The sequence below is a fragment of the Punica granatum genome, chromosome 1, assembly GCF_007655135.1.
Source record: "Punica granatum isolate Tunisia-2019 chromosome 1, ASM765513v2, whole genome shotgun sequence".
In the NCBI taxonomy this organism is placed as follows: Eukaryota; Viridiplantae; Streptophyta; class Magnoliopsida; order Myrtales; family Lythraceae; genus Punica; species Punica granatum.
In genome coordinates this window covers 4,289,697-4,412,311 of record NC_045127.1, presented here as the reverse complement: position 1 = coordinate 4,412,311, position 122,615 = coordinate 4,289,697, and the positions used below count along the sequence as shown (strand labels likewise).

At 39.5% G+C, this 122,615-nt stretch overlaps 22 protein-coding genes and 1 non-coding gene across 41 annotated transcripts; 12 read left to right on the top strand and 11 right to left on the bottom strand.

The window, feature by feature from the left end:
• Nucleotides 1–5,665: 5,665 nt before the first annotated feature.
• On the top strand, nucleotides 5,666–8,966 carry LOC116192501 (putative receptor-like protein kinase At4g00960). The gene is made up of 7 exons (XM_031521057.1): nucleotides 5,666–6,477; nucleotides 7,260–7,385; nucleotides 7,478–7,608; nucleotides 7,715–7,925; nucleotides 8,018–8,255; nucleotides 8,341–8,491; nucleotides 8,582–8,966. The coding sequence occupies exons 1-7, from the start codon at nucleotides 5,724–5,726 to the stop codon at nucleotides 8,927–8,929; spliced, it is 1,959 nt and encodes a 652-aa protein (XP_031376917.1). The 5' UTR covers nucleotides 5,666–5,723; the 3' UTR covers nucleotides 8,930–8,966.
• Nucleotides 8,967–9,047: 81 nt separating this feature from the next.
• On the bottom strand, nucleotides 9,048–12,368 carry LOC116192502 (probable UDP-3-O-acylglucosamine N-acyltransferase 2, mitochondrial). 2 transcript variants are annotated; one of them, XM_031521058.1, is made up of 10 exons: nucleotides 11,999–12,368; nucleotides 11,512–11,719; nucleotides 11,329–11,405; nucleotides 10,867–10,916; nucleotides 10,694–10,773; nucleotides 10,540–10,591; nucleotides 10,391–10,461; nucleotides 10,175–10,241; nucleotides 9,698–9,769; nucleotides 9,048–9,471 (listed from the first exon to the last, which is right to left on the bottom strand). In XM_031521058.1, exons 1-10 carry the CDS (start codon nucleotides 12,171–12,173, stop codon nucleotides 9,421–9,423), a joined length of 903 nt encoding a protein of 300 aa, XP_031376918.1. In that variant the 5' UTR covers nucleotides 12,174–12,368; the 3' UTR covers nucleotides 9,048–9,420. The 2 variants fall into 2 exon arrangements, with proteins under 2 accessions (XP_031376918.1, XP_031376919.1); XM_031521059.1 differs by having other exon boundaries at nucleotides 10,694–10,758.
• A 1,512-nt stretch (nucleotides 12,369–13,880) lies between these two features.
• On the top strand, nucleotides 13,881–15,875 carry LOC116211912. The gene is made up of 2 exons (XM_031546454.1): nucleotides 13,881–14,389; nucleotides 14,837–15,875. The coding sequence occupies exons 1-2, from the start codon at nucleotides 14,099–14,101 to the stop codon at nucleotides 15,725–15,727; spliced, it is 1,182 nt and encodes a 393-aa protein (XP_031402314.1). The 5' UTR covers nucleotides 13,881–14,098; the 3' UTR covers nucleotides 15,728–15,875.
• On the bottom strand, nucleotides 15,845–21,066 carry LOC116211894 (AUGMIN subunit 4). Of its 2 annotated transcripts, XM_031546437.1 has the most exons (14): nucleotides 20,797–21,066; nucleotides 20,595–20,642; nucleotides 20,342–20,467; nucleotides 20,058–20,103; nucleotides 19,623–19,933; nucleotides 18,320–18,416; nucleotides 17,928–17,973; nucleotides 17,563–17,656; nucleotides 17,381–17,452; nucleotides 17,238–17,296; nucleotides 16,898–16,966; nucleotides 16,767–16,818; nucleotides 16,223–16,300; nucleotides 15,845–16,135 (listed from the first exon to the last, which is right to left on the bottom strand). In XM_031546437.1, exons 1-14 carry the CDS (start codon nucleotides 20,932–20,934, stop codon nucleotides 16,058–16,060), a joined length of 1,314 nt encoding a protein of 437 aa, XP_031402297.1. In that variant the 5' UTR covers nucleotides 20,935–21,066; the 3' UTR covers nucleotides 15,845–16,057. The 2 variants fall into 2 exon arrangements, with proteins under 2 accessions (XP_031402297.1, XP_031402304.1); XM_031546444.1 differs by lacking the exon at nucleotides 20,058–20,103 and having other exon boundaries at nucleotides 19,623–19,976.
• Nucleotides 21,067–21,440: 374 nt separating this feature from the next.
• On the bottom strand, nucleotides 21,441–25,035 carry LOC116211920 (NADH dehydrogenase [ubiquinone] 1 alpha subcomplex assembly factor 2). Of its 2 annotated transcripts, none has more exons than XM_031546461.1 (9): nucleotides 24,775–25,035; nucleotides 23,767–23,823; nucleotides 23,582–23,634; nucleotides 23,432–23,483; nucleotides 22,657–22,719; nucleotides 22,510–22,569; nucleotides 22,285–22,327; nucleotides 21,988–22,035; nucleotides 21,441–21,818 (listed from the first exon to the last, which is right to left on the bottom strand). In XM_031546461.1, exons 1-9 carry the CDS (start codon nucleotides 24,884–24,886, stop codon nucleotides 21,755–21,757), a joined length of 552 nt encoding a protein of 183 aa, XP_031402321.1. In that variant the 5' UTR covers nucleotides 24,887–25,035; the 3' UTR covers nucleotides 21,441–21,754. The 2 variants fall into 2 exon arrangements, with proteins under 2 accessions (XP_031402321.1, XP_031402329.1); XM_031546469.1 differs by having other exon boundaries at nucleotides 24,771–25,034.
• A 2,798-nt stretch (nucleotides 25,036–27,833) lies between these two features.
• LOC116192636 (probable beta-1,3-galactosyltransferase 2) lies at nucleotides 27,834–32,161 on the top strand. The gene is made up of 11 exons (XM_031521230.1): nucleotides 27,834–28,609; nucleotides 29,092–29,191; nucleotides 29,325–29,389; nucleotides 29,701–29,912; nucleotides 30,019–30,082; nucleotides 30,212–30,284; nucleotides 30,403–30,523; nucleotides 30,626–30,713; nucleotides 30,821–30,946; nucleotides 31,237–31,346; nucleotides 31,646–32,161. Exons 1-11 carry the CDS (start codon nucleotides 28,512–28,514, stop codon nucleotides 31,792–31,794), a joined length of 1,206 nt encoding a protein of 401 aa, XP_031377090.1. The 5' UTR covers nucleotides 27,834–28,511; the 3' UTR covers nucleotides 31,795–32,161.
• Nucleotides 32,162–33,208: 1,047 nt separating this feature from the next.
• Nucleotides 33,209–36,521, bottom strand: LOC116195793 (transcription factor MYB101-like). Its single transcript, XM_031525146.1, has 3 exons — nucleotides 35,023–36,521; nucleotides 33,939–34,887; nucleotides 33,209–33,651 (listed from the first exon to the last, which is right to left on the bottom strand). Exons 1-3 carry the CDS (start codon nucleotides 35,392–35,394, stop codon nucleotides 33,368–33,370), a joined length of 1,605 nt encoding a protein of 534 aa, XP_031381006.1. The 5' UTR covers nucleotides 35,395–36,521; the 3' UTR covers nucleotides 33,209–33,367.
• Nucleotides 36,522–38,785: 2,264 nt separating this feature from the next.
• LOC116192731 (transcription factor MYB120-like) lies at nucleotides 38,786–42,160 on the bottom strand. Of its 2 annotated transcripts, XM_031521367.1 has the most exons (4): nucleotides 40,690–42,160; nucleotides 39,599–40,598; nucleotides 39,384–39,493; nucleotides 39,171–39,309 (listed from the first exon to the last, which is right to left on the bottom strand). In XM_031521367.1, exons 1-3 carry the CDS (start codon nucleotides 41,035–41,037, stop codon nucleotides 39,432–39,434), a joined length of 1,410 nt encoding a protein of 469 aa, XP_031377227.1. In that variant the 5' UTR covers nucleotides 41,038–42,160; the 3' UTR covers nucleotides 39,171–39,309; nucleotides 39,384–39,431. The 2 variants fall into 2 exon arrangements, with proteins under 2 accessions (XP_031377218.1, XP_031377227.1); XM_031521358.1 differs by lacking the exon at nucleotides 39,384–39,493 and having other exon boundaries at nucleotides 38,786–39,309; nucleotides 40,690–42,158.
• A 2,364-nt stretch (nucleotides 42,161–44,524) lies between these two features.
• On the top strand, nucleotides 44,525–49,461 carry LOC116191391 (probable tetraacyldisaccharide 4'-kinase, mitochondrial). 7 transcript variants are annotated; one of them, XR_004153509.1, is made up of 9 exons: nucleotides 44,525–45,932; nucleotides 46,105–46,228; nucleotides 46,569–46,802; nucleotides 47,061–47,210; nucleotides 47,380–47,589; nucleotides 47,671–47,730; nucleotides 47,937–48,008; nucleotides 48,511–48,805; nucleotides 48,981–49,461. XR_004153509.1 is itself a non-coding variant. In XM_031520254.1 (8 exons), exons 1-8 carry the CDS (start codon nucleotides 45,760–45,762, stop codon nucleotides 48,682–48,684), a joined length of 1,206 nt encoding a protein of 401 aa, XP_031376114.1. In that variant the 5' UTR covers nucleotides 44,526–45,759; the 3' UTR covers nucleotides 48,685–49,461. The 7 variants fall into 7 exon arrangements, 1 of the variants encoding a protein (XP_031376114.1); XR_004153493.1 differs by having other exon boundaries at nucleotides 44,526–45,932; nucleotides 47,928–48,008; XR_004153514.1 differs by having other exon boundaries at nucleotides 45,790–46,013; nucleotides 47,928–48,008.
• Nucleotides 49,462–49,658: 197 nt separating this feature from the next.
• Nucleotides 49,659–49,731, bottom strand: TRNAF-GAA. The gene has a single exon. It is a non-coding gene; the product is annotated as a tRNA-Phe (tRNA).
• Nucleotides 49,732–49,815: 84 nt separating this feature from the next.
• LOC116193138 (rab3 GTPase-activating protein catalytic subunit-like) lies at nucleotides 49,816–54,672 on the top strand. Of its 5 annotated transcripts, none has more exons than XM_031521911.1 (13): nucleotides 49,816–50,088; nucleotides 50,309–50,536; nucleotides 50,853–50,956; nucleotides 51,316–51,524; nucleotides 51,633–51,811; nucleotides 52,035–52,367; nucleotides 52,457–52,521; nucleotides 52,749–52,797; nucleotides 52,886–53,039; nucleotides 53,453–53,537; nucleotides 53,638–53,707; nucleotides 53,843–53,980; nucleotides 54,105–54,672. In XM_031521911.1, exons 2-13 carry the CDS (start codon nucleotides 50,474–50,476, stop codon nucleotides 54,438–54,440), a joined length of 1,785 nt encoding a protein of 594 aa, XP_031377771.1. In that variant the 5' UTR covers nucleotides 49,816–50,088; nucleotides 50,309–50,473; the 3' UTR covers nucleotides 54,441–54,672. The 5 variants fall into 5 exon arrangements, with proteins under 5 accessions (XP_031377771.1, XP_031377772.1, XP_031377770.1 ...); XM_031521912.1 differs by having other exon boundaries at nucleotides 50,303–50,536; XM_031521910.1 differs by having other exon boundaries at nucleotides 49,816–50,197.
• Nucleotides 54,673–55,311: 639 nt separating this feature from the next.
• Nucleotides 55,312–56,099, bottom strand: LOC116192044. Its single transcript, XM_031520445.1, has 2 exons — nucleotides 55,777–56,099; nucleotides 55,312–55,690 (listed from the first exon to the last, which is right to left on the bottom strand). The coding sequence occupies exons 1-2, from the start codon at nucleotides 56,037–56,039 to the stop codon at nucleotides 55,504–55,506; spliced, it is 450 nt and encodes a 149-aa protein (XP_031376305.1). The 5' UTR covers nucleotides 56,040–56,099; the 3' UTR covers nucleotides 55,312–55,503.
• Nucleotides 56,100–57,951: 1,852 nt separating this feature from the next.
• Nucleotides 57,952–58,506, top strand: LOC116189348 (glycine-rich protein 5). The gene has a single exon (XM_031519015.1). It carries the CDS (start codon nucleotides 57,952–57,954, stop codon nucleotides 58,504–58,506), a length of 555 nt encoding a protein of 184 aa, XP_031374875.1.
• Nucleotides 58,507–62,809: 4,303 nt separating this feature from the next.
• On the top strand, nucleotides 62,810–68,261 carry LOC116192028 (dihydrolipoyllysine-residue succinyltransferase component of 2-oxoglutarate dehydrogenase complex 2, mitochondrial-like). The gene is made up of 14 exons (XM_031520422.1): nucleotides 62,810–63,044; nucleotides 63,406–63,470; nucleotides 63,599–63,725; nucleotides 63,849–63,876; nucleotides 64,397–64,467; nucleotides 64,795–64,869; nucleotides 64,983–65,038; nucleotides 65,163–65,207; nucleotides 65,296–65,562; nucleotides 65,693–65,787; nucleotides 66,403–66,493; nucleotides 66,594–66,704; nucleotides 67,077–67,271; nucleotides 67,707–68,261. Exons 2-14 carry the CDS (start codon nucleotides 63,420–63,422, stop codon nucleotides 67,896–67,898), a joined length of 1,404 nt encoding a protein of 467 aa, XP_031376282.1. The 5' UTR covers nucleotides 62,810–63,044; nucleotides 63,406–63,419; the 3' UTR covers nucleotides 67,899–68,261.
• Nucleotides 68,262–68,397: 136 nt separating this feature from the next.
• Nucleotides 68,398–69,533, top strand: LOC116192029. Its single transcript, XM_031520423.1, has 2 exons — nucleotides 68,398–68,933; nucleotides 69,109–69,533. The coding sequence occupies exons 1-2, from the start codon at nucleotides 68,642–68,644 to the stop codon at nucleotides 69,201–69,203; spliced, it is 387 nt and encodes a 128-aa protein (XP_031376283.1). The 5' UTR covers nucleotides 68,398–68,641; the 3' UTR covers nucleotides 69,204–69,533.
• Nucleotides 69,534–71,902: 2,369 nt separating this feature from the next.
• On the bottom strand, nucleotides 71,903–73,377 carry LOC116196381 (mitogen-activated protein kinase kinase kinase 18-like). The gene has a single exon (XM_031526072.1). The coding sequence runs from the start codon at nucleotides 73,303–73,305 to the stop codon at nucleotides 71,911–71,913; it is 1,395 nt and encodes a 464-aa protein (XP_031381932.1). The 5' UTR covers nucleotides 73,306–73,377; the 3' UTR covers nucleotides 71,903–71,910.
• A 1,345-nt stretch (nucleotides 73,378–74,722) lies between these two features.
• LOC116214765 (VPS35 endosomal protein sorting factor-like) lies at nucleotides 74,723–84,422 on the bottom strand. Of its 2 annotated transcripts, XM_031550224.1 has the most exons (25): nucleotides 84,267–84,393; nucleotides 83,915–84,038; nucleotides 82,998–83,219; nucleotides 82,198–82,228; nucleotides 81,804–81,988; nucleotides 81,377–81,536; nucleotides 81,177–81,273; nucleotides 80,561–80,730; nucleotides 79,907–80,073; nucleotides 79,385–79,567; nucleotides 79,203–79,289; nucleotides 78,857–78,937; nucleotides 78,314–78,457; nucleotides 78,075–78,157; nucleotides 77,832–77,973; nucleotides 77,664–77,747; nucleotides 77,217–77,378; nucleotides 77,046–77,133; nucleotides 76,615–76,692; nucleotides 76,294–76,360; nucleotides 76,119–76,218; nucleotides 75,781–75,897; nucleotides 75,643–75,699; nucleotides 75,366–75,544; nucleotides 74,723–75,224 (listed from the first exon to the last, which is right to left on the bottom strand). In XM_031550224.1, the coding sequence occupies exons 2-24, from the start codon at nucleotides 84,035–84,037 to the stop codon at nucleotides 75,407–75,409; spliced, it is 2,766 nt and encodes a 921-aa protein (XP_031406084.1). In that variant the 5' UTR covers nucleotide 84,038; nucleotides 84,267–84,393; the 3' UTR covers nucleotides 74,723–75,224; nucleotides 75,366–75,406. The 2 variants fall into 2 exon arrangements, with proteins under 2 accessions (XP_031406084.1, XP_031406092.1); XM_031550232.1 differs by lacking the exon at nucleotides 83,915–84,038 and having other exon boundaries at nucleotides 84,267–84,422.
• An 872-nt stretch (nucleotides 84,423–85,294) lies between these two features.
• LOC116195348 (cytochrome b561 and DOMON domain-containing protein At3g25290-like) lies at nucleotides 85,295–87,283 on the top strand. Its single transcript, XM_031524471.1, has 4 exons — nucleotides 85,295–85,724; nucleotides 85,814–86,151; nucleotides 86,253–86,510; nucleotides 86,611–87,283. The coding sequence occupies exons 1-4, from the start codon at nucleotides 85,373–85,375 to the stop codon at nucleotides 86,869–86,871; spliced, it is 1,209 nt and encodes a 402-aa protein (XP_031380331.1). The 5' UTR covers nucleotides 85,295–85,372; the 3' UTR covers nucleotides 86,872–87,283.
• A 5,441-nt stretch (nucleotides 87,284–92,724) lies between these two features.
• Nucleotides 92,725–94,793, top strand: LOC116196461 (cytochrome b561 and DOMON domain-containing protein At3g25290-like). Of its 2 annotated transcripts, XM_031526202.1 has the most exons (5): nucleotides 92,725–93,114; nucleotides 93,446–93,786; nucleotides 93,881–93,911; nucleotides 94,026–94,126; nucleotides 94,220–94,793. In XM_031526202.1, the coding sequence occupies exons 1-5, from the start codon at nucleotides 92,727–92,729 to the stop codon at nucleotides 94,487–94,489; spliced, it is 1,131 nt and encodes a 376-aa protein (XP_031382062.1). In that variant the 5' UTR covers nucleotides 92,725–92,726; the 3' UTR covers nucleotides 94,490–94,793. The 2 variants fall into 2 exon arrangements, with proteins under 2 accessions (XP_031382062.1, XP_031382056.1); XM_031526196.1 differs by having other exon boundaries at nucleotides 92,726–93,114; nucleotides 93,881–94,126.
• Nucleotides 94,794–95,244: 451 nt separating this feature from the next.
• LOC116192345 (1,4-alpha-glucan-branching enzyme 3, chloroplastic/amyloplastic) lies at nucleotides 95,245–102,685 on the top strand. Of its 2 annotated transcripts, XM_031520880.1 has the most exons (22): nucleotides 95,245–95,649; nucleotides 95,862–95,933; nucleotides 96,046–96,110; nucleotides 96,618–97,295; nucleotides 97,702–97,737; nucleotides 97,825–97,997; nucleotides 98,092–98,181; nucleotides 98,321–98,396; nucleotides 98,520–98,627; nucleotides 98,870–98,960; nucleotides 99,286–99,387; nucleotides 99,741–99,843; nucleotides 100,183–100,320; nucleotides 100,563–100,634; nucleotides 100,728–100,832; nucleotides 100,908–100,985; nucleotides 101,064–101,174; nucleotides 101,371–101,451; nucleotides 101,663–101,767; nucleotides 101,886–101,971; nucleotides 102,079–102,133; nucleotides 102,216–102,685. In XM_031520880.1, exons 1-22 carry the CDS (start codon nucleotides 95,345–95,347, stop codon nucleotides 102,246–102,248), a joined length of 2,763 nt encoding a protein of 920 aa, XP_031376740.1. In that variant the 5' UTR covers nucleotides 95,245–95,344; the 3' UTR covers nucleotides 102,249–102,685. The 2 variants fall into 2 exon arrangements, with proteins under 2 accessions (XP_031376740.1, XP_031376742.1); XM_031520882.1 differs by lacking the exon at nucleotides 97,702–97,737.
• Nucleotides 102,686–104,049: 1,364 nt separating this feature from the next.
• LOC116192846 (CCR4-NOT transcription complex subunit 9-like) lies at nucleotides 104,050–108,597 on the top strand. Its single transcript, XM_031521522.1, has 9 exons — nucleotides 104,050–104,398; nucleotides 105,215–105,286; nucleotides 105,929–106,018; nucleotides 106,413–106,455; nucleotides 106,908–107,014; nucleotides 107,143–107,238; nucleotides 107,581–107,771; nucleotides 107,866–107,935; nucleotides 108,199–108,597. The coding sequence occupies exons 1-9, from the start codon at nucleotides 104,204–104,206 to the stop codon at nucleotides 108,307–108,309; spliced, it is 975 nt and encodes a 324-aa protein (XP_031377382.1). The 5' UTR covers nucleotides 104,050–104,203; the 3' UTR covers nucleotides 108,310–108,597.
• Nucleotides 108,598–109,460: 863 nt separating this feature from the next.
• Nucleotides 109,461–111,420, bottom strand: LOC116192354 (alpha-1,3-arabinosyltransferase XAT2-like). The gene is made up of 2 exons (XM_031520891.1): nucleotides 110,974–111,420; nucleotides 109,461–110,858 (listed from the first exon to the last, which is right to left on the bottom strand). Exon 2 carries the CDS (start codon nucleotides 110,258–110,260, stop codon nucleotides 109,700–109,702), a length of 561 nt encoding a protein of 186 aa, XP_031376751.1. The 5' UTR covers nucleotides 110,261–110,858; nucleotides 110,974–111,420; the 3' UTR covers nucleotides 109,461–109,699.
• A 6,578-nt stretch (nucleotides 111,421–117,998) lies between these two features.
• LOC116192957 (uncharacterized membrane protein YuiD-like) lies at nucleotides 117,999–121,041 on the bottom strand. 2 transcript variants are annotated; one of them, XM_031521671.1, is made up of 6 exons: nucleotides 120,881–121,041; nucleotides 120,516–120,789; nucleotides 119,739–119,903; nucleotides 118,704–118,754; nucleotides 118,518–118,610; nucleotides 117,999–118,335 (listed from the first exon to the last, which is right to left on the bottom strand). In XM_031521671.1, exons 1-6 carry the CDS (start codon nucleotides 121,024–121,026, stop codon nucleotides 118,282–118,284), a joined length of 783 nt encoding a protein of 260 aa, XP_031377531.1. In that variant the 5' UTR covers nucleotides 121,027–121,041; the 3' UTR covers nucleotides 117,999–118,281. The 2 variants fall into 2 exon arrangements, with proteins under 2 accessions (XP_031377531.1, XP_031377532.1); XM_031521672.1 differs by lacking the exon at nucleotides 120,881–121,041 and having other exon boundaries at nucleotides 119,739–119,895; nucleotides 120,516–120,788.
• Nucleotides 121,042–122,615: the final 1,574 nt, after the last annotated feature.

The window sequence follows — 122,615 nt, the reverse complement described above, 5'->3', positions numbered from 1 at the left end:
TTCACACAAAAATATCTAATTATTACATAAAACAACTGTTAAAATAAAAAAATCCTTCTACCTCCTCCAATTACCGTTACCCCGATACCCTGTTACCTCAAATTACCGTTACCAAACTATAGCCAACATTTGAATTGGTAGAATCTCATGGCCAAAACAATTGGTTTAATTTTAATACCAAAAATACACATGATAAAAAAAATACAAACTTAATTAAACGAAAAAATTAATTTAATTGAATCAATATATAATATATAATGGCAAGAATATTTCGTCAAGTTCCGTCATGTGGCACTCAAGTCTTCTCTTATGCTTGACAGGTGGCATTCAAGGCTATCATGTAATTGTATATTAAAAAATCCCCTAAACACACCGAAAATATTTTTTTTCAATAGTTCACATTGAAAATATTTAATTATTACATAAAAAAATATTTTTTTAATAATTCACAAAAAAAATATTTAATTATTAATAAAACAACTGCTAAAATAAAAAAAAATCATTCCACCTTCTCCAATTACTGTAACCCCGATACAACCAAACCATAGCTAATCCCTAAATCAATATATAATATATGCAGTAGGAACACTTCGCCAGGTTTCGCCATGTGACACTCAAGTCTTATCCTATGCTTGATAAGTGGCATTCGAGGTTATCATGCAATTATATATTAAAAAATCCACAAAACACACCAAAAATATTTTTTTCGATAGCTCACACTTATAACATTTAATTATTACATAAAAAAAATATTTTTTTCAATAGTCCACACCGAAGATATTAATTATTACATAAAACAATTGCTAAAATAAAAAAAAAACCTTCCATCTCCTCCAATTACTGTTACCCCGATACAACCAAACCATAGCTAACCCCTGAATTGGTAGAACTATAGGGCCAAAACAATTGTTTTAATTTTAATACGAAAAATACACATGGTAAAAAAATATAAGCTTAATTAAACGAAAAAATTTATTTATTTGAATTAATATATAATATATAATGGCAGGAATACTTTGTCAGGTTCCATCGTGTGGCACTCAAGTCTTCTTCTATACTTGACACATGGCATTCGAGTCTATCATGTAATTATATATTAAAAAAAATCCCCAAAACACACCAAAAATATTTTTTTCGATAATTCACACTGAAAATATTTAATTATTACATAAAAAACTACTAAAATAAATAAATCCTTCCACCTCCTCCAATTACCGTTACCCCGAAACAACCAAACCATGGCCAACCCTTGAATTGGTAGAATTATAGGGCTAAAACAATTGCTTTAATTTTGATATGACAAAAACACATGGCAAAAAAATTAATTTAATCTAATTGGTAGAATTGCATTGTACATTGAAATTCATATTAGATTAAACGAAAAAAATTATTTCAACAAAAAATAATTTCAATCAAGTTTAACTTTCAAATTGGTATAAGTGAAGTACAAAAATAATTGTTTTAATTTTAATACGAATATATATGTATAACTTTAATGAATTGAAAAAAATTTCTTTTAATCGAATTTAACATTCGAATCAATATATAATATATAATGGCACGAACACTTCGCTAGGTTCCACCATGTGGCATTTAAACCTTCTCGTATGCTTGACATGTAGCACTCGAGGCTATCTCATAATTATATATTAAAAAATCCCCAAAGCACGCCAAAAATATTTAATTATTACATAATTTTTTTGATAGTCCACATCGTATTATCTAATTATTACATAAAACAACTGCTAAACTGACGACAAATGGAGCGGGTGAATGCTTTGTTGGAGTTGTAACTCCAAAACTACGTGAGCGCCATACAAAAGGAGTAGGCGAAGTTGCTTGATGTAGTCAATTTCTCATACAACTTGCAGCGGTCGAGTCTACCGATTGGAGGCCGATTGAGATCGTGATAGGGCAGCAGCCACTAACACCTAGCACGGTGGTTACAGGCCATCGAGGGAGTAGCCCAACGGCTTACAAGTTCGCCAAGAGCTCGCAAAAGGAGGTGGACTTGACACGGTCATGCTTTGACAAGGCTGTGAAGCTGATGAAGAAGTGGGTTGACACGAAAGTAAAAATACTTTTTTTTCGGTGGTATATATTTTTTTATAAAAATAATTTTAAGTTAAAATTTGAAAAAAAAGAGAGATAAAATTTGAAGATAGAAAGAAATTCCCTACATTGATAAAGAAGGAAAGAAATGAGAATCTATATAAAATACTAAAAGTCGGGATGACGCATTGAGAAGTGCCATATAGAACAAAGGAGAGTTTTTCTCGCGGGGCCTTTCGTGGGACCATCAATAGTAACATGACAAGTGATGCAATAATGCAATACTACCTCACCTTTTGAAATGACCTGCACTGGAAGATGAACAGATGAATTTACGATCGATCTATTAAATTGCAACATTAAGTTTTCCAAGATGTAGAATGGTTCTTCACATTTTTCTCGAGACTCTTCTTACGAGGTGATCACTTGCTTTTGATATCGTTTTACTTGAAAAGCTGGTCATTCACTTCTCATGAATTTGGATCATAGTTTTTTAATTTTTTTTATATTGACAGTGGAATTTTTCCTAATCAGGATTACACTATATTTTTAATTTGAGAGTGGGAGAAATTCTTCACGATTATGGGAAGAATTCCATCCTTTGTCCTCTCAATTATAGAGCTATGAGTAATGTTCGTTCATTAAATCAATTACTTTGCAAGATTGGACAGTTAGAAAGAAGGTTTCTATTGTTTTTACAAAGAGCTAGTCATAAATCTTAGTCACAAACGAAATTGTCTCACATATATATCCATCCCAATAGTAGTCATTATTTTTTTTATACGCCCGACCATCTAGCTCGTGCGTTTGCACAACCCTTGCATTTAGTATGTTTAAAAGATGACTATTATTTTTTGAAAGTTTTTTCATTTTTTTATTTGTTTCATGTTAGACTCATCTTTTCTTCCCTCTTCATATTTTTTGTTATCAATACCTTCTCTCTTCTTTTATTTTCATTTTCACATATGCCCTCCTCACAAATAAAACTACCAACTTGAATATTATCATTAGATAATTTACTGAGTTTTAGACAACTTTCATACTAGGGATATACAGAGTTGTATGAAAGTATGTAAATGTCTATTCTCTTATAAAATGTGACATATTTTATATTCTTTTCTTTTTAATATAGTTTTTTATTTAAATATTAATATCACTTTTTTTTTCTATATATGGAGTACTTGAATTTTTTTGTATCTAAATCTAAAATTGACTCTATACACAATTTTCTTCATTATTTTTGGTAAAGTTCCTATGATATAGCATAATTGATCTCAAATTATTTTACGAGAGAATTACGTGATATTATAAGGACTTTTTTTATTTTCTTATTCCAAAGAATTTGAGAAAATATTATCATAATTGTTCTCCTACGTTGAACAATTTTATCCTTTTAATAATTGATTATTTATTCGATTTACACCATTTTAATCATCACCAGCTTATTATTCATACTTTTACTCTAATCTTTTCTTCTAAAAATTGCTTCAACAGCTTTTTCTAAAAAAGAATACTATTATACTTATTTTATTCCAATTTGTATTAGAATATGTTTAAAAGATTACTATTATAATTGAAGTGTTCACTTTTTGATAAATTCGTAACCTTACAGCTTTAATATAAAGATCATATGCATAAGGTCATATATTTAAGTAATTATGGAAAACATAATTAGAGTAAAATTACTTTTAGTTATTTCACCAAGTAATTTGTCCAATGATTACACAATATTTTTAATAAAAGTCAAACAAGTTTGTTCTGCATAACTATCTAGTCTTCATGGATATTACTTTATTTTAATTCTTTTAACTAAGATTCGTAATAAATATGTATATATATATATAAAATAAAATTTTCTAAAATGAAAGTCTTCCGATCGATGATTACATACAATAATATTTATAGACACATAGAAATTTAGTGATACGTACAGAATATTATAATAAAATTACAATCAATATTCAAATAATCTCTCATATGTATATTTACGATTCAAAAATTATATAAGCTGTAAATATTCTATAACAATAAATACAATATAAAATAATACATACAAGTTTGCTCATTATTACATTATAAATGGAAAAACTGCATATATATATATATATATATATATATATCTGTGAATTGCTACAATATTAATAAGAGCGAAAAACATACATGCAACATCTTTCTAATATAATCTATATATAACTAAAATTTACTTGGGTGTATAATAACTGCTTTGAAGAAAATTTAAAAATATGGAAAAAGAAAATTATAAAATGAATATAATGTATCTAAATCTCCTATTCACTATATATAATAATTAAAAGAAAATTAAAAGAATATGGAAAAAATATTTAAAACAAAGAATAATAATTAAAAATATTTAATAAATGCAATTAAATGTACCTAAATCTCTTACTAAATGCAATTAAGAGAAAAATTTTGTTGTAAGTTCTTAATTTGATAAATGTATATAAACAATTAATATAAGGTGACATTGTAAAAATTGAGCCTAGTTTATTGAAATTGATATAAAAATTTCGATATTCTTACAGAAAATTAATTAAGCATATATATATTTTATTGTAAAAACTAAACATATATATCTACAAGCATATTGATAAGTAATATTTAACATGTTAAAAATAAGAATAAGGAAACATAGAAATGATTACCTTTTAATAAATTCTAAAATAATAAGAAATATATAAAAAGAATATATAAAAAATCAAGTTGATATACATATAAAAAAATATATAATATCTCATTATATAGAACAATAACAATCCTTGCCCACGAAGGAAGATTATATAAATTGAAAAAATGATATTATATAGAATAATTACAATCCAGAAGGAAGATTCCATAAATTCGAAAATAATATAATTATATCTAATATAAACTAAAATTGTGAAAGAAATTAAATAAGTTTACAAGACATAATAAGAATGTTGATTATAAAATTTAAATTGAACTACGCAAAAGCATTCATGCAACTCTAATAAAAATTATTTTTGAAAATTAATTGTTGAGAACTTTTATTTTCAATAATAATAATAATATACTAATAAGTAAATTAATATCTTAATCTGTGATAATAATTATTCATACAAAATATAAATATATGAACACAGAGTCGTGCAACGTGCGGGATTGAACACTAGTTTAGCGAGTAATTTAAGGGTTTTAGCCATATTAATTAGAGTAATTAATATGCTATTAGGGACATTTTGGTAAGAGGAACAATAAATGGGGTGGATTAGTCAAAGAGGGGGTGGAAATAGCCTTTGGAATATACCAACCAATTTATGACATATTTGCACACACATGACGGTAGATATAAGAGTCCTCATTGTTATTTGCATTACGAGAGAACATATACCGACTGTTAATTATTCAATTAAGAATGTATAACCTACATAAGATTTTTCAAACCTTCATTTATAGAGACCCGTCATCTATTTAATTAAGGATCACAAATTGCTGCTCTACCGACCGAAGGAAAGAGTACTATGAGGACCAAGTCAATTTGCATGAGGCCGATGAATGAGAAGTACGGACTATGCATAATACGTCCTTTTCCTTGCATTAACATCCCTTCAACTTGGAAGATATTTCCAACTCTCATTTATACTTTCTAATCAAATGACCATGTCCAAATTTGGTGCGATGCCCTTCCGAGTATGATGAGCTCGTTCTTCTTCTCCTTCTTGTTCTTCACTGTCCTCGTCCTTCCACTACAATACGGTGATGCCTCTGAGGGAAACGATCAGTATCTCGAGTGCAGCCGGCGGTTTGTGTGTGGAGATAACATAAATGTTACATACCCTTTCTGGGGAGAAGATAGGCCGTGGCATTGTGGCCTTGAGGGATTCCAACTACTATGTGAAGGTGAATCCACTTCCATGGTTTTTGAGGAGCAGAGATATAGAGTATTCAACATCAATCAAACGGATCGAACGATGAATCTATCAAGGGATGATCTCGTGAAGGATCCGTGCCTTTACGACCATTACCCAAACACCACCATAGATAATCACACACTCCTCCATTACAGTGAGACAGTGCAAAACATAAGCATATTTTATGGTTGCTCTGATCCTGATTCCGATCCAAGCACAAAGATGATTGGCGAGTTCTCATGCCCATATCCAGGTGACCCAGCAGCCGTAGCCATCTTTAAAGAAAATCCCTTGTCGGAGAGACCACATCCAGAATTGAATAGTTGTAGAACACATATCAAGGTTCCCGTGCTTCGGAGTTCAGAAATGCTTCGTTTTTTCCTAAGTGGGTTTGTGATGGAGTACAGCGTAGATGAAGCATGCTCGGGGTGTGAATTATCTAATGGGATCTGCGGAAGAACTAACGGGTCTTCATACGGGTTTTCTTGCTATTGCAATGATAAACCTTATCCCATTTCCTGTCCTCATCGAGATGGTATGTTATATATTCCTCTCAAGCTTAATTCCATCTTCTGCATTTCTAGCTTTCAGATTTATTCCATTTATGCTCGAGCCTTTTGATGGATCGTAGTTGCTCTACCTTAAATTAGCTATAGATTGCAGCTCCGTTATGTAACCTTCTGCTAATTTAAGAGCAAATTAGATTAGGCTTATCTATTGACTGACTTAAAAATTTGCCACATGGACAAATATTTCCAGAGGAGAAGGTTATATTCCATTGACCGAAAACTGTATATTTCCAGTGCCGCCCACGAGCGAGCATCTGGGAAAGTCACACTTCCAAAAGATGGCGGAGCTGTCAGCGGAGAGAGAACAATACAGCCCACATAAATCTTCATCAGGTGTCTCTTGAGCAAACATTTGATGAGTATTACTCATTCACTTGGATGTGTAAGTCGGAAATTGGTCTCATAACAAACCCACATATTTCTACTTACAGGCATTTTAATAGGTTGTAGTGCGAGTAACATTCCCAGAATATTCGATAACTACTAGCTATCAATCAGACTTTCCCATCTCTGAGATGAGGCCTCATCCGTCCAAGTCTTTCCAAGTCCATGAACTTCTTCAGATGGCTGTCTAGTTGTAATAAATATTTATACTTTGTGCTGAGACTTATTAAATTTATGCAAAAAATTAAAGTGCTTAGAGTGGGACACAACCTGTTTTGTTGTACGATGATATTCCCGGGCTCAGCTCTTTGATCCAAAGCAATGCTGATCTATATATACACATTTATATATGTATATTTTGTAGGAAATAGCAATAACACGGTCCGCACAGTTATCGTTGTGGTTGCCCCGATTGCTGCTGCATGCTTATTGGCTAGCATTCTCTACGTCTACTTTCGGAGAGTGAGAAAACCGTTCGAATGTGTGGAGAGTAAGTTCAAACTTTACAATCAGGCATACTTGCTTTGCCAAGACACAGAATCTATTCAATGTCACTTAGTTAGCAAGTCGATCTGTCTCCAGGAAATGCAGCTATGGATGAGATCACAACTGCAGAATCCCTGCAGTACGACTTTGAGACGGTCAGGGCTGCAACTAACAACTTCTCCGAAGAGAACAAGCTCGGACAAGGAGGGTTCGGCGCCGTTTACAGGGTAATCTTCTTTCCCTAGTTCTCATTATATGATAGTTTCAACTGCTCTGCAGTAGGTCCAGGCACTCTCAGTCTCTTTTAAACTTACGTCCCTGGGCTTCTTCCAGGGCAAGCTTGCCAACGGACAAGAAATAGCGGTGAAGAGGCTGTCGCGAGGTCTCGGGCAAGGAGATCAAGAGTTCAAGACTGAGGTGCTTCTAGTGGCGAGGCTTCAGCACCGGAACCTGGTTCGGCTTCTAGGCTTCTGCGTGAGTGGGGATGAGAGGCTTCTCATCTATGAGTTCCTGCCCAACTCAAGCCTCGACCGATTTATATTTGGTAAGAAATAACATCTCCGTACGTCTTGTTTAGTGGTATTTCTGATCAAGGCGAAGGAAGGATACACAATCAATCGTCTGTTGGAAATGCAGACCCAGTTAAGCGTCCACAGTTGGACTGGCAATGGCGCCAAATGATTATAGGAGGCGTAGCTCGTGGACTTGTTTACCTCCATGAGGATTCTCGTCTTCGTATCATTCACAGAGATCTCAAAGCAAGCAATGTTCTCTTAGATGCAAATATGACCCCGAAAATCTCGGACTTCGGACTGGCCCGGTTGTTCAGGGTGGATGCAACTCATATGGCCACTAGTAGGATCGTGGGGACATAGTGAGTCTTATTTGATTGAAACAAAACTACAAAATCTACATCTTGTTTGATTTGCTGATGCTGAGATTGTGTAATTCTAATGCAGTGGTTATATGGCTCCAGAGTATGCACTGTATGGTCAGTTCTCTCTAAAATCAGATGTTTTCAGCTTCGGCGTGTTGGTTCTCGAGATTGTTAGCGGTCAAAGATGGAACTGTTTCCGAAATGGAGAGACGATAGAGGATCTTCTAGCCATTGTAAGCCATAGATCCCTAAATCAGCCATAAACTGATGAAATGTTGCCCGCAATCCATTGACTAACTTTTTGAGTTGCCGTGAAACAACAGGTATGGAGAAACTGGAGGGAAGGAACAGTTTCGAATATCATGGATCCTTCTCTTAGAGATGGGCCGAGGACCGAGATGCAAAGATGCATTCACATCGGGCTGTTATGTGTCCAAGAACATGCAGCAAACAGACCAAATATGGTTTCAGTCCTCCTTATGCTCAATAGTTTCTCAATCTCTCTACCGGTGCCCTCTCAGCCTGCACTTTACATGCAGAGCAACATGGACTCGAGTGTCCCATTTTCAGCAATGAACAATTCAAGAGAGACGCGACCTGATGGGTCGGAAAGTAAATCTCTCGGAGGTTCTATCAACGAGGCTTCTATAACTGATGTATATCCTCGATAGTTCGAGGCATAACTTCTTCTAGGATTACTCTCTCTAGCCAATACCATGATTTATTTCATATTAAATCTGTAGTGTGACGGTTAATACTTGCATGCCTTTTACCTGTTACAGACAATACTTGAGTGCTATGACATTTTGTATTGGATTAAACTTGAGATGAACAACATAACTTTGATATCGAGGAGTCAATACCCCAAGGACTGCATACGGTGCTTCGGCCTCATGAATAGACGGTCATTTAACAGGTTGGGCTTGCTCCTTCCTATAACACTTTCCTCTCACCAACAGTTCCTTTCAAGGGATGCAGAAGCAGATTCTTTTTTCAGAAGGAAATCCGTAATTAACTAGATATAGAACGAACCGCGTTCTTGTCAGGCCAATTACTCGAGGATCCAACAGACCAGTAGACAACAGAGAGAACATCTAAAGGCTATCAGCAACATGGATTCCACATCCTGCATATCCACAAGAGTTTGGTTTGGTACCCCATTTTATGACCGGAATCGAGCAGTAATTTGTCTTCTCCACTGGCCTATCGGCACCTGTAGCACCCACAATAATTAGGGTCTAACGTGTCAGAAAACAAAAGTTCTTCATATATTAGCAGTTAGCAAGCACACGTGTTCCCCATTACCTTACTCCGACACGGAACTCCTAAACAAAGAATAATGTTTCCCGTCCAATTCCATCCAAAGATATCATTGGTTTTATGAAATAAATAATAAAAGAATCTCTACAAAACAAAGTTCAGTATAAGAAAATTCTTACAGCAGGAAAGCCACCATAATCCCCAGGCACTTTGATGTCCTTTATGACACAGCTATTAGCAGCTAGTCGGACCTGCATCGAAGCATATAATTACTATGTTACAAGAACTTCTTGTCGCAAAATTGGCATTATGAAAAAACAACAAAAACAAGTAATTCTTCACCTTTTAGTTCGGAGAGCATTATGAAACCAGTTATGCTCACTTCATTTCTAGACAAGACCCGGTTCTTAGGGAACCAGATATGAAACTGAACCCATTGAGCTCATTGGCTTGTGCAAACAATTAGCCACTTCATGTTGATTTCATTTACTAGTGCCCTATCCCTTACGTTGAAGAGATTTATATGTACAAACTCCCTCTTTCAATAATCAGAACCCAGTTCAACCCAGTGATCCACAAGTTGAACCAGAAAACCCAAAAGTATGCCAATTCAATTTTAACCCCAGTTTTGAAAACTATATGCTCAATCCGGATACCTTCGAGACAATGGTGATATGATCTCGAACTGCTGCCCTTCCCCCTAGTGTTACGAAATCTCCTATCCTGAAAACAGTAAAAGAAGTATAGCAATTAAGGAAGCTTCATGCACCATAAATTTCAATAGAGAAACAATGGAAAGATGGTGTTATCGAGAATTTTGCAGTATTAGAAATATCTTTTTATACAAATAGAGCGTCCAGAAAATAACTTACGTTGCTGACCCAGCAATCCCGACTTGTCCACAAAGCATGCAGCTCTTCCCAATGACTACATTATGACCAATCTGAAAAGCTGACTGAGATATCAATTGAAAAGCTCCGCAGTGGTTGGCCAAAAAGGTACAAAGAAAGTAAATACCAACCTGTACTAAGTTATCTATCTTTGTTGAATCACCTATCACTGTGTCTCTCCAACTGCACAACTAATGCGGGCCCACGATCATTATCAACTTGAATAATGCATTATACCATTTTATGTAACAGCCAATCAAGAAGTTTGGCTGGTACTAATCTTACCTTCCCCTATCAATGCATGTATTTGCTCCAATCTCCACACGATTTCCTATTGTTGCATTCAGCATCTGCTTACAAGACACCCAAAAAAAAAAAAGGCCTGAGAAGAACTTTACTGTCGATAATCAAGCTAACAGAAATGCTCATCTAGACAGGCAAGTAAATCATCCCCCTACCTGTGGCTTCTTTATCATGTTGCCATGGTCATCCACGTAAAAGCCAAATCCTGTCAGCAAAAGGAACAGCATATTGCAGAAGATTGTTAAACTAATATAAGAACTCGTTTCAGTAGCCATAAATCCTTCAGATAGCTTATACCATCGTCCGAGCCAAAAAACCAGCGATAACGATCATCAGACAGATTAGAAAGTATAGTTAAGTACGGAACATCCTCTAGTGCTGTTTCTAAAGAAATTCACATTTTTCATATTAACATGAGAAAGTTGTATTCATCGAGAGAGAGAGAGAGAGAGAGAGAGAGAGAGTTGTAGTTCTTTCAGGGTCCATCAGAGTATAATGAATTATGCAGAATACATTAAAGTTATGCATAGAAATCATAAAACCAACAAATCTAAAATTGATATTCAGGGCGAATGAAAAGAAAATGGAGAAAACAAAGGTTGCTAGTCAAGTCTTACCATCTTGACCGATGCATGCTCCATTGTGGATTATGCATGACTCACCGATTCTGCAATTACTTAGCGAAACATTGTAACTGAAAATATATATCATTATCTCGTCAGAATAGAATGGCGTGAAGCCTTAAAATATATAACATGATCACAGAGTCAAGTATTATCCCTGCAAATGAAGATTAATACCCAATTTTTGTAGAATGACCAATAGTAACAGAAGGTCCAACAACAGCTCCTGACCCCACATGAACATTCTCCCCCACCACAGCATTTGAATGAACAACAGCACCAATCTCAATCAGTGCTTTCGAATCAATCTGTGCCAATGGATGGACACTACCCCCACCATTGTGCCATTTCCAGAATTCTTGGTAATTCGTTTCAGCATCACCCCCTAACCTTTCAATTTGAAACAGCTAATTAGAGACAAGGAACATACTTAAACAACCCTGCAATCTAGAAATCAAGCTCTTTGCCTCCCATAAAAAAAAAAAATTGGAACTTTCTTGATCGTCTCCAAATTTCTAGACAATTTCACCCGCAAACATGAATTAGTCATTCAGTAAGACGGTGAAGTTGCTGAATTTGGACCAACTAAGCTGGCAGGAAACTTATGTAGGACATATGAGATTTCTGAACGGCATTTTCACAAACACCTGAGCTGCTTACTGACCAAGGCAGCTCACTGAGCCATCTGAATCAGTCTGGTCAAGAGAGCACACCGAGAAACTACGCACAGTGCTGCTTTCCAACAGAGACGGGAAACATAATCCTCGCGGGCAAGTGCTCTCGAACAGGCGGCTGGTTGAGGAGCCTAGCAATTGCAGCTTCTTGAGATGAATTGCCATCCCGAAATCCCACCGAACAATCGGCAATGCTAAAGGTGATATGGTGAAAAATGAGAAATCTTGGTGATGGGTTTGTGCGGGGAAAGTGAAGGGGGAAAGCTATGGCAGGAAGACGAGGAAGACAGAGAAAAGGAAGCTACGTCTGTCTTGTTCCGGTCCTCTGCTGTCCGACCAAGAACAAACAGTTGACCGAAGAAGAGGCATTTTACAGTTATAAACTTTTAAACCGTCAGGCCCTCCACTTTATGTTTGAGGATTCTAGTCCCTAAAATTTCTGGTTATTTTCCATTTTGCTCCTTTTTCCCAACTAACTCCGTAATGCGTTAGATGGCAGTTGGATTAAGCAACCGAGTACCAGGATGTAAAATTTCCACTAAGCGATTGACCCCATTTCAAGTCCAACTCGAATTGATAGATTATAATATTCAATATCTTATAAACTTATGAACTTTTAATTTATTTCCCGATGTAAGACAACAAATTCTCAATACCCGCCATCACGTGGTAACACGTGGTTTTAATACTTCACCGAATACGTGACACGTGGACTTGAACATTCACATTCAAGAACTAACTGTGAATTGGGCCCATTTCTATGCTCGAGATATAACCACGAGAAGTCTTTTCTTCTTTCACACTGAGGATGAGGGAAGCTTTTGACTACGAGGTACGCTTTCTCTCTCTGCACTTGGGACTCACCGGATACTGACGGCCATGAGATGGTCTTTTCCTCTTTTGCACTTGGCCGTAAACTAACCACGAGTTTTATGCTCGTACGGGGATAAGATGAAGCACACTTTGTTTGCCTTGGAACTGGAGAGTTAGTGTGTGTAAACCGACACGAGCGCATGGATGCATACCCGTTCTAATACCATATAAATTTTTCACTAGATCTATAAGTGATTGGGCCCAGCTCAAATCCAAATATTCTAGCTGATAGATTGCTCAAAATTTCTTAAAATTCATGGATTTTCAAATTATTTTTCAATGTAGAATAACAAATTCTCAACAGGGTAAACTAGTATGTTTCAGATTTCAAGTTCAAAGAAAGATTCAGGGAGTGCGAGGATGTTGCGTGAACCTGATTACTTTATTTGAGCTATGAGGAGATCGCGCGATGCGCGAATGATGCCGATTCAAGAACCAATTTGAGCTATGAAGAGAACATATTAGAAGGGGGGGAAAATAAGAAGAAGAAAAGAGCGGAAAATAACCATTACGGGCACAGTTGATGATGGACCTGCGATTCATGAAGAGTTCCCATCGAGCATATTACGTATATTTTTTTTTTCCCACGGTTACACCATCGAGCACATTACTTAGCTATGAGATTTCCTAATAATCATTATCAAGGAAATGCATTTGAGAAATCCAACTTATACGTTAAATACACATCTTCTCAGAATAAGGAAGATAATTTCGTCCTTGTTATATCACATACATTAAATATAAAAAGGACAAGCATTCAATGAGAAACCCTAAAATATAAATGACATTGTTTGTCACGAGATAAAAATGAATTTGAATCATGTTCATTTGATGGACGTATCAAAGCTAGTGGCCTTGCCTAGCTACATATATATGTACCCTGTCTTATGTTACATACACTCCGAAACGATTCGACGATATATATGTTTCTTCGAACTATATTACATTGTTCAGGTGTTAATGATAATTACACTGCTAATTAAAATATGGTCGGCTGGAAAGGGAAGGAAATTTCATATTTTCTCCTTAATCGGAAAAGAAAATCATCTGCTTTTACTAAAAAATGTAAAACGAAATCTCCCTCCCTCTCTCTCTCTCTCTCTCTCTGTGCATGCTTTTAATGCTTATTAGCATTTACCCGCGCTTTCTCCTTTCTCTCTACCGTCTTCCTCCTCTTCTGGGGAAATTATATGGGAGCCGGACTCTTGCCATAGGCAATGAACCCTGTCGGAAGAGTCCCGACCCATGCGAAGGCCTTACGGAGAGCGCCACCAGGAGGTAAGTCCCAAGTGATGGAGAGGCGGCCGGTAGCTCCAGGTTGGAGAAGGAGAACCTGGCGCGAGGTACAAGAGATCAGCAGTGCTGCGTCTGTTTACGGGGACGCCTCTGTATCGGCCAGGAAGCTGGCCGCACAGCTCTGGAGGAGGCCGGAGCACCTCCTGGCTGCCGCCTCCGGCGGAACTAAAGGCGGTCTGCAGGGGAGCGGGGATGATGAGCTGGGCTTTCAGGTACTGTTGAACGCGTTTTCACTTTACACCAATTTAATTATAATATATATAAGATCTAGTTAAAAAATTATAATATACAAAAATTAAAGAGCAATGTCGTAAAACCACCACATATTCGAAAATGTTGAACTCTGATCTCCTCATTTAAATAACTTTTCACTTCTGTTACATAAATTATACCTTTTCCTTATGTTCAATTTAATGTACACAAAACCAATATCAATGGAATCGATTATCGAAATGTGAAACGAAAACGATCGATATGCTGGGAAGTGCATGATGCTTAAAAACATGAGAATATGTTCTAACGGAAATTCGCTAACTGATCGGCTTGTCAGTAGTTCGATATATTTTGCTCTTCTGCACCAATTGGATACAGAAAGCTTCGATTGCTCGAGTTAATAAGTACAAAGTTGATACTATATAAACTGGATTTCTCTATCTCAGGATGTGCCTGCATCCTACTTTGAGTCCGAGATCGAGGGCGTTACTAAGTGGAGTCCTGCATGGGTGGAAACCAACGGAATGTTTACTTCGTCAGCGGTATCAGCACTCAAATGTGAGCTCGAGCAGGCCCGGGCTCGCATCAGGGAGCTAGAGGCGACACCATGTTGCTGTGAGAAAGAGAAACTCGAACACTTAAGGCGGGAAACACTCGGCGACGACATTAGAGCCGAGATGGGCAATGGGAGGACCTGTAAGATAGTGGAGAGAGCTGATTCAAGGTTGGTCGATGAGCTCGTGGAGGCGAAGTTATCGGTGAAGTGGCTCGTACATTGCCACATGGCCGAGCGAAAGGAAAGAGAACTAACCGAGCAGTTGTGTAGGGAACAAGCCATGAAAATAAAGGAGGCTGAGGAAATGAAGAGGGAATTCAAGAGGTTTCTTAAGGAAGAAGAAGAGGATAGAGAGATGCTTCGGGTGGCTGCAGCGTGGCGGGAGGAGCGGCTTCAGCTGCAGCTGCTCGACGCAAGGCTGGCCCTTGAGGAGAAATACTCTCAGCTGAACGCTTTAGTGGCGGATCTCGAGAGATTTTTGGGGTCGAGGGGCATCGGGGAAGGGACCGGAAGAGAAGGTGAAGAGCTCAGAGAGGCAGTCGAGTCATTAAATATCAAAGACGTCAAGGAGTTATCTTATGAACCAGACAGCCCAAATAATGTCTCCCCAGCCCGCGACGAGGATGCCAATTATGGGGAAAACGATGCATCCGAGATTGAACCGGTTTTCTTTTCCAGTCCCGCCAGTGTTCTCAATAATCTAAATGCAATCATCTCTCACAAGTGTGATGTGGAGGATCGTCGAAACGGCATGGTCTCTGGGACCGAGCTTCGCCCGTAGAGAGACCGATGAGATCGCACCAAAGTTCACACTCACGAGGGAAAAGGAAGAGCAATTGTCGTGACGTGTAGTTGAGTGACAAGTTGTTATGAGAAGCTCTTGAACAGAATACGTAGATTTGAAAATTCCTAGTAAGTTTCCATTGCCATATGTGAAGTATGATATATACACAAATGTTTTGTGCAGCACGTGCTGCTAATCGAAATCAACCACACAGCTAACCACAACCATCACGCAACAGGAAGCTAACGCCGATTTAGTTGATGGCATAGGCTATCTAGAAAATGAAGGAATAACTGTACTGTTAGAAAAGAGGGAACTGATAGAAGTTCATGAACTTGAGCGGTCTGGGAGCCGCTTCAGATCCATCTCCACTTGATGGATCGTCCATTGCAAGTTTTCCAATTTCTGCAAAGAACAGTAATAAGATTTAGGATGTTAAGTTTATGAAGAAACTTTGAACAGGCATGTTAGGCAGGAGACTTGGGCCATTGCCTTCACTATCTCATGGTACTGCGTCGCGATTGTGTCGAAGTGAGGATCAACTCCTTGATATTCCCGAAGGCGTGTCACCTGTTAATAAAAGATGTTTTAGTATCATCAAAGAGTACATATCACCTTTTGAATCAAGAAAGTTTTAGGATCCAATATGATCCTTGCCATAGCAAGTGAAACACATTCTGATATAATAAGACGGACGGTAGACACACTTTTGAATTTGACACCAAAATGTATGGGGAGAGAGAAAATTTAGAATAGACTGGCAAGGCTCGGAAAAGATTCAATGCTGAGAGAGTGAAAAGGTTTACTATATATATATGGCTGAAACTACTCAGTCATGTTTGGCAGAAACAAATAACAATGGAGCAGAATGAAATCACCATTTGAAATGCTCTTGTTTTATGTTGCATTTCTAATCTAAGACACCACCAATGCTAATAAGATAGTTTTTCTTGTCCACTCGATGCCGATGAATGCATAATTTTCAGTGCACATACTAGGTGAAATTCACAAAGAAAAGGGAGAAAATAGGACATACCGCTTTATTGTATGCAATTGAGGCCTCTTCAGTGGCCTCAACGAGATACTTCCTGCAGATAAGAGTAAAGCTCCTTTTAAATATCATGACTGAATGCAAATCAGATGATAACACTGAGACTCATATTCTACCTTATCTTGTGGAGAGCCGGAATTGATTCTTGTGTATAGGTTTCGTAGAGGAGAATATGCTTCAGAACTCTGCACACAACAAAGTACTCAACATTGTAAGGTTGTTGAATGTTGAGACTGATGAGCAGAAATTTTAGTAGGCCCTACTTGAAGAGGGAAAAATTATTGGATTTTAATCAGCATATACAATTGAAGGATATGAGCATTATTGCATTTTTTTAATTAAATACAGAAACTATCTAAATGGTGACAAATGCAAACCTATCTAAATGGTGACAAATGCAAGCCTATCAGAAAACTTAAACAGATGTAATAAAAAACAGCACAGAATGTTACCAACCTTAATTTAGCGCTCATTGTCTCGCACCTTTTGCATAGCCAAGTTTTTTGTAGTTCATCCTTCGGAGCAAAATGACAATATATTAAAGTCAAAACAATCTGAAAAAGATAAATTGACATGTAAAATTTGAACAAGTAACTTACATATTTATGTTGATGTTCCAACTTCAAATCCTTGACCAGCTTGATGAGCACCCCAAGTATCTGCTCCAAGACCTGGAAGTCCAAAGGTCAAGTATCACTATCAAGAGAACGGAAACACAGTAGTATGGATATGTATGCTAAAGCTAAAAGAAGAGACGAATCTAACTTATCGAGTCACATACATTGTAGTATTCCGTAAATTTCCTATCTGCAGAATATAGGTCTTCCCGCAGAGCTACTTCTTCCCTTTCAATATCCTCCATGATAGACTTCACTCTGAGTACAAGTAAAACAGATGCGTGATGACTTATTCTAAGGATCAAGTACCTTAATCGAAATCTGCACCTAAAGATACTTAGAATATAAGTTATCATTGAATCCTATAACAGTCGAGCCCAGATGAAAAAACTTCTGGTGAATACAACTTTTAGGTCATATAAAATTTCTACTTAGACTGCGGTTCTGCAGGACAAGCGATATGTGATAAACAATTTGGTCTCTCCACAAGAGGTGAACAAAGTAAATCCAAAGAATTAAGAAAAATAACCTTTCTGGTAGACGGGCATTTAAATTTTGATTTCCAGATGATGAATCTGCAACAACAGAAAGCAGACAAGAGCCTTATTTATGCACATAAATTTCATAAAGCATTGGTTATGACCTCTCCAAAGAAACAAAGGCTGTCAATAAGGCTCCATCACTGTTGAGATGCCTAAACCCCAAAGAATTTATATTCCAGTTAATGCAACTATGGCATCAGATATGCAGAGGACTGTGGGCTACTTTCTGCTTTATCAGTGAAAACTTACAAGTCCAAATACAAGTCTGTGAATCAAACTTGTGTCGCATGTCATAATCACAAAAGGAATTCGGTTGCTACAATGAGCAAGAAATTTGGAGACTGCGGAATGAAAAGACTAAAAGAAACACAAGTTTTACCAATGTCATCAGCAAAGGCATCAGCCAACTTATCACATTTCACCTTCAAACGATCCTCAATCTCATGAGAGAGAGACATTTGGTACTCTGTAATATCCTGCATAGAAAAACACCAAAGAAATGGATGAGGAATTCCAATTTCATCAATTCCAGAGCTTATAATAGCAGAGGAATATACAATGTAGATTGTATCAGGGGCACGAATAATCTATACATTAAGCTAAAGGAGAGTGTCAAAGGGCTCTCCTAAGCTTGCCGCATGTCAAATATTGATAGAAGAGAAGGTCGAGAGGGGATAGAGAGGTGAAAGAGAATAAAATTGATTGATTATTGGCGGATTTTTTTAAGAAAATCTAATGAAATATTCTCCACATCTCTTTCCATTATAAATAAGAAACTTCCTTTATTATAAAAAATAAACGATTTTTTTTTTTACTAGAGTTCACCGCCCTATGCTACTTGCAGCGTGGCACATATTTTTCAAAATTTTTCAATACTTTGCATTATTTAAATAAAGATATAACTAATAGCACAAATAATAAATTAACTAAAAAAGGTCATAATTCAATAAGAAATCTATATCAAAAATATTATTTTTATAGTTTTGGTATCTATGCTCTGTCGGTATTATATATCTGTTAATATTCTTTCAACATTATATAATCTCTAAAATTATTAGATATTTTTTTAAAAAATACTAATTCTATCTAATATGCGTATAAAGAATTTGACATTGGGAAAAGAAAAAAAACAAAACAATAACGTTCATCAAATAAAGAGAACAACGAAAAAGAATTAAAATATGATGGTTTTCAGCAATGGTGGCCATCAAAAAAAGGAGTTAGTATTATGTTATTTATTACTTAATTATCATTATATCATCAAACCCACTGGTCCATATAAATGAAGTTAATGTATGCATTTTAGAAAAGTGAAAGTGAGACCAAATGAATGAGGGGTTTGGCTTTATAAAATATAATAACACAGATTATTTGGTGAATTTTTCTATCAGAATTGTTCTACTTTACATTTTGCACTGTCCAAATAAAATGCTTACTTATATATAATCTATTTTTTCAATTGGAATCCTTTTCATATATAGTATTGATGAAACAAAGAAAATTTAATTTGAACATAGAAAATGTACTTTTATAATTTGATCAAAATTATCATAAATTATATCTCTAAATTCTAATAATTGGTCCGTGCATCGCACGGGTTTTTACTTTAGTTATTATCAAAATGACAATAACAACACTCTCAGAGCTGTTGTATTTTTCTATTGGGGGTCTGGGTCCCATACCATGCATAATGGAGCCCTCTGGAGTTGAGTTTGCCACAAATATGCTGGAGTAATTCCTAAAAAGCGATTCGGAACACCACCAACTCCAGATTCTCCCACATCAGTATTACCTATAGACAGAGAACTATTTGCAACAGCGAGTGCGCTAGTTGCAGAACTGTGTGTATAATTCACTGAATTTGAGCTTGAGCTGATAGTGACACTGGTGCTCGTACTATCTATGGAGCTGCGAGACATTATACTCCACTTCTCAATTTCTTCTTCATGTATCTCGCCATCTTTTGATATTAGAGGAAGCCGTAACCTTTGGGCTGCTTCAGCAACAACAAGCCGATGCTCGAGAATCTCATACACCTAAAATTTGATTGAGCAACGAAGAAAAATAAAGGAAAAGGGCATTATACTACACAGCCTGAAGGTAAAAATAGAAGATACCTAATGTAATTGTAATGAGCTTCATCTCCGTTGCCAAGGCATCCCCCTCCAATTGAAGAAACTCTTTATGTCAAATTATTGAACTCTCATCTCGAGGATTAAAATATCACCATGTGCTTATCCAACAGGGCTTTATTAAGGTCGGCAATTGACAAAATTTAGTTTCAGCGTCCTTAGCATGTGCTCATTTTCATCCAGTATTGTCAGATGCAAGATAGCTAATCTCTTCATCCATAAACTGAAGCATATTTTTAAGCTCTTCGGAGCATACGAATGGTAAAAACCTGAGGAGGACTTTTTAATCCAAGTTGCGAGTATAAACCCTGAGGATCGCGAATTCCTCCAAGATTTGCCACCGAAAGAGCCTGCTGATACTCTTCCACCATGGCAACGGCTTCGCAGTATATTGCCTACATGCAGTTCAAGCACAAAGGACGCAAATTTCAAAAGTTGTACTTCATTACACATCTCAAATTTGTCGAATAAGTTCACGATCTAGTGAACAATTAAAAGACTATACCATCAAAGCAGACTTACCATGGCCTCCAAGTAGCGCAGCCTCTCCCTGGCCATTTCCTCTCTCGCCTGAAAACCAACAGTTGGATCAGCAATACGAACAACCGTGACATCTCAATTTGACACAATCCCAAGCTACATTTCAAAATCTCAGCACAAAATAAGCTAAAGCTCGCCCAGTGTCAGCTCGAGAGAAAGTGAGAGAGAGAGGGACGGAGAGTACGAGCTGTAGATCGTAGTAAGCGGATTTGGAGACGAGAGATCCATCTGGAGCTAAGCAATGCCGCTCCAACTGATCGATCAACTGAACGACGTCGGCCGGGAGGTTCTGGCCGCCGCCACCTTGAAGCCCTTTCACCATTGACGCCGGAGTCCGCCGATCTGTACGGCAGCGGTTTCGCTTTTTCAATTCGCTGCCGTCGAGATTTGCAGGCGGGTTTGGACGGCCTTCAAATCGAGCAGCTCAAGCTGAAAATGAAACTGGTGATGGGCTGAGAAGGCCAGTCGTCATATTACGAAAATACCCCCAACTTTTTGAAATTTTCGTTTTTCTCCCCTTCTTTTTTTTGGTGAATAAATTATCGAACATTACTCTCAAAATTTCGGGGATAGAAGCTTCAATTTCTTTGCGTCTTTCCAACTCTTTCTGAAGAGAATCGAGTTTTCATGCTGTCAAAGACTTCTGAGCACTACGATCCAATATCAAGCGTGACTTAGCCCATTCTATACTCGAGTAAGTCGACGTTGAAAGAATACAGACAGTGCTCAACCCTTCTCGGTCCTCTGCAATCATATTGAACCGAATCCTCTTACTAGATAACCGTAGGAAATTCCCTTCATAAGCAAAAATGCCCTTATTTGCGCGTCTAAGGAAAATGGACTTCGACCTGTAAAAGAACCCCGACTAAATGTGATGTTATGAATACAAATACAGTTCAATATCGTGTGCTGTGGGATCACAACAGCCTCTACTTTCTGTAGTTTTTTTTCTAGCTATTTCTTGCAGATGAAACTAGTACAGGAAAAAGGCAAAAATCTCATCCATTAGAGGACGTCAATACAGAGAGTCCAATAATCACGGGATGCCGAGAAGGAAGCACGGTTCCTTCTTTGAGGATCAGATAAAACAATGTTTACTCTTATCAGCGAGAAAGAAACAAATCGAGGAGCGAGTCGGCGGGTCAGGTCGGCGGTTGCCATGTCCCGGGCCTGAAAGTCGGGCCCGAACCAGTAGGCTCTGAAGACCTGAAAATACGGGAGGAATTAGGAAAAGTCAAAAAAGAAAAGCCAAGAGAAGAAAGAAATAGGAGATCTTATGGTCACTTCTAATATTGCCCTTCATTTGGATGAAATGGTTTTTCAAGGTCAATCACCGGAAACGCGAAATCGTCAGACCAGTGACCAGCAAACTTACTCGGAAATTTCTTCTTCTTCTTCTTGTCTTCTGGTTTCTTCAGGTGTCCTGTCGAGTCAATAAATACTTATAGGTGATGATCCTTTATAGCATGGGACTAATCGAACTTATTCTGTTTCTCTTAACAGATTAAAAAAAAAAAGGAGAAAATTGCTCGCTGAATTTGATGTTCTAAGATCCTTTTGACTCACACGAGTGACAAAATTAGGTTGCCCTGAAAGTTCCAACCCGGTAATGAAATATAAAACCACCGAAAATATTTCAATTTAACACAAATAAAACACCGGTAAGACCCACCTCTTCTCCTCCTCTTCTGATGCTTCCTTGGCTTTGCCACCCTCTGTAAGTAGACATTTCCAAAAAAAGAGGAAAAAGAGGAAAGGAGGCCATCAGCAGGGCTAGGTGGAAAGAATACATCATCATAACCCGACTGACTAAGATCTTAAAATACTTTCAAGACTTGAAAAAGCCTGAACAAGTTTTGTTTGGATAAGAATCTTTTACATTCGCAAACAACAATACCTTCTGAAGAACCTGGAAACTGCCGAATGAAACTTTGCAAGTCCGGACCACCAACTTTACCTACAAAGCCAATGCCATTGAATCCACAGGTTAATGAATATTTCCTTAGAATTGCAAGAAACTCTTCACCCTGAATAAGCAGCTTACCAGTGGTAATTCCTTTGCGGACTCCACCTTCTTTCAATCTCCTTTGCTCTTCCTCCTTCAAGCCTTAGTTTTATAAAAAACAATGTCAATATTAGGTAAGACTGCGTCTGCAAAATTTAATCGGTAGACAGCAAAGGTGATCATACAGAACAAGGAAAAGCAAATAGCGGGAAGGTATGCGATATCATCATCATATATACGAGCAGAGAGTTTGTTCCAATTTTTTATTTATTTTCATGCAATTTTCAGAAGAGCATCAACTTTATATATATGATAGCCTCTGCATTAGTTGATTTGTTTTCTCTGCGTATGTTGAGTAACTGCAGAAAATGACATGAAGTGCACCAACAAATATTATTTTCATCGAATGTTAAAGGTTATAGAGATCCAACCATGGATGGCAAATTGAGCAACTCAGTGCTAACAGATTAGTCGGGGCCTTTGGCCTTTCGGATACCGGGGTACACACCAAAAATAAAATAAAATAATAATAATAATAATAATAATAATCTGATGCTCAAATTCTGGAGTCAGTTGCATCTACAGAGCTATAGGGGTTGGTAAAATATCGAGATTTTTCAAAACATATCATGAAAATAATGTGAACAAGGACTCTGCAAGTAAGACGGTTTCGAGAATCAAGAATAAGCTTTCATCATTTAGTTGAAAGGAAGGTAGATAAAATACTCATGATGGGTGAGATAATAGATGCATGTCACATGAAAGAAAGACGCTAGAAATATTACTAGATAGAGTTCAGTTCAGACAGACGTACGTGCAATATTTTGTTTAACTAATTCTCGCCTTGCTTCAAGCTCTGCCATTTCCTGGAGAAGGGACAAATGTGTGAACCTCCCAATCGCAGATAACTATTTAACATTTTAACAATCTGATACCCACAAATAAGAGGAGGAAAGCAATTTACCTCCAGTGTTGGAGCTCTTTTCCGCTGACCATTTAGCCAACAAATCCATTCAACTGAAAAATGCATGGACACAGTATCATGGATCAAATGTTACCCCAGAGTGTGAGATTAATAAAAAGTTAACCGGTGAGTAATATCACAGAAAAGAAAAATAGATTGAAACTTATTTGACAGAAACTGCTTACCCGGAATAGAGGTAGGATCTTGTTCCCCTTTGAAAATCACCCATCTCTTCTCCTTCACTAATACATGAACCATCATATTAAGCAGAAAATCTCACTGTGTGGAAACAGCCCTAAACTTACACTATGTTTGGGAGTTGGATTTGGAGGGAGAGGATTTGGAGGGAGAGTGATTCCCTTGTTTGGGAGATTTATTTGAGGGAAAGCGGAGGGAGAAGGAGGGATTTGGAGGGAAACACTCTCCCTCCATTTTTCTCCATTGTTAAGAATTTTCTAACCCTCCAAATTCCTATTTGGAGGAACTCAGATATTTTCTACTCCCTCTTCTATACAACTCTCTTTGCAATATATATATTTTTTTAACTTGTATAATTTTTATTTTTTTTTCTTCTTCACACCTCTCCTCTCATCTTCCCTCGGTAATTACTCGCAAACAAAGGGAGCTCATTTTCTTCCATTTCCTCTCCTCTACTCTCCTTCCCTCTCCCCTCCTCTCCTCTCCTCTCCTTCCCTCCCCCTCCCTAAAAAACTCCCAAACATAGTGTTAAACATGGAACAACTCGAATTTGCACATAACATGAATCTACTGTTGAAAAGTTAAGTTTTTCCTGCCACATTACACCCAATCTCAACCAAAGACTCCATTTTCAGATGAACTAGATCATTCACATGCAGGAAACTTAAAGCTAGCCAGCAACTGAAGTTTTACTGACGAGTCTCGGGTATCGAATTATGCGAAGTAGGAGTCTTTCAGCGTTTATTAAACAAAAATTCGTTAAGCATAATCCGAATTAAGCACAGAGACAGATTAGCCATTATAGCTTGAAGTGAGCTGAATCCAGTTCGCAAAAAAGGGTGAGTCCAATTCAACAGGACAAAATCAAGAAACTGAAGCAAACGGTGCATCGCTCTGCAGCTCGAAGCAACAGGAGACATCAAACTAGGATAAATGCTGAGGAACTAAGCAACATGGGATGATTAATGACCAAGAGGGAATGAAACCCAACTCACTGATTCCGTCAATCTCTTCCTTTCTGGTGAAGTAGCGATTCCCCGCTTTGTCTATGCCCACCTGGGTCCGGTTACCGAAGAACCCAACAATTCTCGAGAATATCTTGGACATCTCGCGAAATTCAACGAAGCTGCATAATCTTCAGGGGACGAAAGACGATCGCTTGTTGCCGCCTAGCTATGATTCATGTGCCTGCTTCTCGTCCTTGAAGTGAAGTGATTTCGTTGGAAGAACTCGCCCGTCGATGAGTACAGAAACCAGGGGAGCTGAGAAGGGGCTATATTGGAAACTTTATCAAAGAACGAGGACCGTTCTAGATTTAGTCCAATTGTGCTGGTGAAAAGTATAAAATGGGGTTACTTCCTCCATTTGGGGCCCAGGTATTGAATCTTAGAAAGGCCCAATTCTGACTGCCCAAGAAGGCCCAAATCAGATACTGATTTTTTGAGCCCATTACAGTAATACTTAGTTGGGTCATCCTCCAAGTAAACATGGCTGGATTGGATATCTCCTAGTAGTTATTTTGAGGCTTTTTGTAGTTTGGACTGGGGGTGTTTGGGTCCAGATAACCCCATTTTTTTCACGTTATCCATATCCCACCATGCCAGGGACATGTTTCAAGATTTTGGAACCAAACCTTACCTTATTGAATTCTGAAACTATAATCTACTCGAAACTTGTATTATACCACAAGTATCGGGTACTCTGTTGGAATTTGTAAAAAAAATTTCGCTAAATAAAATCAAAAATATTTCATCAATAATTAGTGATCATGCAAGCAAAACAAAATGTCGACATAGGTTTAGATTAATCCACAATACTTCGTGAATGGAGAAGATAGCGGACAGCGGCTAGGTTTGGAGAGCTCAAATTAGAAATCGAGAAGAAGAATGAGAAAGGGGGAAATCGAGCTCATATTAGGTTTGGAGAGTTCAGACAAAGAGAAGAGAACGATAGGGCAATACTGGTTTGCTTAGATTAGTAGGCTATTTTTCTTTTTCTTTTTAATTAATGAATTGGGGTCGGAGTATCGGTTCAGATTCTGGTTTTAGGTATCCTATATGCAATACTCAGAATCGAAACTGGTTTTCACATGTTTCTTATTTTAATACCCGGACCCTACCCCATTTTCAATATGAGTTATTCGAATCCTACCTTAATGGGTAGGTTCCGACCAATTCCAGATATACTCGGTGTACACCCCTAGTCTGGACAGTCATTGAGGGGAGGATTATGAATGGTTATTATACAAAAAATTAAACTGCAAGTTGAAAGGTTTGAAACATGGACAATAGGATGGACAACATATAGTAGCTTCTGCAATTCAGGCATGCCTCAGCTCCTAGCAGCCGTTCCTGCGATGGGCCACAATTAATTATGATCGACGCATCCATCGTGAGCGATAGTAAAAGTACTGCAAAATTGGTAAAATAACAGCTGCAATGTTGTGCAAAAGATATATAAATAAGTTCTATTTTTATGAATCTTAATTATGGGATACTATTTTTTTCCAACGAACATATATATGGTTCGAGAAACTTGCTTATCGATATCTTCCCGAAATTAACGGCACACCTAATCTTAGCTAGCAACGGTATGTCAATGGAAAAACGCATATTAGGTGCACGAGGCTATATGAGGGGACAAAAGGCTACTTGAGTGTCCATTCCCTTTTGCACTTGCATGCAATTTGTGGGCTATGGAATTATTACTCCCTTTTCTTTTAATCATTTTTTGTGTTTTTTTGCAATGTTGAAACTTATTTCACGATTTCAATTGGTGCAAAAGAACTAGGGCCACCAAGTGCCAACTATTAGGGGAGTCCCATCCCATGAGGTTAGAGAAAAAAAAATATTTTGAAAAGAAAAGGAAAAAACAATGATATTTTATATTTTTTGAGAATTTCTGTTTTCAAGTTTAGTTTACTCTTTTTTTTGGAAATTTTCTATTTTAGTAGGTAAGGTATTTGACATCTTTCTATATTGACGAGTTACATAATACCACCAGCACGGCGGTTTAGTGGTTAAATATCAAGCGCTCCACTTGAACATCACGAGTTCGAACCTCACTGAGGACGTAGAGCTAGCCACTATGCGGGTGTTTTATGAGATGGCGGTGGCCGGCCCATAATGCTTGATCCAGTGAGCCATGGACTTAATTCACTAGTGTGTTGGTGGGACTGCGGTGATCAAGTTGGGCTAAAAGTCTCAGCGAGCTATGGTGAAAGGAACATTCCGTGACGGTTAAGTTCCTTTAGTTGGGGCAGTTACAGCGGGCTAATAACTTGACCTAGCCTTTTTCATTTAGCCAAAAAAAAGTGGCATAATAATTTTTTAAAAAAATTGCGTAAATTCAAAACGAGCTTTATGTATTTTGACCTCTAAATTATAAAATTAGAAAAGAGGCTTGCAATTATAGGCATGTTTTGAGACTAGTCCAATAATTGGAAGTCATGTTACAGTGCACGTGATCCACGTGCTGATAAGTCCACATTTGATCTTCTCCTCTTGGCACTTGAGACATTCATAAGGGCAGAGTGGAATGGCTGTAATTCGTTGGATCTTCCCTACAGTATTATGGAACCCCATGATTAACTAAATCTTCTACAAGCTAAAAAGTATGCTCTTTTTTTGGTATAAAAGATTTTCCCTTTACGCATTCGATTCAAAACTTAAATTGTAAATTTTGACATGACATGCTTTAACATGTATTATGACATAAATATAACGCATATTGGTACTTTAAGTTGTTAGATCCTAGCGGAATTTTCTCTCGACTATGATCTATGAGGGACAGATATTTGTCTTGGTTTTGTATGTGGAAAGTGTTCCAATACAGCACGAATCCAAGCAGCAGCTTCGGGGTTAAAGAAATCCAGGAAACATGCAAGCTTCACGACATAGATGACGCGAACTCGAGGGTGAAAATGAGAGACGTGTAAACTCGAGGGTGCAAAGTGGATCTGATTTGAAACCATGGGTTAAGAACACAATCAGCCCAGAAAATAACAGAATAAAAGGATCATAGCACCGACAACTTTTGACAGCAAGAGAAGCCACTTATTCGAGAACGTGGCAAAGGCGTAACCCTTTCAAGATAAGTTAAACTCCCCAAGAATCATTCGGGAACCCTTCTAAAGCCACATAAAAATCCCAACTTTTGGAAGTGTGGGAGTTCATTGATTGCATCGATTGCCCCAACGTTGGTTTCTGTCCGTCTCTGTTTCTTTACCCTGCCGGTAATAATTTTTACGCAATTAATTAATGGGGTCGCTCAGAGTGACCTAATAATGGAAAGGAAGCAGCAGCTAGAGTAGAAGGGGCTGCAGGGCAGTTATCGTTGCCTTGGGGGAAGAAGGAGGAGAAACCGGTAAAACTGGTAGCTCGGCAGTCTCTATATCTATATATATATATATATATATATATAAATGTATGTATGGTTTGAGGAATAGTGATGAAGGTGTTGGAAGTCAAGCAAGCACTGGAAATTGAAAGAGACCCGCAAACCTCAGAGACTCCGTCAAACGTCTTATTCTATGCAACCTCCGGTTGATTGGTGGTGCAGGAGAAGTGGGGACGAATCGGATGAGCTCTGAGATCTGAATCTGAGTCAACACGGCGAGTTGACTCGGGGCTCTAGAGTTGAGATGAGCTGCTGAGATTTCTGGTGGGGGTGAGGGAATCGGTTGTGGGTTGCAGCTTTTGAGGGGGTGCTGCAGGAAGGAAGCAGGAGGAAGATGACAGGGAAGAGCAGAGGAGCAGAGTCTGTGTCGAGGAAATGGGCTTTCTTGCTTTGCATCGGCTGCTTTTGTGCCGGCATGCTTTTCTCCAACAGGTTGATTTCTTCCCCTTTTATGGGCTCATGATTAATGAATCTTCAATCATTGCTTCGATTTCTCTTTTCTAATTGAGGTCATCAATTTCTTGTTTCGGTTCATTTCTTGATTTGTGTCTTCATTTTGACTGTTATTAATCAATGAGGTGCCACAATTTTCGGAAGCTTTAGTGGATTAAGGCCTGCTGCAATTTATGTTCTGTCATCATTCAGTTCTATGAGTGCTAATTACGGCAATATTGTGTTAGTTTTATTGTCAGAATCTGCAGTCTGTACTGGTCGTGGCGCGATTAATTTGATTGTCGCATTAATTTTATGGTGACTAATCCCGCAGAACAGATATCTACGGGGAACTCATTCGTTTCGCTGAAGTTCTGATATGCAAATCTTATGCAATCAAAGTCTGCATTGGAAGTTCTCTCGCGAATTGTATCACCATCTTCCCGGCGTTAACTTTTACTACTCTTGTTCTTGGATCGCAGAATGTGGACAGTACCGGAAGTCAAGGAAGAAATACCCAGAGGTACAACAACTGCCGAGGAGAAGCTAAAGATAGTTTCTGAGGGTTGTGTTCCAAAATCTGTGAGTCTCTAGCTTTTTCATTAGTGTGACATTTGTGATGATATCGTGTTCGTGCTTAAAAGTTCTCTGCTTGCTAGGTTGTAATTTTGATCACTTTCTGTCCGCTAATTGTTTCCTTTTGTCCTTCATTCAGAAGGATGTAAAGCATGATACCGAAGACATTCTTGGGGAAGTCTCGAAGACTCACAATGCTATCCAGTAAGCTACATTTTATACGATCTACTCATATCTGAATTTATTCACGGGGTCGTAAAATTGTTTTTTTTTTTTTTCAAATTCCTCTTTCCATTGGAAGACTTCATTCGTTATGTTACCGTTTCATTTTCTTTTTCTTTCTTATTGAGATTTTGGCAGAATCCATTATTTTCTTTTTTCTTTTCAATTTTTAACATAACTGTTGTCATTCATCGAAAAGCAAGAATAAGGAAAGTGCTGCCCACTGTTATCAAATGGGCAAGGATTTGAGGGACTTACCTCGTTTGACTATCATCTTCGTGCACTGAATGCAGAACTTTGGATAAAACAATCTCAAGCTTAGAAATGGAGCTAGCTGCTGCTCGGGCTGCACAGGAATCCATTCTCAGCGGTTCTCCTCTATCAGATGATCTGAAGGTCAGCGAAACAACTGGGAAGAGAAAATACTTAATGGTAGTAGGAATCAACACTGCTTTTAGCAGCCGTAAAAGGAGAGATTCAGTCCGTGCTACATGGATGCCCCAAGGTTCACGATCAGATCCCTGCAGTTTCACAAATACATACAAAGAAAAAAAAAAGTTGAATCTGAAGTCATGATGATCACTCATATCTTGTGATTGTGATATAATTAGGCGAGAAGAGAAGAAAGCTCGAAGAAGAAAAGGGCATCATAATCCGCTTTGTGATAGGCCACAGGTAAGAATACAAAAAATTGATATTATGCTAAGCGTCAGCTATTTACTGTTATCATCCGAGGCCAAAGAATTCTCATCTATTAGAAATTTCAGTCAGTTATCTTGGCTGATCTATTGCTTTCCTCCTCAGTGCCACATCGGGCGGTATCCTTGATAGAGCCATTGAAGCCGAAGATAAGAGGCATGGTGACTTTTTGAGGCTGGTACTGCTCTTTTATTTTCAGTTCCTTTCTCTGTTAATTTATTGTTGGTTATGCCCTATTAGATCTTCTTAATCTGATTATCATCTTAGTCATCTTCTGCATGTTATATCCAAAACAGGAGCATGTAGAGGGTTATCTCGAATTATCAGCCAAAACAAAGACGTACTTTGCAACTGCTGTTTCCCTGTGGGATGCAGATTTCTATGTCAAAGTGGATGATGATGTGCACGTAAATATAGGTAATAATTTGCACCTGCAGACTATCTAATTACTTTGTGATTGAAAGTTTAGAATTTTCAACTTAGACTATTGGAAAACTTCAAAACATTGTAATTCTGCAGCTACACTTGGATCAACTTTAGCTCGGCATCGCTCGAACCCTCGAGTCTATATTGGGTGCATGAAATCTGGTCCTGTGCTTGCCCAAAAGTGAGCTGTTTCCTCCCAACTTTCATCATACAAATCAGTCCCATATTCTAGAAAAATGTAATCTAATACTAACATTCATTTACCTAATTGCCCTGTTCTCTTAATAGGGGCGTGAGATACCACGAACCTGAGTACTGGAAATTCGGTGAAGAGGGAAATAAGTATTTCCGCCATGCTACAGGACAGCTCTATGCAATTTCGAAAGATTTAGCATCCTACGTATCAATTAACCAGTAAGTTCTTTTGCGCATAAAGAAGTTTATATTGGCCATAAAAAGGTTAAGGAAAAATTCATTAATTTCCTTTCTGTAAAACTTTGAAACAAGAAAAATATTTCGGGTTATTGTCTGTGGAAATATTTTCAGGGAGAACCTGGAATGCTGTTTTTATTTCTTCAAAAATACATAGAAATGAGTAAGAGCATGAACTTGTTTTGAATATGAATAAAGGAAGCTGCGATTGTTTTCCATATCCAACCTCTGTGCTGGTTGTCACCTGTTTCCGTTCCAATTGTAATCATTAGGCATGTGCTACACAAATACGCAAATGAAGATGTTTCGCTCGGTTCTTGGTTTATTGGGTTGGATGTGGAGCACGTCGATGATCGAAGACTGTGCTGCGGGACTCCACCGGGTAAGTTCAATCTTCATTTTGTTTCTCCAGTTATCTATGTTTGAATTCCAATAATTCTTTCCTATGTATGTTCCTCGACCCGAGAACGATCTTTGTATTCTGCTTTATACATGATGCAACAATAACATCAGCAAATAGAATAAGCTCAGGATATTTGGACAGGACAGTCAACTTATTAGAAAGAGCCAATAACATTGTTGTTATTGGCTTAGGTGATACAGGATCATCTTTTGTTCTCATTAAATGCCCAATCATACGGTGATTCAAAAAAGAAATTAAAATTTGACATGTTACTGTAGATTGCGAGTGGAAAGCACAAGCGGGAAATGTGTGCGTGGCTTCATTTGACTGGACCTGCAGCGGAATATGCAAGTCCGTCGAAAGGATGAAGGAAGTTCACCGCAGGTGTGGGGAAGGCGAGAATGCTTTGTGGAGTTCTGCCTTCTGACATGAAACACAAAATTCAGACGAGGATAATCTGTCTCAAGATGAAGGTATATATGTACACAAACGTGTTGTAATCGTGTTTGTAAGGTCGAAACGATGGTAGGATGTCATAGAGAAAGCAGAATTAATTTTTCTCTCTCTCTTCTCGGTATATCTGTCTTGCCGTGTTACCGGTCCAATGGTCCTGTGGCAAGCTGTTATAGTAGTAGATAGCTGTAGCTTAAGCATTCTTTCCACGCTTGAGGTGTAGGAGAGCCATTTTGTAACTCTTTTTTACTTTCCTTGAATTTATTTATCTAATTTTCCACGACAAGGAAAATTAGAAATTGAAGAATAATGCAAGTATTATGGGCTGGTTTTTCTACCAATTTTTCAGTAATTAATGTTAAAACTTTTCCATATTATTCATTCTGTTCACAATTACACATATAAACAATAATGTTCCTGGGCTAGACAGGATTGGATGTCGAGAATGACATCGGGGAACTTCTCCATGATTGAATGCGATTATCTTGTTCGTCTTCCCTCTCGATCATGAGGCGGAAAGGGAGGAAGAGAAGAGCAGACTTATTTGAGCAACTTAGCACAAGAAGTGAGTGAGGAATGTGTGGCATAAAACAAGGTAAAACTCATCCTGCATTGACTCTGTACAGTCATGCAGATTCCGTGTCTTGAGCGACACTGGACCTTAATCGTAGCTCCCTCGGCTTCATGCCCTGCTGGGTACTAGTAATTTCTTGGACATACGACACACGACTCCTATTGGCAGATCCCATGCCGTAAATCGAAAGTATTAAGTGCTCTTCTTTATTGTAGACAAGGGTTGAGGAGACCTGAGAGAAGACTGATCATTGAATGAGTCACTTCTCAAGATTCTCAGGCAATTCCTGAATTGGCAATTCACATGGAAAAATTGGCTTAAGAGGATTGAGATGTCCTAATTGTGCTGATTTCCTGCTTCTTCTGACGAGCAAAATGTGGCAAATCTAAGCTCTTGAATATGACTTTCAGCTCCATACCATAATCATCTCCCAAAACACGAAATCTTACCTCCCTGAGTCGACAAGCAAACTTATAACGTGGAAGTAAAGTTCTCCACATCCTGGGCTTGGGATGCGTCTTAATGTTAATGTTTGGAACTCATGGAATGATGATGCACCGGCTCATGTGATTCCACAAAAAATAGCCAGAGAGATCGCATAATATGTCGGAAAAGAAGATGTCGTGGAGTAGAATCCATTTCGACAGATGAATTCCCATGGATTGAGCTCTCTCGGTCGCACCGACATCGTCATTGTTAGGGTCTGCTCCAATGTTTTCAGTGCTAAGCACATCAAAATGGCTGAACAGATCTTTACTGCAGATCCTCAAGATCATCGTACAACCAAAAAAGAAAAAAAAAAGAAAAAAACAAATCACTGTAAACATTACTATAATACAATGCACTTACGTAATTGTTTGTTTATGTCTTTAATACAATAGTGGTGTGTTTGAAAAATATTGCATAGTATAGGAAAAAGTTTAGTTACATGAAAGCCGTGGATCCCGCATCAGACCGGAGCACTGCCACGGTTCTAGCAGATCCTTGGCAGGTTGTTCCAGGGGCAGGAGGCAGCCTGCCTGCTGATCTCAGTGGAGGCTGTGTCCACCTGGAAAATCGACGCTATTTGCTGCATGTCGAGCCCCAGGCTATCTTCAGAACCGAAGTCCAGGGACGGGATGTTCAGGTTGTCTCCGAGGTGGTTGTACTCCTCCAGGACGTTAGCAGGTGAAGAGATTGACTGGAGCAGAGCTGTAAGGTCCTCATGTAGGGAGCCGCTCTCATCTTTCACTTCGTTCTTGATCTCTGATCCTGCATCTGTATTAGAAAGTTTCGCTTTAATATTATTAAAATTTGCATATTAAGTGAAAACTCAGCCAGTAATTTATCGACATCGAATTGCATGTTGCCATGATAAACTGTCATGACCCAAATAGAACAGGCAGAACCAAAACGGATAGAAAGAGATAGGGACAAGACCTGTACCCGGAGAGTCGAACCAATACTTAGATAACATGTTGAGTAACCGTAGATTCTGGAATCTTAAACCGCGAAAGCAGGAAGAAAAAGCAATTATGTATAGCAAGGATGCATATTCTACGAACCTGCAGAGGAGCTATCAGAGCCATTAGCTACATCATCCCAGGCGTAGCCCGACTTCAGCGAGAACTCAGACTTCTGATCCTGCAGTTGGAAGAAGTTGTTCTGATCCTGTGAGTTCTCGTTCGAGGTCAGTGCCTCAGCCTGCTGCAGTAGGTCCTCCAGCAGCCCCATGCTGCTGCTGTAAGGCAGACTGGGCTTCGACCTGGTTTCCTGCTCATCAGGCTTTGGCTCAGGCTCAGGCCCGAGCACGGACTTTTCCTGTTGAGACTGGTACGATTGGTATGAAGGGAGCTCCTCTGGTTTTGTGGGAGTGTACACCGTGCCAGGTGGTTGAGATGTCTGCAGGCCTTGCGTGGAGTTGAGGTTGAAAGTTAATGGAGTGAATTGGAAAGAACTTGCAGTAGGCAACTGGAGAGCAGAGGTCTGCTGGGGAAAGGAGAATCCCGGGAAGGAGGCGTTCGTGTCTTGGTAGCTATTGAGAACAAGGTTTGGGGACAAGATGGTCGGCGAGTGTGGGCTTGGAAGACTGTGTCGACTTGGAAGACCATGCGGGCTAGGGAGGCCGTGGGGGCTATGAAGGCCATGCGGGCTTGAAAGACTACTCGTAGAGGGAGAGAGCGGAGAGGCGGGATCAAAGAGGGACAGAGAGTGGGTGAAGTTGGTCTTTAGTTGGTGGTAGGAATGTGGGGAGAGATGGACGGGGCTCGGTGTCGAGCTTGGGGAGTGTGACTGAGCCAGGAATTGCGATATTGTCCTGGTTGGGATCTGGAGAGGTGGTCGGCCTCGGATAGGGGCGGTCGCAGCAGGCTGGGCTTCCAGCTGCATTGGGGGTGAAGTTTCTGGCTTCTGAGAAGCGATGTCATTCGGGTAAAGGGGGAGGCCCTGGCGGATGCGGCGCTTGATTCTCGTATTCCAGTAGTTCTTGATCTCATTGTCGGTTCGCCCTGGAAGCTGGCAAATGAAAAGGAACCGCCACAGCGAATTGCCAAGCAAAACAATGAGACCAAACAGACAGAGACTAGAACAAGACTACGAACACGAACGCGGAAAGGAAAAGAAGCACCAACGACAATATTTACGATATACCTGGGCGGCCATGCGGGCCCACTTGTTGCCGAGCTGGGCGTGGAGCTGGAGGATGAGGCGCTCCTCCTCGGGGGTGAAGGAGCCCTTCTTGAGGTTGGGCCGGAGGTGGTTGGTCCACCGGAGGCGGCAGCTCTTCCCGCATCGGGACAGGCTCGTGTTCTTCTGCACAGCATTCCAGTTCCCTTCTCCATTTTTCTTCACGTACTCCATGAGGATCGCATCCTCCGCAGCTGTCCATGGGCCCTTCTTCAGGGCCTGCTGCTTGGCCATGCCAGCTGCATTTCCACCCGAGGCTGAAGATGCCGATGAGGACCCATTGGGCATTGTCAGCATCCCATCGTCGCTTTGGTACCCTCCGCTGTGGGCCACCATGATGATCTCAATCGGAAGAGCTCAGCTCCAAGAAATAATTGAACAGATGAGATGACCCTGCTTATGCCTAGGCAGCAACTCCCTTAATAAGTCCCAACTCAGCACACAATATATAGGACACCAGCTTGGCCCCTTCCCTCTCTCGGACCCCACAAGACTCGATGGCTGATCAACAGTTAGTTTGGTATCCGAACCGCGCCGGTCCAGATTGGCTTTGTAACCCAAAGACCAAAGGATGATTCACGAACGTCTCTTTCTCGGCGCGCAGCCTATAAGAGCTGTTTCCTCACGTGCCTGTGCATCATGTAAGAAGGCAAGCAATACCTTCTGAGAAATGAAATCGGGCGTGAATTTCCGTGTTTGTGCAAGCAGCAGGTGGTCAGCAGCCAAGCTTGTCCGGGATGCGGTGGTGCAGGTGCAGCTGTCCGGACTGTCGGCAGGGCGGTCGGGGAGGACTGAGAAACAAATGGTGTGCGTCTGTGGGCGGAGGATCAGAGGAGGTGTTTTTTCCTGATGTGGCGGTGCATCTTCCAATACGGCGAGCTCGGGGTCGGGGGAGGTTATGGTGGGTCGTGGGAGGGTCCGCGCGCGCATACGTGCTAAGCTACAAGAGCTTTTTCCTAACGTGTTGGTGCATCTTTGCGTGTGTGCGTGCACGGGCTCTATCAGTTCATGTGGGGATGAGGATGCCGGCAGGGGCGGGCGGGTGGGCAGGCTAGGGGACTTTTTTTTGGAAGGGTCTATGCATCTTGGCGGGTCGCGAGGGCGATGATTCGGGGGAAGATTTTCGTCTTCAGACGACTAGAAATTGATCGACAAGGCTGTGGGTTTTAGATAAGAGAACGGCTCCGCAATCAAATTCTGAGGGAAAAGGAGAAGGAGAGGAATGGAGGAAGAAGAAGAATGGAGTATTTACTTGGATGGTTTATGCATGGTTGGATGGGGAGGGACGAATTTGAAGAATGGGAGAAAGAATTGGGAGCGGAAATTTGATGATATTGACGGTAACGGAATAACGGACTCGGGACCTGACGACCACCCTTTGATTTGTCCTACTTAGCTGAAGTAATGCGTGTAATTTTTATTCCATTTTCTATTTTTGATTCGCTCTCTCTCTCTCTCTCTTCTTGTCAAGTTAAAATATTTTTCTGGCAAAAAAAAGGTTAATTATTTTTCTTTTGCCTTTTTGGGACTCAATTCGTCGAGTTGGAACAGGCTTGACTGTTACAGTGGCCAATGGTTGTAAAAGGCTAATGATGAAAACAAGGCTGGCTTTTCCTTAATTATGAATGAAATAGGTTTAATTAATTAATATACTCCCTCATTTTTACTGTTTTTATTAATATATATGTCCTCTTGTTCTCTTTAAAGATATAAATTATATTCTTATCACATTAAAAACAAAAACAAAAATCAGAGAAAAATATAAAAGGACTAGAGGTATGAGCGACTCAAATAGTTTAAGAAGCAACGTATTACATTTTTTTTTTCCTATGCTCAAGTTCAACCTCACAATTACTATTTGATTTTTTTCTTAATACAATTAGATTTCACTATATGAAATCCACACCATTCCATTCCCATGTATAAAACGGGTCGGGCCTCATTTTGTAAGTATAAGAAAAGGGTTGTATAATTTCATGAACAGACAATATGAGAATGTGCGTTTCTAATCAACTATGTGCCTCGGGGACTACTTTGGCTAGTTAGAAGTTGGGAATAATAAATCAAAGTCCAATTTCAAAATCACTTTGCTAGCATTCTCTTTCGACCCAAGAAAGCCTACTCATGAAATTCTAGCTATAATCGACATTTTAAGTGTTTAATCAAGAACTATAGGATGCTCAATCGAGCAAGCGCCGCTCTTGATCTTATGAAACGTGTAAAGATCTAATGGAACTGTGAAGCTTAATCTTATTGATCTCAATGGCGTACCTAAATATAGCCTTGTAACAAGAATGTAAAGGCATCACCTATAATACGAGAAATAATTCCAGCCACCTGATATATAATTCTAGCTAATCTCTGTCATCGACCTCATTTAGCCTCGGAATCGGTCCTACATGTACTCAGGGACTGCCCACTTGTTCAACTGGTCAGGGTTCGGCTCCTCTCTCCTTCTTCCCAATTTGTTTACTTCTCGCAATCACTCCAAGATTTGCTGGTTTTGAATTTACCCGTTCGTGTATCAGCCAGTAATGATATAGACTGAGCAGGTATTTTCCGTAGGAATAAGGAATTATTTCAAGATGGTTTAGGAGATCATACAATGAGGTGGAATGTTTCATTAACATGGCCTGAGATGAGAGTACCTCATCAGTCTCCTCAAAAAAATGGAGGTTCATTAGCTGGGTAATTCAGACGATGGATGGCTTAAGCGCTGAATACAGATGGGGAGCTGCTCAGGATAATCTGAGGCCACCTGGTGCAGGTATGGTATCATTCAGGACTCAATTGGGCAGGTGGGTTTTATGCACAACGTTGGAGTTGAGACCTCAGTGGCAACCGATGTTCGGGTTTGGAACTTGCTTGGTCATTAGGGTGCCAAGAAGGCTTATTCTTGAACTAGATTCCTCTGTTGTTCGAGCACTTATTCTCTGGCGCGAATCTGCTGCGCCCCGCCTCAGTCCTTACTCTCTGAAGTCAGGGAACTTATTCTGAAGAATTAGGAGACAGCGGCACCATACCATACGTGCAGGGAAGGCACTTGCTGCGTGGATTGACTAGCGATGAGAGAGCCATCTTTCGTCCACTAGAAGTCCACGTTCTTCATTCGGTTCCTACAGGTTCAGGCCATCTTTTGTTAGACGATATCTCTGGGTCTCCATATCGTCTTTATTTGTTCTAATTTTATTTTGTACGGCACTAGCACCAAGTTGACAACAAAAAACAATCATGATAGTAGTTAATGCTTCAATTATCACATGTGATATTTATGGAGATATCTCGTCCGTCCATATGTCACATTTTTTGGGAAGTGCAGTAGTGATTTTCTGCTTCTTCTGACAAGCAAAATGGGGCAAATCTAAGCACATGTACGTGACTTTCAGCACCATACCATTATCATCTCTGGAAACACGAAATGTTAACTCCTTGAATTGACAAGTGAACTCTTAATGTAGAAGTAAAGTTCTTGACCATATGTAACCAAAGTATCTTATGTTCTATCATAGTTGTAAATGCTGGCGTCTGAGATGCGTCTAGTGTTCGCGAGCGTCTGAACTCAAGGAATGATGATGTACCATAGTTCATGTGAAAACTGCAACAGTAGTCAGACAGATTTTATGATATGTCGTAAAAGCCGATCTCAGATCAGCACTCGATCGCATTGATATCGCTATAATTAGGCTCTGCCTTGATGTTTATATTGCCAAGCTGATCCGATCACAAGTAGAAAATAGCAGAACATATCTTTATTGCAGATTCTGAAGATAATTTTACAAAAAAAGAAAAAGAATCAATATAAAACTTACAATAATTCAATGCACTTAAGCATTCTTTATGTCTTTAATATAATTGAATTAATGGTGTGTCTGAAAATACTCGAAAGTATAGGAAAAATTTTAGTTACGTGAAAGTCATAGAACCCGCATCAGAAACAAGCTGCTGCATGGTGCTAATAGATCCTTGGCAGGCTGTTCCAGGGACAGGAGGCAGTTTGCCTGCTGATGTCAGTGGGGTTGGCGTCCACCTGGAAAATCGAGGCTATTTGCTGCATATCGATCCCCAGGCTATCTTCAGAGACCACCACACCCGAGCCAAAGTCCAGGTGCGGGGTGTTCAGGTTGTCTCCAAGGTTGTTGTACACCTCCAGGATGTTAGCTGGCGAAGGGATCGACTGGAGCAGCGCTGTAAGGTCCTCGTGAAGGGACCTGTTCTCATCTTTCACTTCGTTCTTGATCCCTGATCCTGCTTCTGCATTAGAAATTCCAGTTTAGTGCTATTCCAAATTTGCAAATCCAGTGAAACTCATCCAGAAATTTATCGACCTTGAATTGCATATTGCAGCGATCACTGTCCTGACCCAGTATATAGAACTATGCAGAACGGGAACAGATGGAAAGAGATAGGGACAGGACGTGCACAGGGAGAGTTGAACCTGTATTTTGATAACATGTCGAGTAACCGTAGATTCTGGAATCTTAAACCATGAAAGCAGGAAGAAAAGGCAATTATGTATGGCAATGATGGTTATTCTACGAACCTGAGGAATTGTCGGAGCCAATAGCTACATCATCCCAGGCATGGCCTGACTTCTGCGAGAAGTTAAACTTCTGATCCTGCGGTTGGAAGAAGTCATTCTGATCCTGCGAATTCTTGTTTGAGATCAATGCTTCGGCCTGCTGCAACAGGTCCTCCAGCATCCCGATGCTGCTGCTGCTGTGAGGCGGACTGGGCTTCGACCTGGTCTCCTGCTCATCAGGCTTTGGCTCGGGTTCAGGCTCAGGCTCGAACACAGGCTTTTCCACTTGGGATGCGAACAATTGGTTTGAAGGGAGCTCCACAGATTTCATGGACGTGTAAACCGTGCAAGGTGGTTGCGTCCTCTGCTGGCCTTGTGGGGAGTTGAGGTTGAAAGTTAATGGAGTGAATTGGAAAGAATTTGCAGTAGGCAACTGGAGAGGAGAGGTCTGCAGGGGAAAGGAGAATCCCGGGAAGGAGATGTTCGCGTCTTGGTAGCTCTTGAGAACTAGATTCGGGGACAAGATGGTGGGCGAGTGTGAGCTCAGAAGACCGTGTGGACTAGGAAGACTGTGTGGACTAGGAGCACCGTGGGGGCTCGGAAGACCATGTGGACTAGGAAGACTATGTGGGCTCCAAAGACCATGCGAGCTTGGAAGACCACTCGGAGAGGGAGAGAGTGGAGGGGAAGGATCAAAGAGGGACATAGAGTGGGTGAAGTTGGTCTCGAATTGGCTGTAGGAATGTGGGGAGAGAGGGACGGGGCGCAGTGTCGGGCTCAGTGTTGAGCTTGGGGAGTGCGACTGAGCCAGGAATTGTGATATCGTCCTGGTAGGGATCTGCAGAGGTGGTCGGCCTCGGATAGGGGTGGTGGCTGGCTGGGCTTCCAGCTGCATTGGGGGTGAAGTTGTTGGCTTCTGAAAAGCGATGTTGTTTGGGTAAAGGAGGAGGCCCTGGCGGAAGCGGCGCTTGATTCTCGTGTTCCAGTAGTTCTTGATCTCATTGTCAGTTCGCCCCGGAAGCTGGAAAAGGCGAAAGAAACCACCACATCGAAATGCTAAGCAAAACAATGAGATCGAACAGACATGATCGAACACGAACAACAAAACATACCTGGGCAGCCATGCGGGCCCACTTGTTGCCGAGCTGGGCGTGGAGCTGGAGGATGAGGCGCTCCTCCTCGGGGGTGAAGGGGCCCTTCTTCAGGTTGGGCCGGCGGTGGTTGGTCCATCGGAGGCGGCAGCTCTTCCCGCATCGGGACAAGCTCGTGTTCTTCTGCACAGCATTCCAGTTTCCTTCTCCGTTTTTCTTCACGTACTCCATGAGGATCGCATCCTCTGCAGCTGTCCATGGCCCCTTCTTCAATTCCTTCTTGGCCACAACAGTGCCGTTTCCGCCCGAGGCTGAAGATGACGAAGGCACCGCGTTGTCGGTATGGGACCCTCCAGAGTGGGCCACCATGATGATCTCAGTCGGCAAAAACCCCAAGAATAAAATGAAACAGATGAGCTTTGCTTATGTCTGGACAAGAACTCCCTCAATAAGTCTATATAAATCAGCACATGAAAACAAAACAGGACACTGGCTTGCCTGATGCCTCTTTCCCTCTCTCGTGCCCCACAAGATTCAATGGCCGATCGACAGTTTGATCTGTATCAAAATCGCGGCAGTCCAGAATGGCTCTGTGGCCCAAACACTCAATGATGAAGAGTCTTTCTCGGCGTGCTAGCGCGCACAACCTAGAAGAGTCTTTTTCCTGACGTGCCTGCGCATCTTTCTGGAACACAAAACTGCAGCTGAGAAATGGATTCGGGCTCAAACCACCATGATTGCACACGCAGGCTATCAGCAGATTTTCCGAGGCTTCTTCCTAATACTTCGAAGGTGCAGCCGTCTGGACTACTGTTTTCGCGGCCGACAGGGAGGACTAAGATATGAATGGGGTGCGTCTGCACGCAGAGGATCACAGGAGTTTTTTCCTGATGTGGCGGTGCATCTTCGGCGAGGGCCAGCTTGAGGAAGTTGGTCGTTGTGGTGGGTGGGAGGTCCGCGTGCGCATATGCACTAAGCTAGAGGATCTTTTTCCAGACGCGTCGGTGCATCTTTGCATGCGTGTGCTTGCAGGGTTTGTCAGTTCGAGGACGATGCAGGACGCGGGCACTCGTGGGTCAGAGAATTTTCTTCCGGACGTGTCGGTGCATCTTGGCGAGCCTGTGAGGATGACTCGGGGGGAGAATTTTTTCCGTGGCTAGATGGCTAAAAGGGGGAGGAGATCAGATCGGGTTGTTGGAGGCCGTGGGTTTAAGAGAACGACGGGTCTGCATCAATTTAGAGGAGGAGGAAGAGATGAATGGAGGAAGAAGAAGAAGGGATTGGATTGGATTGGATTCAGACAGTTTTTTCGGTTGGGCGAGGGATGATTCTGAAGAGTGGGAGAAAGATGAGGGAGCGGAAACCGATGATTTTGACGATAACGGAATAACGGACGCGGGACCTGACGACCGACGACCTTTCATCTTGCCCGGAAACGGGAAACGGACAGAAACAAAACAACCTTAATTACAATCTGCAGATTGAGATTGTAATTCTGCTGCTTTGTCTCTGTGGGGACAGGGGACGGACGGGGCGGAGTGGGGAGGATTTTATATGGCTGGTGGGGCCCGCGGAGTGATTGGGTGGGACTGCAAATATAGCTAAAGTACAAGGATGTGCATGTAATTTTATTCCCTTCCCACCAACGCCCCCCCCCCCCCCCCCCCCAACAATTTTTTGATTGATACTCTCTCTTTTCCCCCCTTTTTCTTGTCAAAGTTCATCAATTTTAATTCTTCACTTATTTTTTAGATTACTTTGGATTAGTTGGAACAGGCTTGATTTGTTGCAGGGGGCCAATGGTTTTACAAATTAATAAAAAGAAAACAGGCTGGCCCTTTATCTTTTGATATTTAATTTAACCTCTCCTGTCATTGGATTTTTCCTTAATTACAATTATGAATATATAGCTAAGTTATATATTTATATATATATATATATTCTTATTTTTTTAATGTACGCACAAGTATTCGAAAGCGTAATTAGTCCCGATTAATCCATAATCGAATCATATTAGTTCAATAAAAGATAAAACTTTTGAGCATGAAAATTTGCTCATGTTTCTCTTCTTTATAAGAGGAATCTTTATATGTGTCTTCGTTTCCTGTAAGATACGAGTTATATTTTAACCAAAAGAAAAGAAGAAGAAGAAGAAGAAGAAGAAGAAAACATTACAACTAATGATTACAACTAATGATTGTTTTTTGTTTTATAGATGTCGGTCGAATGTTTTCTCTGTTAATGGTTATGTTCATCGGCTTTAATTTCCAAGCTTGGCTGCTTGGGGTTTTGAATCCTGCTTGGATATTCTTGTATGGGTTTATTCTTGGTTCTTTTTAGTTAGGCATATACGAACACGAGCACGCGAATGAATGTTCATATGTGACTGTATATTTTAATAGAGAAGCCCTTGTTTTTCTTGGTTGGTTAAGCTCTTGATTCATGCATTTCGTCGTTATAGCACGAACGACCAGACCAAGTTAATTAGTCATCCTTGATGAATCTAGCAATCTAACTTAGGTCGTGCGACTATTTTTCGCACGGTGAAATGTCCAATTTGTTGAACTTGTTAGACAATTGATCTCATAAAGAAATACTTGCCAAAATAACAAATGGCAGTGCTGAGACAAATTTCTTTCTTGTAAGTAGGGATGTTTCCAAGATTGCCACTATTGATTTTTATTTATATATATGGCTGATCGAGACCTCTTAAGTTAGTTGTATGAGCAGGCTAATTAAATGGAGGTAATTCCAATTAATCTGCATTTCTCCAAAGTTAACCCAAATATACTCATATGAAAAAAATAAGTAAATAAATAAATAAACTCGGATCGACTTCGTCAAGCATTGGATATATAAATGACACTCTTTGTTTAGGCGCTCGCTCCCGTATATAAAAAGTCTAGGACATAAGGTTGGCGCACCAACATCGACCATGGCCAAAGCTTAAATCGTGGCATAAAAAGGAAACAGTAGGTAGGACTTTGGCTCCCAAAATCAAAAGGGCAAAGCGTCGACACTTTCGATTTTATGAAATGGGCATGAAATAACCCGACTGCATCCTGATAGAACATCGATCGGTCTATCTTATTAAATTACTGCAAGATCGACAGACTAGCGACGTCACGGCGTCACGGACCTCTCGCATCAAACTTGCTGTCACATAAGCAGTTTCGACATCCCGGTCTTTATCTCGTAAATCATACGCTCGTGTGCGATAACTAGCTGGTGAAGAGTAAACTGACAATGTATCTCTTGAGACAAAACATGTGAGACTTTTTGTGACTCCGATGGACATGACATTTCAATTTGGAACGCAAGAAAATAGGACGACCGCTGTCGAAGTCCAATGCCGCAAAACGAATGGCTCTCAACAAAGAAGCGTGTATAGAAAAATACAATAAAGTGGAAAAAAGGAAAGGACAGAAGGAAATTGAAACTAACATTCATTTCTTCAATTTATTTTTGTAGAACATAATATATGTATGGGAATAAAAATTAGCATCATGTGGACTAGCTAGAGAAATGAATAAATAAATTAATAACCAAGAAAAATGAGAGTGCAGTTACATAAGCCATTTTCAATAATCTAGAGATTTAAAGTTCGATTTTTATGATGAAATTATCTATATCTCTTTATTAGATTGTCTATTATTTTGTATTAGGCCACGAATCACCCTGATCAACGAATAACCATAATAAATTCACGGCCAACCAATACTGACCAGTTCCCACACATTGACTCACTGCCCGACACACGAGAATTCTGTTCATAACATTGAATTGAATTCTTCATTTTTTATTTATAAATTATATAAATTCATATATTTGTCCAATTTTATTTACTATCAATATATCAATTATACGTAAAAAATCATACAGAAAAGATATATAAATATGAACGCTATATAGATGAACTGACATGTTATCAGTTTCTAGGGAGAGGCCATTTGATCAGTTTCTTCCTCTCGTTTTCTTCTTCCTTCTTCGACCTATCGATGGCGCTCTTCTCGAACATCTTCAGCTGTTTCTCGGATTCAACTCAAGAGAACCGGAGAGGGTACGTCTGCAATGGCGAGGTCTGTGTCCTTGCCGATGGGAAGAGCTTGAATGGTGATCAGAAGAAGCAGCAGAGCCCCGTCGGAAAGATTTCCTTCGCCCGCCTTTCCAATCCGATGAGAAAAGCTTTAAGCTTTAGCTCATGAAGTCGATTGGTCTTAGACATCCAATGTAATCCGGTTCACCAGAATCAACTATGATAGTGGAGTTCTCTTCGCCCAGATCCGATCAACATCTGGTCGGGCGAATGTTCATTGGCAGATGCTCAACGACTGCGACTTGCCGATGCCTGGGCTAGGAACGTTTCGCTCGTGATCTTTTGCACATTTACTTTTGGTAACGTACACATAGTATCGATCGTGTAAAATAAAAGAGGATGGAACGATCTCCGTGTAATACTTTAAATTATTTGTTCGGCCAATTAGTCAGGCTGCGGTATCAAATGCATGATTCTTGCCGGTCATAAGCACATCTAAGTCAGGAACTTCATACTGCGATTGCCTCTCTCTTTACGAGTTACGTTTCACATGAATAAATCTCAACCAATATTTGTCAAGCCACCTCTGTAAATTAATAGCAAACCCGATTATAATTGTCAAGATCCTGCTCTTTGTGCAGGACCCGATTATGCTTTGGCAAAAGCTGCTCGAAATGGGCTGCAATAATCGGAGAGAACGATGGCTTGGGAATCAGATAGACAGAATCGGTGAGGGCCAGTTTGGCCGCAGCGAAGGTTCGGAATGCGTGATATGTAACACTTTGAGGACTTCATTTAACGATTAATAAATAGTCAAGGATGTATTTGGAAACGCGTTGAAAGATTGGGGGTACGATTTGAACGAGCATGCCGGATTTTATGACTGATGAGAGAGACAAAGACCCAGCCCGGTTAACTCCGAATGGTCCCACCGGAATTTCGCGGGAAAAGACGGGACCGTACCGTACACTAGACCTCACCTTCATCGTCTCGTCGGCACTCGGCAGCCCCTGCGTTCCGTTCTCAGTCCTCAGCTCGAGCTCGAACGAACAACAATGGAGAGACTCCGGCGAGCAGTGGCTGAGATCGCCTACGCTCGGGACCACGCTAAGCTCTCCCCGCTGCAGCGCTCTCTAGTTCCTGTGCTCTCCTTGGCCTCTGCTTTCTACCGGTTCGCCCTCTCCCTGCGCTCTTATCTCTACGGCTCGGGCGTCTTCTCCAAGCACCGGTGAGGTTTTATTCTCTCTAGCTACTGCCATGGTTGCTGAAACAAAGGGATGGAAATGAAATGTGAGGAAAGAAGAAGAAGGTGCATCTGTATGGTATGGATATGTTGAATGGATTGATCTTGTTATGTAGCTCAAGATACTGATTCAATTGTTCTGTTTTGGGGGCTAAAGATTGCCCGTGCCGGTGATTAGTGTGGGGAATTTGACGTGGGGAGGCAACGGAAAGACGCCCATGGTCGAGCTTCTTGCAGGCTTGTTCGCTGATTCGGGGTTTCCGCCACTCATTCTCACGAGGGTATTGTGTATTATCCTTCTATACTCATTGTACTTACCGAGCCAATTCAGGTTATACGGATACTGACACATGTTTTGAGCTTGAAGGGAGGAATTTAAGAATGACGAATGGATGACAAGTATTCGATTATCGTAGGAGCAAATTATAAACAGTAAAGCCTCACAGAAGAATTAGAAAAATATGTGTAATGTGTATGTTAATTTGTGGGAGAGTGAAATTCCTAGAGTTGCGATGTGGAAAAAGTAGTACCTTTTCATTGAGTCGGATCATTGTAGCAATGTGACCATGTTATATTTTTTGCTGCAGTCTTCCTTGTTTGATTCGTTTTCTTTTCGCATAGGGTTATGCTGGGGGAGACGAGGCTAGGATGCTTCAAAGGCATCTTCTTGAGAAATCGGTTAAAATTGGTGTGGGTGCTGATCGAGCAGCAACTGCAGCAACTTTTATTGGAAAATATGGTTGCATTGATCCTCGTATGACTATATGCTCCAAGAGTGGGTTCCCCAACCAGAGGTTCAGAAGTCATTCCCAGACTGAGGGAATTGGTGCTGTAATACTGGATGATGGGATGCAGGTACACAGACACTTCTCATATGTTTTCTCACTATTGTGATGTGGAAGCACAACAAATGGATGAACTTTTATCATCCGTGTCATACTTCAGCCCAGTGATATATTTTTTCTTAAGGTCCTCAGAATTTGGAGTACATGAAACAGATGTCCATGGTTGGAAAAATACAAAAAAAATGCTTTACTACATTTGTTTTTTCAGAAGCACTACACATTTATGCATTCTCCTGAAATCTAATTCTCATGTCTTGATTTGTGCCAGCATTGGCGCTTGTGGCGTGATTTGGATATTGTAATGGTTAATGGTTTACAGCCATGGGGAAATGGTCAGTTACTTCCACTCGGACCTCTGAGAGAACCTCTTACAGCCCTTCAAAGAGCAGACATTACCGTAGTCCACAATGCAGACTTGGTATCCAGCTCCATTTCACCTTTTCAGACAATTGCTTTTTCTCAGCTTGTATTGCCTTTATCATATCATTCGTGTATTCTTGCTTCTTGCATCTTTTTGGTCGAGAGGTGCAGACCTTTTTGAAACTCCATAGCAGATCGAAATTCTAGTGTCTACTTGATAAATACAGGTGCCAGGACAAAATCTTAAACGCATTGAGCATACAATTCGAGAAGTTAAAGATTCTATTCCAATTTTTTATACTAGAATGGCTCCTGCATACTTTTTCGAAGTGGGAAATATTGCCTCTCTGATACCGTTGGAGGCACTTTCTGGGAACATTGTACTATGTGTCTCTGCAATTGGTTCTGCTACTGCTTTTGTCAAAGGGGTGGAAAATGTATGTTTTCCTACACCTCACCATGTACATTCAAACTTACTTGTTTGGTTGGATTTACTCAATTATCAATCACCTATGCAGCTTGGAGCCATTTATATTGATAGAATTGACTTCAGTGACCACCACATATTCAAAAGAGAGGTATAGTTATCTTTGAATTTACCTGACCTTCAGATATCCTTTAAACTTCTTTTAAATGAGGAACTGTGTCATTTTGCCCGACCACACTGTTTTCATATGGGGATTATGCTTTGATGAAATCTGCTAGCGTTCTTTAAATTACCATCTTGATGTTTCTACTCTAACGACATCTAATATAGTTTCTTCAATTGACATAGGATATTCAGATGATAAAAATGAGGCTCAAGGAGCTGGAGGGTCAATTTGGCATGGAGCCAATTATCATTATAACAGAAAAGGTAAGTGTTTTACTTGTAGAATACGACAAGGTTCAGATACAAGCAGAGGGCATTATCTATCAAATTCTTCTCACAATATTGGTCTAGGCATAGTAAGCAACTCAGGGGCTTATCTTATTTTTATGACATAGTATTAGCTTATGCCTCAAGTTTAAAAGCCTTCAGTTTTATACAGTTGAATATTAATACAGCTAACCGCTTATCCAATAATAATAATAATAATAATTAATACAGCTGCTGTTGGCCAACTTATACTAGATTCTCGTTGCATTTGCTGCAGAAATGCCCTGTTGAGGAGTCCTTTTATAGTAGATTAATTTTTATGACTTAATGTACAAAGGGCTCTCTCTGTTCCTCGAGTTGCAATGCTATTGTCTTGGCAAAAACGAATTGAAACTCATGGAAAACAATCTGTTTTCAGAACATATTCAATTCTCGTGTTAGTTAGCGTAACACAGCATCATCCTCATACCTGCTTCATGTTTCAAACTTGAATTAACAGGACCATGATCGGGATCCGGAGATACTAAAACATTTCAGTCCTTATAAGGTTTGGGCGGTATGTGCTCAACTGCAGTTTGTTTCTCGTGAAGGATGCTCCAAGGATCAGTTCAAGAATTTGTTGGCAGAGCTCTTGAAAGTAAAACTGTCTGGCAGGACTTGCAACGTTGAATGAGTGGGCAGTTCTCTGGTGACTTCTCAGCTGCGTAAATGGACATGCTATACAGAGAGGAACCTGAATAGAATGAACTGCTTAACAATGTCAACTTAACTATATGCTTGCAGGACCAGATATGGGTTCGTGGTTTAACTTATCCAACAAAAGAAAAGGACTCTCGTGTTTTCCCTCCAATAAAGTTTATGCCCTCAGAGTCATTTTAAACCGTAGTTTAGGGGAAATTAGCATAGTGATGCTACAATCTGAGCAGAACCATGCCTTCCTTGTAACGGTTGCTGGGCGTTCTTTTTCTCAGGGGATGAGGTCTATGATGAGATGCTGAAGTGAGAGAACCTGGTACTGGAGTAATGTAGATGAGATTGAGATGATTCCGGCCTTCTAGGTTTAAAAGAAGCTGAAGTTTTCCGAATTTGGTCTTCATCGGAGTTTGGGATACTGTTCTACATTTCCTGAGAAAAGTAGGAACTTTCCTCAGAAAGCAGATGATATTGGTTTGAAGCTACTTCGCTGTGCCAGCTATCATTTGATTGTTCAGTACTCATTCTGTTCCATTACAAGATGAGGGATGAAGTGTTAGTTCACAGAAAGTGAACCTATGCAAGAAGACTCGCGGGATATTTCTTGTTTTGTATATGAAATATTTTCTGTAACTCTTGAGAATTTGTGCTCTTCGATGGTTCAGAAGATGCAGCTCTGACGAGCATCCTGAAACTCGTTGCAAGGGCAGTTTTGCAAATGGAAATGAACTAGTGATCACAATTGATGTTCGAGCTAGATGGCTATGTTATCTCATCAGGCAAGACTCTCCTCGTCAAAGATACTAGATGTGACCTATGCTAAGCTCAGATTTTATTGAATGAATGCAATTGATTAATTATTAAAATTCCGATGATATTCAGATAAAATAAAATATATATAATATACTAAAAGAGAACTTTGAAAAAAAAATTATAAATTCAAAAAATGCAAAATGCGGTGAGCGTGGATCGAACACGCGACCTTCAGATCTTCAGTCTGACGCTCTCCCAACTGAGCTATCCCCGCTGTTTTCTTTTCTAGCTTATATTAGTTGTATATAAAATCTTTTTCTTTCCCCGCGCGCTCTCCCCCTTCCTCTCTCGCATGCCTCTCTCTCGCCGTCCCTGCACGCAGGGCACTCAACGAATCTCCGGTACCTGTTTGGTTACTCGCCGTTTACTATTTTAATCGGCGATGCCATTCCTAAATTCAGATGTTCCGTTCCTTTCACATCTATCGTCCCTCGAACTGCTGCTATTACGGCATTTGCTATCTATGGCGTCCCCCGGAAACTTGGGAGCATATAACGTTAAATATCCTCAGCGAGATTCTAGAACGCAATCCCATTTCGATATCTCTCCGCCCGAATTGCGCCGCTTCGAGGTCCATCAGCTCTTATCCTCTTCTCCCTTTCTTTCTTTAGTCTTCTAAGCATTAAATTTGGTGGGTCGGGGCTTGTTGTGCTCATTTCGCCAAGGAACTGCTCAGAAAGGTGAGATTTTGATGCACCATTAGCTCTCGAGGACAATGTCTTGTTGATGCCTCTGATGGGTGCTTTCTTGAAAGTTTCTGTTTTCTCTGACGTTTGTATGTTTAGTTTCAGTTGATGATTTTACGGTGGTGTGAAAATTTTCGATTCTTTTAAAACTGCCGGGGATCAAAGCGTTCGAGGTTGAGACTACAGCGAATTGCAGCTGGTGCCGAACTGAGTTGGCGGGAGGGAAGTAAACGCGTTGATGATACTGGAAAGAAGGCGGGAAATTCAACCATGACGTTTCCGATATATGATGACAACCTGTACCTCTTGCACATGACAAATGACCTTGAAAAGGTATTGAATTTTTTTGTGTAAGCTTACTGCTATTATTGTTGTCCGCTGCATTTCCCGGGTTTAAGGAATCATTGATGCAGGAAAGGTTGCTCTTGTGATTCTGAAGGTATATCTGCTCTTAGACAAAGGAAGCATGAGAAACGGACTATCTTGAGCAGAAAACTATTTGAGATAATGGACCTGCAACTCGAGAATCCTGAAGAAATGGACTCTTTGATTGCTTGACAAAGAACTCGTGTTTCCTATTTATCTTTGTCGACCGAACAAAATTATTTTTCCTTTTCCTGAAACTCTAACAATCGTTCATTTTCCTCAGGCATCTCAAGAGCCGCCCACAAATTCAGTGAATGCTCTGATTGCTGGCAATGTCGAGAAAATTCCTCCATCATCTGTTGTCAAGCAGCTGGCTATAGCTCTCGAGTAAGTTGTCATTTTTAGCACCTGTGATTGCCATTCAAATAATTATAATACTGAGCATATAATTATTAAAAAAAAAAGAAAAGAAAAAAGGAATGAGCATGTTGCCTTTTTTTTTTCCCTCCATATATCATGATGGACTGAAAACTCATAAGAACACACATCTTTCAGAAGAGAAATCATCTATGGCAGGCACGGCATGATTTTGGAATTAATTTTCCCTTAACTGAGGGTCTGCTTAAGTTTGCCTTGACTACATTATTTGACTTTCTGTGTTATATATCATAAATGTTCGACTATGTCTTTCATCTTTATTTTAAGAGTTGCTCTATTGCTTTTTTCCACTCTTTGTTTAATGAAAGGTGGACAACTAGCAGGAAAGGGAAGAAGTTTAGTTCAATGAAAGATCTTCTGGCATCATCTACGGCTTCCTCTCCTATCAGGGATAGGGCAGAAAGGAGCATCTCAGTAGTAAAATCATTAGTGCTTCGCGGGAAGGACGAAAGGGTTACACCAGAATTAGGAGATGATGATCAGTTTACATTTTTGATTCATTCTCTCTTTGATTCAGGTATAGTAAAAGATCGTAAGATAGAATTTTCATCATGGATGGTTTTGTTATGCACCTGTAGTGATTGTCACTTTCACTTCTATTATAATATCCATATGATATTTGCAGAAGGACATTTTCTCAGTAGGAAGAATGCAACCGGTTTAGAGGGGAGTGCTGCAACAGCTTTTTCAAGAGATATTCATGGTGCTCCTCCTGAAAGTTTTGTTGCTAAACTATCAGAAGTAATTGGATATTTCAGGAGCCTGAAGAAAATGGCTCTGTTTTGGTGCAGGATAGTTGCAGAGGCAAGTGAATTGTCTGGAATCTGGATTATCGCTTATTGATTACAACAGTAATTTGGTTAAAGACTAAAACGGCATATTCTAAAGAGTACTATGTTTAGATCTACAGGGCTGTTTTGCTTTCACGATGATTAATCACTGACAAATCCAGTAGTATTTCAGTTACTTTTAGTGACCTGTCAATAATTGACTGAGATACCACATTTTGATATTTTGGAAATTGCAGCTTCGAAGAACTTGGTCTGAGGAGGAGCATATATGTGGCATTCCTTTGGATGGGATGCCAGATCTCGATTGCTGTCTTCTGTATCAGCAGTTGCAGGTCATCAATAGTTGTATATCTCGAAAAAGGCGACGTCTAGTTGCCATTGAATCATTAGATTCAGCTAGTTCAAATTCTAGAGAGTCGGCCAGTACCAATGACACTGCTACTTTAAGTCCTAAATTGTATGCAAGACTAGGAACTGGGGAGCTTGTTCAGCGGCTGGGAGCAGATCGCCAGTCTGATGATCTAGTCATGTTGGAAACTGGAGAACCTATATATTTTCCGATTACCCAGGTCCGTTCATTTCGTTTTGTTTTGAATGATGAATAGATATTTCCTTCAGAGTCCCTTGCTCAGGTCTACATTGCCTTGATTATATATAGGAAGGCCCATTACTCACTGACGATCTCATCAAAGAGACGGAGGAATTTGTTCTTCAGACAGGAAGGTTAGTAGAAGTTTATAGAAAGTTGATCATCCCTGATTAGCTACTGTTCTTATTTTTTCAAATCAGATACTTCTTTTTCCGTGTAACTGTGCCTCTCCTAGGTAATATGCTTGTGTATTAACTAGCAGCTAGTCATAGATTACGCACGTCCTTTGCCATTTTCCTTCATGTAGATTTGTTATTGTGCACACTCCGGGACAACTAATGATAGCTTTTGCTTTTGTCAGTGTTGGTGCTGGTTGTTCTCATCTCCTCTCCGACATGCAGGCTTTTAAGGTCTATCTCTGAAACGAGTGCTCCACTTAGTCGTCTTCCTTCCAAATGTTTATGCAATTATCTCTTGATCTATACTCTTACTTGCTAGGCTGCTAATCCGGGTTGCATCCTAGAAGACTTTGTTAGATGGCACTCTCCTCCCGATTGGACCGAAGCTGACGAAAGTATCGAAGGCGATGACTTCTTTGATGGGACTGATGCATCTTCAAGAGGACTGCTAAGTAAACGGATGCAGAAAGAAGGTTTTATTTCTGCTTTACTTCATTATTACCGTATTCTCATTTTATAGACAGTCCTTTATTATTACCGTATTCTGCTTTGGTTACTTGAAGGGAGGGTTACTTTGGCTAGTGGTAGGTTTAAGTTTTGGTAAGGTCGACTTTGGATTGTTTGGCCACAGCGAAAACTTATACTGACCCCTATCAAACTGTGAACCATCACCTAGTAAAGAGAAGGCATTCCTTGAAGTTACCGTAAAAGTTCTACAAACTTAATATACATGAAGCTTTTGGTCAGACACATCTGGTCTACTTTGGAATCATATATGGGCAGGGGCTAATATTATAGCTCCACCAGTATTGAAGTTTTTTCGTTTGTTTGTTGTATTCAAGAACTTGGTCGCATTATTGTCCTGATGAAATTTGTGTTATATTAGGTAACTTGTGGCTTCACTTATGGAAAACAGCTAAACCTATACCAGCTGTTAAGCAAGCACCTCTATTTGATGAGGATTTGGCCGTGTAAGTAAAATAAATTTCCGGGAGGAATCATTTCCAAGTTCAAGAGTTTGCAATTTCAACTCTCTGACGTGAGATAATCATCTCATATTATATTCTATAGGGAAGGAACCCTGGACATTCTGGAGTATATTCCACCTTTCGAGCTTTTCAAACAACTTTTTGTTTCCTTGGTGAGTTCTGTAATCATTTTTTTGGGCTTATGATGATGTTCATGTTTATTACAAGTTATCCACATTATCCACAAAATTTTGCAATTGTTTGATGAGCACACTCATTTGGCTTTTTTTTTTTCTCGAGATTTTCAGCTTGGCGTGGGATTTGTTGTTGCTGAAGGAACTCTTTCGGTTGATGAGAACTTCTCAAAGCTGTTTTATGAGTGCAAAGATTTTGTTGTCCATGCATGTCAGGGGAGTATCAATGAGAAAGTTCAGGATCTTTGCCAGGTAATATTACGGTAGAGTAGACAGCGACTTCTACCAAGAAGGCATGCTGATCTACTACTAATATTAAAGATCAGCGATAATAAGGGTCCAGAGATTTTCTTTGATTAATTTCCCGGAATTTTAGGTGTATGAAACAGTAGAGAGTATGCTGCTCAATCCTGAAGAAGTCCTGAAAGCCCTGAAGCAGCAGCCTGAGGGAGGAAGCCCCACAGAGAACGAATCCAGGCGTCGGTTTATCAGAATACCGGGCCTGAGCCTTGGAGGCAAGGAGAGGCCCTGGAGAAATCCGGAACTGAAAGATGGGCAGGATCCAGAAGAGAAGACCCCAAGGACCGGCCGAGTAATTGCAAGCTTCTTCAGACGAAAGTCATTCTGGTTCTCGAGGAATACCCCGAAGGGCTGTGCATCTCCTCCTAACGGTTCCGTGTCCAGAAGCGAAGTCAGTTGGTTGGTAACCTAGGTGTATATAACGACTAGATCTTCTTTCCTTCATAGAGATGATTGTTTGGCAAATCTAAGGCCATAGTTGCACCCCGACTAGGCGTTCATTATCTCGAAATACTTGGCTCCTGGGTGGGCGAGCTAAGCCTTGTATAGTAACTGTAATTATCCAAATACTTGGCTCTCGAGTCATCTGTAATTGTAAAATCTAATGCATTTAGCCTTTGTCAGCAATGACACTGCGGGGTTCATTTCGAGTGTGCCGTGACGAGATATATGTATATATATATATATATAGATTCACTTCTAACATTAAGGTTGTGTTTGATTACTCCAAATAAGTGTTGAAATTTTAATATCAACACTTAATTGGATTAAACTTATTTAATAAACACAAAATAAAAGTAATTTAACTTAATGAGTAAGTCAAAAAAGTGCTGAATGAGCAAGTAAATGGGAAGTCAGTTAATCATTCAGTGATTTTTTTGGCTAAATCGCTCGGCTGAGGGCAACTTTATAATATTTGTGGCGGTGCCTCTCAACTTTTTCATAATTTGTAAATCAGTCCATTTTGCGTTTCTCAGTAGCCACAGAGAGAGAGAGAGAGAAGGGAGGGGCGCCGATCCGGGGGGGGCGCGCCATCGCCGGCCACCAAACCCACCAAGGAGTTCGTCGGCAAGCACAGAGAACACCGACCTTCTCCTCTGTGGCGGTAGTGGTCGGGATCGAGACCACCGTCGCCCCAATTTCCCTCCCTCCCTCTCTCTGCCAACGCCCCCTCCCTCTCAGGATCAAAAACCTTGGATCCCCTTTTTTTTGCAACTTTTATTTTTTTAATTTTCTGAATCTTACAAAAATAAAATAAAATTGTGTGCAAAAGTGAAAAGAAGTTAAAGTATTGGAACTATCTAACTATAATTTTAGTTATTATAATTCCACCCAATCAAACACTTTTCACTTAATCGATTAAGCACTTATTCTATTTAGATATTAAACTTTCAGCGATTAAAATTAAGTCCAAACAAACACGACCTATCCCTTATCAGAATCCGTTATCAGAAATATGGAGGTGGCCTTGAAGTTTAACTTCTTGTACTGTTGAAGCCCTGACCCTTTGTTGGTGAGCTCGACCCCCCTTCTTTCGTCGAATCATCTTCATTGGGCTTGTTCTGATCATCTTCTTGACCAACCTTATCGAACCCGAAATACTTGGATATTAGATCCGGCACCACGAAGTTCGCTATCCAGTACATTCCCAGAAGTACCGCACTGCAAAGTTTAACCGAATTAAAATTCAACTATTTTTCTCTACAGCTTTCTTCAACGTAAACTTTACGAAAATTTTGATGACTCGCCTTGTTTGAAGGAAAACGGATATATCCCCGGATTTTGCCGGAGAAGCAGCGGCAACGCTGCAGAACTCATTGACAGCATTGGCCGTCGTATGAACTGGCAGCATTGAAGTCGGCGTGAACAGGTCGGAGCTGCGAATTACATAGGGACAGAGCTGACCACTGCGCAACTCCCGAATGGGACCGAGTGATCTCCTACTGGGTTGGCGCTGTCGAGGTGAGATAAGGGATGGAGACGGAGACCGACAGTAAGCAACAGACTCCATTGTTTGTCTGAGCTTCACTGCACTTCCTCTGCAGCAGGAGAAGATAGTTCTTCCACGAATGGATAACGAGAAGATTTTTCTTCTTTATGATGGATATCATGTTTAGCTCCCTAATTTTTATAAAAATTCCACATTAGCCCCATCATCTTTCAAAAAATTGCGGCTACACCGTCAAAGCCCCTGTTAAAAGATTGACCAAATGTTATGCCATATTATGATAGAAGACTATTGTTTGGAGAATTTCGCTAAGTCTCTGAATTTCGTTAATTATCATGCTCTTCGAATGAGGTGAGCATTGTACACCGACAACGTATACAATCACAAATTCACAACCACGTCATTGAATGCCTCTAAGACAATCTTCAAATTCTTTCGACCATTCTTGTCATATTCAAATGCCTAATCAACGCCTCAAAAACTTTAAATTCACCCGGAAAGGTGCTCGCCTCACAAGTCGGGAAAACATGTTCTTAACTTCTTTATCCTGAATAATTACATATATGCACATATATTATTCGGCATGCAGATTGAAATTGAAAAACTGTTACTGATTAGGTCAGCACTACAGGGAAATTGTGAGTAGTTCTGGGCAATAAATTTTGATTAAGAAATTCTAACTAATTTCAAGCAATTGCTCTTAGTCTTTTTTTTTTTTTTGTTACAAGGGAGACTCACGGGTCCAGTACAATGAAATAGAACCTAATAGTTAATAAATGGGCACGAGTGGTCCCATTAAGTATCGAACATGAAAATTCTTTATTACCATACGAGAGCGTGAGCCACTGCTCTACAGCCTCTTTAATTCTGTCATATTTTTTTATTTGACTTTTGCCAATTCAAAATTAAAAACAATTGTACATTCGAGTCAATGATCAGTTAATGCTCAACGGCCGATCGACCACCGAATCAATGACTAACTAGCTAGACATAAATTTTCTAGACCCACCAATCCTCTGCTTATTATTTATAATTCGGATCTCGATAGTTAAGTTGTTCTGAAAGCCTTTCTTGTCAGTAATGTACTAATTAAGCACATTATCCAGTCGAAAGAAACAGCGACGGAGACGATTTTGGATTGTGATAGCTAGAATTGCCCCCACATGATCGAGCAGTTGATTAGTTAAATATGCACAATCTTGTTAATGTATTATTACAAATCTGCATATATATATATATATATATCATATTAATGAGAATCATGGGCTTTCACCAGCTCGAGTTCTGGAAAAACATGCAACCGATTGCTCAAAAGTCCAAGCAGAGAAGCTGGAAAGCGAAAAACCCTAGTGCAGCTACTAATTAATTAAAAGTTTATCTTCATGCATGGCATTCAATCGGTCAGAATTTCTTCGAATATGTCCTTTGAATTGATTCGAGACACTACTAAAACCCAGATGATTAGAGAAGAATACGGTCCATGGATTCCTCCTTCTTGGAAATTTGCCCATACTGGGGAGAGAGTGATTCTTGCATGCATTTTAATTTCGACCGAAAAAGATTCTTGCATGCGTAAACGTTGTTGTCGTTCGACATTAATCATATATGTGTGTAAATCCATCACTTTTGTAATAAAATACATTAAAGTTCAAAGAATATGGCATCGATCTGACTGATGTAATGCTTTATGACATTTATAGTAAGATTAGGGAGATGAGATCGTGTTCGCCAAACAACTTGTCTGAACTGGGATAAAAATGTATACGCAAGAAAGTCACGACGTCCCACTTGCATTAACTTCTCTTTGCCCTACACCACGCGGTTTTAGATGAGTAGATGATCGAATTTAATATTACACTTTCATGTATCACTATTGGCTCATTGAAGCTCTCTCTATATAAATCCCATGTCGATCCTCCACTTCTCTCACACCAAACGACACATGCATATATCGTGCCAACCGTTCAAAGAAAACATGACAATATCAAGTTATCGTAAGCTGTGTCTCGTTTTGCTCCTCGGAGCCCTAGTTTTCTCCACCACAACCACCGCGAGCCGGAAGCTTCAGGACGGTTCTTTCAAGGATGAGAAGACGCTCTTTCCTGGGCATGGCGGTGGACTAGGTGGGGGTGGCGGTTTGGGAGGTGGTGGTGGAGCGGGCTATGGAGGCGGTGCTGGTGCAGGTGGTGGGCTTGGTGGAGGTGGTGGACTCGGAGGTGGTGGCGGCGGTGGACTAGGGGGTGGAGGTGGAGCTGGTGGGGGAGCTGGCTATGGGGGCGGGGCTGGTGCTGGAGGCGGAGCTGGAGTTGGCGGCGGGGGAGGGTATGGTGGCGGTGCTGGTGGAGGAATAGGTGGTGGTGCCGGAGGAGGGTATGGGGGTGGAGCGGGTGCTGGTGGAGGACTAGGTGGAGGAGCTGGAGGTGGTGGTGGCTTTGGCGGTGGCGGTGGCAGCGGAGGTGGACTTGGCAGTGGAGCCGGTGGTGGGTACGGCGGAGGAGCTGGTGGTGGATTAGGTGGTGGATATCCTTGAAGAACGTTCTATATGATACATATGGAGCTGCGTTGTTCCTAAAACAAATGTATCGTTTTAAGGAAAATAAGATGCTATAATGCAGGCTTTTATCCTGCAAATTAAGCAAAAACAAAAAATAAAAGAGATGATATATATATATATATATTTATATATTGCTTCATGATTTTTGCTGATTATAGTCAAAGTATATGTGTAATTTCTCCACATAAAAAGAAAATGCTGATCAATGAATAAAATATTTATTTCCACTCTACATTTGAAGAAATTCCTTTTCTTTCAAACACATACAATATTCATCACTAGAAAAATAATAATGGCAAACCCATCGTTAACTAATTCATTTATGAATTTCATAATAATAGAAGTACATGTCCTACCGAAAGAGAATTTATAACTTGCTATCCTCTTGCCTAGCAAGCAAAGATTTACCTGCTAGAAGCAATGAATTCTTCTCGCATCACTATCTAGGTGAAATAGTACAATCCACTAGCATTAATAAAAACAAATTTGAGGTTTCTATTTCATTATTTTATCTTCATAAACATCTCTTATAATAAATAAAAAAGAATAAAATTTTAATGAAAATGGAGTAAGACAATCTCGACAATACTTCTAAAGAGAAAATCAGGCTCGGGAGGATAATGCAACTATATGCGCTTTATAGAGACTTCTCAACGAGCCAATTCAAAAACTTATTCCTTTTTCTTTATATACCATGAACAATAATTAGACCATACACAACCCAAGAAATGGCGCACGTCCCCATAAACGGCTCCAAACTACCCCAAATATTCCTTTCCATTGGATGCAAATTTAATTCAGTGCACCTTAAACTTATTCTCAATTAATTCTAGGGGCCATGACAAGTTTCCATCAAATTTAGATATACACATACAACTCTATATACGTACAGTGTTTCCCTCAACTCATGGATACGAGAAGTTTTCACGTCCTTTGAGTCATTAAGGGGGATATTTATTAATTGCAGACAATGTGATATGATCAATCTATAGGGTTAATAATAAAAAAATCCCAAACTTTTCGCATTTTAATAATTTTAGCACGAACTGTTTTCTTTAATCAATTAAATCACAAAGTATCAATTTGATAACAATATTAGCATACCGTCAATATTTCCGTTAATTTTAATCGGAATTGTTGATGGTGTCCTATGACTCACGGTGATTGATCGAATAAGTCCTACTCCCACATTTAAAAAAACATATGAAAATTAAAAAGAAAAGAAAAGGTTGGTGGCCGATAGTGAGGAGGAAGGGAGGTGGCCGGTGGTGAGGGCCTTGACGCAGGGCACCACCTCCCAGTCAGGGCCGCCAACAACATATGTTGTCGTCGATGACCCCAATTGGGGGGTGGTGGCCGACGTTGAGGCCCTCACCGCCAGCCACCTCCCCTCCTCCTCACTTCGGGCTTTTTTTTTTGTTACTTTTTAAAATTTTCATATATTTTTATTTTTTAAAACGACCCACTCGACCAATCACCATGAGTCACATGACACCGTCATGTACACGTAAACAATTTCAATTAAAATTAATGGAGAAACTAACGGTGTGCTGACATTGTTATCAAAAAGATAATTTGTGATTTAATTGGTTAAAAAAAAAGTTCGTACTAAAATCGTTAAAATGTGAAAAGTTTGTAATTTTTTTGTTATTAATCAAATCTATATATATATAAAGTTGTATCCCCATAATTAATAGGGTTAGAAAGGTAATTTTATATGTATATATATATATATAAAGTTGTACTTTCCGTAATAGGATTAGAAAGGTAATTTTATATATAATATAAGGCCACAAATGTAAATGTTTAAATAAAAAATTATAAATGTATATATAATTAGAATTAAATTAATAAATACATCTAAATCATTAAATACTTAATAATTTTGTTACACGCACATTCTTAATTTTGGAAAAAGTAATCTTAAAATTTATTTAGAAAAAAATACAATTTCTTAAAATAACATGAAATAATTAGTAATTAAATACAAAAATCTATTGATATGCAATGAGCATGTTTAAAGGCTTATTTGGTTTGCAAATGTAATTTTAAAATCACAACTTTAACCTAATTCTACCCACAACAAAACAAAATAACTCATATAAATTCAAATAGTGAGCCACATTTATACCACTCTTTTTCAACACCAAAATAAAATAACTCATACAAAGTCAAAGGGTGAGCCCCATTTATACCACTATTTTTCAAAATAAAAATCTGATTTTAAAATCATACTTTGAAACCAAACACAGTATAAATATTGAATACTTTTGATATAATAAAAGATAAATCTATTGATAAATTTTTAAAAGTAAGAATTTGCATGAAGAATTTATGATGATAGATGATTTACATGTATTTTTTTTTTAAACAAAATACATTGAAAGTCATATATTACAATTTTTTAGAATTTGATATTTTAAAAAAATGTAATATATTTTCTAAGTAATATCATTTTATTAATCTATATTTGGTATTATAATTCATTTTTAATTATCCTGAATTTGTTATTGTATGCACTAATATCTGATGATGTCAATTTAAGAATATATATAACTTAATGAACATTGCAATTGTGATGTCAAAATTTTTAACAATCCATCTAAAAGTAATCACTCTAGCCAATAGCCGGTACATAGCACTGGCAAAAAAGGCTAGATTAAGGAGATTTTTTTATATATTTATAAAAATAAAAATATATAATGATACTCTCTCACATTGCTATATCATAATTTAAATTAAGGAGATTTTTATATTTATATTAAGAAAAATTCTTATATAGTAGAATCCAAAAAAATATATACAATGGGCAGAAAATATGCAACAAAATATATAGGTTGAATCCAACGGAATATATACAAGGGAATATGCAGTAGAATATATAGAATATATGCATCGCCCATTATATAAATTATATACAACGGAGCATGGCATAATATATATATATATAGAGTTTTTTTTTGTTTGCATTATATCAAAATATATATAGATTACGAATATAAATATAATTACATATTAAAGATGTCTTGTCCCATTTGCTATACACTAAAGGTATACATATATTAAATATACATAGAGCTTAATGGTCGGAAAGTTTCCTTACTTAATCAGAATTTATATATCCCAAAGAACAAATAAATAATGCGTACTCACAATTTAACGTGTGTGCATATATATCACATGAAGAATTAGAATTGAATATAGTGTGTCAATCTCTTAAAGGAGAACAATAATCTAGAGCGTGACGTGAGCAAAGGTAAGGATGACCTATCCTTCCCATTAAAATCTGATTGAGTGTGTTAATGTTGAAGACTTATATCATGCTCATTTGTGATATCGCTGATTTTTTTATTCGTTTATCTTTTTGAATGTATTATATAATATAGTTTAAAGCGCTATAATAGTTTATCACACGATAAAAAAATTGAGACCTAAGAAAAATACATAAACAATTGGAATGAGATTGATAAGATTGTGAAATACCGCAAAACAATAAAGACATTTGTTCTGACATGATTTTCCTTGATTTTGTATACATATTAATCAAATTTTACATTATTTAGCAATATCCATAAGTTTTATATTTCAAGAATTCTATTTTCAAATTTCTTAATGCAACGCACGAGCTTTCATTAAATCTATTTTAATAGGCTTCTAGCAAAATCTCTCTCTTTCCGTGACTCTCTACCATTAAAAATGGAAAAATATTGTAGCCGGGACTTTACTTTTCTTGAATGAGGTAGCCTAAATTTCTGTCAAGGAATCAAGCTTTTCATTTCCATTTTTTGTGAGCCAAAAGTCTTAATGCAATAGTAGGGCCACGGATAAAAAAATAATCTAGAAAACTAATTCAAGCGACTCGGCTCTTGTTCCATTTAAGTAAGATTTCAAGTTCGAATGTTGTGAATAGAAAAAATGAGAGAGCTTTACCCCTTTAATGGGCCGACTCGCTCGAACTGGATTAATCGGGGAACCGTTGAATTCCCGGTTACCAGAGTATACACCTAAAAGAAAACGATTTTAAAAAGTACGAGGGTATTCTGAATGAAAACAAAGTTAGAGGGACTTCATATGAAATAAGATAGGGACGAAAAGATGAGAAAGACTGGGCTCAATAAAGCCTTTGGAACAGCGCCTGGCTTTGGGCCTCTAGGCCAGAATGTCTTAAATGGGCCTATTGGGCCGGGCCTTTGACTTCCGAAAACGGCGACGTCTGCTCGCCTCCTTCTTCCTTCTTCCTTCTTCCTTCTTCCAGTCTGTCTCCTCCCTCCCCCCCCCCCCCCCCACCCTCTCTCTCTTTCCTTCGGTAGAGTAAAGAATGGAGGAAAAATCACCGAAAAGAATCTGAGTCTGGAGGCCTCTTGCCATTGAAATTTCTTTGTCAAATCTACGGCCTTTCTTCACGAAGATCGATCTTTGAACGTCCCTCCCTCTCTCTCTCTCTTCTCCCTTCAAGCCAAGCTGGTTGTTGACCTGACCTTCTCGGAGGATCGTCCCTTTCGCTCTTCAATCAGGTACGACCTCCGGTGCCGACGTGCTCGACTCATCGGTACCTCTGTTGTGAGGCCAGTCGGAGATAGGGACGAGCTTTCGGTTAGCTTAGGCATGCTTCTTGTTTTCACTACAATAATCTGAAAATTCATCTAGAGTGTTCTTAGCTTGTTCCTGGCTCCACTGTCCATTTTCTCGTCCTGTTCTCGAACTTTGTTTTTTATGCGAACTCTTGCATTTCCATTGATTTCCTGCACGTTAATATATGATATCAGCATGAATTGCTGAAAAACTCCTCAGTTTGAGGTCTAATGAAAGCTTTCACTTTGTTTTTGGTTATAATCTGGATTACCTGACATTGTAGTCACGGTTAATGTGGTGCAGAGATCAGAGCCACGATGTTGGGTGTTATAAGGCGAAGAGTGGCTTCGGGATTTCGGTCTACCTTGGTTAGAACCTTCAAATTTTCCTTTCTTTTACCTTTTATTATAAATAATTGAGATACGACAGTGCAAGTTGCAAACTGTTGCTTGTTTTACCATTCATAATCTGAAGGGTCTTAATTTTCTTTTCCCAGAGCGTAGAGAAGCCACATAATGCAGTTCGATCCGCATCGAAGTCAAGGATTCCTGATGGAGAGGTAATCGTACTTCATTCACAAGGATTTGCACCTGTCCGCAGCTTCTCTCACCTTGTCTCCACCCGTAAGTCTGTTGTCTCTTTTGCTTTTTGTCACTTGGTGGTGGTTATGTGGTGAGGGCGGATTTGTCTGCAATTTGATTTCAATATCACTGATGCTGATGGGAATTTCTTGTTTCTTTAATTAGGAGGCTTGGTGGGCGTCAGGCCGCTGAGGTCAGTAGCAATGTTTTCTTATCCTACCTATTAACTTGTGCACTCGGCTACAAGCTTTAGCAATTGGAGTTCTACGATAATTGAGTTGGAACGGCTAATTAACTTTATCAGTCTTTCAATAGATTCAGTTGACTCTTTGCTGCATTTCACCTGTCTCACTTTTGAGTTGGATTTACATCTTCCTGATGGCAACCTGACCAGGAACATATGTTCGTGTTAAGGATAGAATATTTATCGATATTTACACATCTACACCTTCAATTAACATTTTAATCCACCACTTGCACATCTGAAGAGAGCTGCAGGCGAATTATTATCTAAATAATGGTAGAATATAATTTGGTTCAAATTGGAATTTTGATTCAATTGGGAGATCTTATATGTCTATTTTGTTCTCATTTGAGAAAATTTTTATTAACAAAAGACTAGAATTCAGTTGAACTTGGAATAACTGTTTGATTTCTTGCCAGTGAAAGTTATTTTCCTCCTAATGGAAACCTTCATTTATTATTATGTGCAGGGAAATTTCTTTCACTCTCCAAAATGAGGTTCCATGTCAGAAGTTCTTTAGACCATATTCTTCAGAAAGTGGTGGGTACTTTGCATGGCAGATGCAAATTTTGTCGGGCTTTATACTATCTTAGTGAATATGAGATCTTAGATGACCAAGAATCATCAAACTATGTTTTTCCAAATGAGTACTTTGCATAAACTTGCCACTGATTTTATATTATCTGCCATTCCCTGTTTATTTGTGGGTATATTTGAAAAGAAAGTAAACATGTGCAAAATACAAACTGTTCCCGAATGCATTTTGGATAACTAATTGCCGTTTCATCCCAAGGATCTCCAACCCTTTGTTTGCTTCTGCATCAATAATAAACTTATTTTGCTTTCTTATTTATGTCCATACTGCAGGGGATTTGGTTGAGGCAGTCGTCCCCCAAATGGGCGAGTCCATCACTGATGGCACTTTAGCAACGTTCTTGAAGAGTATGCTTTCCTGATCAAATTTGAACTTTTAATTCTGTAAAAATTCATGAGTATATATTCTAAGTTCTTGATATCATTATTTTTAAAATTTTTATTTTAATGATGAAGAGCAGATCCTGGTGATCGGGTAGAAGTGGATGAGCCTATTGCTCAGATTGAAACTGATAAGGTGCTGATATAACCGATTCATCTCAACTTCATTTTTCATAATGTCAATTATCAAGAGATCAGTATTACTTTTGCATCATAAAAATTCTGCGGTACATTCTAAGTACTGTTTGTTTGTAAATCAGGTAACAATTGATGTAAACAGTCCTGAAGCTGGAGTTATCCAAAAGGTAGACACTGCAAAGCTTTCCCTTATGCTTGCATAAAAAATTTCAAGACTTATTCGTGATTTTCTCTTCTGTTTTCTATGCCTGGCAGTTTCTAGCCAAGGAAGGGGATACAGTTGAGCCTGGCACCAAGATTGCTATTATTTCCAAGTCTGGTGAAGGACCTGAAGGTGTGGACCATGTTGCTCCATCTGAGAAGATAGAAGAGAAGGCTCCACCTCCAAAGGTTGAGGAGAAAAAGCCAGAACCTAAAGTTGAAAGTGCTCCTGCTGTAGAGAAGCCCAAAGCAGCCTCTCCACCACCTCCAAAGCGGAGTGCTACCGAGCCTCAACTTCCCCCTAAGGACAGGGAAAGAAGAGTGAGTGCTTGGTTGTTTCTTCTCTCTCTACTAAAATGATCAGTCAAAAAATCCTTTGTTCCTTGACTAGAAGGATTCATTTGAGTTGATAAGGTTCTGGGTTTAAATGTGTAGAACCTTCCCTTTGCAGGTTCCAATGACGAGACTGAGGAAACGAGTTGCAACACGATTGAAGGATTCTCAAAACACATTTGCTATGTTGACCACGTTTAACGAAGTAGACATGTAAGCTCATTCCTATTGAAAAAATCTTTTCTACTGCTTAAGGTATTTTACATGAAAATTTCCCGACCTTTGACATGTATAAGAAGTACTTTCTGCCCTAAGTAACAATATCACGTTAGATCCACTTGAAGATACCATGAATACTATCTGTTTTTAACAAATTTTGATTATTTATCGTTTGGTACTTACTCTTTGAACTTCAAAATAATCCTGGGTTAGATCTGAATTAATTGTTCTTTTAAGGAGACAGGCATATTATTCATGCGCTATCAAACAAAATACACAATTTTCAAATTCTCATCTAAGTAGTAAAATATCTAGAGTTTATGTCTTTGAGAGTCTTAGTGCTTTGAAGCTTACAGGAATCCTAGTAAGAAGATATGTTTTGCTCGGTTTCTTGATTTTATTATTGGGATTTTCAATGAGATGCATCCGGCATATTCTTTTCTACTTGACTCAGTTTCCTGTACCATTTGAGTTTGAGAAGAATCCCTTAGATGAAGATCTTCATGCATTTTACCTGGAGTTATGTTCTTTTTTTTTCATTTTTCATTTTTCATTTTTCTTTTTGTGTCTTGTCTCTTGTTTTGACTCTCTGATTGCTGCTCATTCTAGGACTAATTTGATGAAGCTTCGATCTGAATACAAGGATGCTTTTGTTGAAAAGCATGGAGTCAAGCTGGGACTTATGTCTGGATTTGTAAAGGTACACACACTCACCTGAGTTCAAATGATCCTTTAATCTGCCCTAATATATGCATTTGTTCATGCATAAGATGTAATTCCTTTTCCTTTCAACGTTTCAGGCAGCTATTAGTGGGCTCCAGAATCAACCTATTATAAATGCAGTCATAGATGGAGATGACATCATATACAGAGATTATACTGATATAAGTATAGCTGTTGGCACTCCAAAGGTAAAAGTGCTTATGAATCTTCATGAATTCCAATGCCATTTGCAGTGCTCCTTTTGAATCTTCGCGGTCTCCTTGGGCACTGACCAACCTAGATAGATCATTTTTATCGTTCTATGTTATGCTAGGTTTAGTCCAAGTTTTGCCCACCACACATTTCCAAAGTGCGCAAAAAGATAACTGCCTCCAAAAGTCTCTTAAATAGTCATAATTATGAATAATTTTCTTCTGTATTTTGCATAGATTATGTTTCTGAAAATCAAACTAATGTGAAATGATTTTTTTTTAAACCCAAATTGTGTCGACTTCCCCCCCATCTCCTACAGTTATATGACTCCAGGCATGAGGCTGAAACAGTTAGGTTGTTCTTTGCAGGGTCTTGTTGTTCCCGTCATTCGTGGAGCCGATAAGATGAATTTTGCAGAGATTGAAAAGGAGATCAACAGCCTCGCTAAGAAGGCGAACGCTGGTACCTTATCGATTGATGAAATGGCCGGTGGCACCTTTACAATATCGAATGGTGGTGTGTATGGGAGCCTTCTGAGCACTCCGATCATTAACCCTCCCCAGGTCAGTCACCTTAGTCAGTCAAATTGATTTTTATGATGAAATTATTTTGATCAATCATGAAAATTATGCTTTGTTTCCTGGAGGGGGGGGGGAAGCTGAACAAGGGGAAAAATCGATGAGCTAGTATCGACAATGTATTCTTTTAGTGGTGAAATGGCCCCAGCGATCGACTGTTAGACAAATTTTTTTTGTCGATAACCTCAGACCAATCAATCGAATATTGATACGTAATAAATCGAAGACTACTTGAAAACGGCTCTTGCTGCTCAGAAATGAGACGTTCCAAATGTTCCTGGAAATTCTTGCTCCCATTAGACTATTTGTATCTATGTGCATTAGGATCCCGATTCACGGATCTCTCAGTTCGAGGGGTAGATCCTTTGGGTTTATTAATAGTCTCGAGTGATGCCTTTGCTTTTCCTGTTCTCCCGACAGTCAGCAATTCTGGGAATGCATTCGATTGTTAGCCGTCCAATGGATGTTGGAGGGGAAATCCTTCCAAGGCCGATGATGTACATTGCCCTGACATACGACCATAGATTGATTGATGGGAGAGAGGCAGTTTTCTTCTTGCGCCGCATCAAAGACGTGGTGGAGGACCCACGGAGGCTTCTCCTCGACATATGAAGACTACCAGGCAGCATTCGGTGTTACTTTTGTAACTCTCTCAAGCTCCTGGGACCGGGCACTATTCAGAAGTTGAATAGACTCGAAAGATTAAGTTTTTTGATGTTTACTCAAGCTTTTAGTCGGACAAAAACTTTTGCCAATTCATGCCTCCGATAAAAATAATCTTCTTGTGGCCGGTGGAGGTTAGGAAAATTTGACTTTGAGAACGCAGTTTATTTATGCCGTGGCCAGATATATGCGCGCTGTGGTGTACAATGCATTGTTGTTTACTGGGAAGATGTTTTACTCTCAGCGAGAGATTGTACAAGACCAGTATTATTTTGATTGGAAGTGACGCAATTCAGGTAAATTTTTCTCTAACTGAAGGGACGGAATTCTGGGTAACCCGAGAAGTTTGTTGCATCGGAGTTCAAACCTACATTAGTCGTGATGGCATTGTGGTGGATGTTTTGCCGATAATGTTCAATAGGCGAGTATTATCTTGTCTAAGCAGTTACTCCTGGAAGTGCATGTATTCATTTGCTCGAGTGATCAGAACAAAGATTCCGGACTCGAATTTGCTTTAGTCCCACGTTATAGACCTCGTATAATCTGTTTTCTCCATGGCCAAGGTATCCTCTGCTTCCAGCGCCATGAAAAGAACATATCCTTCCATTCACTGAACTTTACAAAACAAAAACGAAAATCGTGATTTCTGTTTGTCTTGAGATAATCATTCAATCTTGCAAGCAGAGAAAAATATGATTCCACTCCCTCTCTTATTCACACTTGCGTTCCTCGAAATGTCAGTCGTTGTTGGTCTTCTGTCTGAGACGCGGATGAAAAAGCTGCTGATGCTCGGGCTGGGCTGGGTGAAGCGCGGGAGGGGACACCTAGTTGTGAGGACGGTGGCGGCAACCTTCACCATGGTCTTTGGCTCGGCCCTGTTTGACGTTGTGAACTACCGGAGGCGTATGAGCGAGACTGGGAAAAGGATCAACCCGACTTACGAGGTCCTCATCACGAATCACCTCCTGGAAACATCTCTGATGGGTAATCGATCTTTTTCTTCGGATTGTTGGTTTTTTTTCAAATCGGTCTCTTCCCCTCTTTTTCCCTCCTACCTAATTACAAGCACTTAGACAGAGTTCGACGGGTTCTCTCTCTTTTTGCGCTTGTCGTATGATATGATCATCTGCAGACATTTGACAATGAAGTTTGCGTGCAGGGTTCTGCCTGTTTCTTTACATGTTAATAGACAGGCTCCATTGTTACATGAGACAATTGCTGGAAGACACAAAGAACTCCTCGCAATTAAATTAGAGTTATCCAAACAAAGCCCAGTTTGAACCTTTCAGGACATGACATAGCAGCTTTCAGAGGGAAAGCGAAGGACAAGACCCTCATCGCATATGTAACCACCCCCATGACGCTCGGTTTATCCCGAGCGGAACTCGCAGTTAACAGAAATTCATTCATATATGTATGTACATTATTTTGTACATTGTCTAATCGTCGTATGTGTTACATCAACATTCATATTGCGTAGTCATACCAATTATTAGCTATCGTCGGTGTGAAATGCAATAAGGAATGCAGAATGATGACTGCAAGAAGTCGAATCGACAAGAACATAGTGGACATTAGTCTAAAGATCGTTTCAAATCCATCTGGCGGTCCATTTGCGTTCGAAGGGTCAATGCAATATTTATCTCATTGAATCGGCAAGTATATAAATAGGGCATAACAAGAACAGAGAAGTTGTCAAATTGAAAATTGATGGCTAATTAAAAATGGTTGACTTTGATTTAGTTCCATTAATTGTGGCGCGTCTCTAGAATCTATAGACTATGTTGTGTTGGTTAGTTTAATGATTAATCATATAAAAACTTCAAAAAGTCAACCACCTCGTATGGTTTATCGACGTCCCTGAGCACCGTCAGTAGTCAACCTACGGCGGCAGCATGCGTCACTCGAATTAATATTTAATGTATAATATACTTTTATGTCATACATAATAAAATTGAATTTTATTGTTAATTGAATTAAATAAATCAACTGTTATGAAATCCCAAATTCTTCTTCTCTAGATAAAATTCGATTTGGACCTACTCGATGATGTATATGCTCACTTGGGTGAAAATCGGAATATCAAGCGGTTTGAATTACGTCAAAAAAAAATAATTTAAGTTCTCGATTTTTACAGGAGTTTTTTTTTTTTTCAGGATTAATCAATTGGAGTTATGAATAAATATTTCAAATTAGGTCCATTCGTGTGTTTTGTGCCTAAAGAGTGTTCATATTAACACCCACTTGAGTTTGGACCCAATTTCATCTACAAAGATCAAATTTCATTTGCCGAGATCGGGATATGATGATGTTTGTTTTAATGTAATTCGTCAATTCAAAATTCTCGGTCCTACACCCGCAATCATATATGTTAGGACCTTGTCAACCATGGATGGAAGACGACATGGCAATGGTTGTGCTAAATCCACCAAGTCCCTCAATCCTCAACCAAAACCTAAGCCAAAAAAGTGAAAAGTAGACCGACAACGTCCCCCAACGACCCGTTGCCAAAGAAGAAGAGGTCAACAATCAGCGTGCCGTTGACCTTTTTAAAAAGCAGCAAAGAGTCTTCTCTGTTCCCATTGGCGGCAAATCCTTTGTCTCTGTTCATCTCTTTTCACTTCGGCCTCACAAATTTTTTCTCTCTGCGGATAAAAAAAATGAAATTCAAATTTTAATATTCCAATTCATATATTAGTATTTTGTATTTTTCATCACGTATTTCAGAAGCACTAAATAGTTAAACTGAAAGTATTAAAAGTATAATCGTGACATAATATAACATTATTAAAATTTCTGTTAGATATATATATAATAGTAAGGAGTTAATGACTCAAAAATGCATAAATTTTTACGTATTTTTTAATTCTGACATGAACATTATTCTTTAACCAAAAAAAGAAATAATTTTTTATTTTCTTGTCAGGTTAGATATTTGTATTATTTTCCATTCATTTTGCTAATTCTAACCCGGCCACCACTCTCGATTCGGGTCATTGACACCCTCTAAGGTCACCAACGATCCCAATCGAGGTTGCGGTGGCTAATTTGGACCCTCACTATTTCTCCTATTAAGGGTTTTCTCTCTCTCTTTTTCTTTAATTTTTCTTTAAAATTTTTATTATTTTTACTGAGATGGCGTGACACTATTTGCCACGTAGACACCAATTTCCCTCAAGTCAAAAAAATGGATGAAAAATGATGCAAATGTCTAATTTGACAAGAAAATTAAAATTCGTGCCTATCTTTATCAAAAAATTAAATTCGTGTTAAAATTTTAAAAAAGAGAACAAAGTTAATACTTTTTAGGTGATTAAAGAGGATGGGCTTTACTTTATATCTACTCTTTTTTTTTTACCCCTTTTCCTCTATTCCTGCGGCAGTTGAGGAGTTCCCGAAGGAGAAGATATGTGTATGCCCACAGAAAATCGACCATACTGAGTACCAGTCTCTTCGTATTTTCCTCTTTTCCTCTCCAATAAGTAGGGGCGGAGCTAGGATTTTCATCCAGGAGAGCAAAAATGTTACTTGATATAAATAATACATAAATAATTTTTTCAGGGGGCAAAATACTAATTTTGCATAGTTTTGAGGCAAAATCTTAAAAAACCCAAAGTTCAGGGGGGCGATTGCCCTCCAGCCAATTAACTGGCTCCACCCCTGCCAATAAGCATTTCTCCGAATGTAGTGTACAAAACTCGATGGTCGAACTGGATCGATTAGATATAATATGAACTGTCGATTTCATATAATTTACTAAGAATTCTTTTATTTTCATCAACATGTGTTTCTTTTGTTTTTTTTTTGGGTAGAATAATCAACATGTTTTGATTTTCTTTTCTATGGGAAAAATCATGAATTTTATTTATTTATTTATATTTTTTCCGTGGGTTTTATATCTATTTATTTATTTATCCCGGAAGAAATAAATAAGTTCATGACTTTTTGTTGGAAATCAATGCTATTCACACCATATTGAAATATATAAGATGGAAAATTCAGTTGCAGCAAATAACAGAAGCAATTCAAGCAAAGACTGTTGCTCTAAGTCATGAATATTAATGTTGACATTATCCGTGTCGAAGTCGAAGTTCATTAATCCGAAATCATCATGGACAACTTTGTGACAGTGGGTCATGAATACAGGATTTGTGTTAAATGTTGTTGAAACACCAGAATTTTCCTCATGGAACAATAACTGATACAAATCATTGTTTGCTGCAATGGGAAGCTCGAGCTCTGCCTCATCATGATTAGTTGTCGAAGGTCTCGCTTCCGAGATTGAATCATTTAAGCTCGGTTCGGGTCTCTCCTGATCATGGCTTCTAATGGTGACCCAATCCGCCGTGTCGGTCCAATCAGGCATGACGGTAATCGAGCCGGTAATCCCATTCAGTCTCATGATCCTCTTACCAGCAGAAGCTGAATCAGTCTCGCTGTACGCCCCGACATTCGGACTAGTTTCAAGGTCTAGTTCCGACGCCATCCCTTCAGTCAAATCCCAGAATCGTCGATCCAGGACCCCGATAGGAGAATCCATGTCGAGCCTGCCTACCTTGGCTGAACGATCCCACCCGAAAAGAAATGGATGGCCGAGCAACTGCTCTGCCGTCTGCCTCTGCCTCGGGTCTCTGCTCAGGCACTTGTTGAGGAAGTCGTGAGCATCCTCAGACAACCAAGCAGGGATCTCAGGAACGTCCTCGGAGAAGCCGATCCGGTAAAGAAGGGACACCAGGTCGGACACATTAGTCCACGGACTGGCCCCAGCGACCATCTCGATGATCAAGCACCCGAGAGCCCATACATCAGCCCCGAACCCCTGCTCCTCGCCCCGAGCAACCTCCGGGGCCATAAACATCGGGGTGCCCAAAAAATTCACGAGAGCACCCCGAGTCGGGTTTCTCCCAATCAACTTTGCGCAACCGAAGTCTGCGATCTTTGGACCGTTCTCCCCGATGAGCACATTCTGAGCTTTCAAGTCGCAGTGAGCTATCCCATTCCTGTGGAGGTAGCTTAGGCCTTCCACGATCCGGCCCGCGAAGGACCGGACTGTTGGCTCATCGAGGAATCCCCCGCGCTGGACGATAAGCTCCCGGAGCGTGCCTCCCGGCATATACTCCATCCAGAGGTTGTAGAGAGACTTGCCATCCTCCCTTGTGATGTCAAAGCCCAAGTAGTTGACTATGTAGGGAGAGCTTAACTTGGACAGAATAGACTGCTCCCTTTGCAAGGGGAGGGAGTGGGAGAGCTCGGCCGACTTCACCGCAAAGAGGCACCCGGGGATGTTTGTGGCGGAGGCTAAAGAGACGGCGGCGGTGGAGCCTCGGCCAATGGTCGGCCCTCGAGTCCATTCCATGGAGAAGAAAGCAATGGATGATGAAGTTTGAGAGAGGATATGTTTGAAGGTGGTTGAAGTCTTGGAGGGTGCAGGGGTCAATATTTATATGGGAATTTAAAGTCAACGGGGTCTTGGGGAAGAAAGAGGGACATGTGAACGGTACATTCACTACATATTCTCTTTTTAACCTACGAGACTCGCGTTCACATTAGAAACGCGGAGCCTTAAATATCACGACAATACCATCGGTAAGAATCAAGAAGACACGCCAATCATTAGGCAAAACTATCACTCTCTCCACCGAGAAAAAGAAAAAAGTAAATTTATTGCCGACTTCCTTTCAGATCATAAGATGAATATAATGTGATATGGATTTATCAACGACCGTAGAGTTAAATTATATTTGATGTAAGAGATGATTATGGAGGGATGTCCGGGAACCTAATGAATGAAAACCGAATTTGATCGGAATCATCGTGTGGCAGTTTCGTGAAAGAGTCAAGGGAGACCGTAATATTTTTCCTCCTTGACAGTGTTCACGCGGACGACGAAGAGTCCTTTCGGCGGTTAGAGGATGACACGTGGCGGGAGAAGGGAGGGGTTGACGAGATTTCTTCTCTTTCTTCAGCGGCCGACGGCGACCGTAGGCGATAAAGGACGGGGGGTTGGTGACGACGGCGGCGGCGGTCAAGGGAGAGAGAAGGAAGCCGTCCACATGACTCCACGTGCGCACGTGCCGTGATTAGAGGTTTACGGCGGGCCGGGGACGGAGATTAGCCCGGTCCGGCCCAACATTAATTAATCTCCTAATCATTTGCCAAATCTTTCCACCCAATCAATGGAATATCCGCAGCCGATTCGCATTTGTCAGGGCATCTCCGTTCCTCATTTTATTTTAACACGAGATCCGTCTACAGATTGCAAGGATATATGTGCTTAATCGCTGAATACTGAAAGCACTTCATTCTTCGATAAGCAACGAAGCCCATATCTAATCGATAGGCGAGCAAGGGATCAACAGAGGCCCCTTCGTTTGGTCCCATCTTCGCTCGGCGTTCGATGACCACGATCCATAAAAGCTAAGCCTCACGGTCGGTCGATGAGGTTGTAGAATAACTCGCATCCCAGATAGGAGATTATAAATTGATTTGCTTGATTATCTAATAGACGGTCTAAATTATATTCGCCTAAGCCTATGGGAGGGTTGAGTGAAAGCTACGGATAAATGGGTTATAGCCTATGGGATTCTTTGCACCAGAGAAGGGCCGAATCCAATGCATGGTGATAGAGTCAACTACGTACATAATGTACGTACGTAAAGACATATATATATACACATATATATTATATCAACTCTATATTCTATAAGAACCGTCAGAATAATTTAGCCTTAGACTTCAATCAAAACTGCAAGATTCAGATCCACAGGCTGTTATTTCACATCATTTCGAATAAAAATGAGAGACCTCCATTTAATTTATCATATGGTTTTTCATTTCAACGAGCACAGATTGTTCAGTTTTTTTTTTTTTTCCCTTCTCAGTGAAGATATCGTAAAAAATGTTCTCTCTTGCCCGAAAAACTGCACAGAAGTAAAACAGAGGGACTTAAAAGTCATATCCCCCACCACGAGCACATGCTCAGCCAAAACATAGTAGTAAAATTTGAATTTACATCTCCACGCAACTTTAGTCGAGTCATATGTCGATTGACATCGCCCGAACCCGACACAGATTGTCTAGTGAGAGATCTTGAGTAAGTCTGTGAAGCCCGCCTAACTCCAAAAGAAACAACTGAATAGCACTTCCTGGTTTAGCAGGGTCGTGTTGCAGCATCTTACAGAGCCCGTTATCTTTCACAGAGCTGGGGAAACTGGAGCTGACAAACCCTGAATGGGATGCGAGCACAATGTATGGGTTGAGACCACGCTACGATACCTGAACGTGAATTGAACAGAATTACAACAGTTATCCAGGAAGCAAAAAGAATAGGGAATGTCGCACATGATGTTGTGAGCTCCTCTCGACAGGCATGTCTAAGCGCATGAACTAATCCAGGAAGGAAGTTTTAGGACTCACCTGCAAACTATGATGCTCGACTTCTCATAAAAAATAAACGGTCATTGGCATAGCTGAGGCGATGTTGAATATGAATCCATGAGGTTGATTGTGGACTTCAGATATCTGTCTTTAGCGCCCAATCCCCTCCTGGCCATCTCCAAAAGTTCGAAGCAAATTGCAGATATCTCACAACTCATCTGCCAAATGATGGAGCCAGGACATAAGTGAGCGACAGAGCTTTCGTATGGATTTTGTTAACCATAGATATGACCTGAGTAATTTTACAAAAACCTACTTTGAAGGACAAAGCAATACAGTTGCAAGCTTCGAGCGCCATGCTTCCACGGGCCACCTTGTTTGTGGCACAAATTGTCAGCACGAGAGCATCATTCCATTGAGTTTTATTAATTGAAGAATAAAAGCCACAACTTACCGGAGAAGGCTCTTGCTTAATGGCATCAACTAGCTTCCGGACAACTTCCTCAGAGAATGATACCAACTCCCCGAAATAAGCCGAGTTGCCGTAAAATAGAATGTCATTACTTGGAATCTGGTAGAAAGGAATTGAAAGTTGTTACTCGAGTAGCCAGATAAAGACAGCTGTCAACACTTCAAAGTGCTCTCATGTGCGATCAGCCCCAGGCAGGTCGTGCTTGTTTGATCATTAAAAAAAATTGAGAAGCCATTCGCTCATTATTTTCATTATTGATAGATTACCTATTGTGACTACTAAAATCCAATTCTGAGTAAAGAAGGGATAAACTTGTATACCCCAGATTTACTTGCATGATACGGGAGATTCTTTTGGGACAGTGTTGCTGACAATGAAATCATTGCACAACATATCCTCGCTCTCATCCTAGGAGTCATCCTACAAAGATAAGAGTTGAAAACAATAATCGACAAGAAATAGGCTTCAGCAATAAAACGCGAACCAAAGGCTCACCATGATTGAGAATTGAGGAGTGCAAACAGGCTTTTTGGAGTATATACAGCCCCTTTTTCAGGATTACCTTCAACAAGAAAATTATGTCCGATCAAATGTTAATTTCTAGATAATGGAATTGGAGTTATACAAGGAAAGCTGCAGATCCATTCTGTTACGAGCATTCATCTTTTCGATAATTAAACCTTGAAAATTTAATTGAGAACAGAATGTTGGACAGAAATTCAAATCGTAAGCAGCAAGTAACACAACATGTTACTTTAGACAAAGTAAAGGGTGAAGTTAGGCATCCATGGAAATATCGATACGAGAGTTCATTACCTGGAAGTATAATCAGGAAACCACATATTTTCTGGAGAAAGTTCAGAGTTTCATCAGCATCTGTAGGCCCTCGTGAAACTGTTCATATTATCAGCAAAATAACATCAAATTAGAATATCTAGAATTAGTTCACCTTGATAGATGGCAATACAGATTTATGTCTTAGCATATATCCATAATGGATCGATGATAAAATTGACTAAAACAAATCACACTTATTATACTAGCATGTTGCAAAATCTGATACCACATGCTTTACTATCAAATCACTTTTAACAACCAAAAAACACCAACTTCACTGTATGATATAAATCCACTAAATATAGTGAAAATTCTAACAGGAACAACAAAAAATTATTTATTTATTTATAGTACAACTAAAGATCTATTGAAACAGCGTATCAAGAAATTCCATCAAAGGAAAAACTAACCATCCACCAAGTCCACAGACTGCATGCAGCTAATCGCAGACTGAACGAGTCCATCTGAATGTGAAACCAAACCACCCAGCAAAGCAACCTTACAAGTCAAAACAAAATAAGTACATATCTGAAGGTTAACACGCAGCAGAAATACGTAATAGTGAAAAAACAATTACATACCTCTGCAGTCTCAAGATAAAGCTTCAACTGCCTCACGAGGGCTGTAACAGAAGATATAGTAACTTCACTAAATGCTATGCAAGATTTTAAAAAGTCCAGATGATTCTTCCTCTCGATCAAGGCCTTAACTGCCAAAGAATTGCTAGAATGAACAAGAGTTTCCTGCATGTAAAATAAAAACCGAACCATATCACAAGAATTATTGTTTATAGATCAACAACTATAAATTTAAGATATTACCAAGGAGAATTAAAGTATAGCTTGAAACTAAACTTGCACATAAGCTGCACTCTTTCTAGTATTAATATAAATTCTCAAGGTATCTTTATTTCATCATCATAGAGAATAGGGAGAACTTTGATCTTTCAACGGTAATATACCGAATAAAGACTCAGTCAATTTCTAGTTCGAGGGTATCCAGTTTAGATATGAGTATTAAATGCACACCTTAAGTTCATTTGTGCTACCAAAAGCTCGACGGCATTCAACTAAGAATGCCAAATGCCGTTCTCTGTCTGCACCATAGCTGACCTGATCACATACAGCAGCTATAACTATCAAGATATTACGATAACCAATATGTGTTCGCAACACCTTAGTTTTATGACCTGTTACCTTATCAATAAATCGAGAGATCATTCGGGCAGGCTGCTGAAGATCCTCATCTCTCACATTTACTTGATCTATACTATCATTTAGAGCTTGAGAAACTTCAAAAAGCAATTGAATGGTAGTTGGATCGCATATTAATCCTCCCCTAAGCAACAATGAAAGCAGTTCAACAGTAAAAATAAATTGAAAAATAATCTCTCGTGCAAAAAATAAAATCTCAGATAGCCCATGGTAAGGCGGCCATACCTTGTTGCCTTATCAAGTATGTGCATGTTGACAATCATCCTTGACCTTCCATACATCATATCCAATATCTCGAGAAAATGGTTCTACAAACATAGTAATTTTTCTTAATAAAAAATTAACTAAAAAAACAACCATGAAAGAATTACTGCTATATTTTATGCTTCCACTGCAACATGTCAAATGGCAAGATATGTAAACAAAGTGGAGAGAAGCTTGACAGAAGTTCAAGAGAAGAATACCAGAGAAAATATATCTTCTAGGTTCTTAAAATGTGAAAGAAGCTTCACCAGAATGGATTGCAAGCATGCAAGTTCATCTCCAACCATTCCCTTATTGCATATCCGTTTTGAAATACCATCTAAAATCTTCACAAGATGATCATCCTGGATTAAACATAAAGGGAGGAGAAAAGCAAGCATGACAGACTGCAATCAAAGCAATATACATGACAAAAGACTCTTATTTCATCAAGAGTATAAAATCGATAATGTTAACTACTATCTGGTGGACAAGAATATGGCAAACTAGAGAAGCAATATGCTCTAGAGACAAATCACCAAGAATCCATCTCAGGATTGACACATGATTGATTGGAAATAGACTATAATATGCAGAGGAACAAAATTGAGAAACATCATGAAGGCTAGAGCTCAGAAAAATACAAGGAAGGCAAAAGCACTAGCCCCACTAATTCTGGGACCCACTTTTTGGCCTTTAGATTGGAATTATTTTTCATTAACTGATAACAACAGGACATATATAAAATCAAAATTAACAATTACCATATGATTTTGAAAAATAAGATCCACATAAGCATCCACAACCTTCAGGTACTCATCAAGCATATCCTTCTGAGAAACAACCTGGTATTAAATACTTGTTAGCCAGGGCATGTATACCAAGTAAAACGGTAGAGACCTTAATAGTTTCCAGATATCATGATACAAACCAACTTCAGCTAGCCACCTTCACAAGTTTTCCCCAGCAAATAGATGTAGATCAACCTAAAAACCCGAGTAATTCCAACATGCACCATAGCAGGCTAGATCCAGATTCCATGCCCACAGAACATATGATAGGCAAATACCTTTAGGCGAGCATGTCATGGAAATATAGAAAGACACATACCCTGATAACTCGATCAACCACAGTGACTATGTGCAATGAATATTTACTTTCGGAGAGCCGGAACCCAAGTAACCTGTAATTTAAGCACTGCAACCAAAAGTCAAGAAACAAAGCAACTGAATTGCAAACCAGAATTGTAAATTGCATATATATATGCAAATCTCATGGCGCACCATCAATACCTGATCTAAAGTATAATCATTGCAGCATTCTATCAGATTGATGATATCTATTGTCTTAGAATTGACCATGTCAACTGGAAGCTCCTTGATAAGATTATGAACAATGATTGAAATAGATGGGTTACTGCCATGAGCCTCAGTGTTTCCAAGCCCAAATTCAACAACTGCGCTCTCCAATAGCTTCTGAAATGAAGGAAAGGAGATTGTACCATTGTTATCAGAAACGAATCAATTGATGATAACATCTACATGATAAATCTCATCAATTCTATTCTAAGTATTAAACTGATAGTTGATCATTTAAGAAAAAAGTTTGTTCACATAAGCAATTTGAGATTAAAAAGAAAATTAATATCCACCTTTAGCACAAGTGCATCCAAAAGAACTTAATGCATTATTAGTCCATAAAGGTCATATAAACAATGGCTATCAATGCTTTCCCTAGACGTGTGATGTCCCAAAAAATAAATGCAAAATTTTCTTTGGCTATATCAGGTGAGAAAGAAGTTATCACATTATTACCAGAGATGCATCCTGAAAAATGTGCCGCATAATATATTCAATAGATGGCTCCATCAAACTGACAAGTGATTTTCTGCGGTCCTTTGAACTTTCCTGACTGCCTTCTCTCAGTGACATGGAATGCATCAGTAAGTGTTTGGTGTCATTAATACATCTGATAAGACTCCCTGTTGCAATACTATCACAAAAATACAATTTATTATATAGAATGGAAAAATAATATGGAACAGAAACCTGAGTTCATGGAACAGACATGGCAGTGAAAAGCTAAATGCAAGGAAGAAAGAATCTGCCAATCCATAGCTATCAGAGGAGATGCAATACCCAAGCTCATGAAAGTTGTTGCAATTGCAGTCAGATTTAAAAGCATCAGAACATGGATCAACATCTTTTTTCACAGGGATGCTCTTTTCCTTTCATTAGTAGAAAAGCGGAGTGTGCATGCACATGGCACCACATGCGTTCCAAATATAGGTTCTTTAGGACTGTCCACATAAACTTGAACATACGAGGAAAATCAAATTTAAAACGTCAGGGAGCAAGGGTCTTTTTTTTTTTAATTGATAAACAAAGAATTTTGAATTTACATCAGTAATTTCTTATTAGACTTTACCCTCAATCCTGATGATGCAATAGAGACGAGATGAATCATGCCTGTATCAACTGAGGGCAATTTCTGTGCACAACGGGCTATGTATAGGCGGCAATAAGAACATGCCAATGGATCTGCTACTCCTCGTGCCATCATAACCAATCGTTGAATACTGTCAATCGGTTGATCAACCAGAAATCGCCAACAAGGTAACAGCGCCAACTCCAAATAACTGCAACATGGGGAAATTTTTTAATAATATTATAAAATAACAGAGTCACATACTGGACTGATATATTATCCAAAAAGCTAAGCCTCAGGTAATAAGACAAGCCAATTGTTCAAGCTGCTCTGAGATCTGTCTAGATAGAAACTGTCTGATTATTTATGGAAAGAAAATGTCATTTACAACAACAGAAAACCTAAATAATGACCGTGGAGTTAAAGAAGCCAATTTATTTGGCACGGACTTATTTATCTTTAAAGTGATGCTAGAACTCCTTCAATTTATCCAATTTAATACCAACCAATAGATTTAGGAACCGACACCCATTGAATTATATAGAACATATACTGGTTATACAGAAAGTTTACATTATTATTATCATGGCATGCCAAGCCTTTACATATAGAGAAAGTTCACACTAAATCCTTATAAGAAAAAGAAAACCAACATACATCCGTGGAAGAAGCTCCTTCACGGAACCAATTTTGCAGAACCAGTTGTTACAAGTTTCTTTGGCATCAAGACCAACATCGTCTGCTCGGAAACTTGCTGCATAATTCACACAAAGATCTCAGGCATATTACCTAGCTACTGCTGTCAAAAACAATGATACGGCGCAAAATGGATTTAGGCAGAAAAGTGAGACTTTGACCAGGTAATGAGCAGAGGAAAGTTCCATCTTCAGCATATTCAGCCTTTTGCTTTACACGCTCCCATACCATATCACCGAGCATTTCCATTATATCTGTAGCAAGAACAAAGAGAGTAGGATAAAACTGCCCGACTGAGGTATCTGTTAGAAGCTTAGCGACCTGCATATCAGAATGATTAATCTCAGAATCCACCCATACAATAAAACAAAACGTTCAAAACATTTTGCATGCAAACGGCTTCCAGTTCACTCGAGAACTATACTCCTTTTAGAAGAAATACTGCAGTTATAATGTCTCAATAAAAATAATTATCTCAGAAACCAGCACGAGCTAAAAGCTACAGTCATGCATTGAATATTTCCTATGCAGAATGATTGGATATAGATAATAAATTAGGATTATCTTGAAAAATAGCCAACATTTCACCTTGATGGCCAGCTTCAACGATGTCACACGATCGCCAGATTGCCATGCATCGGCAAATTTCTCTTTGAACTCCTTTAATCGTGAGATGTACTCCTGACGAGCTATTGATCTGATACCTTCTTCAGAAAACTTTTGCGAATCATCCAATTCGTCGGGGTCGGTGCTCATAGACAGTTTCTCATATCCTGCAATGTCATGACACAGGACAATGATGACAATATACACCATCCATCAAAAGCTAAAAGAACACATTTAAGCTTGTTTAGCTGTAATAGGCATTGCCTGCGATAAAAGCAAAACGAGTTGGAAAGGGTGATAGGAGCAGAAGCAAATATATCAATACACCAATCACCAAGAGAGCGAAGAGGGAAAGAGGAAAAAAAGTACACATTACCTTTGCCACTTCTCAATATTCCATCAGACATCTGCAATAAAGGACAGGGAGTTGTATAACACTCAAAGAACTAAAACAGAACACTGCAACTACCCAGTGAAACAAAATAGCATTTTTGTTGCATAAAGTAGTATAAAGCACAAGACACAATCACAAAATATACTTCTATGAGTTGCTCTTTTAACATCAATAGAAGAAACAGAACATGCGACCAAGAAAAAAGGAGACCTCCTGCTGCATCAAAATATTCATAAAGCAACTTATAACCCAACAGAATTGATGCTATAAGGAAGACAAAGAACATTATTCTTTCATCAGTGAACAAGAAAGGCCCGTCATTGTGATGTAAAAGAATTAATTAATATTTTATTATGACTGTAGAAAAGGTAGATTGTGGATAATTTTCTCCTGAGCAATAACCATATTGTTTGAAGCCGTGAAAAATATTCTTCATGAAAGGTTCATATATCTGGACACAAAAAAAGGGGGGAGGGGGGGGGGGGATCACGCGAGGGTTGATCATTTCCTTGAAATGTATCACTCATAAATGTTTTTAAAAAATCAGATATTTTCTTTAGGACGGTGCAAAAAAGATGTATGACTTCTTCTAGATCGTCCCAGATAGAGACGATATCAATCAAGGAAAACATCTAGAAAACTTTGAACAAGAAATCAATTCACACTTTTCCTATTAATATTTTGAGATACTAATGAGAAAGCAGTTAAAATGATAGCTGTTGCCGCTGACACATCTATAAGTGCCTCTGCCATGCAGGAGAGTGACAGAGCAGAGCACCTACCGCAGAAATCGACACCATTTTGGAGACAGGAAACCTCTGCATTAGGAATCTCTTGAAAGAGGTCCATTCCCTCTTTGCATTTTCTTGCCCAGGAACTTCAGTAGACACCACTACAGAAGGATGACCAATATCGTCTTCGGTATCAAGTGAGCCAACAACATTTGAATTTGGCTCTCGCAAGGGATCAAAAAATTCTTCTCCTTTGTCCTCTACTATGTCAACCTGGATTCATGCATCATAGGGATCCGCCATGTGAGAAATCGAAGACAAAATTTACAAGACAAAATAACAAGACCAGCAACTATGTATCACTGCACACGATAGATACAAATATCACCCATAAACCCAATCAGTTGGCAGCTAAATCTTTTACAGAAACTGAAATTCCAACGTTCCCTATTAGCACTGCTATTCCCTTCACTGATTGATCCTCCTAATCCTGCTGCTATCCTCCCAGGCCAGATCAACTGAGGAATTATTTCCTTTAAGGGGGAAAAGGAAAAAGGGCATCTAGAACCTAACACGGCCCGTTCCAAATTTTTCTGACTCACAGAAATCCTATCCCGGAAGGCCGCATACCAAATAGGCCAAGTTTCTTTCTCTTGCAGTCTCCACTAACACACCTGTATATTTGAATATGTCCACCATCTTTTTGCAGTCAAATTATATTACACTCGATTTAGAAATATAAGAATTCATGGGAGAACAATCTTGGCTAAGATCAATCAGATTTTCACAAATGCAAATCTCCCGAGAGCCCTGGACCAGGAACCGGCTCAACCGAGTCCCCGAATTTCTAAAGAAACGGGCTAACATCCCTTAAATCATTCATTTAACCTCTTCAACTTGGCACCTTCTCAATTCAGCCACTTGCTTTGTCCTGTCCTATTTCCTTTTAACAGTACTACAATTCTTGCCTGTTGGACACCGGAAGGAGGAACCACAACTAAACAAAAAGTTCCATCCTTTTCCATAGAGCTCAATCTCTGCAACCATATATATGCCTCTTCCATGTCCAAATTCCGAAGTTTCCACATCATTCTGAAACAATCGACCCGAGTAAGCTAGAAATCAAAATTCCAACACCAATTGGATCCAAATTGCAAGCAAACACGATTATGGCAGCAATCCTGCCCAAGAAGATCATGGGGCACAAGAAAAAAAAAAGGGAACTTTCTGATATCCGAACAGACGATCACTGTCAGTCAGTAAAAAAAAAAAAAAACAGCAGTTTTGACATCCGAGAAAGTTTCTGAGACAGCTGAAGACCTGGGGATGAGACACGGCCGGAGCAGAAAGAGGGTCACCGTCTGCCCGCTTGCGGGGAAGCGCGTGAGCTTCACTCTCTGCTTTGTAATCTCGAGCTCGGAACTCCATGGCACCAAGTTTCCGGGCTTCCCCCTCTCGCCCCCTCCCCCGGGATGGATGAATACTGTGCCCCGGTTAAAAACAAAAAGTACACTTTGCACCCTCAATTTTTCCTTTCTACCACTTCGCAACCTTCAAGTTTCCATGATGTCAATTTGCACCCTGTATTTTTTAAATATTTAGATGACTTTGTATTTTCCACCTTGAAGTTTGCATATCATCAATTTGAACCCTAAATTTTGAAATTGTTGGTATTTTATCCTTATTGTTTGCGGGAACCACGAAGCCGTAAAGTGGCATATAATACTGAAAATACTAAAGTGAAAAGTCATAAGATAAGACAATATTTATTCTGCTAGTATTTACATCTAATAAAGGAAAAAAAAAAGAAGAAGAAGGAATAAAGGGTAGTTGTTCATTAGATTGATTACCTGGTAAAGCCTAAGGTAGGAATATTGTGAAGTAAATAGCTTTCTATTAGGACCACTTATTATGACCATGGCAAGCTCAAAAGAGGCTGAAAGGTGATTCGCATGGGCGGTCCATGATCACACAGACTCGGTTCATAGTCTTGATAATGAGGTCAAAATCGATACATGCCAACACATTAATTTGCGGAACTCTCTTTTACGAGCTATACAAGTCCGATGTGAGATTGCAGATCGAATTTTCCTGAAAATATTAAGATGGTTGAGAGGTGCATATGATGTACATCCAACACACGTAGTCTAGCACTCGCGCAATGTATGCGTAATTCGGGCTTAACCACATATTCAGGCACTGGAAGCTGTTGTTGCTGATTTGCTTTGGACGGGGAACACACCGTGCTTTATATATTCCTCGTTTTACATGGACTGAAGTACTGTGACCGAACGAGAGGACAAGGGATACTTCTTATATTGGTTTCGAATCAAAGAACCTTCATGGGACCACCCGATCCATACGGACATAAATGCTACACTTGACCAAAATCAATCGGCTCAAGCTTGCTACAAGCTCGAAAAAACATGAATGCTTTCGCTTCTCCGGCATCTCTGACTTCAGTCGTCCCCGTCTTCTTCCTCTTTCTGATCCTTTTCATTACACATCCAGTGCATTCTGAACGCTGCACCCTGTGCAGCGAGGCCTTCATGATGACAGCAAAGCACCGGAACGTCACATGCCGCAGGAAGCTGATGACGCTGGATGCCGAGCTCGGGTGGCGTGTGTCTAGCTTCAACAGCCAGTGGACACGGATCGACGTTGTGTTCGGGGCTAGGCTGAGGTCCGACACCGGGTGGCTCGCTTGGGGCGTCAACCCACTCCCCAAGCCCCAGATGATCGGGACCAGAGCCGTCATCGGCATCCGGCAGCCCAATGGTCATCTCATTTCTACCATCTCAAATGAGCATCCTGACATTTCGTTCGTACCCGACTAATCCATTATCCACTATGTCGTCCTCATGCAGGCACCCTATCGACCAATACGTACAACATTACCAGTGACACCAAGATGGGGTGCCACCTCCTGCCGACAGCAGTAGACGTCGAGGTCAGGGACACAGAAGCATCCTACATCGAGGAGGAACAGTACTTCACGCTGTCGGCAACGGTGATCGTCCCAGACTCAGGATACAACATCTCGAAGCTTAACCATGTGTGGCAAGTCGGAGAGGAGGCGGACGGAATGGAGCCGAAGAAGCATCCAATGACACTCCAGAATTTCGACAGCACAGAGACCCGGAATCTCTGGTCCGGCGAGAGTGAAGATGTTGGGCGGAAAAACCATCAAAGCTACCTCAGAAAGGTAAAATCAAAATTAGATACACGTCTTTATATTCTAATAAAATTACGTATAATACATAAACTTAAGTGTTTGGCTCCAAACCGAACATGTACGTATTGTAGGTGCATGGTATCCTGAACATGATTGGATGGGGCACGTTCCTGCCTATCGGGGTGATAATAGCGCGTTACTTTCGGAAACATCCCTTCCATTTGAAGAACTGGTGGTTCAAGATTCATGTCATGTGTCAAATCCTAGGCTACTTTGTCGGAACTGCAGGATGGGCGATTGGCTTGATCCTTGGAACCAAGTCCCCATACTATATCTTCCATGTTCACCGGTGGCTGGGCATATTCATTTTCACCTTCACGACTTTGCAAGTAATCATATCCCTCTCTATTGATCTACATCAGTTCCTTGGTTTCCACCCACATGTTCGTTTTGGGTTCAGTTATTGATCATTCGGCTTTTGCCTTCTAGATGCTTGCATTGCGACTGAAGCCGAGCGTAAACGATGAATACCGCAAGTATTGGAACATGTACCATCACTTGTTAGGCTATGCTTTGCTCGCAGTGATCATCCTGAACATGTTCCATGGAATCGCTATACTCAAGCCAGACAATGCTGTCTGGAATTGGGTCTATATCGGGATTCTCGTGCTCTTATCTGGCGTCGCGCTAATACTGGAGATTCACACATGGATTAAGTTTCTCAACGACAGAAATGGGAGTAAAAAATAAACAAAGTAATCACAGGAGCACAGCCGTACAATGAGATGGAGAATGAAGAGCCAAGATCATCGATGGAAGAGGGAAAATTTTCCATGTGTTAGCTTGCAGAGTTTTTTTTTTCCCCCCTTAATTTCGTGTGTGTTTTCATGTGACGCTTTCAAACGACACAAGCAGCACCTCCCGATTGTTAAAACTACATTTCCTCTTATATGTTGGAGCCGCCGGGGTCACATAGGTTAATTTTTCTTTTTTAATCATACTAGCAGTTTTATTCGCTATTTGAAGCGTGATTGTAATATGATGTAACGGCCGTAACTCGTCCTGATTTGAGTTGAACTTGAGATCTAATTAGTTACTATTTCTCAGAAGTTTGTAATCTTTATTGTGAGATTTTTATTCAGAGGAAGTGCGTTTGGATTGAGAGTTGAGTTGAGTTGAGTTTTGGTTTTAATTGCTTTGTAATGATTGTATTGTTGAATTATGTGAAAAAATGTGAAAAAGTAATAAATAATTGAGAGAAAATAATGATTAAGTAATGATTGTGTTGTTGAATTGTGAAAAAGTAATGAATAATTGAGAGAATTTAATATTAAAAATTGAATTGAATGGTTAAAAATATTTAAAAAATAAAAAAAGTAATGATTGTGATGTTGAATTGAAGTTGAGTTGATTATTATTTATAAAACAAACACACTATTGTTCATATCATTTCACATTAATAATCATGTCGGCTCTGTTCTTTTCCGCCTTCACGTAAATGGCTCCCCTTTCACTTCAGAGCAAACTGCGTGTCTACTCAGCTCCCTCGGGTCTTCACCAACTCCCGACACGGAAGACGCCATGGATTCTCCATCCAATTCCCCTGGAAGACTGAGCTGAAGACAGTGTGCTCCGCAGCAAGAGTATTCTCACCAACAGCTGCAGCAGAGCTCGGAGAAGTAGGCCACGAAGAAGAGGAGCAAGGGAAGCCCAACTGATGCCGAAAAAGGGGTGGACCCAGTTGGGTTCCTCATGAAGTTAAGGATTTTCCCACAAAGCTTTCACTCAGTTCCTCCGAGTGAGATATGGAATTGTACTTGCTAGTCATTCGATATGGTTGGGTTTTAGCCCCCACTGCACGAAGAAACAGAAATGGCGGGAAATTTCTCCTGGCTCTGATAATGTATGATTTGAATAAAGCTTCATTTTCTACTGTTCAGTTCATACATTTGGAGGGGATTGTTTTCAGGCGTAAGGTGTCCTCAAAATTTTCAATCGTCACCGTAATCTCAAGGAAATGGCTTCTGGGTTAGTTCAGGAAATGGACTGAGAAAAAAATTGCTTCATACTCTTTAATTTCAATTCAATTCGAACCATATCGTTACCATGATCCTGTCCTAATCATAATGCTGCTGGGAATTTTATCAGCTCCGAGATTCTGGGTATGCACCGTCACGTGGAACATCAGGTGGATTATATGATGGGCTTCAGGTCTGATATAGTCTCAGTTTTGAGATGTCTGAAATAAAATCTATTATAGAAGCCACCAACATGGGTTGGTTGAAATGGCTCGGGGCCGTTGGGATTCGGACAGCAGAGTGCACACCCAAAAAGATACAATGGCCAAGCGATTCTTAAACCTGAAGTATACTCTGCTCTACTTCTGAGCAATGCCCTTGTACTATTTTCGTTCACTAGTTTGTCCGTGGAAAGTAATGACATGGTAAAAGAATGAATTACCAGTAGGCTTTTCGTAGATTTAACAATATGAGTTGCCATGATATAATTAAGGCAAAATGATCATAGTCACCTGAACTTGGTTTTATAATTTAAGCGAGGAATTTGGTTAGAACGTCTCGTAAATACAGATAAGATGATCTTAATAGGCATTACTTTTGATATATCGGGTTTAAATGATGGTAAACTTTAATTTTTAGTTAGTACTACACGTAACATGTGTGCTGAATATTTACCTTTTAACGCAAGTCAGTGATCAGCTCAAGTCAAATGCAGACTGGAAACTAGGGTTACTTTGGTCGCGACGACGATTGTTACTGGTTCATCATTCTCGAACATATGTTGAAGGAAGGAGAAGGACACAACGAACACTGCCTTCAGCAGTACAATTACGTGGATGACTACGAAAAGAGTGAAAGTGGCATTATCATTGGAAGGGATATTCAAGAAAGCAAATGACGAGTACTGGGAGCCCCGGGAGGACCGGTTCTTAAAAAAACCGATCTGAACTCCCTGCAAGGTTATATACCAGCAGTTCGTGTCGGAGACCCCCGCCACCAATATGTAGTTCGGTCTGAATAGTCCTCAGACCTATGAAGATTAAAACATGTTACATACCATGGATTTGCGCCCTGAAGTTCAGAAAATTGTTGGAATCCTATCCTAATTGTTTGCTGGAACCACCAAGTTGTAAAGTGGCATATAATGCAGAAAATACTAAAGTGAAAAGTCATAAGACAATATTTATTCGGCTTGCATTTATTTACTAAAGGAAACACCAAAAAAAAGGAATAAAGGGTAGTTGTTTATTGGACTGCCTGGTAAAGCGTAAGATAGGAATATCGTGACCAATTTCTTTGAAGACCAATTATGATCATGGTAAAGCTCCAAAGAGCCTGGAGCGTGATTTGCATGGGTGGGTCCGCTATCTCATCGAGTCAGTTCATAGTCACGATAATGAGATGAGAATCGATACTGTACGAGTTCATCAAACGCGCGTATATGCAGACTTCTTTCACAAGCTATATACAAGTCTGATATGAGATGCCGATTTTTCCTCAAAAGTTTAATTTAAGATATTGGAGAGGCGCACCACGTACACCCGCCATTGTCTTGCATTCGTATGTAAGTGGGGCTTAACCTCATATTGAAGATTATTGTATGGGAATACTTCATTCCCATGTAATAATTTCTCCATATTCAGGCACTGGAAGCTGGTTCTTGTTGCTGCTGCTTTCAACAGGGAACAAACTGTGCTATATATATATATATATATATATATATATATACACATCGCACCGGTCTAGAGTTTTAGAATAATAACTTCTAAATTATTTATTCGTATTAGTTACATTGTAAAAAATTATAGTAACTTATAATCATAAATATGTACAAATTCGAGAACATAGTTGTTTCTAACAAAATTTTCAAGTAATCGATGAGGATATTAACACATCGAATTTAATAAATATAAATGTAAAATAAAAGATAATACTATGTAAAAAAAATTAGTCATTAAGTTTGTGAAGTTTAAAAAATTGGTGACAAAGAACAATTCAAATAAAATTAGAAAAATTAATATATGATTTTTTATAATTAAAATATGACCCTTAAAAATGTAAAAAGAAATAATATTTTGGTTTAGTAAATTCAGTTTTAGTGGAAAAAGGTACTAAAATTCTTGAACTATATTTCAAGTGTTTGCATTATTGAGAGAACTATATTATAGATATATTGATACATATTTATAATATAAAGATGTACAAAATAAGGACATGTCCCTCTTAAAGGTTATCACCTAACTGATATTTTTTATTGCACATACACCCTATTATCTAATCATGTAAAAATTTTATTTCTATTTGGGAAAAAAAAAGAGAGAATATAGTTTTAAAATATTTTATTGTAAAATTGTTAAGGGAGAATTCTCCATTGGAACTTTCATTTAGCTTAATACTAATTGTGAAACCCGTGCGTTGCAGATGATTAAACATGATAATTCTTTTAACAACTTTATAATATAAATTTAAAAAGAGCTAATAAAATTTATAGAAGCATATAAATTTATTTTTTTTGCTCAATAACATATAAATTTAATTAAAAATAATTTACGATATATATATAGAGAGAGACATATGCACAAACGTATAGAGAAACGTATATAACATATATATATATATATATATAGATGTCTTCATATATTTAGTTATGGATATATATGATAGGGAATTATATATTTGTGTGCAAATTCAAACATTCTTCAATTTAAAGAAAAGAGAATTTTTCATACGAACATGTAAGTAGACGTAGGAAAGAGAAAAAAAAAAGTTAAAGATTAGTTTATCACGACTTTCATATTTTCTAGATGGAGAATTTGAAGCGAAAAATATGCGCAAGGTAACAACTAATTTCTTCAGCATTAGTTGCTTTGTTCCACCTTAGCCTTCTCCACCCATTGCACCCCAGCCGTCTCCGAAGTCAGTCGTTCAAGTCTATTCCACCACAACTCAGTACATCAAGTTGTATCCAAATTAAGAAAAATTTAAAAATTAAGACAAAAACAACAACAATGATTGAACAACTGATTTCTTTGTGTGCAGTGGTAATTGAATCCATAGACTAACTCATAATTCAGAGAACATCTTAGTTGATAGAAGAAAAAATAAAGAATCATCAATTACATTTTTTCTCGAGAAGGCTTGAGCTAATTTTCTGTTTCTTATTCAAAGAGAAATAGAAAATATCTATCGGCAAGAGATGTGTTTTAAGCCTAGAAAACTCAAGCAATAAACCTACTAAAAGAAGTTCGGCTACAACAATGGGTACAAAGGGGTTGCCCCCATTGTTGAGCATGTCACTTGCTAACCATGGAAGCTTGGGATGAACTGTCGAGAATAATGGAGGGGCCGAATGGGTCCACCATAGTATTCGTCCTCATGACAATAAGGGCCAAAGGGTTGCCTCTATCAATATCATCGAGGTGTCAGAAATATTGCTTCCAAAAGTTTAGCGACGAAGATATCGAACGTAAACTAACCCGAATTGCTATTGGGGAAGGAATAAGACTTAAGAGAGAAGCTCTGGAAATTTTGAAAATGATTTTGCTATTTATAATGTACAACAAAAACTCTCTAAAAATGTAATTTGATTTTTAAAAAAATTCATAATATTCTAATTTCCAAAAGATTATTGGGTAAATAATATTGGAATATTTTATTGATAATTTTACATATGAAAATAATTAGTTTCATAAGATTTTATTTAATTTCGAAAGATTTTATTTAATTTTGGAAGATTTTGTTGATAATTTTATAACATAAAATAATAAAATAAAAAATTTTAGAAATAAAAAAAATCGAGAAAATTTCATTCAGAAACATATCGTTTTGAGACCATCTGACGGGATCCATCTCTTACTAACTTTGGCTAACAGAGAGTGTCCCTTTGGAACTCTGTTTTTGCTTAATGTAAATTTTTATTTCTTTTTATAATAAAGAAAGAGGAAAAAATATGTGGTTTTAAAATATTTTATTGTATTTAATCGAAAAAAAAATATATTGTAACATATCATTAGGTCACACTTGACTAATGGAGAGTTCTCCTTTGAAACTCTCTTTTAACATAATTTATAAATAGATAAATATTAAGATAAACTTCCTTAGGAGGATCCTTAAAAAGGAGTGTTTATGGAGATCAATTGAAGAGTGTCACATCGCAGATGCGGGTGATTGTCGGTGTTGGAATAATAATAAAAATTTAAATAACAAGAAACTTGTCATTTTGTAAAAAAAATATTATTTTAAATACAACAAGACTCTCGTTAAATAACAAATTACCTTGCTAAATAATAAGAAATTTATTTTTTGGAGCCTCTATAAAACCACATTTTGAGGAGCTTCTGTACCCTAGCAATACCCATAAATATTATATCATGGAAAGTCTATGAATTTAATATAATGATATGAAAATTCTAAATAGCTAAGAAAGGACACGAGTAGTAGAATTGAATCTGCTGCGCATCTTTCCCTTATTCCTCGTTTATCATGGACAAGACACTATACTTCTTATATTGGTTTCGAATCAAAGAGCCTGCGGCTTCATGGGACCACCACGATCCATGCGCATATAAAATGCTCAATTGAACCAAAATGAATCAGTCCAAGGTTGCAACGAGCTCTAAAAAAAACATGAGTGCTCTTGCTTGTCAGGCCTCTCCGACTCCCGTCGTCCCCATCTTCATCCTCATTCTCCTCTTCATTACCCATCCAGTCCGTTCCCAGAGCTGCGGCCTGTGTAGCGAGGCCTTTGTGATGACAGCAAAGGGCCGGAACATCACGCACTGCAAGAAGCTGAGGACGCTTGATGTCGAGCTCGGGTGGAGTGTGTCTAGCTTCAACAGCCAGTGGACACAGATAGACGTCGTGTTTGGGACCAGCTTCAGGTCCGATACCGGGTGGCTCTCTTGGGGCGTCAACCCACTCCCCAGGCCACAGATGATAGGGACCAGAGCCATCATCAGCATTCGGCAGCCCAATGGTCATCCCAATCTCTAACTATCCATTTCGTTTTACAATTCTTTTTTAACTTTATTCCAGTTAACTCCACTAATTTTCAATTTAACAACATAATTATTACTTTTTCTTTCTTCAATTTTATAACCATTCAATTCAATTTTTTATATTAAATTCTCTCAACTATTTTTTTTCACAGTTTCTCTCATAATTTAATAACACAATCATTACAAACCAATTAAAATCAAAACTCAACTCTACTAAATTCTAAAATCAAACACAACAAGCTGTCGAAAACAAGCATCCCAACCTTCCGTTCCCGATTAATCCATTATCCATATGTCGTCCTCGTGCAGGCACCCTATCGACCAAATTGTACAACATTACCCGTGAGACCAAGATCAAGAAGTGTCACCTCCAGCCAACAACAGTAGATGTCGAGGTCAGGGACATGGCGTCATCCTACATCGAGGAGAAGCAGTACTTTGCGCTATCGGCGGTAGTGATCGTCCCGAACTCGGCGTACAAAGTCTCGAAGCTCAACCACGTGTGGCAAGTAGGATACGAGGCGGACGGACTGGAGCCGAAGATGCACCCAATGACACTCCAGAATTTCGACAGCACAGAGACGCTAAATCTCCGGTCCGGCGAGAGTAAAGATAGGGGGCTGAAAAACCATAAACACACCCTTAGATTGGTAAAATGAAAATTGCATCCACATCCTTAAATTCTAATAAAATTACATACAGGTACTCTTAAATATTTGGCTTTGAACCGAACACGCACTGCAGGTGCATGGTATCCTGAACATAATCGGATGGGGTACGTTCCTGCCTATTGGGGTGATAATCGCACGTTACTTTCGGGGATTTAGCAAGAACTGGCAGTACTTTCATATCACGTGTCAAATCATCGGCTACTCTGTCGGCACTGCAGGATGGGCGATCGGCTTGATCCTCGGATCTAGTTCCCCATACTATACCTTCCATGTTCACCGGTGGCTGGCCATATTCATATTCACCTTGGCGACTTTGCAAGTAACCATCTCTCTTTCGTATTTATCTGTGTACGGTTCTTTATATATAATTGTTTCGTGCTCGTACGGTAAGCGTTTAACTTTTTCTTTCTAGATGCTTGCATTTTTACTGAAGCCGGAATCAACCGATAAACATAACGGCTACCGTATTTGGAAAACGCACCATCATTCCATCGGCTATACTTTGCTCATCCTGATCATCGGGAACATATTCCGAGGAATCGCCATACTCAAGCCAGATAATGCTGTCTGGAATTGGGTCTATATCGGGATTCTCTTGCTCTTATTTGTCGTCGCGCTAATACTCGAGATTTACTCATGGTATATGTACTATGAGAAGAAGAACAAAACAAACGAAACATAATAATTCATGGCCAAACGAGGAGAGGTAGTACCGCAGCACATGGTCAGCCTTCTCAAACCGCTATTTGATCCATCAAATTTTTGCAGAATGAAGAGCTAAGATCATGGATGGAAGAGTGAACATTTTCCGTGTACTGTTAGTCTGCAGACTTCAGCTTTGGGATTTAATTTGTATGTGTTTTCATGTGAAGTTTTCGAACTATATGCGCACCTCCTCCCGATTGTAAAATTTATACTCTCTTATATATGTTGGAGCAGCCAGGCTCACAGATATAGTTTATTATTTCATCATATGAGCAATTTTATTCGCTATTTGAGACCGTAATGTGAATTGCAACACCTGCAACTTGTCCTGATTGGAGTTGAAGTTGAGATCCAATTCAGTTACTATTTCGCAAAAGTTTGTAACCTATATATAGTGATTAACATCCGGAGGAAAGTTTTATTGTTCATATTATTTCACATTAATCACGTCGGCTTAAATTACTAGAAGCGACTTAATAGGGCCAATTGTAGCCTCACAAGCTCGAGCTAGACCGCTCCGGCATTCCTGGCCGTGGTTCTCTTTCTAAACAATATGAAAAGATGGGGGAGGCTGATTTGTGATTCTGATTTTAAATCCTTACGTCCACGCAAAGTTAACAAAGTTTAGGGAAAAATTTCAATTGTTCTGTAATGCAGGGGAAGTCGGGTAATTAGTGGAAGATAGAATCCACAGTCAAACTCGAGCGGGTCAACTCATAAACCTCTGTTCCAAACTCGGAAGGCAACCCGCCCAGTTTCTTCTTCTCCTCCTCCTTCCTCCTCCTCTTATCTAAAACCCAGTCAGTCTCCGTTTCTCTCTGCCTTCACGGAGATGGCTTCCCTCTCACTTCAGAGCAGGCTGTGCTTCTACTCAGCTCCCTCGGCCCTTCACTCCAACTCACGGCACAGAAGACGCCATGGATTCTCCATCCAATTCCCCCGGAAGACTGACTTGAAGACAGTGTGCTCCGCAGCAGAGCATTCTCAGCAACAGCCGCAGCAGAGCTCGGAGAAGCAGGCCATGAGGAAGAAGGGCAAGGGGAGCACGACTGACGCGGACAAAGGGGTCGACCCAGTTGGGTTCCTCACTAAGTTAGGGATTTCCCACAAAGCTTTCGCTCAGTTCCTTCGCGAGAGGTATGGAATTGTACTTGCTACTCCATTTGATATGCTCGTGTTTTTGGGTTTACGCTCGATAGAAAGAAGAGATTGAAATGGCGGGAAATTTCTCTTGCCTCTCGTAATGTATAATACCATAGTAAGCTTCAGTTTTTTACTGTTCACTTCGTATATTTGGAGATCATGTCTTCATTTTCTCTTTCTGCTCTTTTTGGGTGAATTATTTTCAGGCATAAGGCGTTGAAGGACCTCAAAGATGAGATTTTCAATCGTCACCTTAACCTCAAGGAAATGGCTTCTGGGTTAGTTCAGGAAATGGACTCTGGAAATTGCTTCATATGCTTTATATTTTCTAATTCAATTCGGACGGTAGTGTTCCTCTTCTCCCCGTAATGCTGCCGATATTCTTCTCAGCTTCGAGATTCTGGGTATGCACCGTCACGTGGAACATCGGGTGGATTATATGGAATGGGCTCCAGGTTTGATATAGTCTGAATTTTGAGATGTCTGTGATTAAAACCATGGAGTTTAGTTCATGGTTTAAGCTTGACTTAAAAAGTTAAGTCCTTGCTTACATTCTCGTAAAGAATTTGCTATCTGGTTTTCAGGTTCCCGAAACCTTAACATCAGTTTGCCAAGAAATAGAACTAAAATGATTCTCAACCTGAAATATGCCTCGCTTTACTTCTGAAAATTGGCCTTTTACCTTCTAAGTCACAATTGCCCCATAAAAAGTAATTTCTTGGTAGAGCAATTAATAATCCGTTGGCTTTTGGTGGCATTTAACTGAAACTGTGAGCTGCAATGTAAGGCAAAATGACCATAATCACTTGACCTTGGTTTAATGAGTTTAGTGGAGAATTTGGTTAGAATGTCCCATAAATCTGGTAAGATGATCCCAAGCATTACTTTTAGATTTCGGTTTCATATGATGATAAACTTATTTCTAGCGCTTAATTTTATGCTCTAATAGATGTCAAATGCAGGAGCTCGGTACTGCGCAATAGTTGGGGATTTCAATGGGTGGTCACCAACTGAGAACTGTGCAAGAGAGGGTCACTTTGGTCACGATGACTATGGTTACTGGTTCATCATTCTTGAAGACAAGTTGAAGGAAGGAGAAAAACCCGATGAACTCTACTTTCAGCAGTACAATTATGTGGATGATTATGATAAGGGTGACAGTGGCATTACCGTTGAAGAGATATTCAAGAAAGCAAATGACGAGTACTGGGAGCCCGGGGAGGACCGGTTCTTGAAAAACCGATTTGAACTACCAGCAAAGTTATATGAGCAATGGTTTGGTCCGAATAGTCCTCAGACATACGAGGAACTGGAACCTATACCTGATGCAGAAACAAGGTACAAAGCTTGGAAAGAACAGCATAAAGACGACCCCCCTGGTAACCTACCTCCATTTGATGTGATTGATAATGGAAAAGAATATGACATTTATAATGTTTTCATTGATCCCCCGTGGCGAGAGAAGTTCCGTGCAAAGAAACCTCCGATACCATACTGGTTAGAAACCCGTAAAGGAAGGAAGGCATGGCTGAAGAAGTACAGTCCAGGTATTCCTCATGGAAGCAGATACAGGGTTTATTTTAACACCCCTAATGGGCCATTGGAGCGGGTCCCTGCTTGGGCTACTTATGTAAAACCAGGTATATTGCTTTTCACAGCCTCAAATTGATAGGATCCTCACAAATCACGTTTTTCAAAAAATCAATGGTTTCTAGAAGTGGTTACTTCTTAGTTATAGCTGCAATGTGAAACTTTTATCCATTTAGAGCTCTACACATGCCAACCCATCTATAGATGGAGACACAGTGGTATACATGTGGTTAAACACCTTACGTGCTTTTTTTCTCCATGACTGCATGGCAACTTGATCCTTTAAGTTTTCACTTTGGTTTAGTACATTGTACAGCAACTAACAGCTGATCTAATAATTTAAACTGGTTCACAAATGAAGGCACTACTTTTCTTTTTTTCCCAATTATCAACGAGACAACAATGCACCTGTGTATGTGTTGGGATATATATTAGGACATGACATTTTAATCATAGGTGAGGTAAATGAAGAATTGAGGACTTGGCCCCCAGGTTCTTATACGTGTTAAGATTGATTTGCCATGCATCGAAAAGCTTAAACAGATGGATGTTGAATATTGAAAAGTATACTCATAACAGATGCAGAAGGAAGCCAAGCTTATGCGATCCACTGGGAACCGCCACCTGAGAGTGCTTACAAGTGGAAACACTCAAGGCCGAATAAGCCAAGGTCCCTGAGAATATATGAATGCCATGTTGGAATTAGCGGATCAGAACCTAAAATATCTTCCTTCAATGAATTCACAAAGAATGTAATTTAATTGTTGTTTAATCTATTTCATGAATTGAATAATACACTAAACTTGTAGGTCTTTTATTTGAACGCTCTTTTTCCCTTTGTCGCAGGTTCTTCCTCATGTGAAGAATGCAGGGTACAATGCTATACAGTTGATAGGGGTAATCGAGCACAAGGATTATTATACTGTTGGTTATAGAGTGAGTATCCCTCGTGTCCTTTTATTATTATTATATTTATAATCTTTTAGAAGCTATTTTCACATATGAGATGGGCTTCTATTGAGCTGCTAATGACTTCTATTGGAAGTTGGAGTGAGGCATGTCTGTCCCCATGCAGGTCACAAATTTGTTTGCTGTGAGTAGCCGATTTGGCACCCCTGATGACTTCAAGCGATTAGTTGATGAAGCACATGGTAGAATACTATATTTTTACTCCTTTTTATTGTCACAAAGTGCACCTAAATACAAAATAGAATCTTTTTAATCATGCTTACCTTGTTATGAGGATTGTATATTATCTTATCTACTTTCTGCAGGACTAGGACTGTTGGTCTTTTTAGATATCGTGCACTCATATTCAGCTCCGGATGAAATGGTTGGACTATCATTATTTGATGGATCAAATGACTGCTACTTCCACTCTGGTAAATTCATTTCATAGGCTCTGGTGTTCTCTTGGTTCCTAATCTTACTTACTACTCTTAGCAAGTCAGTTTAGTAGACGTTTACGCGCCCCCCCCCCCCCCCCCCCCCCCCCACCAAAAAAAAAAAAAAGAAAGTCATTTTATTGTGTGGAATTAGTAACATTTTGTCGCGTCTTTATATGAAAGCAATTCAAGAGTACATTCAAGTTAAGATTTTCTGATACTAATGTTTGCCCAACTAGGTAAACGAGGTCAACACAAATACTGGGGCACTCGGATGTTCAAATATGGTGACCCTGATGTGCTGCATTATCTTCTGTCAAATCTAAATTGGTAATTTCTGATACAGTAGATGATATTTATGCTCTGTTTGACTAAGAAAATTGAGTAAGTCTTTTTTTTCCTCGTTAAATGATGCATTGCACCTTAGAAAGATGCATTGGATTTAAAATTGGTGGATTAAGTAGACCTGTGCACATTCTCTTCCGCTTGATTTTTCTTTCAGAAAAAAAAACCCAGGAAATTATCCAAAATTAGTATCTTAAACTTTGGTCAATTGATCACTAAGTTGCTTTGATCGAGTGAGCATAATTTTCCATTTGTACCTAATAATGTCTGCTAAGATGTAATCATTTCTCAAATTATAATGTGTTGGCAGGTGGGTGGTCGAATATCATACTGATGGTTTTCAGTTCCATTCACTCTCATCAATGATGTATACTCACAATGGTTTCGCTTCTTTCACTGGGGACATGGAGGAGTAATTTCCTAGACTTCCTTAATCTTCTGAGCTGCGCGGTGTTTTCTTGTTTAAAGTTCTTGACCTTTATGAGGGCAATCTCAGCTTCTGAATCATTTCGCCTGATTATACTCAATTAGGCATTTTAACCTCGTGAAATATTAAAAAGTTATTGGTTTTGCTTACTATATAATTTTGTTATGATCTTTAACAACTTTTGCAGTGACGAATGGATGCATTTTGATTCATAAAAAGTCGTTTTCATAAATGTTGGAAGATTTTCCTTGGTCATTTCATGCTCTTTAAAGCACCTGGTTTTTGTTGATATTATTTTTCATTTATAACACTAATATACTGTAAATTTGGTGATATAGCTACTGCAATCAATACGTTGATCGGGACGCACTTCTGTACCTTATTCTGGCGAATGATATACTTCACGCTCTTCACCCAAATATAATCACAATTGCTGAAGATGTAAGTCTTTCGTGTGAAAAGACTTTGATAACAAGCTTTAGCTCTGTTTGGTTTCAGAGTTGTATTTTAGAATCACAATTCTAACTTAATTCTACCCACTACAAAACAAAATAACTCATACAAAGTCAAAGAGTGGGTCCCATTTATATTACTTTTTCCCACAACAAAACAACATAACTCTTACAAAGTCAAAGGGTGGGCCCCATTTATACCACTCAAAATCAAAATCAAAATCACAATTCTAAAATCCTACTATGAAACCAAACACCACCTTCATCTCTCCAAATTCAGCTCTACATCATACTTTACTTCATGGAGTAAAAACTGGATTGTGTGCAGGCAACGTCATATCCCGGCCTCTGTGAGCCAACATCCCAAGGCGGATTGGGATTTGACTATTACGTCAATCTATCTGTTCCAGAGATGTGGTCATCCTTGCTTGAGAATACTCCTGATCAGGACTGGAGCATGAGTAAGGTCATCCTTTTCTGCCTTAATGTTCTCATATCATCTCGATTTTTAAGGGGGATGTTCTTGTTGCTTCTGTAGCTTTATTACCTTTGTTAAGCGCATGTCTTTTTCCCAAAAGTTTAAGCTTGAAGGATGATGTAACAATATATAAATCATCATTGCTTTACAACCTTTCTTAACGATGCTCAATTCTGTGCATTTATCACCTAAATGTCCAATGTGTACACTACTTTGACTTATACTTGCAGATAGTTGGCACATTGATTGGCAACAGATGCTACGCTGATAAGATGCTCGTATATGCTGAGAACCATAACCAAGTAACCCATCCACTTCAGTTTCTTGCTTTTCTGTATGCAAACAGCATGTTATGTTCTTCTATTTAAATCCGTAGGTAATGATATGGTTTGCAGTCTATATCAGGAGGCAAATCTTTGGCAGAAATGTTGTTCGGCCAAATCAATGAGCATTCTCCTGACTCGAAGGATTTAATCCTTAAGGGATGTTCATTATACAGGGTGTGTGAGCTTTCCACTGCAATATCCTTGTACTTTCAGTAGATAGTTTTCTGATTCTATAATCTCTTTTTGCAGATGACCCGCTTGATTACATTCACGATATGTGGCCGCGCTTTCCTTAGTTTCATGGGTAACGAATTTGGGCATCCTAAGGTTAGTCTCTTCCACTATTAGGAGAAGCTCGTAATATATTATATATTCCGTGAAATAATGGATTTTCTGTTGAACTAGAGGGTCGAATTCCCAATGTCGAGTAATAACTTCTCCTATGCATTGGCTATGCGTCGGTGGGAACTCTTGGAAGCTGAAGGACTCCATCGGGATTTTTTTTCTTTCGATAAGGTAATTAATTTTACACCTTTTTCTGCTGCACTCAAGCAATTGTCTTCTGGCGAAGCTACATTAAAATGGACCAGAATATGTTACTTGGACGACCGATAAATCTGTCCCGAATGCATTTTTTAGACAGAGACTGTGGTTCCTTTTTGGATGGTAAAAAGTATTTCTCCAAAATTAAGAGTAATCAAAAACCATGTAGGATATGATGAAGTTGGATGAAAAGGAAGGGGTGCTTTCGAGAAGCTTCCCAAATATCCACCATGTGAATGATTCCACCATGGTATGAGCTGTGCTCTTTCTGTTTCATTTATTTTGGCGAACGTCTCCAAGAATTAAAAAGAAAACTATGGAGCTCCATAATCATATTCTAGAGATTGTTTCTCTTTCTCAAACTACCTGAGGAGAAGTAACTCAAGCCCTTTTATCCTCAGGAAGTGTATCTTTGTGAGTAGTGCTATCATTTATAATTTATTGTGATTTGTTACTGACAGGTAATATCGTACATGCGTGGTCCGCTTCTATTTATATATAACTTCCACCCAACTGATTCATACGAGAAGTACCAAGTTGGTGTGGAAGAAGCTGGAGAGTATCAAGTCAGTAAATCCTTCCTGCCCCGAATCATATCCATTTTTGTAAATCAAACTTTTTGATCTTTCATCACGTGTACTGTATTGTGAAAACAATTCTGACTGAGATTCTTCTGAAGTTCAGTTGATATTGAATACTGATGAAAAAGAGTATGGAGGTCAGGGACTGATAGGTTGTGATCAGTATATACAACGAACAATCAGCAGACGGTAACAATGAAGCTCTTGCAAAGTTCAAGCCTTGAAAAGTTCCGTTTCTCGGAAGTGTCTTTCTTAAGATTCCGTCTCATCCACAACCACGCTTCTTTCCTCTGCAGGGTTGATGGCCTTCGCAATTGCTTGGAAGTGCCGTTGCCAAATAGGATAGCCCAGGTTTGTGATTTTTCTGCTATGTGTAATGTATACATAATTAGCAAATCAAGCTGTCTTCAAAGGTTCCTTCTGAACTTTCCAGGTTTACAAGTTGAAGCGGATTTTGAGGATATGATCAATTCTCAAGTGAGACTCGAAGACATCAGCCAAGGTAGTTTGGGTCAATGCAGGGGAGGAAACCAGTTCCGGTGCTTAATATTCACTGCAGCTTGTTCTTGATTAGGATCGTTGTTTAGATGGGACCAGAAAGATCTGTCTTCGGAGAACTGGTCCCTGAGTCATCCCATTTCTCTCCCCGAACTCAATGTTCGATCCGGGAGAAGTTTATTGGTGTAACCTCCTTGTGAAGTATGATTGAGCCATGCAGGCGAACAGATGCTGCAGGTGAATATCCGTCGTCATATATACAAAAAAAGGAAATGTCTGGGACGATTGATTAGCACACCTAAAATCTTTCGTGTCCTTTGGATGACACTGTCGACATGTCTTGACCCGTCTTTGTATTACTTAATTTATTATAATCAATGATAAGAAGTTCTTTCCTACTTCTAATTGGGAGTTCCATCCATGAATCAAATTCATTTTCGATTTAATCAGAAGAACTTTATATTCTGTAATTGCGACGAGTCCACACAAAAGGCTACAGTTATCTTATCAAGATGCTGCTGGCACCCACGGAGGCAGTTGATGTCGCTGCTTCTGCTCCAGACGGCCGCAGTCGCAACCAGTACTGCCATGAAAAAACTGCGAAATGGTCCACCTTGGTCGCTGGAGGTCTCCGTAGCGACTGCGTCTGGTTGGAGGCAGCCGGCATCGGACAAGCACTGTTTCGGCCCGGCCCAATAAATAATAAATAATCATATTGATTTCACGGGCCTCAAAGAAAGGGGAGGATAGGATTTCAACTTTGAGAAATCCATCAATTTGGTCTTCAAAAGATTTGATCCTTCAAAGGTTTTTGCTATCAATATGGTTCTCTAAGGATCATTCCGTCGACAAATTAGTCATCCGTCAAAAGATCGTTAGAATCCCCTAACTTCGTCAATAATTTCTAAAAAAATTAAATAAAAAAAATTCTTCGAGATAGACAAGGGGGCAAACCTCGCAGCCCCACTTGCCGGCCACATCCTCCAAGGGAGGTTGCCGGAGACAGCAACCTACCTCGGTGGCCGATGAGAGGGGGCTTGAGGTTTGCCCCTATGAAACATAAATGAAATCCTCGGAGATGACCTCTAAAGAGCATCCATGAAAACCTCGAAGATGAAATTCGACCTAGTTGGACATAAGCCATACTTTCTCTTAAATGCATCCACAAAGTCCATTGCCTCCGATGCGACGGCCAGGATGGAAACTAATCTGACGGAGGAGTCACCTGACCGATCCATTCCGGATCTAGTCCCTATCATCCCGAGGGGATATAACATAACGTTGCCAGTGACCCACATCCCGAGCTTGATCGCACAACACAACCATATCTCTCTCCGTCTACGGACACGAAATTGGAAAGACGATGAACATAGAGCTTCCTTCTTCATTCTCTTCTTCTTTTTCATTTTTTTAGTTTTTAGTTTTTAGAAATTATTGACGGAATTAAGGGATTCTAACTGTCTTTTTAACAGATGATTAATTTTTCCGACGGAATGATCTTTGAATAACTATATTGATAGCAAATGTCTTTGAAGGACTGTATTGATGGTAATATGGTTTTTCCAATACCAAATTGATAGTTTTGTCTTTCAATTTTCAAGTGTTTAACGGTTCCGATTTTCCCGGACCGGTTTCCCGCTTTAACGCAGCGATCCCGGTCCGGTGACGTGTTGGGATGGACGTGATTTGCCGCCTGACCGTAACAGCACCTGTCTTCCGTAGGCCCGGCCGCATCCTATCCCTCCACCTGCTCCTGCGACACCCGCAGACGTGCTACTCCACGCGCCCCTCTCTCCTCTCTCTCTAGAGAAGTCGAGAAAAGGAAGAAATTGAAACCAGAGCAGGACCAGAAGTGAAGAGGAGGAGGAAGAAGAAGAAGCTGAGGAGTTGGTGGAGCTCTGCTGATCCATCCGCCGGTGAGAAATGGCTAACCTGCCGCAGTCCCTCTCCATGAACGCGCCCTTCGGGAGTGCCCCGGGCGCGTCTGCTCCGAACATCGCCGGCGGCGCTGCCGCCGCGCAGCCCAACAAGGAGCGGAAGATGGCCTCCGCCGAGCAGCTGGTGCTCGACCTCAGCAACCCCGAGCTCAGAGAGAACGCCCTACTCGAGCTTTCCAAGGTCAAATCACCGGAAATCTCTCTTCTTCTCCGTCTTCTGTCAGCTATACCGGCGACCCAAAGCCGGTTTCTGTCTCCACTCTCTCGGATTCCCAGTTTTAAATTTTCATTTATTTATTAATTACATTCCCCGCTTAAGAAGGCTTATAAGCTGAGTTGTGGAGCCTACCTATTTGGGTCAATACATGAATACATACATCTACACACACACACACACATATACATATATATCGTGTCGGAGTTAGGTTTTGGGGGAAATTATGTTGTTCCCCGACACAAATCTTCTGCCTTTCGGAACTACTGTGCCGCTGTCGTTTTAATTTTTCTCAAATCATATTCCATCTGATTTCAATTGCATTTTATCTCATCAGTTGGAAGCTGGAAATGGGAAATTGAGCTGGAAATGGGACATTAAATGAGACTGAAGGGGGAAAAGAATTTCAAATTTCCATTTTAAAGATGATTTCTTTTGGGGCCGACATTCAATTTTCTATATGAAGATTCAATTTTGGGGAAAATTAGGCTAGCAAACATGTTTCCACTGCGGTGCTGGACAATTCCCACTACGAAACATTTTTTTTCCCCCCTTTTGTCACCCTTGTCTTGGGTTGTAATGGAGTGAAATTATCTTCTTAAATTGCATAGATGAAAATTCGAGATAAGCTATTGGAAATTGAGTATGAATTATATTCGAACAGTGTAGCTACTCAAATTTGGAGCTCTGCATTGCTAGAACTATGGATTACAAAGATATATCTAAGCGAAGTATTGCTGGATTGAAGCTAATAGGTATTCTACCCTTGTTTTTGGAATTCAGAAGAGAGAACTTTTCCAAGATTTGGCGCCATTATTGTGGAATTCTTTCGGTACTATTGCTGCTCTATTGCAGGTATGACAGTCAGTAACCTCTTTCGCTAACTTGAAAATTGGCATGCTCGATCTCTTATTTTGTTGGCAATATGTGGTCAAACATTTTTGCCACTTCCACTGTCACTTGTGCATTCTGTTTGGTGATACAGAAGTTTGATATTTTTTGGGTGTTTGGTTGAGAGCTCAAACGTAAAATTTTGGGCTCTGAAAATCAGATTAAATGATCTCCAGAAAATTGTCTAGTAGATGCATGCTTATATGTGCTGGGCACCTCAAAACATCTTCATTTGCATGACAGTTTGATAGTATTTTTCTGTATTGACTTTAGTTAGTATTGCCATAATATCGTCAATAGAGATGGCTGGTGTCAAGGAGGATGCCTAATCGGCACTCCTGTGAAGCAAAGTTGAAACATCTCAATCCTTTATGGATCTTTGATGGTATTTTACTGCATTAACTTCAAGATATACGATAAATTCGTGTGTGCATATGTGAAAATAACTTAGCATGCCTTAATTGTTGCTAAGGTGTTCCTTGGTAGCTTTGTTTTCCTTCTCTAAGAACATTCTGTCTGCAGTGTCTTTTTTTTTCTTTTAATTATGCATTTGGCTCTTGTAAGTTGTGCCTTATTTTTCTTTTCCATTCTCCTTTCTTTTCTCAGGAGATAGTTTCCATCTATCCTGTTCTCTCACCACCGAATTTAACTCCTGCTCAGTCAAATCGTGTCTGTAATGCTCTTGCTCTTCTTCAGGTGAGCACTACTTCTATTTTGCCCTAATATTCCATATTTTGTTTCCTTTACCAGTCTCTTCGATTTCACACTAATGGATGTCCTTGATGCAAAGTTTGCTTTGCTGTTGAAAATGGTTCATTTGTTTACTATGCTTGCATCATCATTTCTGCAATGAAGTTACTGTATGAGGTAAACTCTTCCCCCTCCCCCCCGGCGGAGAGAAAGATGGCCTCATTTTATAGCAGATCTATTGGAAGTTGATAAATTTTGGAGGTCAACTAAATGAAGATGTGTTCTGCTATTCATCTTTTCTGTTTGAAAATTTCTTGCCCACCAAGGAGCATAGCTCTTTTCTTTCCGTTTAAGACTTATTAATGCTTCATGCTTCTAATAGTTCTTTTTCACTTTTCAGTGCGTTGCCTCTCACCCAGACACAAGGATGTTGTTCCTTAATGGTAAGATTACGTGGACAATTATCTCTGTGGAACTCTTCTTTCCCAAAAGGGTTGAGCAGAGCTCTTTTTTTTTTTTTTGTGGTTGGTTCACTTTCTCAATGCATGAAGCAGCATTGCTAGTCTAATTTGCAATCATCTCCTTCTGGCTATGCATATTAGGGACAACTTTTATGTGAATATTTTTACCTTCTTATAAAAACTTGAAAAGGTAAATAATGAAAAATAAGGCACCATTCTTTTTCTTTGTTTTTTTTTGGGTGAAAGCACCATTCTATTTTGATTATAGAATTTCAGTGTATGTTGGCATAAATTAGGAAAGTAACGTCTAGTGCGTCAATAGGGGTAGTCATCGAATATGGAATTTAGATTTCGTCTATCCAGAGGAGTATATGAATCAATTTGTTCTCTGGAATTCTTGAGTTTGATCGTCCTATCACCGTCTCTCTCTGCAGCTCATATGCCCTTATATCTTTACCCTTTCCTAAATACATCAAGCAAGTCGAGGCCATTTGAGTACCTGAGGCTTACTAGCTTGGGTGTGATTGGCGCCCTAGTGAAGGTACATTATGATGATTTATGTTGAATTTTGTTATGTGCAAGATCAATGTTTTTGAATTTGTTGTGATGTAATTATTTATTTTAAAAGGAAGTGGTCGTAATTTATCAACATGGAGCTTCTTATTCCAGGTTGATGACACAGAAGTCATTAGCTTTCTCCTCTCAACCGAAATAATCCCACTCTGCCTGCGCACCATGGAGATGGGCAGTGAGCTATCAAAAACAGTTAAGTTTCCTGGTTCATGATTTATATATTTGCACATGTACTTGAAAATTGAAAAATGAAAAGAAAAGATGATGTAAAATGGATTGTGCTTTCCACTATCTATTGCATTACTGCTGTTGTTGATGAAAATTCTTACTTTGACCCGGTCTAAAACGGTATTTTTCAGACCAGGCCAACATTAACCTTTGGGATGCTAGGATTGTTTGTTATTGACTTGGTCTGAAAGCATTCTTTTAGACCTAGTTGAGGTTAGAATTCCCGGTTATAAAACTATTCTTCAACCTGTGCTGATACTTGAGAGTCATAATTCGATTTAACCTGAGGGGGTTCTGCTCTGGCAGGTCGCAACTTTCATAGTCCAGAAGATCTTGCTGGATGACATTGGTCTCGACTACATTTGCACCACAGCAGAGCGGTTTTTTGCAGTAGGCCGAGTCTTGGGGAACATGGTCTTGTCACTAGCCGAACAGCCTTCATCACGGCTTCTGAAGCATATAATCCGATGTTACCTTCGACTCTCAGACAATCCTAGGTTGGTTGGGTTCATGAAAACCATAAGATGATCCTAGCTGTATCCTGGATTATGTGTCTTCCCGATGAGTACTTATTGCTCTTCTTCTTCACAGGGCTCGTGATGCTCTACGAAGTTGCCTCCCAGACATGTTATGGGATGCCACCTTCAGCAGCTGCCTCCGAGTATGCGTTGCTAGCTAAGATACTTATATCGTTGTGATCAACTGATCATATAGTCCTGTCAGTATTAACACATTTAGACAAATAGAAACAACTCGAGGCAAAACTGGATTATAGTATGTATGTATGGAGTTGGGGTGCTTCGGGACTTGGGATTAGAACATGTGCCCTATTAGTATGTCATGGTGAACGTGCTAGGATACATTTAAGGGCCTAATTCTTTTTGCTTCAAGTGCAGTGATATTCTTTTGCCTCTCTCTTCTCAGGAAGACCCAACCACAAGGAAGTGGCTGCAGCAACTGCTTCTCACAGTTGGAGTTAATCGGGTCCCAACACTACAGGGTGGCAGTGGGTTCGAACACATGTTGGTGAACTGACGTAACTTGAGAGATAGGACAGAATTCTGCTCTGACTGTTTTTTCGTGGTCTGGAATTTAGCCGATAACTGCCTGTGGTGGGCTTGAGTGAGTAAGTCTTTTGATGTGCAATATGTACCGCTCTGGTGCTGTTTGAGATGTAATTAGTTTGGTGTTCACAAAGCAAAACTGAGCGGCAGGCTGAAGGATAATGGCCTCGTGTTGTAGACAACTTTTCCTTGAAAAAGCCATGTGTATTTAAGTCCAAAATGTTTTATTTGTAATAAGAAAGAATGTCTTGGAATCTGAGTTCGAGGATTCGCCCCACGTCACTGAGAACAAGTTACGTGAGATCCACGTTCCTGCCCGACTTAATTGGCATCAGCAATGATCAAATCGGAACAGATTGGATTGCATGCAAAAAATTCAACGTTCACGGGACTTTGTTTCCAATAAGTTGCAGTGCTTCAATGAGTGTCTTCCTGAATCTAACCAAGTCGATATTCATGTCCTCCCTGTCGACATATACCTCCCTGAGCATACAAGGAGCCGGGATTGGTAATCACGGGGTCGTCCGGACCGTATTTTTCACAGAGAGAGCTTTCTTTGAGCTCAATCTTGTACTCTAGGTACTTGAGTCCCATTGGAGCTGCAGGTCCTCCATAATAATTGTTTGAAGCCCAGTCCAGTCCCAACGGGACGATCTGCACCACTACTGCACCATTGGGCAGGAAGAGCTCGTGGGTGAGGCCTGCTCCATGAGGCTGCACGAACTCACCGTCCTTGCAACTTCTTCCAGACTACACATCATGTCCGGCCCCGCAATGATAACCCGAAAGCCCAACTCTTCCATCATCTGTACCATACTTTCTTCGTTCAAGATCCTCCAAGTCTCATTGCGGGATATGAGAGACACGGTAGGCTTCTCTGCTATTATGTCCCGGACATTTGTAACTTTTAAAGCATAGGCCTGCCTTAGGATTTGCCGGAATTCGATCATCGAGAGTCCTCCAGTAGCCTTGCTCGAATTCGAGGCCAATTAATCGTGGTACTTGAGTCCTACAACAGCTCCTGGAAAGCAATGCACGCTCCTTTCATCCTTTGATAGATTCAGACCCTCGAAATCAGACAAGCGGGATAAAATTTCGCGTATTTGTCTATAAACCGGGATTTGTAGTCGGTGACTACAAACTAGACTGGCGACCAAAAGTGCCGGCATGTTAAGAACAACGGAACTATCATCCCATTGAATTCATGGAATGTGTTCCCTGTGAACTCTATCATACAGTATGAAAATGAAAGTTGATTTTAGCGATCAAAATAATGTTGGCTCGAAGTTTAATCGACACATGACATCTGAAACACCAACAAAATGTTCACTCTTGATGTGGTTACAGATTGACGAAGGAATTCAGTGTCCTACAAGTTTCAATGCCTTGACAAGGGTCTTCTTGAACCTAAACAGATCAATCTTCACATCCTGCTTATCGAAATCCACAGCCCTGGCAGCCTCGAATCCCTTTGCAAGGACAGATTCGGGTTCGGTAATCACGAGATGATCTGTACTATACATCTGCAAGATCGAACTCTCCTTGGGGCTGATCTTGTATTCTAGGTGCCGGAACCCCATCGTGGTTCCTGGTCCACCAAAGTAAGTTTCCGCGTTCCACTCCATGCCAAGCAGGACAATCCGTACCAATACTGACCCGTCAGGCAGGAACAGCTCGTGGGCGAGGCCAGCCCCTTGGACCCTGACCAAGACGCTGCACGAATTAACAATCTCGACAAAGTGTTCCAAGCTGAGAATTGTTTTGTCATCCGCGACAACCACCTGGAAACCGACCTGTTCCATCAGCTGCACCAGGACGCGCTCATTTAGGATCTTCTGGGTCCCGCGCCAGGAAATGAGCATCAGTTTCGGCTTCTTAATCTCCTTTACGTTTGCCACCTTCAATTCATGTGCCTCCCTCATGAATCAGTTGAATTCCAGCACCAAGTGCCCTTCAGGGACTTCCCTAGGATTCAGGGCGAGGTTGTCATGGTACTTGAGTCCTAGGACGGCTCCCGGATAGCAATGCAGCCTTTCATCTGCTGATAAATCTAGAACCACATAATCTGACAAATGCGCAAGAACTTTATTGTACTTTCGACCAACCAACGCCGGTAATCGGTCGCAATGAACTGAACCTGAGATCTGAAATGCCGACTCGTCAGGAACAGAGGGATCACGATCTCATTAAGCTCATGGAACGTGTTCCCTGAGAAGCCTCCCGAGGAGAAGATCATGGCGGTAACATTGTGCGTAAGATCACAGGGTGGCGGACTGCTTTCTCCGTGGAGAATCTTTATCGGGGTAACCTCTCTCATGGCTGTAGGATCCTCTCTCCTTGCATATGGTTGGGTTTTCCGCATAAATCGAGTTTGATATGATGGAATGTGGACTTTTAACCCATTATAAGAGACTCGCACGGGTTTCCTGGAGAGGCAAATTTCAGTATGAAGGTCGGCGTGGCATGAAAATCCCGTGGTATGAAGCTTAGTCCAGTCCCTTCCTGCACTTTGCATGCATGCTAGAAAATGGAAACGAATTAAAGACCGGAAAAATTTCCAGCATGGAGAAACTTAAAGTCGTATCATATGAACTCGCAAATGGAAAGAGGAAAATGTAGTTGTCAACATCCTTACCTTGTAATAATCTTCCTAGTAGATGATAGTTCACAGTCTGTCTCTCTTCCATTGCTTCATCTCCATCGGCAGAACTTGCGAGAATGTTCTTCCCTTCAATGCATCAATGACAAAGGAAAACACAGATCAACCAACTCAACTCAAAATGAAGAATGTAATCACTAGCAACTGAGTCAAGTTCAAGCGGAGATATATATTCATCGTTTAGATGATCCAAGCAGCGAATCATTCAACACGAGAAACCTGGCGCAAACTAAGGCGAAGACGAGCAAATAAGCAGTCGAACTTGCATGGAGCGCCGACCACCTCAACCTTTTATCCATCCAATACAATGTAGTTCATCCGATAGCAAAAGTGACCCGATTCACTGAGCTCTGGGAATGTTCTTCGATGGAACGAAGATCACAATTACATCAAACATACCGGAACAGTGTTTACTTGGGAATTTGTCAATCTATCTACTCAAGGCACTTAATTATAGAAGTCTTTACTTGGTGCAAACAAGCAAATGATAATGTAGGTGTTCCATGGATGCTGGCTATTTGCAATTTGTCCAGGTCATAGTGTTCATAAATAAAAGGCTTCACATGATCATGGTGGTTATTATTAAAGAGCTTGACTGATAATTGATTCCATTTATTTAAGCAATATAGATTACGGCCATATTCCCTCCCCCCCCCCCCCCCCCCCCCCCCCCCCCAATCTAACGGGGAGGGGTAGACTTTACGCCATGTTCCATAGGGGCTGATTATCGCAAGGCAAATAATGCAATAATTCACCACATGTATTTGGTTCAAACGGAAACGATAAGCTGCCGGCCAACAACTTGGGGCTACTATATCAATAATGGTTGAATCTGATTTGAGTGTTCAATCAATATGGGGACATATATTAACAAATATTCATTATTCTTCTTATGATGAATTTTCATGAGACCAAATAATATGCTCAATCTATCGGTTGAAGTTTGCTTTGATCACCTAATTAATGGCTAAAGAATATGAAATTTAACGAGCGTTCGGTTAGGCCCAGGCCCCGACCAAAATTAAATAAATGGGCCTCTGAGAGTACTGAACATTGCCAAGTTCACAAGATCAAAATGGTAAGAAAAGCTGCCTGCAGATTTTTGAGGATGTAAGGCTTCATTACTATCCCTTAGTTCGACTTCATCCCGATGGAGAGACTTTGTCACTTTCGGTCAAATGAAGAGCCCAATGGGATAAAAATGGAGCTACACTGTATTGTTGTTTCATTCGCTTGGAAATAAACATATATATATATAGGTATATGTAAATCATGACATTGAATTTACAGAAACGTAATCTAAGATCACTTGAGTGACCAAAATAAAGATCAGTAAGGGGCAAATTCATATATTAAATATGATGTGAGACGAGACTACTCGTATCCTTTTATTATTAACTATTATAATTTCTATTGTACGTATGAATTTCATGAGCTTTTTTATAATTGAAAGGGGCAAATCACGTCAACGAACTAGGATAAGGATATGCACGTGAGCAAGCTGTCTCATCTCATCTATGGACCCTGAAGAAGCCTCGAAAGAAAGAAGAACGAGTGTTTCAATTTCGAGTTCAAAAGGAAGAGAAAATGGATATTGCCATTGATATATATAAATAATTGACCGATATTTCATTCTAGTTTTGCGTCGTCTGTGTGTCTATATATATATATATATATATATATATGAACTTATGAAGTCACTTAGCTTTTCCTTCGAAAAGGACAAGACATGAAAAAGAAGAATAATTCATCTTAGGCAAATAATGCCAAAAAAAAGCAGCAAGAACAATAAATATTCTGTGTAAAAGAAGCTGACCCTCAGGTGATGCCAAATTATATTGGTATGGGGCTGCTTTCATACATTCTTTTCATTTTTCATGATCGTAAAGATGAAGAATCTAACCAGCGTGGATTTAATTGAGGTAGATCCGCATCGTTTTCTTTTAAGTAAAATTTTGGATTTATCAATCGAATAAATCTTGAATTCAAATTTTATGAATGGATAAAATCTACGGTTAGAGAATTTTACGTCTTATATATATGGGCTAATTCAGCTCAAACATGGATTAATTGGACTCCATTGAACTTTCAAATATCATGTGATGAAAAAAAAATTCCTCTAGATAGGGATGGACCGATCGGGGAGATGCCGATGGTGTCAGTCGCTCCCCTAAAATTTTAACGTTATATGTTCGCTAAAAAATATTTTGATGTTATATGACAATTATAAATTTTTCTTCCATTTTTAATAAAATTACTTATATTCACCTCTTTAATTCAATCAAGAAAAATTACTTTTCCTTTTGCTCTCTAAGGACTCGGCCCCCACTGGACCGAAATCCTATGTCCATCCCTGCGGCTCTAGAATTTAATTACGTACCATTAGTTTCTTTTTCTATACAATATATAGATATGCTTAAAAGCATGCAAATATATATATGCTTTAAAGTGCAAATTTTAGGCCATGGAATTCCCTTAATTATGACCCCAAAAGAAAGTGCAAATTTCAACTTATTATGTACCAAAATTAGAAGTTTTTCGCTTCTTAGAAATAATTTTTTTCAATCTGCGAATCATCAAAAAAAAAAAAGTTTCGATCTGCAAGTATCCGAAATGTGCCCTAACTGAAGATGGCTTTCTGCAGCATTGTTTGATAAAGGTAAAAATCACAAACATATAGTTCACCGAAGAAAAAAAAAAAGAGCATATATATAACATCAGACCGCATTTAAATGCTTCAGATTTATATATCAGTATACACAGACATATTTTCAAGGCATGCAATGATACATGGTATAGTATGGATGAATGGAATGGCATGCCCTAATCCTATTTCCAAAAGAAATATTCGATCCCCGCAAATCGATGTTCCCGTATATCAATTCTGATAAACCGAGAGGGGATAAGTGATGGAATAAGTAGATCACAGAATATCACAGAAAATAGACGAATTATCCGAATCGCGACGACTGCATACAGCAGATTCACATGCAGGAGTCTGTCAGAAGGCTTTCTGGTAAAGCCCATGAATCTTCTTCCACGACTCTTCCCTCTGCATCTTCAGCTCGCTGTAGAAGTTCCCAATGAAGGTTTCAGCTTTAGTGAACAGCTCTTGGTTACTAATGCCGCCCACCTCGTCCTCCTCCTCCTCCGCTTGATCTCCTCCCCTCTCCTCACGGATAGCTGGATCCGGAGACTGCGTTTCCCCACCAGCGATGAAGAAAATGCTTGGAGTCGAGGGACACTTCTTGACCTTGGCTACTTCTAACCCACCGTTGCCACCACTAATCTTCTCGGACTTGCATTTCTCCACCACCGGCTTGTTGGCCTTCTTCTCGTGAGTCGTACTGTTAACGGTAACGTCACGACCTTCAATGTCGGTATAAGTCGGTGCCAGGATCGGGGTACGAGCGCGCAGTTTCTTGTCGTCGGAACTAGGGCTAGTGCTAGGGTTAGGGTTGGTGAGAAGGGAGGAGAGGAGGCCGGATTCGGCGCTGAGGGCGATGATGAGGAGGTTGAAGATGAAGTAGAGGTAGGTGGGCCTTAGGGATGAGGATAAGAGAGGGGTTACAATGAGGAGCAAGGCTAGGAAGCACAATAGGATTATTTGAGATCTCTTGAACTTGTACATGAGTGATCGATATATGATATGCTAATTCAAAGCTTGAAATGTAATTATAAGAAGAATAATAATAATAATAATAATAATAATTAGACAAGTGTGATAGATAGAATGGATGTGCAATGAGAGAGGGAGGAGGAGTTGGGAGAGAGGAAGTGACAACCGATGAAGATGCCTGCACATTTATATAAGCCAGGCACAGAGAGAGACAGAGATCGTCATCAAGTGCCAAATTTTTGGCAGAAAAGTCTAAATCTAAAGAAAGATGACATCATTCATGAAATGTCATGCAGTTGGTAAAATATTTTGTATTGTCAATGAAAAACTTATATTTTTAGAGGTCGAAGTTTATTGAAAGTATGTCATGAACAAGATCAAGCTAATATATCAGTAGGATTAATTAGCTAGTCTCCATCAACAAATTGGGGATATTCATATCTCATTGAAAAAAAAGAAAAACAGAAGAGAATGTGTTCAAAGTCAAGACAACCCTAAAAAGAAATTAGTTTCAATTAATTTGCTGAGCACTTTCGATCATCTTGTTCAACTATAGGAAGCCCTAGTTGAATGATAATAATATAAAAAAAAATGTAACTAAACGACAGACACTACATGAATCGTTTGTTATAACAATGAAGTTGAAAGTTGAAACACAAAACTATATTTTCTACCAAAAAGAGAAATTTGTAACCTTTTTTTTTTGTTTTGTATAGTCCGAATCATGCATGCATGGGATTACTTAATTAATAAATTAATAGTAATCACATGATCGAGGGGAGTTATATCTTTATCTATATATATGATAAGAAAGTGTTAATATAAACAAATCTTGGGAAAATGATAAAGACCAGAGAACATGCAAGGGGAGAGGAAATTTGCAATTTAATTGGTGTAGTCCCGATAAGGTCGGCAAAAGCAATATATTCCCCAGCTGTCTCTTTTATGCCTTTTTCTTCATGCATGGCTGAATGAATAAATGAAGGAGAGAAAGGGAGATTACATATAGCCTCCAAATTTGGCATCTTATCCAATTAGTGTAATTGTTCAATATTCTCGACATGTGTATATAGTTGATAACTGGTCGATTCATAGATTCCACTCGTCGTACGAGAAAGACATGCGATAAGGTTGCCCTTTCTGCACAAAATTTGAAATGAATAATAAAAATTAGTGGGATGAAATATTCAGGTAACGTGATATATCCGAGGTGTATATGTATATGTTCTAGGAGTGTACACGGATACCAGCTATACCCAGACCCGGTCAAAACCTACTCGTTATAATAGGGTCCGGGTATTAAAATACGGAACTGATGAAAACCGATTCTGATTTCAGTTCTTGCATATAGGTTGCCCAAAATCGAACCAAAACCGATACTCAGATCTGTATAATAATTTCTCTCATTATATATATATAGTTATATTCAAATATTCCTATATTTAAAAAGTATAGTCACTAATTAAAAAAAAAATTATGTCGACATTCTGTCTTGCGTGATTATTAATTATAGATGAGATATTTTCGATTTTATTTGGGGACACAAAAAAAAATTATAGGTTCGAATAAGGTATTCGAAACATGTGGTATAATACAAGTTTCAGGTAGGTTCTGATTCCATGACTCAATAGGGTAGGATCTGATTTCAAAGTCTTAAAACTTAACCCTTACATGTTAGGATCCGGGTATCGTGAAAAGAACATGGTATTCGAACCTGCACACCTCTAATATGTTCGTTGGTTTATAATTTGAATGTGGGCCCAAGTTGGGGTGGCTCCCGCTAGAAGGGCCTATTTTGAAAATGGACCAGCAAAGAATCTCTACTCTCACGCAAGCACTTCACCCACTTACTCTTGCGAGGATGTGGCAACCATAGGACCACTTGCAAATTAGAAGGAAAGTTCTATGGTTTCCTTGAACATTCCTACATTATCCAAAATGATAAAGATTGGGATGCCTTGCTTCACCAAAATCAATTCAAAATGATAACAAGAATCACCGTTGCTCTTCGAAATTTCAGTTTCAATCAGCTCTTGAGGATGGGAGATCATTAAAACCAGACTTGATGAGTTTTTCACCTCTAAGCATGAGGACGAGAGAATTGAAAGTGCGTCACTTCATTTAGTTGCCCCCATTTCTAATGACCATGCCCGTACACGAATCTTTATCTTTCTTTAAAATGTACCGACGATAGATAAATTAAATAAATGAAAAACCAAGCCAGCCAGTACGAAAGTTACATGCGTATATATTTGAAAATGGCAAATGCATGTTTGGTGATATGATTCAAATTCCTCAATGTCATGGCCTCATGGTCTCATTTATTTACTTAACACGCTCCATCATGCACGTAAACTCAAAAGTTCAACCAAGTGATGCAACCCACCACTCAAAATTGTTTCACGTACAGATTTGGCTCGGTTATTAATAGATCGAATAGATATGCCAATTCTTGAAATTTCTCTTGTGATTCAAAGACAGTACTAAATGAGGAAACTCGTGACCCAAATAATTCTTCTCAGTCCCTCAAAAAGTGATCATCAATGTGTGTCCATGCAGTGAACTTGCTTCTTCTGCCTTGTTACGTTTCGTGAGCTTAAATGATTTATGCAAATCTTGCAAAATCATAGAGATAGATCATCTTCCCTTTTTCCATTGTCAAATTAATCCATCGCTTTTTCTTGATCCCTTCGTTCGTCGGCCAAAGAAAGCAATGGAGATTTCTTCACTTTTTGGGCAATTGGAATCTGGAAGATTTGGATGCTATCGTGTGGAAAATAATACAGCAAAAGTACTGAGAAACTCGATCGGGACCAACACCATATATAATAGCTCATCCATAATGGAGGCTAAGATATCGAGTAAGTCGACCATTTCCTAATGCCCATATATCTTTGCTGAAGCATACATAATAATGATGCCCAATTCGGCTTCTCGAAGCAAGTGATGAGATAATTCCATTATTTCACCTCTTTTTTTTTCCCTTATATTAGATCTATGACTTTCCTTATAACGGGAAAGATTCTATCCATGCAGATAAGCTAGTCATACATACAACTGGATCAACTCTCCTGCCCCAATTTGAACACCGAATTCCCTCTAAGGCCAACAAATTTCCCTTCTACACGTTCCCTTCTTCCATTTCGGTCCATCCACCACCCGGCCCCGTCGCCTTTCTAGACACACCCCTCTACCTGGAGGGCCAGGAATCGCATATATTACATTGATTTCGATCACACTTATCTTCGGAAGAGGACCGATGGCGAGGTTGGCCCGCACACTTGTTAATGGCAGCTCATTGGATTAGCTAGGAATCTAAGATGCCTAATATATGCTTGAGACATTTACTATAACCTTTAGGAAGAATGTGAGAAATATATGATAGTGAAACAAGAGAGATGCACTCCAACATATATATATATATATATATATATATCATGAGGACATCTGTGACCCAAATTTTTACAAATTACCTGGCACACGTCTTCGTACAAATCAAACTAGACAATTACAGTGAATGAAAACCCGATTCCCTTTCCCCTCTACACAGAATGGCCTTCGTGGAATCGGAGTTCTCCTACAATGCTTTGCACCTATCAAAAAGCTGAAGAACCTACTCATACTTTTTCACCATTATAAGATCATACCATCCTTTTAATTTGAACTTAGCTAGTCATAAGATATGCAACAACACATCCCAATACGGCACCCGCCACAACCTGCACTTGGCCCAAAGAAAGAAGGTATGGTTTTGTCACTTTCTGGAACCAAAATATTGCAATTTTGAGTAATAGACGCGATCTGTACGGTATTGCAATTTTTAGGAGGAAACATTTGCATCATCAAATAATCAATTGGCAATAGGAGATCCTCTCAACCGAGCAGGAGATATACAACAGACCTGAACAGGAGTGTGGCCCAGTGAATCTCGTAGAGGCTTTATGCTGGAGACAGGATGCTCAGGAGGAAGCTCACAGACAATTTGATTTAGTAACTGCAAAATAGATGAAGATAAACGGACTAAAAATGGCATGAAACATGGCTCTATAAGAAAACATCATGTTAGAATCAGTAGTGAAGATATTACTTCAGCTTGGCGACCGGCATGCAACCTTACACCAGTAGCATCATACATAACCTGCAAAAGAGAAATGCTATAAATTCACAAAAACAGTGCTGCAATACTCGTGGATATGAGCAAAAAAATTGTATCAGCTAATGTTAGATGATCAACAAGATAAAGGAAGAGTCGTATATGTAATGTTTTCACTGGCTAGAGTCAACAACTACATACTCGTTGCTATCATTTAGACTTCGTCATCCTGCGCTCATTGATTTCTAACAACATCAAATTCTTTTTCAGCTATTATTGTAAGTATGATAACCTAAATGATTGACTCTTCCATTCCATATTAGTCTCTCAGTTCCTTTTCAGTGAACTCAAATAAGATTACTGTATTTCTGACTTGTACATTACAAGTTCAAGATATTAAAAATAATCTTTTCAAAACTTATATGCCTAGCTTCAGATAAGTTATTGCATTTCAAAACTGCTATATTGATTCACAAAGAGATAATAGAGGTAACTTAACTAATTGTGCTATAAAGAGTTTACATGGCAAGTGCTATACAGCCACCAAGATCACTGATAGAAAGAACTTATAAATGCTTAAACCCAGATAACCGACATTGAGAAGGTATGATTCAGGATCCAATAGCATCAACAGTTCCCAGAAAGGACCCCGACAAGATCCATGCCTTAATAACTTGCAAAACCGCATCATTATGCTTCATATATCATGTTTGTGTGTGGACAAAGAGAAACCATGATGTATAGCTAATCAAGATATTCAAGCCGCAATAAAACATGACCAGTTCTGTTCAACCTTCAACCACAGCCCAGATGATTTGACAATCCCAGGAAAAGAATATCTGCACACGGCTTCAGATAGTTCCATATGTTGTAGGAATGCGACAATCACATGAACGATAGTCTTTCACCAATACTTATCTACTCTGCATGCATCCTATGACTTCAAAAGTTTGAAACTGAAGCTATATAGTGACAGCAGAAAGCATGCAATGCGAGAATATGAAGAAGACCTGGTTGGCAAGTACATACAACACATGCCAAGACCAGAGCAATGGCAAAGGATGATGATCCAGCTCCTTCCTGTATACCAATAGAAACTGCCAGCGCCATCACAGTTGCTGAATGTGATGATGGCATTCCACCAGAACCAAGCATTTTCCTCGAATCCCATCTCCTGTCCTTGTACCTGCACACCTAACAAATCGTTTTGTGATTAAAGGATCCATTTCTATGCCAAAATCATCAAAAAAAAAAAACATTTCCATCAAAAGTAAACCCTGATAGATCTTAGCCTCAAAGTTTTATCAACAATATCCCCCCGATAGCTCTTTATTAACCTCCCTGAAAAGACCCTTTCTCCGGCTTGGATGATCTGAGTGCAGTGGCAGGGGAGCCATAAAGCAGCAATTTTGATATAGAATCTATGCAGCATTGTAGTAACATAACCCCAATTCGCACCACTAATCATCAATAAGTACGGTATTTCCCCTTAACTGAAGGTGCTATAAACTTCCGGTGTAGCTCAGTGATCAGGAAAAACTATGACAAGCCAATGCAGGTAAAAGAACTGAACTTTAACCTTGTAGTTAAGAATCAAGCTCCCCATTAGGAATTCCACCAAAAATATGCTGAGTTTAGTTCATTTCTCGCACTGTTACGACCTAAAGATCGCAGAGAAAATGCGGAATCGAGATGTGCTGCGACTAAATTGACTCGATCTCGACGACAGCTCGAGGTGAAGTCAAAGTAGTAGATATAAGCTTATACAAATACGAGGCAGAGTAGGGAAATTTGACATGATCATACCAGGAGGTGAAGAGTTTGAGGAACTGAGCGAGAGCGAGGGAGAGGAGGGCGGAGAGGAGAGGGATGTTGGAGGGGACAATGGAGGGTTCCGAGGCCGCCGATCGGAGGGTCGCGGATGCATCGGAGGCCGTGATCACCTCGTCCATCCGAGACGGCGACAGACTGCAGAGATGATAGGCGGGGAAGGGCGACGAGAAGAAGATGAGAGCGACCCTGCGCCGCCGTCAGTTCCTTCCTTGCAGCTTTGGCGTCGGAACACTTCCCGTGATACGGTCTGGGAGCACGAGCAAAATTACTCTTTGATTCCTCAAATTTAACATATTTACCATTTTAGAATCAAACTTTGTAAAATTATCAATATGCACCTTGTAGTCTCAACTTTTTCTGTTTTGACCCGACCTGGGGCAGGATGGGCTTTTGTTGGGCGCAGAGGCCCATTGAAGCATCGAGGACAGTTCCGATAAGATGTCCCGTCATTGTGGATAACATGCTCCCAAGTCCCACCCAGCATTCGATAGCAACGCGATCGGCGGAGGAGGACTCGTACGCGTACTATAGATAGCCATCTCTCTCAGGGTCATGTACGAGTCTTCTCCATTTCCGTGTCGATCAAGCATGTTCTCAAGATAAGCAATGCTTATGGACCGCGGTCCTCTTTGTTCATATTATGTTTTGTAGTCTGTACATCACGGTCAGAATAATTATCCCCGTGTATGAACGGTCACATTTGAGAGGCCAAACTCATGGATGAGAAAAAGAATTCAAACACCCCTTTGCTTGTTTTGGACCTGCTTGTTTTGATTTTAACTCAATACACTACACAATAAAAATACATATTTCCCAAGTCAAAAATTTTAACTTTAACTTCAACTCAACACGCTACACAATAAAAACACACGTTTCCCAAGTCAAATTTATAATCCCAACTCATTTGCCATTTTCCACAATTAAAATCAAAATTACTTGAACTCTGAATCCAAACGCACCGTTAAATTTTAACTCTAACTTTAACTCTACTCATTACACGATAAAAATTAACAATACAATTATTACTTTTTCATTTTTTTTAATTTTTTAACCATTCAATTTAATTTTTAATAATTAATTATCTTAACTATCAATTACTTTTTTTTCAACAATACAATGATTACTTTCTCTCAATTATAAATTACTCTTTCATACTTTTTCTCATAATTCAACAATACAATCTTTATAACCTAATTAAAATCAAAACTCAACTATCTAAAACCAATTTTTGTGGATATAAAATATCTATCCTCGGTGACTTCTTACCGATCAATGAAATTGATAAACATGTCCTTATGGATTTTAAACTCATGGGACCATGATCTCACACCAACATGTTACGATCATTTTTCTTAAATTAAGGGGCGAAAATTACACACAAATATTTGAAATTTAATAATTTAATAATCACTTCTTTCTTTTTATTTTCTCTAAAAAAGAATTAAAAGAAGGAAAAGAAAAAAAAAACTATGGAGTCTTTTTCGTACAGTGCACATGATCCTGCGGTCCCGCTGTCGGGGAGCTCCTGTCCACCGGTCACTGATATTTCAGGCTTCCTATTGATCACTGTAATTTCCTTTTTCTTTTTTTCTTTTTCTTTTTTTATTTTCCCCATTTTTAGCCTAATATATTAGTCCGTGGGTAAAACAATTTAATAAGTAAGTAGGACAGTAAATGGTGGTGGAGGACCACACGAAGGTTCCTACGTGTTCGTCTGCTACTAAGGTCGTTCGGCATTCGACAGTCGTGGCAACCAGAGCAATCGTAAAGTATCAATGTTAGCAGTTGTGTCCAGAACGCATGTACGATCTCACGGAAAAAAGAAGAGGGAATGTTACGTATTTATTAATCATATTCGTGATGTTCATATATATTGTGTAAAGTGAAATTAAATACTGGTGTTTTATAGGTAATAAATTATCGCGATGGTAATGCACTGGTCAGATTACAGAAATATATGGGACACGTTCAGTTGGAAGAAGAATTCATCCGTCTTTACTTGGTGATAATTATGGATATTCAATAGTACGACATCAAGAGCATGAAAAATTGTCAAAATGTAATGCTGCGTAT

Excerpts from the sequence above, each read along its gene's own strand:
- LOC116192501 (XM_031521057.1), top strand. The coding sequence starts at position 5,724 with ATGATGAGCTCGTTCTTCTTCTCCTTCTTGTTCTTCACTGTCCTCGTC. Across the intron at positions 7,926-8,017 it reads CCTCGACCGATTTATATTTG|ACCCAGTTAAGCGTCCACAG; the intron begins GTAAGAAATAAC and ends TTGGAAATGCAG. Across the intron at positions 8,256-8,340 it reads AGTAGGATCGTGGGGACATA|TGGTTATATGGCTCCAGAGT; the intron begins GTGAGTCTTATT and ends ATTCTAATGCAG.
- LOC116192502 (XM_031521058.1), bottom strand. The coding sequence starts at position 12,173 with ATGGCAATTCATCTCAAGAAGCTGCAATTGCTAGGCTCCTCAACCAGC. Across the intron at positions 11,406-11,511 it reads GGTCATTCTACAAAAATTGG|TTACAATGTTTCGCTAAGTA; the intron begins GTATTAATCTTC and ends ATATATTTTCAG. Across the intron at positions 10,242-10,390 it reads GGGATTGCTGGGTCAGCAAC|GATAGGAGATTTCGTAACAC; the intron begins GTAAGTTATTTT and ends TACTGTTTTCAG.
- LOC116211912 (XM_031546454.1), top strand. The coding sequence starts at position 14,099 with ATGAACCCTGTCGGAAGAGTCCCGACCCATGCGAAGGCCTTACGGAGA. Across the intron at positions 14,390-14,836 it reads ATGATGAGCTGGGCTTTCAG|GATGTGCCTGCATCCTACTT; the intron begins GTACTGTTGAAC and ends TCTCTATCTCAG.
- LOC116211894 (XM_031546437.1), bottom strand. The coding sequence starts at position 20,934 with ATGGTGAAAGGGCTTCAAGGTGGCGGCGGCCAGAACCTCCCGGCCGAC. Across the intron at positions 17,657-17,927 it reads AATGCCCGTCTACCAGAAAG|AGTGAAGTCTATCATGGAGG; the intron begins GTTATTTTTCTT and ends ACTTGTACTCAG. Across the intron at positions 17,453-17,562 it reads AATTTACGGAATACTACAAT|GTCTTGGAGCAGATACTTGG; the intron begins GTATGTGACTCG and ends TTGGACTTCCAG.
- LOC116211920 (XM_031546461.1), bottom strand. The coding sequence starts at position 24,886 with ATGTCCAAGATATTCTCGAGAATTGTTGGGTTCTTCGGTAACCGGACC. Across the intron at positions 22,570-22,656 it reads CCGCAAAGGAATTACCACTG|GTAAAGTTGGTGGTCCGGAC; the intron begins GTAAGCTGCTTA and ends TTGGCTTTGTAG. Across the intron at positions 21,819-21,987 it reads GAAGAAGAAGAAATTTCCGA|GTCTTCAGAGCCTACTGGTT; the intron begins GTAAGTTTGCTG and ends CCGTATTTTCAG.
- LOC116192636 (XM_031521230.1), top strand. The coding sequence starts at position 28,512 with ATGACAGGGAAGAGCAGAGGAGCAGAGTCTGTGTCGAGGAAATGGGCT. Across the intron at positions 28,610-29,091 it reads GGCATGCTTTTCTCCAACAG|AATGTGGACAGTACCGGAAG; the intron begins GTTGATTTCTTC and ends CTTGGATCGCAG. Across the intron at positions 30,714-30,820 it reads GGTCCTGTGCTTGCCCAAAA|GGGCGTGAGATACCACGAAC; the intron begins GTGAGCTGTTTC and ends TTCTCTTAATAG.
- LOC116195793 (XM_031525146.1), bottom strand. The coding sequence starts at position 35,394 with ATGGTGGCCCACAGCGGAGGGTACCAAAGCGACGATGGGATGCTGACA. Across the intron at positions 34,888-35,022 it reads GGGCCCGCATGGCCGCCCAG|CTTCCAGGGCGAACCGACAA; the intron begins GTATATCGTAAA and ends TTCATTTGCCAG. Across the intron at positions 33,652-33,938 it reads CTCTGATAGCTCCTCTGCAG|ATGCAGGATCAGAGATCAAG; the intron begins GTTCGTAGAATA and ends TTTCTAATACAG.
- LOC116192731 (XM_031521358.1), bottom strand. The coding sequence starts at position 41,037 with ATGGTGGCCCACTCTGGAGGGTCCCATACCGACAACGCGGTGCCTTCG. Across the intron at positions 40,599-40,689 it reads GGGCCCGCATGGCTGCCCAG|CTTCCGGGGCGAACTGACAA; the intron begins GTATGTTTTGTT and ends CGCCTTTTCCAG. Across the intron at positions 39,310-39,598 it reads TGGCTCCGACAATTCCTCAG|AAGCAGGATCAGGGATCAAG; the intron begins GTTCGTAGAATA and ends TTTCTAATGCAG.
- LOC116191391 (XM_031520254.1), top strand. The coding sequence starts at position 45,760 with ATGGAGAGACTCCGGCGAGCAGTGGCTGAGATCGCCTACGCTCGGGAC. Across the intron at positions 45,933-46,104 it reads GGCGTCTTCTCCAAGCACCG|ATTGCCCGTGCCGGTGATTA; the intron begins GTGAGGTTTTAT and ends TGGGGGCTAAAG. Across the intron at positions 47,731-47,927 it reads ACCACATATTCAAAAGAGAG|GATATTCAGATGATAAAAAT; the intron begins GTATAGTTATCT and ends CAATTGACATAG.
- LOC116193138 (XM_031521911.1), top strand. The coding sequence starts at position 50,474 with ATGACGTTTCCGATATATGATGACAACCTGTACCTCTTGCACATGACA. Across the intron at positions 51,812-52,034 it reads GGTGCAGGATAGTTGCAGAG|CTTCGAAGAACTTGGTCTGA; the intron begins GCAAGTGAATTG and ends TGGAAATTGCAG. Across the intron at positions 53,708-53,842 it reads AACAACTTTTTGTTTCCTTG|CTTGGCGTGGGATTTGTTGT; the intron begins GTGAGTTCTGTA and ends CGAGATTTTCAG.
- LOC116192044 (XM_031520445.1), bottom strand. The coding sequence starts at position 56,039 with ATGGAGTCTGTTGCTTACTGTCGGTCTCCGTCTCCATCCCTTATCTCA. Across the intron at positions 55,691-55,776 it reads TCCGTTTTCCTTCAAACAAG|TGCGGTACTTCTGGGAATGT; the intron begins GCGAGTCATCAA and ends TAAACTTTGCAG.
- LOC116189348 (XM_031519015.1), top strand. The coding sequence starts at position 57,952 with ATGACAATATCAAGTTATCGTAAGCTGTGTCTCGTTTTGCTCCTCGGA.
- LOC116192028 (XM_031520422.1), top strand. The coding sequence starts at position 63,420 with ATGTTGGGTGTTATAAGGCGAAGAGTGGCTTCGGGATTTCGGTCTACC. Across the intron at positions 63,471-63,598 it reads CGGGATTTCGGTCTACCTTG|AGCGTAGAGAAGCCACATAA; the intron begins GTTAGAACCTTC and ends TTCTTTTCCCAG. Across the intron at positions 64,468-64,794 it reads ACCATATTCTTCAGAAAGTG|GGGATTTGGTTGAGGCAGTC; the intron begins GTGGGTACTTTG and ends TCCATACTGCAG.
- LOC116192029 (XM_031520423.1), top strand. The coding sequence starts at position 68,642 with ATGATTCCACTCCCTCTCTTATTCACACTTGCGTTCCTCGAAATGTCA. Across the intron at positions 68,934-69,108 it reads CCTGGAAACATCTCTGATGG|GGTTCTGCCTGTTTCTTTAC; the intron begins GTAATCGATCTT and ends GTTTGCGTGCAG.
- LOC116196381 (XM_031526072.1), bottom strand. The coding sequence starts at position 73,305 with ATGGAATGGACTCGAGGGCCGACCATTGGCCGAGGCTCCACCGCCGCC.
- LOC116214765 (XM_031550224.1), bottom strand. The coding sequence starts at position 84,037 with ATGATGTGGAAACTTCGGAATTTGGACATGGAAGAGGCATATATATGG. Across the intron at positions 79,290-79,384 it reads ATGATTATACTTTAGATCAG|TGCTTAAATTACAGGTTACT; the intron begins GTATTGATGGTG and ends TTTTGGTTGCAG. Across the intron at positions 78,938-79,202 it reads TGGTTGATCGAGTTATCAGG|GTTGTTTCTCAGAAGGATAT; the intron begins GTATGTGTCTTT and ends ATTTAATACCAG.
- LOC116195348 (XM_031524471.1), top strand. The coding sequence starts at position 85,373 with ATGAATGCTTTCGCTTCTCCGGCATCTCTGACTTCAGTCGTCCCCGTC. Across the intron at positions 85,725-85,813 it reads CGGCATCCGGCAGCCCAATG|GCACCCTATCGACCAATACG; the intron begins GTCATCTCATTT and ends GTCCTCATGCAG. Across the intron at positions 86,152-86,252 it reads ATCAAAGCTACCTCAGAAAG|GTGCATGGTATCCTGAACAT; the intron begins GTAAAATCAAAA and ends TACGTATTGTAG.
- LOC116196461 (XM_031526196.1), top strand. The coding sequence starts at position 92,727 with ATGAATCAGTCCAAGGTTGCAACGAGCTCTAAAAAAAACATGAGTGCT. Across the intron at positions 93,787-93,880 it reads ATAAACACACCCTTAGATTG|GTGCATGGTATCCTGAACAT; the intron begins GTAAAATGAAAA and ends CACGCACTGCAG. Across the intron at positions 94,127-94,219 it reads TCACCTTGGCGACTTTGCAA|ATGCTTGCATTTTTACTGAA; the intron begins GTAACCATCTCT and ends TTTTCTTTCTAG.
- LOC116192345 (XM_031520880.1), top strand. The coding sequence starts at position 95,345 with ATGGCTTCCCTCTCACTTCAGAGCAGGCTGTGCTTCTACTCAGCTCCC. Across the intron at positions 97,296-97,701 it reads GGCTACTTATGTAAAACCAG|GTGAGGTAAATGAAGAATTG; the intron begins GTATATTGCTTT and ends TTTTAATCATAG. Across the intron at positions 99,388-99,740 it reads TTCACTGGGGACATGGAGGA|CTACTGCAATCAATACGTTG; the intron begins GTAATTTCCTAG and ends TTGGTGATATAG.
- LOC116192846 (XM_031521522.1), top strand. The coding sequence starts at position 104,204 with ATGGCTAACCTGCCGCAGTCCCTCTCCATGAACGCGCCCTTCGGGAGT. Across the intron at positions 104,399-105,214 it reads CCCTACTCGAGCTTTCCAAG|AAGAGAGAACTTTTCCAAGA; the intron begins GTCAAATCACCG and ends TTTGGAATTCAG. Across the intron at positions 107,239-107,580 it reads GCAGTGAGCTATCAAAAACA|GTCGCAACTTTCATAGTCCA; the intron begins GTTAAGTTTCCT and ends CTGCTCTGGCAG.
- LOC116192354 (XM_031520891.1), bottom strand. The coding sequence starts at position 110,260 with ATGAGGGAGGCACATGAATTGAAGGTGGCAAACGTAAAGGAGATTAAG.
- LOC116192957 (XM_031521671.1), bottom strand. The coding sequence starts at position 121,026 with ATGCTGGGTGGGACTTGGGAGCATGTTATCCACAATGACGGGACATCT. Across the intron at positions 119,904-120,515 it reads CTCAAACTCTTCACCTCCTG|GTGTGCAGGTACAAGGACAG; the intron begins GTATGATCATGT and ends ACGATTTGTTAG. Across the intron at positions 118,336-118,517 it reads TGGGCCACACTCCTGTTCAG|GTTGTGGCGGGTGCCGTATT; the intron begins GTCTGTTGTATA and ends GGCCAAGTGCAG.